Consider the following 144,179-nt stretch of genomic DNA (forward strand, 5'->3'; position numbering starts at 1 on the left):
GTCGTCCCCTCTTATCAGCAGGTTTGCTTTCTGACGTTTCAGTTACCCAAGGTCAACTGCGGTGGAGAAGCAGATGATTCTCCTTCTGACTAATCACTAGAAGGTTAGCAGTTGCCTCATGCTGCGTCACAACGCCTACGTCACTCACCTTACTTTATCTCATCATGTAGGTATTTTATCATCTCATATCATCGCAAGAAGAAGGGTGAGTACAGGACAATCAGATATTTTGAGAGAGACTGAGACAGAGAGATGGTGAGAGAGAGAGAGCACATTCACATAACTTTTATTATAATTATAATCGTTATAATATTGTTCTATTTTATTACTGTTGTTGTTAATCTCTTACTGTGCCTAATTTATAAATTACACTTTATCATAGGTATATATGTATAGAAAAAAACATCGTATACATAGGCTTCGGTACTATCTGCAGTTCAGGCATCAGCTGGGGGTCTTAAAACGTATCTCCCACAGATAAGAGGGGATTACTATAATAGGTGTGGTCTCTGAATGAAGATCTTGGGCTTGTTTTGGAATTCTAGCATTGTTTTCTAAATCCGAAAGCCCTCTTTAAGGGCAGGTTCCCTGATATACACACAAACACGGAGACACCCGGCTTCCCCCCACCAGCTGTTACAAATCTTGTGCTTCTAGTGCAGAATTAGAAAATAAGCAGGGTCCACCTTGCTAATAACAGCCCTGGCTGTGAGGGCTGTTGATAGAACGCATGACAGTTAAACCAACAGCAAAGGGTATTTGTTTTAGCCATTTACAGTTTTACAAAGAATGTAAAGAGACTGGAATGGAAACGGCTCCGGAACAAATAGCTGTGCTCACACTGTGCCACCTGTAGGCAGAGCCTGGTAATCTCAGTGAACACCTAAGGTACCAGAAAGAGACCTTATTCACCAGAAATGCGGGAATGAATGAGCCTGGAAATCAGTAGGGTCATTGAGACAATAGCACAAGGTCAAGGGTCAACCACACACCACCTATGGTTTCTCATGGTTGCTACCAAAAGAAACAAATCTGTATTTCAACCTTCCATGTTTTAAGATTCTATAACAACGTAGTGTGAAGCATCTAAATATATTTGGGCATATTCTTATTGTGGGGGCAAGGGATATTTTAACCTTTCTTTGATGCTCACTCTACTTTTCTAAGAAGTAGCTTCAGTTAGCTGTAACTGGCTTCACCAACCCATTGGTCATTTTGGAGATCCAGTTTCCTTGCTTAAAATGTAGCTCAAATCAAGGAAAATTGTGGATGCGTTGAGTATGAGTCAAACTGGGAGTCAGAGCCATCCTATTCAATGAAGTAGCCATAAGCCACCTGTAGGTACTCGAGTTTAAATTAATTACAAATAAATAAAATTTAAAATTCCATTTCTCATTGACAAAGGCCCCTTTTCAAGTGTTTAATAGCCATGTGTGACTAGTGGCTTCCATAGAAATAACCCTAATACAGAACTTTCCATTATCACAGAAAGTTCTGTTGAACAGTGCCATTCTCTAATCTAGATCATTGGAATCAGAGATTACCCTGCTAAGAGATTTAGGCTGTGTATGACAGATACTAACTATAAAAATTGTCTTCGTGAATTTGAGTTATACTTTCATGGATTCACAGTTATTCATGAGCTGGTTGTTTAGTTCAACCGTAACTTCCTACTAGCTACGTGCAGCTAGAATGAAATTCACCTGCATGTGATAAAAACACAAATTAACAGTGGCTTAAACACACAGAGTTCTCTCTGTTATGTCAGAGTTCCAGAGATCAGCAGTCCAAAGCTGGCATAGTAATTGGATTAAGTCATTAGGGACACAGGCTCCTTCCCACTTTCTGTTATGTCACTTCCAGGAAATGGACTTCCGTGGCCTGATCAGAGATGGTGTCTAGAGCTCTAGTCTCTATATCTGCCTTCCAGCCAACTGCAAGGAGAAAAGGGAAGGACTTGGGTAAGTCCTCTCCTTTAAGGATATTCCCTTAAGTTGCAAACAACACTCTTGCTTGCATCCTATTGTCCAAAATGTAAATGCATGACCACTCCTAGCTGCACACAAAGCTGAGGAATATAGCCTTTATTCTGATGGCCATAAGATTAGGGGTTTTATTACTTTGGAAGGAAAAGAGAATGGCTACTGGAGAGTAATCTGGAGCCTCTGCCATACGAAGAGTGTTGCAAAATGGTAAAATAGAGAAATAAAAAGAGAGTAAAGAGAAGTTAGTTTTCTAAGTGCAAGCAACATTGGTAAGAAGTTGAAATGTGTAAATGTATTGAATAAATGAAAAATATCTGAGTTTCTGGTGATTTTCAATCATCCGTATTTCCTTGGTGGCCACCTAAATGCTGTGATTTAAGGATGACCCTCCCCTCCTAAACTCTAATTCACAGAGCTCACAATTCTTTTTAGCTTTCTCATAGGACTTGAAATGCCATCAACTGTAGATTTATTTCTGGTAACAAGGTATTTACAAAATGCAAACATTCCTGGGGATGGTAAGAGTATTCATTCATTCTCAATTTGTTATGAATTAGTCAAATCCAACTTTTGATTGCCAAAGTTGGCGGGATTGGCTGAACATGAATGGGGAGAATGCAGAACAAGTAATTTTGCAACTTTGGGAGTGGGAAGACATAAGAGGAAAAGCATTCTGGGTGTACAGGTGCTGGGAGCAGCTAAAGATCAGAATGAGATCACTGGAAGCTTGGGGAGAGGATAAGAGACAGTCAGGGGTCAGGGGAGCAGAGAGAAGGGAATAGAGAATGAGATGCACCAAAATGGATGGACGTGAGAGCTGAGCAGGTCTCAAAGATGAATTTCGTCTTGAAATTTTGCCTGGAATTGACCACGAATATTACAACATTCGTGTGGTTTCTTAGTAAGATGTTCAAGAATACAACCTTTTTATCTTCTGTTAAGAAATTAAAAGGCATCCTGGAGGTGAAAATACAGTGCTAACTCAAGCACAAACCTTTTGTTTACACACAACAAAAGTAAAAAAAAAATCTATTAACTAAAAAGCCTCTCTTACTGTTTGAACTGAGTTAAATTATTCACCTTTGATTTTAATTGAGCTGTCATTGTTTTAGAGATTCCATCTGATAGCAACAGGAACAACAATGATAGCACTTCACAAGAGCTTTGAGGAAAGCACTATAATAAGTGCTTTACCTTATTATTTCATTTGATCTTCACAACACCTCTTTGAGGTGATATTGTTATACCAATGTAACAGAGAAGGAAACTGAGGCTCAGAACGGTTCAGTGGCTTGTGTAACATAACACAGTTAGTAGTGGCAGCATCAGGCTGCAGACCTATGAGGCAGCATCACACTCCAGATTCTGTGCTCTTAACTTCTACACTTACCCTGGCTCCCTACTTGGTGTTTGTCAGATATATCAGTGATGCACATTTAGATTAAAAGTGACACCTGAACAGGCCATATGCTATACCCCTTTCTCATTAAGGCATTCTCCATGTGATTGACATGATTCCTGGCTGCTTCAAATGTCCGTTATGGAGATGGACTGCCACTTCCCCCTACAATCTTTTTGCTCACCTTCTCCCCTCTTCCCTGCCTGGTGCTCCCCATGCAACCCCCATTACCACCACCTCCAGACTGCAACCGAGGTGTTTTCTGTCAATGGTGTCACCTAGTGGTCAGAAACAGGAACTCGTTTATTTCACATCCCTTTCCTATGCCCTATCCTATTTCCCTCTTCAAGGATTTTTTTTTCTTTCTTTTTTTTTCTTGGCAGAACATGTTCATCTCTTTACAGTCATCACTCCCAAGTCGTTCAGTCCTACCTCAAACAAGCTTTTCTACTTATATACTTCCATCTCATTTAACTCCCTTTATTCTTCCCCGCCCTCTCTCTCTTTGAAAAGAAATGTCTCTTCCACTCACTTATTTTACTAGCCAAGAGGTCACCTTAATCATCAAGGAACAGTGAGCTCTGGAGTGAGACACAACTGGATTTGAATTCCAGATCCACCACTTATTAATTACGAGATCTTGAGCAAATTACATAAGCTTTCTAAATCTGAGTTTTCAAAACTATAAAATGGTGATAAATTGCCTACTATGAGTTGTTATGGAAATGAAATTAATTTAAATAACTTAAGAAAAGCACTACTACCTATCTGCACATAGTGGGTATTTAATGAATATCATGTCCAATGCCACCATGAGTAACGTATAAAATAATCATGCTACTGCATATATAAAAAAATGAAAGTCATACTTTCTTGGCTAAATGGTTCTACTTGAGAACCAATGTCTGTAATACTGAAAATATTTTAAGTAAGTTCCCGTCATAATCTCTACAACCTCCATCTACTCACCGGTTCTTCTCTTTATTATAAATGTATGGTATTTCTTCTTGATGGATGAATCAAATTTTATGGAATAGCCTGGGTATGTAACCATCATTGACAAACACTATTCCTATGTAAAAATGCATTCTAAATTCCAAATATTCATAGATTAGGAATTTCTTCTAGTTTTGGTTTTAAAATTATGAAAACTTTGAGTAAATGAACCCAAAGGCAAAGACTGTGTGTATGGTTGTGTGTGTGTGTGTGTGTGTGTGTGTGTATACATATTTTTTCTAATGGAAACCAGAACTTGTAAACAGATCTCACAAAATAGAGTAGAATCTGCTGATACACTAGAGAAAGATGTTAAAATTAACCTGCTCTAAGAGGTACTGATCCTCTTCAAACATAGTCTGTCATCTCAGTTACACATATGACACGTAAAACAGATCCAGCCATAGACACCTGTGAACTGGCATTGGCGATATATGCAAATTACTGGTTTATGTTATTTACCAAAATGGAATGTTGCAAAAGCAATTCAATGGGGAAAGGATAGTCATTTCAACACATGGTTCTGGGACAGCTGGACATCTGTAGGCTAACAAATGCATCTTGACCCCTACTTCATACCATATATAAAAACTAACCTAAAATGAACTATAGACCTAAATGTAAAAACTAAGACTATACATCTCTGCAAGGAAACATAGCAGAAAATCTTGAGACCTTGGGTTAGGCAATGATTTTTTGGACATGAGACAAAAACATGATACACAAAAGAAGTTGATAAGCTGAACTTCATCAAAACTAAAACTCCTGCTCATCAAAAGACACCATAAATAAAATGAAAAAATAAGCCACAGACTTGTAAAAAAATATTCCTAACACAAATATGTGATAAAGGGCTTGAATCCAAAATATATAAAGGACTCTTAAAATGCAATAATAAGAAAACAGACAACCCAAATAAAAAAAAAAAAGTAAAAGATGTAAACACTTCACCAAAAAAAGACATATAGATAGATGACAAAGAAGCACATTCAAAGATGCTCAACATCATTTGTCACTAGGTAAATGCAAATTTAAACTATGAGGAGATACCACTACATATCTATTAGCTTGGCTTAAAAAAAACAAAAAACAAAAAATCCTGACAATACCAGATGCTGACAGAGATGCAGAGCAATGAGAACTTTCATACTTTGTTGTTAGAAATGAAAAATGGTTCATTCACTGGGGAAAACCCTTTGGTTGTTTCTCAGAAAGTTATACACACATACTGCATGATTGGGCAGCCCTCTCCTAACTACAAAAGAAATGAAAACATCTTCAAGCCAAAATCTGAATGCAAATGTTTGCAATAGTGGCTTTATTTATAATCACCAAAAACTAGAAACATCTCGTATGCCGTTTAACTGGTAAATGGATCAACAAGCTGTGGTTCATCTAAACAATAGAACAATACTCAACAATAAAAAGAACAAAGTGCTGGTACACACAAGATGGGTGAATGCATTGCACTGAGTGAAAGAAGCCAGACTTAAAAGCCTACATACTCTATGACATTCTGTAAAAAGAGGAAACTAGAGGGACAAAGAAAAGATGGATTGTTGCCAGAATCTGGGAGTCAGGGATGAACTGATGACAAAAAGACGTGACAGAACTTTTGGAACTGATACAAATGCTCTACATCTTGATTTGTGTGGTTGTTATATGACTATATGCTTTTTCCAAAACTGCACACTAAAAAAGGGTGAATTTTACTGTCTGTGAATTATAACTCAATGAAAAATATAAGTGAAAGTATTCAGTTTCACATTTCCTTTCAGGAGGCAGATAGAATTAAAATTACAAATGCTTCTATTTTTGCAATTCATATGGGCAAAATCATGTAAACTTTCATAGTTACTCAAAATATTAACAATGGTAATCACTGGGTGATATAATACAATAGAAATAGAATAGAATAGAATATTATATATATATATATGAATATATTATATATATATGTATATATAATTCTAATGAATTATAGACACATTTTCTCTCTAATCCCTGTTTTCTAATTCTCCTGCAACAGACATATGCAATAAGAACAAAGCTAAAAATTCATTCTTACCAATATCATTGGTTTTTGACATTTAGATAAGAATTTTGGTGTAAGAAGGTATTTTAGACCATCTTGTCCCATTCACAGTTAAAAGACAACTAAAACAAAACTAATGAGGTCAGATGACTTCTCTAAAGTACACAGGGAAGCAACTAGAATAATTAAAGGGAACATAAAATGTTTATACAAATACTGTTACATAACAATAACTAGAATCAATAAATAAACAGATAGATATTATTTTTTAATTATGTCTAAAGAAATTATGTTTTTTCCAGCCTGATAATGGGGATGTATTTCTTCTTGGTTTTTTTTTTAATGTTTATTCATTTTTGAGAGAGAGAGAGCGCAGGCGCAGGAGCGAGCGTGAGTGGGGGAGGGGCAGAGAGAGATGGGGACAGAGGATAGGAAGCAGGCTCTGTGCTTACAGCAGCGAGTCCCATGCGGGGCTGGAACTCACCAGCAAGGAGATCATGACCTGAGCTAAAGTCAGGAGCTCAACTGACTGAGCCACAGGCTCCACTGGAGGTACTTTTCTTAAAAAGATGCTGCCTCACCGAAAAATCTACCTTCTGCTTCTTGCCCCCCCTTTCCCATAGTGGTAAATTACACAGACACTAGGCTGTGCCCACACACTATCCCTTGGCAAGAACTATCAGAGCAAGAAATCAACATATTCTATGGTTGCTTCTGCTTCACAAAGGAACATTTCACTCTTTTGCAAATATGAAAATGGTATACTACAACAAATTTGAAACCTATTTTGGAAGCACATTTTAAAACTTTAAGATACTCTAATAAGTGAGGATGTATGAGAAGTAATTTAAAAATGATTTATGATTACCAGCCTTAAGTCAAAATCAAGATGAATTAAAGAAAATCAAAATCAAACAGGTGTAGCTGCCTGAATTACAGAATTTACATTGGTAAGCAAAGGCAATTCATTGACTTACAGAATATTAGAGTTTTGGGGAAATCTAAAAGATCCACTCATCAACCTCCTATACTCTTTATTGCTACATTGCTTCATTAAAAAAAAAAAGCCCAGAGAATCAATGCTTTGTCCCAAGTCTCACACCACCTTAGAGCTGCTAGACTGAAGGCGGCCTCCCAACTCCCACCTGGGGCTCCTAGTGCACCATAGAAGAGGAAAGAAACCACAAGGCAGGATGGAGAAATGAACTGTGAAAGCTTAATAGCACCCTCTACTTTTCTATGTGCTAGTTGTAAAACTAAGTTATTTTTGTTAATGTTGATTAGCTGGCTTGTATTTTTTAAACCGGAAGAAAAGAGATCTAGGCTTGTAAACAGTCACAGCAGATAACATTTCTTTGGGGAGGTATTTTTTTACTATCAAGTGAGAGTTATGTTATTTCTGGTACATTCCAGAAAGTACTAGTGTTGATAAATTATACTGCTATGCTTGTAGCCACTTTCCAACAATATTTGTAGTCAACAAGTTGGCTCACATAATAAAAAAAATGGGAGTGGGGAGAGAAAAGGAGACATACTATTAATCCTAAATCCTAAATGTGTCAAGAATCTTCTGGGATTTATTAGGGTCAAGAAGTTGCCTTAAGGATCCATTTAAGATAATTTCAAAGTTAAATGGGATATAGATATCTTTGCCTCAGAAATTGTTCTCGAGTTGGATCAGTATAATTTGGTGCTGGTCTCAAGATATTCAGCATAACTTTTTAATTAAAAAGCTTTTTTTTGATGCAGAAGTAATACATGCCAAATGTTTTTAAATAAGAAAATGATTTAGAAAAGTATTTTGAAGAAGAAAATAAAAATAACCCATAATCTCACCCTGCCAAGATAGCCACAGTTCAATTTTGTTGTATTTCCTTCCAGACTTTTGTTTGTTTGTTTATGTATGTGTTTGTATTTGTGTATGAATTTGTAAACATTTACTTAACTGCATAATTAGTACATAATTTCATTTTGTAATTACACTTTTTTACTTAAAAATAGAATCATAGAAATTTATTTTCATGACAACAAATACAGATTCACATCATTTCAAATGTTAGACAAGGCTTTGTAGACGAGTATTTAGGTTGATAACAGATTTTTATAAATCAAAAATATTACCCAGTAAATAACTTACGTATATCATTAGTTACTCAATAATTATTTCCTTTGCAAAACTATCTGGAAGTGAAGTAACTAGATAAAGGAATATGTACCTTTTAAAGTTTTTTTTGTACGTGTGAAAAACTGTGCTCTAAAAAGATTGTGCCAACTTACACTACCATTAGCAGTATGTGAGATTGTTAATTTCCTGGCTCCCTTATCAAAAGTAGATCTTATTATTTCAATAATTTTTTCATTCTGGGGTGCCTAGGTGGCTCAGTTGGTTAAGTGTTGGACTGTTGATTTCAGCTCAGGTCATGATCTTACCATTCATGAGTTTGAGCCCAGCATCAGGATCTGCACTGATACCATGGAGCCTGCTTGGGATTCTCTCTCTCTCCCTCTCTCTCTCTGCCCCTTCCCTGTTCACACACGTGCACACACACTCTTCCTCAAAATAAATAAATAAATAAACTTTTAAAAAAAGCCTTTAAAAATAATTTTTTAAGGGGCACCTGGGTGGCTCGGTCAGTTAAGCATCTGACCCTTGATTTTAGCTCAGGTCATGATCTCATAGTTCGTGAGTTCATCAGGTGGAATGTTCCAATTTTCATGTCCTGTTTTCTTACTACAGCAGCTTGAAGAGATTTGCTTTTATTTCTCCTGTTTACAGATATTTTGTAGAGCGTTCCTAGTACAAGAACATCTGTCAATATAGTGAAGTGTGAGTTTTTTAATGGACAGCATTGTGGGCTATTGGCATGCCTTGTGATTCTCTTTTATTTAGGCAGAGTCATTACCTTTCTTCTCTGTTTTTTCTTTCACTTCCACATCTCAGAAGGGTGCTTCCTATCTTTTTTCCATAGGGCTGTTTGCTGGCATTGTAAAACCTGCTTGGGATTCTTTTTCTCCTCTCTCTCTCTCTGCCCCTCCCCCACTTGTTCTCGCTCTCTCGAAAATAAATAAAACCTTAAAATAACAATAATAACTTTTTTCATTCTGAGAGTGAGGAAATAATATTGTTTTTATTTGTGTTTAGTTATTGGTGAGATTGACTCTTTTTCATATACTTATTGGCCATTGATTTCTTTTCCCCTTTGAAATTTGACTTCATCCAATTTTCTATATGGGTGTTTATGATATATGTATGAGAGCCTCTTTTCACCTTAAGGCATGCACAGGAATTCTGATTGACATTAGAATAATGGCAGCTACCTGAACATAAATCTTGGCACATACTGTCCCCAAAATCATGAGATCAAAAAGGAGAATAAATAAACCCGCATGACCCAGGACACAGAGAACACTTCAAATAACTCACAAGTATAAAAATAAGTACTAAATTCCAACAAAATTATTTGGAATACTATTTTGGAATTTGCAATACTAAATTCCAAATCAAATATTAGATTTCCTGCTGTCACTGCAAGACAATTGGTGTGGAGAGTAGTAGAAAGCAATCTTAATACACTGGGGAAAGGAAGAGATGAATGGAGGACATCAATAGAACAAAGACAAAATCCCTCCCACAAAAAGAAAGTCCAACACTAAACTCTGAAATAGTAAACACAAATCTGGAACGTGTTGGGCCATGGCACCAGTTACAGGAAATTCAGCTAAAATGGAGGTGGCAGTCTTGAAGAAGCATTACTTCTGGAAGAAAAAAGATAGGAAGTACCCTTCTGAGATGTGGAAGTGAAAGAAAAAACAGAGAAGAAAGGTAATGACTCTGCCTAAATAAAAGAGAATCACAAGGCATGCCAACAGCCCACAATGCTGTCCATTAAAAAACTCACACTTCACTATATTGACAGATGTTCTTGTACTAGGAACGCTCTACAAAATATCTGTAAACAGGAGAAATAAAAGCAAATCTCTTCAAGCTGCTGTAGTAAGAAAACAGGACATGAAAATTGGAACATTCCACCTGATGAAAATTCTCCACAAAAAAACTACAAAGCAGAAGAAAATCATAACACAACTCTCTAAATGGAACTAAAGAGTCTCAAACATTTATTTGTAATTAAAAAATACTTAGTACCAGAAATTTGAAAACTTTGCAAAGAAATGTACAAAAAAAAGAAAGAAATGGAGCAACAATTCACTGAATGTGAGAAAAAAGTGGAAGAAAAAGGAAAAAAAACCCTCAGGAATGGAGAATAAATTACAGCATATCCAAAGCAAAATATTTTCAAATAGAAAAAGATAGGAAAACAAAAAATAATAAAATGACATAGAGAACTAAAAATAATCAGAGAGAAAGTGGTTAAATAGAAGATTAGCAAGTAATATCTACTCTATGTATAATTGGCGTCCCTAAAGAAGAAAAAATATCGCTTTCTAAAAATAATAGAAAATATAAATAGAGACAGTGAAAGGACTCATCATATACGTAAGAAAGTTGATTCAAAATGATTAATTCTAAGAATATGTGCCCTTATTTTGAAGGAGAGTAAGGCTAATCAACTTTACAATTGTTAAGTATGAAGGGAGTGAAAAGGAGACAGAGGAGAAGCCTCAAGGCAAAAGAGGCTAAAGAAAGAGAGAGAGAGAGGAAAAAGAGAGAGTGAAAGAACAGAAAAGGTAATACAAACACAAAGCCTGGTACGATTGGAAATAAGCCCAAATAGATCAATAATCACAATATATGTAAATGTACTAAACGGTCCAATTAAAAATCAAAGATGGTCAAACATAAAATATATTTAATATTGTGCTACTTATACAATATTTTTACAGTATACATTAAATAAATTATTGGAAATGTTAGAAGAGTTTGGTAAGATAACTAAATTTTTAGAGATCAATATAAAAAATCAACTGCATTTTTAACCACTGCAATAATCAATTAGAAAATGTAAATATTAGGGGCGCCTGGGTGGCTCAGTCGGTTCAGCACCTGACTTCGGCTCAGGTCAGGATCTTGCGGTCCGTGCGTTCGAGCCCCATGTGGGCTCTGTGCTGACAGCTCAGCACAGAGAAAGAAAATGTAACTTTTAGAAAGCTACCATGTATAATAGCTACAAAAACACAAAATATTAACTATGTAGAGATATATCCAACAAAAGATATTCTTTTATAGATAAAACTCATTGCAAGGCATTAAATGAATGGACAGATAAAATATATGTAATAAAGGAGCACCGGGTGGCTCAGTCCGTTAAGCGTTGAACTCTTGATCTCAGCTCAAGTCTTGATCTCAGGGTCAGGAGTTCAAGTCCCTCCTTGGGCTCTGCTCCACCTTGGGTGTGAAGCCTACTTAAAAAAAAAAAAGATACCACACATAATAGAGATTTCAATGTTTGCCAAATGTATTCATATTCTCAATGAAATGTCAGTTAAATTCTCTTAAAATGTATACAAAAGAACAAAGGACTAAATAAACAACAAACAAAAACTAAGGCCCTCCTGATGATAGCAAAGTATGTGGTCTTGTTATCAGATAGCAAGGCAATATAAAGTCATACTAATTAAGGCAGAAGGATTTTGGTGCAAGGATAGCCAGGTAGACCAATGAATTATTAAAATAATTGAAATTCAATTTATGTTTAAGCATGGCAGATCTGTGAAGAAAAGATGGACTATATTGGCTATTCATATAGGAAAAAATTGATTTGGTTAATATCTATTGTAGGTAGTTTAAAGCCTTACATATGATTAACAAAACTATAAAACTTTTAAAGATAATAAGGAGAAAACCTTTATGACCTCAGGTTAGAGAAATATTTATTTATTTATTTATTTATTTATTTACTTATTTATTTATTTTTGAGAGAGACAGTGTGAGCAGGGAAGGGGCAGACAGAAAGGGAGAGAGACAATCCGAAGCAGGCTCCACATTCACCATGGAGCCAGAGGCAGGGCTCAATCCCACAAATGGTGAGATCATGACTTGAGCTGAAATCAAGAGCCAGACACTTAGCCTACTGAGCCACTGGGTGCCCCAAAAAATATTTCTTAAACAAAAAGACGAAGTATATAAAGATACCAAAAAAAAAAAAATGATAAATTTGACTACTATGAAATTATTTTTTATTCAACCAAAACCACCATAAAAACAATGAAAAGATAAGCCACATATTGGGAAAAGACACGGAGAGTACATATAACTGACAAAAGGCTAGTATCTTGACTACATAAAGTCCTACAAGAAAACTCAATAGAAAAATAAGTCAAATACATGAACAGGAAGAGGCAATCCAAGTGCTTCATAAGCCTTAACAAAGAAGAAAAATGTGTAGATAGAAAGAAAGAGAAAAATGTCAACCTCATTAAAACTCAGGCACAAGCAAACTGAAACTATAATAAAATATCATTCCACACACACCAGATTGGCAAACATTTTTAAGTTAGTTAATACCAAACAACTTTATGGGAGAATAGGCTGGCATTACCTAGCAAAAGAGAACACATGCATTCTATAACTCAGCAACTCCAAAAGAAACAGTTGAAAGTATGCACCAGGAGACAAGAATACTCACAACAGCATTGTCTCAAATGCCCATCACAATAGAATAGATAAATATATTGTACATTCAGACAATGGGCTTCTGTCTAGTAGTGAAAAAATGAAGGAATTACACCTATTTGAATTACACCTACTTGCATCAGTGTAAATCAGTATTATTTCACCTGATTTAAAGCTCGTATACAGGCAAAATTGATATATTGTAATAGGGATGCTTAAATAGGCACCAAAACAACAACAAGAAAAAACAAGAAAAGAATTAACACAAAGAAGACAGTGGTTGCCTCTTGGTGGAGAAAGTGGGAGAGATTTTTGGCAAGGGACACAGAGTAAGCTTCTAAGTTATTGGTAATATTCTATGTCTTTATCCAGGTGTTGGACACACTGCTGTGTATTTTAAATTGTGTATACATGCTTTTAAACATTTGCACATATTATATCTGCTACAATTAAAAATCAAAAGGAAAGGATTATAGTGAAAGCTTCATTTGGGGCTGCCTTCCCCTGGAATGTTAGCCAGATGAAATTTTTAACATTTTAAACTTGCATCTCTTGGAAATTCAAACCAAAACAGGCAGGCTCTAAGCCTCAGATTTCAGACCAGCTGGATGAGTGATTCGGCATGTGCTATCTGCTTTGGTTACTTAAGTGACAGATTTTCTTTATCTGCCATGAGAAATTCATTTACAAAGCCAGAAGGCATAAAGCTGCATTTGACTAATAAAATGCTCTCTGTGTGTCTCATCTTCTCCTTCTTTGGTTATTTGCTACAGTTGCACAACTTCTGGGAGGAAAACTTTTTTTTTACCAGCACCTGCGTGCACCAGCATCAGCATCTAATGCATTTTAGTGGGGGTTAATTTATATGAGACTCTAAACCACTTGGGCCATCTGTCTGATTTACAGATTGGTGAGCAGACTCCTGAGTAATTCCATCCAGCAGAAGAGAGAGAGAAAAACCTATTCATAGGCAATAGACCAATTGTAGATAGATAGGTAGATGGTGGGAGAAACAGGAAGATAAGCAAATGGAAGAGAAAGGCAGAGAATACTGTGATGGATTTTTTAATGTATATTTTCGGGTCAGCTCTAAGTATGTAACAAACTAATTCAAAATCAGTGCAGTTTGAGTTCTTGGGTCCAGCCACACCTGAAAGCAGGACTCTGGAGTCAAAAGAAGTTTCTCATTTTCCTAAGGTATCTCAATTTTGGATTTTTGTTTTGTAAGTGAAAGAAGTCCTTATTATAGCACAGTGTCACTGAAGAACAGTGGATACAATGTAACATAGTGAAAGCTTTGTGGAATGCAACATACTGGCTTCAGAGGCTTAGGAGAGTCCCAGAAACCACTGTATTTTGTTGCAGCAAAAATCAAATCTGCAGAGATCCAGGCACTGAGCAATTGGCGAAGGTGTGCACTAGACACACATATTTAATGAGGAAAGGATGGCCAGATTTAAAATCACAACTCTCAACCCCTCAGTTAGAGAATTCTTTCAATATTTGCGCACATAATATCTGCACTGCCAAATCAATAAAATGTGATTTTGATATGGACCTGTGTGGAGAATTTTCTGTTTCTCATGTATCTTTCTTTGAACCAGCCAGTGGCTCCACCCTGGAAATGAGAAACCCAAATAGAGAATGAGGGCCCTCCTCCTTCCCTCCATGTTTTCTGAAGAGAATAGAAAACAGCTCCACCTAAGGAATGAAAACTTAAAATGCCTCCGAAATAAGAGCTCGCTGAGATTGGGGAAGAGACAGAAGGGAGAGGTATTAGGTTTGGCCAAGACTTTCAATTAATGTAATCCAGATGCTGGTCTAAAATCTAGATAAGATTGTCTTAAAACCCCGATTCCATCATTTGTGCAAAGGCCAGTGCCATCCCTCAAATTTCTGTGAGTTCCTGGGTTCCTTATGTTCCCAAGGTCACCTGCAGAATTCCTTCCAGTTGGGAATCATCTTCTCATCTTCCAATCCAGATAAGGATATCAGCCACTTTTCATGATCTCTACACCAAACAAACAGGCAAAAACACTCACAAAAGGTTTTGTGAGTATGGCAGTCTGCAAACATAAAATGTTCTTTAAAGTTCTTTGTCTGTCTAAGCTGCTCCCCCTTCTCCTTTACCCCCTTGCCCCATCTGCTCAGCCATGGCCCTATTCAAGTATAGAACCAGCCATCGATCTCTTTTGTTGCCTTGTCTACAGCTCACCTGCACTTCTCATTATTTACCCTGAAGGTTTATCAAATGTTCTTCTGCACATAGAAACCAAGAGAATTTTGGTTTCAAGTGTTAGATAATAAAGACTGGCACCATGATATTGCAAAGGACCAAGGAGCATGGAAGCGTCCCCAAGGAAGGACATTTTCTGTGTCCCTAATTAATGGCGTGTTTGTAGAAGAGGCAGAGGCTCAAGGGACATGCAAGGCCCTCTCCTCTGGGGACTCAAGTCTGGCAAGTGCACCAGGAAGGTGTCCCCAAGCCATGAGTGCTAGAGCAGAGGACGTGCTACACACTCAAGACACCCAAAGACAATGTCCAAGACTTTGTGAAACTGTCTCCTTATGTAATCTGCAGATCTAGGCTTGTTGATCCTATTTTTACTCATTAAATCTTTTTCCAAAACATCATTTGGGGCTGATGGTGATAGGGAAGGAGGATGGACAAGTTAACTTTACCCGATGCTTAGACATACTTTTAAAAAGGAATGATCTTTATTATCTCTAATAGATCTCATCTTGCCCACAAATTCACATGTCCAATGATAGCAAAAGAAAAAAAAAACTTTATATTTGTCAGTTAAAGCTATCCCAGCCTCTTTTGGTCTAATGCAATTGATAATAGGTTAAATATTCATTTAATTCAAAGTTCAAACCCTGAAGCAGGGCTGAGTGTTTTTTCTCAGGATGTCTTTCTTCATTCTCTTTCTCTCAAGGTTGTGTCTGGGCAGAAGTTGCATAACTTTGTTGGGGGGCTGGGAGGAAGGACCTCAGGGCTGTGGATTTTCTCCATGAAGTAGAGTGATTCATCTTGTGCCTGGAGGTGCATCTGGTTCCACATGGTTCCTTGAGCACCAGCCTGGTGTTCTTCGGTCCCTGTCTCAGACTCTAGCTGGAAGTTTCTGCCGTCTATGATCTCCTACTCCTAGTTCTTGTGCTCTCAGAGCATTTGCATCTCCCCAAGGCAGGCAAGAACATCACGTCCCTTCCATGTTCTTTCCATGCTGGAAGGCAAGGAAAACTGAGAGGCCTTGACTCACCAAGTCTCTTCCTAAACACTCCAAGCAGCTATTTCTAGCTGCAGTGTCTGTACTGACCTGAAAGTCAAAAGGACTAGGAAATGTTAACTAGTGGAAATGATCTCAGAAATCATGCAGCCCAGGGGGGCCTGGGTGGCTCAGTCGATTAAGCATCTGACTCTCAGTTTCAGCTCAAGTCATGATCTCATCGTTTTGTGGGTTCGAGCTCTGCGTTTGGCTCTGTGCTGGCAGTGTGGAGCCTGCTTGGGATTCTCTCTCTCTCTTCCTCTCTTTCTCTGCCCCTGCCCTGCTTATGCTGTCTCTCTCTCAAAATAAATAAATAAACTTAAAAAAGAAAAGAAATCATCCACCTCATTTCAAATATATCTCTCTGAAACACAGAACACAAAGGAGGGAGAAAGGGGGAAGGTAGTCTTGGGGACACTCAAAGAAGACACATGCATGAGTGCTCAGTCTTGAATGACGAATAGGGGGTTGCCAGGTCAACAAAGAGGAGAGAGGCATGTAAAAACATTACCACAATAACAGCATCAAGATAATATCTTCCTGGATCTGCCCAACCCACCCCCCTTCCGGACTCACAGAGCTCATCAACTGATGCTGAAGATGTCAAGGAAGTTCTCATAGTTGTCCCCACACCAGCCTTTCGGCTCTGCAGTGGCCATCCCTGCTGTGCCACATAAACAAGACAACATGCATGGAAAAGGAAATGACATGTATTGACAATGTCGGGTAACAGAACAAGATTGGCCATTCCGTGGGGCGCCTGGGTGGCTCAGTCGGTTAAGCGTCCGACTTCAGCTCAGGTTGTGATCTCATGGTTCTTGAGTTCGAGCCCCGCATCGGGCTCTGTGCTGACAGCTCAGAGCCTGGAGCCTGCTTTGGATTCAGTGTCTCCCTCTCTCTCTCTGCCCCTCTCCTGTTCACACTCTGTCTCTGTCTCTGTCTCTCAAAAATAACCTTAAAAATTTTTTTCAAAAAAAAAAAAAGTTGGCCATTCCATGACTAAATTCCAAGCGAGCAGTGATATGTTCATAGAGAGAAGTCACCTGGGTTCTCCAACCTCCCTGGTTTTGACCTTCTTAAAGTCACCCCCGGTGTCCCTGTATGTCAGCTCCCCACAGAAATCATGAATGCAATTTTCTTCACCATCCCTTAGCTCTTCTTGCCAGCCCAGGGAGGAGCACTGTCAACACTGAAGTAATTTCCCAATGACTACAGAACTTTCAAGTGTGAAGTTTAAAAAAAAAACACCAAAAATAAGTAAATGCCTAAAGACATAGAACTACAAGTCTTCAGACATGGATTCTACCAACAAGTCTGCTCTAACTAACTGGGTGACTTTAAACAACTCCCACACCCACTCTGCTGTTGGGTGTGCATATCTGCACAATGAGATTAGATGATGACCTCTGAGGCCTCTCTACATCTAAAATTGGGCAGTTTCATGTTTTTACCACAAAAAAATATTGAAAGTACTAACATCTTTGTCATCTACTGCATTTTTCATTTAATTATCATTTATTCATATTAGTATGTCCAATTCCATGGACATGTCACAGGAATTCCTTGCATGTCACAGGAACATGTAAGCATATGAAATGATTGGCCCCTCTTATTCCTTTTTACAAACTCTTAGGACAAACAAAATCCATAGCAACACAGGCATTCAAAATAGCTTTGACCTTTGGCCAGAAAATATTCTAATTATAAGCACATAGTGTAAGTATAGTGAATTTCCCATGTTGTCTTTACTTGAAGCACCTCTCATAATTCAAGTGAGCAAGATACTTTGAAAATATACATATGTTGGAATTTGACTCAAAATAACTGTCTTTCATGGTTTACATTGACTACAAAGGGAGTTGACTTGTAAGATGTACGTGTTTTTGGGTGCCTCTATGTGCTTTTACAAGTGTTTTTTTTTTTCTTTTTGATGATTCAAACCATATGTTGAGGTATTTAGAAGATTATTTTATCAGGAATCCTCCAGTTTTAAAGAAATACCAAAGCAGAGCCCACAAGTTTATGCAAGATGTGTATGGACACATGCACACACACACACACACACACACACACACACACACACACACTTGGGTGTAAATCATCCTTTGTCCTCCAACAGTTGGGCTGCCATATTGATAAATAGGACCTGTCACATTAATTTAATCTTGAATTGCTCTGAAACATTGTTGTGGTACAAATATAAATTCTGTAGAGTAATGGAATGTGTTAACCATTTAACAAATGAATGTTTAATGACTGTGAATAGAAAACAAGAAACAAAAATTCTAGGATTCGGTAAATTTATCCTGCATGTTTGCAAAGCTTGCAAAATATTTACAGAAAGCAATGTTATATCATACTTCAAATAATGCCCTTGGAAAGAAAGCATTTCTGTGATAGACTCTACCAAGATCTTGCTGGGGGTCTTGCTACCAAATAAATTCAAAATACTCTGTCTCTAAGACCAGCCAAAAACCTCACCTCACCCAATGATGCTTTATTAACAACTGTTATGTCCTTAAACATAAACCTCTGGAGTGGCAATAGGTTTCATCTCTTTTGACAGTTCTGATCCACAAATAGTAAGTTCAAGAATGCTGTCCCGAGAAGGATTGGAGGCTGCATGTTGGGATCAGAGTCCTGACCGATCATTCATGTCTGCAGTGGGAGAGGGAAACAGCCATGGCCACGTAAGTGCTGTACATCTTCACACATCTCCACAGATATGCATGTTCTGAACCCCTGTGTATGGTGCTGGAAATAGTCATCCTGTCACACAGCTGTCATCATGTCATTATTCCTTCCCGAATTTGAACTTGCTCTGGATTATGCTTCAGATCGACAGGTGGAAGCAGACAAAAGAAATGTGTTCCATTCATTCATTTCTCATATTGATACCACTCTTCTTAGCTCCCATGTAACAATCCCTTTTGTTTTTATCTCTTTTTCATTGCCTCTCCTAGGCTCTCTGGGCACCCAAAACAAAAACGGTCAAAAAATTGAATGTAAGCATAGCACAGGCAGAAGGAGCAGGGACTATATTAGCTTTCATGATGAAAATAGAAAAGCCTCCCACACAGCACGATTTTATTTTATTTTATTAATTTTTGTTTATTTACTTTGAGGGAAGGGGAAAATCCCAAGCAGGCTCCACGCTGTCTGCACAGAGCCCGCTGCAGGGCTCAATCTCACCAACCAGGAGATCATGGCCTGAGCCGAAATCAAGAGTCTGACGCTTAACCAACTGGGCCACCCAGAGCCCCTGCATGATTTTATTTATGTCAGACTTATTTTGGAAAAGGGAAACCTATAGGAAGAGAGATAAAATCAGCAGGGTCTGGGGATAGGAGGAGGATAGTGACTACAAAGAGGCATTAAGCATCCTTAATGGGGTCATGGAAATGTTCTGTATCTTCATTGTGATAGTGGATACACAACTGTATTCATTTGTCAAATCATTGAACTGTATACCTAAAAAGGAATTTCACTCTATGTGATTACACCTCACTAAAGCTGGTTTAAAAATAAAATTAAAAGCCTTGAATAATTGTGGGGAACCTGGTTGGCTCAGTCAGTGGAGCATGTAACTCTTGATCGCAGGGTCATGAGTTCCAGCCCCACATTGGGTTCAAATTATGTAGAATAATTTGAAATATAAAATCTGACAGTAGCAAGATAATATACATCTTGTCTGCATATAGATACATATAACTTGCCTATAACGCATTTAAGTTCAGATAGTAATCTTGTGTATGGCTATTGTTTTGTTTCTTCAAAGAATTTGTGAGTGGCAAGAGCATTTACTTAGACTCACACAAGCTTTTGTGGAATTGAGGGGGCTCCCCTCAAACACGTCAGCATCACACCACCTGGACCTTTTCTTCTGCAGTAACATTCACTAGTTGAAATATCAGCAAAACATCAGTGTAGTAGATCCTTCTTCAAATTGTCCTCTGCCAACCCCTCTTCCACATGTGGTGCATTTGTAATTAACAAGACAGATGAGTTCTTTCAACCTAGACTTCCAATACCCAAGAAACAATGTATCTAGGAGTCCTTTAATCCACCCACCCCACCCACAAAACATTACAAAAGAAACAACCCATTTGAGACGGCTAAACTTCTGACCTGTCAAAGCAAAGAAATGAAGAACCAAGTATTGCAACCTATCATCAGTACACTACATATCAGAAACAAATTACTTTGTTAATTTAGTTTATTAACATTGTTGTATTACAATATTACAGTTTCCATGGTTATAGTACCCAGAATGTTCAGGAAATGTTAGATCAAACCTTTCATTTTCTTCACTCCCAGTGAGACTTTTAAATTGTTAATGCACTTGGAGCACTTGGGCGGCTCAGTCCACTAAGCCTCTGACTTTGGCTCAGGTCATGATCTGGTGGTTTGTGAGTTTGAGACCTGCATGGGGCTCTCTGCTGACAGTTCAGAGCCTGTAGCCAGCTTCGGAGTCAGTGTCTCCTTCTCTCTCTGCTCCTCCCCTGTTCACGCTCTGTCTCTCTCTCTCAAAAATAAATAAATGTTAAAAAATTTTAATTGCTTAGGCATCAAAAATGTGCACATTATTATTAATAAAAACTCACTATAACTACTAATGAATTTTATGAAAGTATATCTAACTTCTCAGTATTTTTTTAGATAAATCCCTTCTTTGTACTATCATTAATATTTTCTATTATCTTAATCACAATATTTATGTGCTTAGTTGCTATAGAACTATGGAAGCTGTAGTAACCTATCTGAATTTTATGGTAAGAAATTTTAAATGTTTTGGACTATAAAATGATTCTGAAAAACAAGAAGAAACTGTGATCATTACCTGATTAAAGTAGCTCCTTGACGACTGCAGAATACTCCTTAAATGTTTTTGTTTTGTTTTTATGAGCTGGGTTATAGTTTATTTTAGATTCAGTGTATAAGAGAGATCATACAGTATTTGTCTTTCCGTGTCTGACTTATTTCACTTAGCATAATCCTCTCAAGTTCCAGTGATAGTGTCACAAATGGCAAGATTTCATTCTTTTTTATGGCTGTATAACATTCCATTGTGTGTGTGTGTGTGTGTGTGTGTGTGTGTGTGCATGTGTGTGTGTGTGTGCATATATATTTATGTGTGTGCATATATATATATATATATATATATATATGCACACACACACACACACACACACACACATCACAATTTCTTTATTCACTCAGCCAGGTTGTTTGTATATCTTGGGAGTAATGCTGCAATAAACATGAGGTGTATATATCTTTCCAAGTTAGCATTTTCGTTTTCTTCAGATAAATAGCTACAAGTGACATTGCTGGATCATATGGTAGTTCTATTGTTAATTTTTTGAGGAAACTTTATATTATTTTCCATAGTGGCTGTACCAATATACATTGCCACCAACAGTGCATGAGTGTCTCCTCTTCTCCATAGTCTTGCCTACACTTGTTTTTCTTTATGATAATAGCCATTTTAAACAGTATGAGGAGATAGCTCACTATGGTTTTCATTTGCACTTCTCTAATGATTGGTGATATTGAGCATCTTTTCATGTGCCCATTGACTGTCTGTATGTCTTCTTTGGAAAATGTCTATTCAGATCTGCCCACTTTTAATTGGATTGCTTGTTTTTCTACTATTCAGTTGTGTGAGCTCTTTTTATATTTTGGATGTTAGCCCCCTATAGCCCCCTATGTATCAGATACTATTATAATATGCAAATATTTTCTCCCATTCAGTAGGCTGCCTTCTCATTTTGTTGATGGTTTCTTTCTCATGCAGAAGCTTTTTAGTTTGATGTGGTCCCACTTGTTTATGTTTGCTTTCGCTTTTGGTGTCAAAATCAAAAATCATTCCCAAGACCCATGTCAAGTACCTAACTGCCTATGTTTTCTTCTAGGAGTTTTATGGTTTCAGGTCCTATGTTCAAGTCTTTAATCCATTAGAGTTAATTTTTGTGTCTGATGGAAGATAGTGGTCAAGTTTCATTCTTTTGCATGTGGCTATCTAATTTTCCAACACCATTACCATCTTTTCTTCATTGTATATTCTTGGCTGTTTTGTCATAAATTAATTAGCCATATATGTGTGGGTTTATTTCTGGGCTCTCTATTTTGTTCCATTGATCTGTGTGTTTGTTTTTATGCCAGTACCATACTGTCTTAATTACTATACCTTTGTAATATATTTTGAAATCAGGGAGCATGATGCCTCCAGCTTTGTTCTTCTTTCTCAAGATTGCTTTGACTGTGAGCATCTTTTATGGTTTGAAACAAAATTTAGTAATGTTCATTCTATTTCGGTGAAAAATGTCATTGCAATTTTGATAGGGATTGCATTGAGTCTGTAGATTGCTTGTAGTATGAACATTTTAATGCATTTAATAACAATATTAATTTTTCCAGTCCATAAGCATGAAATATCTTTCCAATTATTTGTGTCTTCTTCAATTTTTCATTAATACCTTATAGTTTTCAATATACAGGCCTTTCACTTCCTTAAATAAATTTATTCCTAGGTATTTTATTCTTTTTGATACAATTATAAATGGAATTGCCTTCTTAATTTCCCTGAGCAAAGGGATTACTAGCAAGATGAATCAGTAATCAAAAACTTCCCAGCAAACAAAAGTCCAGAACCAGATGATTTCACTGGTGAATTCTACCAAACATTCAAAGAAGAATTATTACCAATCCTTCTCAAACTCTTCCCAAAAACAGATCCTATCTAAATTTTATGATAAGAAATTTTAAATGCTTCGGGCTATAAACGGATTCTGAAGAACAGAAAGAAACTGTGATAATTACCTAATTAAACTAACTCCTTGCCAAATGCAGAATAGCCTGACTTTTAAATGTGTTTTTAATTCTATTCTTTCAACAGAAAACAAAATAAAAACAAGTAAAAAAAAATGCAACTATGTAATGGCCTTATGACTTCACTTCTAAACCAGATTGTTTTGTTTTGCCTTGTTTTATTTTACATATATTTTAAGTGTATTTATTTATTTTAAGAGGGAAAGAGAGAGCTAATGTGTGTGAGTGGGGGAGGGGCAGAGAGAGAGGGAGAGAGAGAATCCCAAACAGGCTCTGCACTGTCAGTGTGGACCCAACATAGGCTCAAACCCATGAGCCAAGAGATCATGACCTGAGCCAAAATTAAGAGTTGGACACTTCACCAACTGAGCCACCCAGGCGCCCCATTTTATATTTTTTTAAGTAACAAAAGAAACAGTAGGGGCACTGGCCCATAGTTTTAAATGTCATTTGTGTATAATAATGAGCACAAACATCTAAAATAATTTTCAAATTGTAGTATCAGTCAATAGTCACTCTATTTGCCTCTCCTCAAAATTCTAAACAGATTCTTTAATAACAAGCAATTCCAGGTATTATTAGGTTTTACAAAACCAGTGTACTTCCTAGAAAAAGACAGTTCATCAGAATATAGCAGTTGAGGCTGAAACATGTCCACAAATGTTAAAATACCAGCCTTCTCAATGGGCATGAATTGAAAATTGATTAGCTGAGCAAAGGGAAAGAATTGAGAACTTTCTTGATTTTCCAAGTTCTGTCTATAGGCATCATTTTCTAAAATGTTTCATTACATTGCTTCCAAAGAAAATCTTTGGAATAAGTATAGTATTGCATCTTTGATACTATGCTTCACTGTGGACAAATAACAAGGTGGAAAGATATTTTAAACTCTTTGTGCCTTATCTGTAAAATGGAGTCAGTGGGTAGCCTATAATATTGTTGCAAAGATTAAATGAGATAACACATGTAAAACTCTTAGAACAGCATCTGGAATATAGTAAGCACTCTGTGTTATTTATCATTGTTGTTCTTACTGTTGCTGTTGTTGTAATAGGAGCTATAGTTCTTGGAGCATCTACTATTTTCCAAATAATATATAATATATATTTTAATCTCTGCAAAGTAATATGTTATCTCAACTTTTCATATGGAAAAATTGAGTTTAAGAGTTTAAGTAACTCATCCACTAACATGTCAGTTTAGACAAAGCCTGACCCCCTTGGTATGACACATTCATTCCAAGATCTAACATTGGAGTCTGAGCTCCATCTAGTTTCCCACTCCAGGAACATGACCCTTCATCTTCACACATCTAAAAGAAGAATCAGCATCTTTTCTACTCAAAATAGTACAATGAAGAAGCATGATTTATTAAAGAGGCAACATCTAAGTCTTAGAACACAGGTGGGCTAGATGGGTGATGACATTAAGGAGGACACTTGTAATGAGCCCTGGGTGTTGTATGTAAGGTGAGGAAGCACTGAATGCTACTACTGAAGCCAATATGACATTGTATATTAACTAAAATTTAAATTTAAAAAAGTCTTAGAACACAGTCCTTAACTCCCATTAAGAATATTCATATTTATTCTCTAATGAGTCAGATAATCAATCTTGAAACATCTCAAATAAAAGCATGTGCTGGCCTCAGGGACTACTTAAGCAATTTCTTAAAGTTCTTTTAGATGAAATAAATGTAAAACCCTAGTTAAAAGTGTGCTGTAGCCAATTAGAAGAATAATTAGTCAGAAGCATTGTAGTTTAGTAGCCTAATAAGCAACTGATCACAGGCAAAGGGTTCTATTCTAAAGAGGAAACTAAGGTTCCCTTCATTCTTTCCCCACTTATGAGGTGACAGTTTACTATCAACCTTTCCTGTAAGGATCTTAGGAAGAATACATACCTACTGCCCTCACCTACCTTTGCTGTTCTCACACCATTTATTCCTATACCACATTTAGAGCATGCTTTATCTTTTTCCTGAGTTACTTTTTTATTCACATATCTAATTTTCTCAATGGCTAAGATAATAGTCAGATTATCACATTCTTTCTTATTTGTTTCCTTAAAGTAGATCTCAGAGCACATTTTTCAAGTACAATTGAATTAGCCAAACCCTAAATAGAAGATGGTCCTTATCACCACATCACTGTGTTCATGACTATTAATCTAAATAGACAGTCCTATTAAAGGCACAGAAACTAAACCAATGGGAATTGACCAATAAAGCACAAAATAGAACAGAGAAGCAGCTGTTTAATGTGCTATGATGGACCCATTGGACAACTCTCAAAAGACACAAAGACATGGGATCAAATCATTCAGTACTGACCAAAAGGATTGGAATTTTTTTTCATGCTGGCCAATAAACTCAACAAAATTTTTGCAAAAAAGAAGAAAACAGCACTGTGTATAGTAAAAACATTTTGTCCCCAGGATAATTTCTCATTCTCAATGGTCTGAGTTTTCCAAGTCAAACCAGCTGAAATAGAAAGTCCTTAAATGGCCACAATTCATAAGCAATAACCTGGGTAATTTATGGTTTGTAGTCCAAGAGTTCAAAATGGGTAGGGTAAGCAACTATACTTCCCATTTAAAAGATGTGGGGGGGGAGGAAAGTGGGGGGCGGGGTGGTAGGGAACAGACATCTACACTACCAGTGCCACTATGACTAGGCATCATCACAGCGTGAAATGTGCACATTGCTGGTTAGCATACAGCATCACCAGGTGCAAATTCCTGAATGTAGTCAATGTGGGAATTTGGACTTGTATCTGACATATTAGCATGAAGTTGGTGTATCTCCAATCTCCATAGCTTCTAACCCTGACATCTTTCAGCACACTCATTAAAGAAGAGGAGGAGAGTACATGTGGTCACCAGATTCGTTTTTGTTTCTGAAAGAAAGCCACATCCTTTAATTACCCCTTACCATCTTATTGCTCCAATTATTACTGGAACTTTGAAATGATTTTTATTTGACATAGGCTTTTTAATCAAGAATAAACAAGACCACACACCCTCCTGATTGATACATTGAAAACATATGTCCATTATGATAAACACCCTCATGGAAAAAAAGGTTTAGTGAAAAGCCAAAAGCCAAATTAAGTGATAGACACTGACTCACCTCTAGCCCATTTGTCACCTTTCGTAAGTTTGATCCTCTTATGATTTCAAATTCATATTGTGCGGAATAGGACACTGCTATCTCAGTTTGGTGTGGAAGTTTCAGAGTATGATTCTGATGTCAACTTTGCCATAATCCAACAGTGAGAATCATAAAACCAAGGAGAAGAAAAATTGAGTTGTGACGTGAAAACTGTAAAATTTAGGATGTGACAAGAAGATCTATAGCTAGATATCATTGACCTTTTTCATTTTCCCATCTGAAATTTTCCAAGCTTAACCAGATGATATTGAAGGAGAGTAGGATAAAAAATAATCTAGATATTAAGTGGAGAATTTCAATGCCTGATATTAAATTATCAACATGTGAAATATATCCAAAATAATAGATTGACATCTATTGGAAATAATCCACACATATGATAAGTGCAAAAGTATATAATGTACAAAAGCATATGAGGGAGAGCAATGTGAGATCAGAATAATGACACAGAAGAACCTAAGACACAAGAATGAAAAAAGAAGAAAATGATGAAAGACAGAAAAGTAGCAGGACTAAAAGGGGAATCACTAAAAGTACAAGATCAATAAAGTTGATCATAAAGATCAATAAGCTGGAAAACAGTGTTTTATTTTGTGAACTTAACAAGGTCACAGAGTTTTCAACAGAGTTTTGGTAGTTTTGCCTTGTTTTTCACTTCTGGTATGATCAAAGATTAAAAACATTCCAAACTTCTAGGCTGAGAAACTGAAAATTGATGAGGCTACTGGTTGGCATGGAAAAATGAAATTGTAAGAAAGGCCAGTTAGAAGGGGAAGCAGAGCTGGGACATCTTGAAGTGACGTGATGGCAGCGTGGGAATTATGTCATTGTGTCATGTCAGAGCTAGAGGCACAATTTGGAGGCATAAATCCTCAGAGGATTTTTGCAGTTATAAGAGTAAGTGCACGAAACTAGTCCCCACTCAAATGTTTGTTAGAATTAACTAAATGAAAAAGGAGTGGGTAAAAAACAAACGAAAGCAAAGCCCTAAGAACAGAGCCTTCGAAGATGCCCTTAGCTGCACAAATAAGTCAACAAAGAGACCTAAAAACAATTACAAAGAGGACAGAGACAGAAAGGGAGGACACAGTCCCAAGAGAGCCCAAATTAAGGAATGTTTAAAGGAGATATGATCACAGTGTCAAACGAAAAGGAGCAATATAAAGAAACTGCATTACATCTGTTGGGCGAAAATAGGATTCCAAATGTTCTCTAAAAGAAATATGATTTTAAAAATTTTCTGAAAACTCTGTGGCTGAGACTTACAAGCTGAAGCAATTTATGGTAGCAACAATCAATAACTATGCAAAGAAAGGTAAAGTCAATTTCAGCTCAGAAAAAAAAAAAAAACAATTAAGCTGTCTAGGAAGAGACAACAAAAAAAAAGGAAAGGAAAAAATTCCCTCTAATGGGAGAAAAAAAAATCATTTGGGCTTTGATAAACTTAATGACATCATGCTGCTGTGTAGCATTCATTCTTTTTCTTCTGCTGTCTCACAAGAAAATAAACCTCTGTTTCCCCAAAATGTGGGGAAACTAAGACCTTCTCTGTATTTAGAAGCAGTTTTATAAAATACCAGGAGTCTTAACCTGAAATTCTTGGGTGTTGGGCTCAGAAGTTCTGTGACCCCATAACACTGCATTCCATTCCTGCTATTCATGGGTGGAAGAGGGTCCGTGGCTTCCATCAGATTCTCAAAGAACGTGTTACCCTATAAAAGTTAAGAACCACTGTTCTAGAGAAAGTAATACTTTTGGCCGCTGGGGGAAAAGGTTTAAAGTTGGGCTGACATCTGCACATTCTTACTCATCTCACCACTTTCCCTTCCATCTCAGTGGAAGTAGCACTCTCCTCTTGGGCTTTCTCAGGGCTTTAAATCTCACCTCCTCTCTGTTTCTTCTCAGTCTCCTTTGCCCCATAAATACTGTAGTTCCCAGGACTCCAGGTTCAATCCCTTTCTTTTCTTACATTATATATTCTATCTGGCTCTAACAGATTTCAACAGGATGGCCATAAAGTCTTGAAATGTAGGTGAATCCGTAAGAAATGATTTATCAATACTATATTACAATACACGACAAAATATTATTGTCTATGTTTTTGGGATTTATGGTCATCCTGTATATATTGATAGTTTCCAAATTAATCTGAAGCCAAGAAGTCTTTCTTGAGCCAGATGTGATTTTCAGACTGTGGGCTGTCTATGGAACATCTCTACTTGGCATCCCCCAGATGCTTCTCGCAGAACATGTCCAAAATCACCTCCTTTGCAGTCCCATCTTAGGGAATGGTATCCCCATTCTTACCCAATTCCCCAAGCACACATTTGGGAGTTATCCTCCATAGCTCCCAGGTTTCTGAGAGTTAATTTCAGCAGCTCCCTCTTCACTTTTCTTTTCAACTGATCACCAATCCTGTCTATTCTACTTCATAAACACTTTTCAAATCTTTCCCCACTCCAGCCCATCTCCACTGATAGTTTTCCTCGTAAGCACGTACTATTTCTTGCCTCAGTTATTGTATTAGAGCCTGTCTACTGGTGTTCTTACCTCCGGTCTCGCCTCCTCCCAACCGATACCTCCAAAGAATCTCCATAAGATGCAAATACAATTGTGACAGTCTGCTACTTCAGACTCTCCCTTAACTCTGATTGCTGAACAATACAGCCTAAACCCCTTGGCCTTCATCTTATACCTTTTCACCTTCATTTCTTTGGTGCTACAGCCACACCCACAACCACTAACTCCACCTTCCTCAAACATGTCTTGATGTCTCTGCTTGGATTTTCCTCCCTGGTATCCACCAGTGATGAGCTTCTATTAATCCTTCAAGGCTCCCTGAAAGTATCTCTTCCCCCACCACTATCCTCCCCTTTGTATTTGGACTTCTTTCGTCTGTGCTCTAAGAGCACAATCATTATCATAGTGTGTTACAATTAGTTGTTTAAAACCTCTTCCCGGCAAGACTATCAGTTCCCAAAGGCCACTTATTTATTAAACTTCATATACTCTAGCACCTGATTCAATAATTATGTGATTAACAGAAGCATAATAGTGTGGAGAGGGAAACAAGATTATTTGGACCCAGAAAGGATTCGCATGTTATGACAGGCAAAAGGTCTCATGTAACTACTACTAGCTCCTGACCCAGATTAGACATGGAAAGTTTAACTAGGGTAGAACCATAGGGACCATAATGGGACAGGACCTAGATCCAGGCACAAGTAATGAAGAAACAGACTGCCTTTGGGGAGTGTGAGGGAGCCCAGACTGGCAGAATATTCAGGGCACCCAAACGGATAACAGATAACTGATTTCTTTAAGAAAGAAGTCCATGAGGGGGGCCTTGTCAGCAAGATCTAACAGGGTGTCTTGGCAGGTGGACGGTGCATACCAGTGTCCTGAAATAGGACATATTCGAGACTCTGATTAAAAGTGATTAGCACTAAAGAGCTTTGAGCAGGAAGCAGTGCCCAGTCCTGGGGAGGAACTGGCAAGCAGGTCTGATGTGGCTAGGAGTCTCAGCAGGTAACCAGGATGGAAAACCAGGCACAGGAAAATAGGTGGATTTTGCCTCAATATCGAGTTTAAGGGGAACTTGGTGTCCACGATACGCTAAACTGGGAGCAAAGCCAAAGGCAGAGTTCCGGCAACGATAACTTGAGTTTAAGTCACGGGAGTATTGAGCTAGAGCCCCTGAGAGTTCCACCCAGCATAGGATTTCTCCAAAGTGCAATGGAGAGCAGAGCGAGGCTAAGATGTTGTCTTAGCAGGAGGAGGAGCATGAGGGCCAGGGAATCAGGCGGCCCTGACAGTGTCTGTGGGATATTGCATTTAGGAAACAGGAATATCCTCTTAGGAGGGCAGACCCAGTTTTATTTCTTTTAATAAGAGGCTTTTCTATTGGCACTTTTTTCCAACAAAACCTTAGATCTTCCAAGGAAACATGGGATTTTCTGCTTCACAGTAAGATAAGTAAAGAGAAGTAAACATCAGGCTAAAAAATGTTTGCATTAAGATAAGTAATGAAGATGACATCGGTAAATTAATTAAGACAGGTAAAAATCAAGCTTAAAAATGTTTGGTGTTTTTTATATCTTAGTTTTAAAACTGAAAAATAAAATTCTGAGAAACAAAGTCTCTGGATTCCTTCAAGAAGCATAAAATCAAAAGTAGGGCAGAATGTGAGTACTCTTTATTTAATCATTTTGTACTCCAGCGCTGGACAGTGAGAACTCAGGCCTGCTGTAGGAGACAAGGTGAGATCATCTGGAGGTCAGTGAGGAGAGCTTAGGATCTCCTACTTTATATGTTGAGGTTCAGGTCAGATTGTACTTTAAAAATGAGTTTTGAGGCTAAATCAAAGTTTTTAAATGACCCATCAAATACAACTTCCTTTTTCTTTAAATGAATAAATTGAGGCTCAGAGAAGTTAAATGCAATTTAAAAAAACCTGTACCTGTGGTTGGCGGCAGATAGTTGATGACACAGTGGGAAACTAAGTAAAAAACCATTCACACGTTCTCTGGTTTTTCAACCTACAACAGAAAACCAGTGTCCCAGTGCCCATGTTCAGGAAACCCATAGAGTGGTATACAAATATTAAACAAAGACATGACCAGATAAATGTATACATCTGTACAGATCAAACTCAATATTTTAAGCTTTATACATTTTTTAAAACTCAAAAACAATGTGAGAAGTAGTCCTATTTTCACAAATTTAAAAACAGTTTGAACTGAGCAGACCAGTGAGAGTGCAGTCAAGAAAACAAAACCCATTCTGTATCTTTCAAACAAAAGGAAATTGATACATAGAACAGGTTACATAGCTGATGCAGAAGCTGAGAATCCAAACAGGAAATGGCAAGACTTCCTCAAGATGAGCCAAAGAAGCAAAATGCCACCACTCCTTGGGCTGAAGGGTCAAGAGTGGGAGGTGGTGTTCTCAGCATCCATTCAATGGGAGCTGGGCCAGGAAGGGGGTTTCCAAAAGAGGCTGGACATACAGAGGGAGAGACTGCCCATTGGGGCCTAAAATCCCAGAAGAGATTCAGCTGCTACTCATTCCAAAAAACCACCCAAGACTTTCTTTCAGGGTTGGGGAAAGTCACGTTAAGTTAGGAAGTGACTCTTCCCCAACTCCACCCCATCCCTCTTTCTGGTTTTTGCTTGCAATCTGATTCATCTTTCTCACCCCCAGAGGCACCTCTGAGAGCAGAGAAGTTTTCCAGCCCACTCTCCAAAGAAGGAAGCAGTCCAACAATACTGATCTAAGCCAACTGTCCATATCCTTTAGGGATAGGCATGACGAGTGAGCCACCACAAGACAAAGTGACCCAGAGAGTGTGCTTCCTGAGCATAATGAAAGCACCAAGGTTAAAGATGATGACTAACTACAGTCAAATCACCTTCCAAGTTCTACTTTGCTTAATTAATTCTTTCCTTTGCTCTCCGACATATAGTAGACCCTTAAAGGAACATTTTAAACCTACACAGCTACTTGCCTCCTTCAAGCCAGCAAAAGCGTAATCCAGAAAGAAAACAAAGAAGTCAACTCTGCTCTACCAGTGAGATGTTTCTGGAAACCCACCATTTTCTGTATCTGTTCCTTGAGAACTGGGGACAACACCAGAGAGGGTCCTTGGCCTTGAGTTAATTACTTGGGAGGAATATGCAACAAGAGACCATGGATCCCCACTTTTAAGGTCACCCTGACATGTGGAGGTCTTCCAGCATTCCAGAACCTGACTCATTCCAGCACATTGCTTTGTTATGATGTCAGCTGTCAGTGGGCCAGGTGACAGGAGCTGAGCCACCTCTGAGCCAGCCAAGCCTGAGGACACAGAAGCAGATGTGTATTCTAAATTTACCCCTCTTCCTTCCAGTTCACATTCCCACCTGGACACTCAGGCGACCCCTATCCATCCCTCTTCCCTTATTCATTCATTCATTTATTCATTTACCAATTCATGTAATAAACATCTTAATCAGCCATTGTGTGCCAGGCACTGGGATAAGGGTGGGGAGGGGGGGGGGGACAAAACAAGCAAAAATCCTGCCCTCATGGAGCTTTATGTTCTACTCTTGAGTGATAAATATATAGTTTGTCCTATGATGACATGACGTTATGGAAAAAATAGTACAGTGGGAAAGGTCATGTGTCTTCCTAGGGTGGAAGCATTGAAATTGACAAAAAGGGGCCCAAGGAAGACTTTTTTGTAAGGATGAATTTTTGAGCAAAGATCTGAAGCAAGAGTATGAGTGCTACAAGTATTTTAGGAAAGAATATTCCAGTCAGAGGACATCACAAGCTCAAAGGTCCTGGGGATGGACCATGCATGATAACATGCCCCAGGGACAGCAAGAAGACTATTGTAGTTAGAATAGAGTTAGCACAAGGACAAAAGCTAGGAAACCAGTTGCACTAATCTACAGAAGAGATAAAAGTAGAGGTAGTAGTAGGTGGAGTCTGAATATATTCTAGACCTATTTTTAAGCTCCTCCAAAGTATGAATTTGTGGCCATTTATCCTCTTCACTTGGGTCTTTGGGATAAATCTAGGATTTCCATTAATCTAGACTTTACGAACATGGGGCAGTGAGAAGCTCAGTTACCAGAGCTTGGGTTAATACCTTTCATTGATTTTAAAGACTCTGTGAAGTAGGAAGTAAATATAATGAAGAGGAAAAGAGAGAAGACATTAATATTGGTGATGAAGAATATCAGCATCAATATGCTAAGTTCCGAATATAGTTAAGTCTTTATATTAAGAACTTTAAATACGTTATCTCATTTAATCCTTGAAAGAACCATAGGTAGAGGTTTGGGGGCGCCTAGGTGGCTCAGTTGGTTAAGTGTCTGTCTCTTGATTTTGGCTCAGGTCATGATCTCACAGTTCATGAGGTCAAACCTCACTATCAGCATGAAGCCCACTTGGGATTCTCTCTCTCCCTCTCTCTGCCCCTCCCCATGTTCGTTCTCTCTCTTTCTCTCTCTATCTGTAAATAAATAAATAAATAAATAAATAAATAAATAAAACTTTTATCTCCTTATATGGAAATTATGGCTCAGGAAGACCTAATCACTTAGCCTAAGTTACATGATTAATCCAAGACCAAGCCAGAATTTGAGCCCAGCTACCTTTCTCTAAGGTGTGTAGTATTTCCTCTACACTACAATTATTCATTCACTCAACAAATGTTTATTTGATAAGGTACAGAAATTAACAAGATAGGGTATCTGACCTCAATAAATTTCTAATTGGAAATAGACACTATGCTTAGAAAATCATTGCTGGAAAATACAGTTCTCTTTCATTCATTCATTCATTCATTCTACAACTATTACAAGTATACACTGAGTGCCTGTTCAGTGATGGCATAAAAAAGTCATTCTTTCCTAGAGGTTATATCTGATGGGAGGATCCAGACAATAAACAAATAAAAATGTAAAACCTCTCAGGTGGGGATGAATACTATGCAGAGAAATAAAGTCGGGTTGTAGAGCTATCACTATTCTATATGGGTTAGTCAGGGCTGCCTCTATTTGCTAGATCACACTTAAGAAGAGACCTGAAGGAAGTGAGAGAGTGTGGTGTACAAATATCTCAAGAGAGATCCTTCCAGCCAGAGGGGTCAGCTGGTATGAAAGCCCTGGGTGGAACATACATCGTGTATTTCAAGAAGAATTAGGAACCAATATAGCATGAGTGGAAGGAGTAAGGGAGAGGGTGGTGAGAGAGCAGGCTGGAAGACTGGTGCTGAATGGAGCAGCAGAGAGATTAATTAGGAGACAATTGCCATAATACAGGAGAGATATGATAGTGACTTTGACCAGGATAGAGAAGTGGCCATGATGAAGAGTAGTAAGATTTGGGATATGTTTTGAAAGTTAAGGATTTGCTAGCAATATTTATGTGAGGTATAAGAAAGGCATTCGACCTGAGCTACCAAAAGCATGTAGCTGCATTTTCTGAGATGGAAAAGACTATGGGGGGAAAAAACGGGTTTGGAAGGGAATCAAAACATACTAGGTTTGAAATGTTGGATAGGTGGTTAATGCATTAGTCTAGAGTTCAGGGAAAGGAGCAGGCTGGAGCTAGAAGTATAGAAATCATCAGTGTGTACATGGTATTTAAATCTCTGCGCCTAGATAACATTATCTAGGGAGTGAGCATAGCTAGAAAAGAAAAGACATCTGAATCTGGGGACACTCTAATATTTAGAAGTCAGAGAGAGGAAGAGGAATCAGCAAAGGAAACTGATCATTGCCATCCTCAGATCTACTAAGTCATCTTGAAGCCTGAATCCAGAAATCTTGAGAAAGATTTAAACATCAAGTGTATGATACTCATAGGTCCCTAAACAGATTCAATACAAAGAAATCTTCTCCAAGACACATTATAATAAAACTGTCTAAAATCTAAGACAAAGAGAATTTTGGTTTTTTTAATGTTTATTTTTTTGAGAAAGAGAGAGACAGAGCGTGAGCAGGGGAGGGTCAGAGAGAGGAGACACAGAATCCGAAGCAGGCTCAAGGCTCTGAGCTGTCAGCAGAGTCCAATGTGGGGCTCAACCTCATGAACTGTGAGATAATGACCTGAGTCAAAGTCAGACACTTAACTGACTGAGCCATCCAGGCTCCCCAACAAAGAGAGAATTTTAAAAGCAGCAAGAGAAAAAAAAAAAATTCTTCATATGCAAGGGAACCTCATAAGGCTACCAGTAGATTTCTCAGCAGAAACCTTTCAGGCCAGGAAAGGGTGGGATGATATATATATTTTTAAGTTTATTTATTTATTTTGAGAGCCAATGCAGGGGAAGTGCAGAGAGACAGGGATAGAGAGAGCTGTTGTGCAGGGCCCAACATGGGGCTCAATCCCACAAACCATGAAATCATGAACTGAGCAAAAATCAAGAGTCGGACGCTTAACTGACTGAGCCACCCAGCTGCCCCTTGGATGATATATTTCAAGGGCTGAAAGAAAATAACTGCCACACAAGAATTCTATACCTAGCAAAGATGTCTGTCAGAAATGAAGGAGAGATAAAGACTCTTCCAAATGAACAAAAGCTGAGGGAGTTAATCACCACTGGCTTGCTTCACAAGAAATGCTGAAAAGAGTTCTTTAAGCTTAAATAAAAGGACATTAATTAGGAACATGAAAACATATGGAAATATAAGATACACTGTTAAGCATATAGTCAAATTCATAATACTCCATAATACAAATCCATAATAAGTGTATTAATCACTTAACTCCAGTATAGAGATGAAAGGACAAAATTATTAAAAATAACTGTAGCTACATCAATTTGTTAATGGATAAAAGATACAGAAAGGTGTAAATTGGGGCATCAAAAGCATAAAATATGCAGGGGAGTAAAAGGACAGTTTTTGTACATGATCCAAGTTATTAGCGTAGACTATTATATCTATGTTTTACTTAAGGCTCATGGTGACCACAAAGCAAACACTTACAGTAGATACACAAAGGATAAAGACAAGGGAATCAAAGCATAGCATTACAGAAAATCATTGATTCACAAAGGAATAGAGCAAGAGAGGAAGAAGGAAGAATAAACTACAAAACAGCAAGAAAACAACCAAGATGGCATTAGTAAGTCTTTATCTATCAATAATTACTCTAAATGTAAGTAAATTAAATTCTCCAATCAAAGGGCATAGAGTGGCTGATTAAAACCACATACCAAACCCAACTATATACTGTCTATAAGAGACTCACTTCAACTTTAAGAGCACACATAGGCTCAAAGTAGTGGAATGGAAAAAGATATTCCATGCAAATGGAAACATAGAGACAGCAGGAGTAAGAAGGGATAGCTATATTTATACATGACAAAATAGACTTTAAGTCAAAAACTGTAACAAGAGACAAAGAAGGTAATATAAGGATAAGAAGGTCAATTCATCAAGAGACTGTAACATTCATAAATATGTATGCACCCAATGTTGGAGCACTTAAGTATATTAAGCAAATACCAACAAATCTGAAGGGAGAAGTAGATAACAATGCAGTAATAGTAGAGGATATCAGTGCCTCCCCTTCAATAATTCAGTAATTCCATCTAATAGCAGCAGAATACACATTCTTCTCAAATGCACATGGAACATTGTCCAGGATAGGTCATATGCTAGGTTACATTACAAAACAAGTCTTAGAAAATTTTAAATGACTGAAACCATACCAAGTATCCTTTCTGGCTGCAATGATATGAAACTAGAAATCAGTAACAGGAGGAAAACTGGAAGTTTCATAAAAATGTGGAGATTAAACAACACACTCCTGAGCCATAAATGGGTCAAATAAGGACTCAAAAGGAAAATCAAAAAATATCTTGAAACAAACAGAAATGTAAAACCAACATACCAAAAAAAGGGATGCAGCAAAATCAGTTCGAAGAGGGAAGTTAATAGTAATAAACCCTTACATTAGGAAAGAAGAAAGTTCTGAAATATACAGCCTAATAATGTAGCCAACTACTTTTAATTGCTTGAGTTATTAATTTTAGATAATCTAGGAAAGTGCTTATAAAGTGGAAATTATAAATAGACAACCAGGAAAGGAGGAAGAATCAGGAAAGCCTAGCCAATGCTACCATTTGTGCTTTCAACCAAAAGAGTTGACGTTTGATAAGCTGTAAGTCACTTTATTCAATTCCAAATAGGTATATCCTAAATTTCCATCTCCTCTCTGGTCTGAGATGTATTCCTAGTTTTCAAAAAGAGGAAGTGGGGAGATGTTTTTAACCATATTGTCTGGGTTTATTTGTTCATTGTTCAATCACACAAGATGACCGAAGAAATCCTAGCTGGCTCTTTGTGCCTATTAAACAATGGAGCAGATGACAAAAAAAGATTAAGAGCAATTTTCGTGCAGTTTAGAGTTATCCAGGAAAATGCCAGTAGCAAACACCCCACTGGTATCTTATAGGTGATACATATCACTAAGTTTGACAAGGCCATGAATCTGATGGTGAAATCAACAAAAGGAAACTTAAAATCCAAAGGCCAGCAAAAGCAAAACAGCCTCAAGAGAGTCACTGCAGCTGACTAAACATTTCTATTTATATGTATGTTGTTTGTCACAGCAACAGTTACATATATGAGGATTGAAATTCTACGTGGATGATAAATATTAATGTAATATAAACTAATCAAGGGAAATAGATCTACAGTAGGGCTTCATAAATCTATGGTGTTTAGTATTGCCAAAAGATAAAATGATCCAAAACTTCCACCTGAGGATTCAGAGAGAAAAAAAAAAAAAACAAAAAAAACGCTAGATTTGCTGAAAGTCTCAGTAAATGTTTGGAGACTTGGATCCCTACAGAATTTTGTGTATAACCTAGGATGAAGTTATACATGTGCTCTTGATCTACATTCCAGCAGCATGGGAATCACCTGGAAACGTGTTAGAAATGCAGAATCTCAAGCCAACTCCAGACCCCCTAAACCAGAATCAGCAATTTAACAAAGACCTCAAGTGATTTGTGTGCACATTAATTGAGAAGCTCTAATTTGGGCTTCTGTTGCCCTTAAAAGTGTCACTGAGGAAGTGGGTGAAAAGAAAAGAAATGGTGTCTGGCTCACCACCAGACTAGGATACAGAATGCACAGACACTTAAACTCTCAGATTTCAACAAAAAATCCAGGACACCCCTCAGTCTGTTAGGCAAATAAAGCCTGGTTAAAGAAGAAATTTGGAAGGAAGGTATGAGTCCTTAATTAAGAGCAGTCCCAGACTAGCTACCAAATAAAGGAATGGAAATTATAAAGAGCGACAATTCAATTTTGGCAACTGGAATTTCCAGATGCATGGAAAATATGAACTTCAGAGGACTTCGCAAACATTAACATTTCTGCAAATCTTCAGTGGCCGTGAATCGCACTTGCTTGCATAGCATTGCATTCTAACTGTCTCCTGTAGCGAACCTCAGCCCAGTAGGCCTGACCAAGTCCACCAGGAGCGGAATCCAAGAATGTTGTGTTCTAAGACAAACCAACACACATGCTCTTACCATTCCGAAAGTGCTTTCTCAAGAGGCCTCTTCCTTCTATACCACAGTGTTGAGCAAGGGGTGGGGAAAAGTCATATCATTATCCCATATATTCTTTTCATCTAACCATAATTACAGGGGGACTTGCAGCATGTTACACAAACCTGTCATCGAGGTCAAAGCTGAAAAATTTAAGTTACACAATAGTAAAATGGGCCTCTGCAGTCACTCAAGCAAGGCCGTTCAACCTCAAACCAACTTACTTAAGATTCTTTGCCATCCGTGCTAACTGCCAGTAACACTGAAGAATGTGAACGCAGATCCACTCTGAGGACTTGGAAAGAAGCCAGAAAGAAAAAAAAAAAAGTCTTAAAGCACTGAATAGTATTAATTTTGTGTTAGGTGCTGTGTTAAGTGCATTTCATGCATTCTTACATTTGATCTTCAATTATGGTGCTGTCGAAGTTTATGATTATCTGCATTATTTATATATTATTCTATGATTGTTTTGCATATTATTACTATATTCTATAATGATTATCTCTATTATTTTATTATTATTATTATTATTATTATCTATATTATTTCTCGTAAGTATAGAAACTGAATTCAAACTCTGGCCACTTACTCTAAAGCTTTATACTTCTCTACTAAAGAACTAGACTTATTATTATTTTCTGCCCAATCTCCATAAAGTTTAACAGTGGTAGAAATTATGAAATAACCTCATTTACCATCTACTTAATGGGAAACTCCTTACCCGGACAAGTGCCTACTTGCAAAGGAACTTAATAGGAATGCTTCTTTTGAGTATTTACTAGACATGAAAAATCACTGTAATTCAACTGAAAAATGTAGACTTTTCATGCTGATTTGGCTTCCACAGGGGCCAGGGTAGACTCTTCGACACATTCCGTACCAAAAATGAAGTAGAGCCATCTGCCTTCCCAAAGCCACTTGGCTGGTGCACTCAGGCTCCAACTGTTCTCTGTACAAGACAGAGGTAGGGAAGCATCGGCTGTGATTTGGAGGTCATTTCTGCATGAGAGGGTGGTAGGGCACCAAGAGTAGAACCAAGGTGGTCCAGGTAGACACAGAAATCACCAAAAGGAGCAGGCATTCAACCTTCAAAGGGAATTCTACCACACAATTACTAGAACTCAGGGAAGAGTCGGGGGTAGTCACTCCCTTCCTCAGAGGTGGGTGGTAAGCAGCCAATCCAAGTCCAGGCTTCCAGGAGCACTCCATGGGCCTGTGGCAGATTTATATGTGAGCAGGAAGCCAGCTTGCCACCCAGACGCTATTATTGGAACAGGATAGAACTTGGCATCTGGCTGGTAAAGCTGCCAGGCACACCTTGCCAGTCACTGCAGGTGCTGGCTGCTGGTCTGGCTGCTGATCTGGCACTCTCTGGGAAACAAAGTGCGAGAAAATATTACATGGATGTATTTCCAGTTGAGGGAGGTGATTAAGCCAACGTGCCAATGTGTCTTGTCATTACATTGCTATATAGAAAAGCTGGGGTGTGATGATATTGTGAGCTGATTGTAAACATCGATGCATAATCCGGGTTGAGGGAGGCCTTTCTCATCACAGTTCCCAGTCAAAAGAACTCCATTACTGAGAACAAATAAATATATTTTAGAATCGGCAAGGTTCTCTAGGAGTTTGAAGAAGCCATACACCAAGGATTACAGAGCAGAGGAGAAAGTATTAGGCGATTATAGAAAGAAAGAATGATATCTTCAATCACCCAGATGAAACAGCACCTCCCTCTTGCCTGGCTATTTGCAGTTTTACATTGAGCAGGGTAAAGGGGAGATGGCAGGAACACTAAATACAGCAGGGTGTGAGTTTTTGGATTCCTCGGGGTGAAGAAACCTTACTGGAAAACTATTATTAAAAATAACAGAGGGGGGGAGGGTGCCTGGGTGGCTCAGTCGATTAAGCCTCCAACTTCAGCCCAGGTCATGATCTCACAGTTCAGGAGTTTGAGCACTGTGTTGGGTTGTGTGGACAGCAAGGAGCCTGCTTGCGATTCTCAGTCTCCCTCTCTCTCTCTCTGCTCCTCCCCAACCCGTGCTTTCTCTCTCTTTCAAAAATAAATAAATAAACATAAAAAAAGAAAAAAAAAAAGAACAGAACAGAGGTATTTGTAAGCAGAGGTTCCCATAGGAAGCCAGTGCAAAGGCCAAGTTTCATGTAAGAAAATGTCCGCTCATTAAAAAGCTGGCTATTGGTAATTGCTTCCAAGAAATCAGCTATTCGGTCAGGAAGGTGTCTGGCCTCCACTCTGCCACCAACGTGTGGTAGAAGCTCCAGTGTGGTCTCACAACCTCTTTGAACCAGATTCTCCACCTACTCAGAGAAGCTAGTAAGGCTGCCAGGCCCAGGATTGTCTGTGCCTGAAGACAACACTCCCACCTAAGGAGACAAGGAGAAGGTGCCTAGGACTCTCCAGGGCATGATTAGCTGCCCTTCCCCAGAAAAAAATCATTATTAGGGAGACGTTAGGAGACAACGCCATTACATGTAATTCACTAGCATTCACTGAGCTGGACATGCCCAGCACTGCATGCTAACCAGCTAACCAGCACCAGAAGGCTGCTACAGATTAATTTATCCGTATCACAGATAGTTATTAAGCACTTAGTCAATGTACGACATTGTATTAGGGGCCAAGAAGGATCTCTGTCCCATATCCTCAAGATGCTTCCACCTAGGAGAGAATCTGGAGAAATATACACAAATCACGACTCACAGTATACTGTAAGAAGAACCAAATAGCATTGGCTAGATTTGTTGACTGCTTACCTATAAAGACATTATTCTTCTTAAAGTTGATTTTGCCAGTTAAAAAGCTAAAGGGCTTTTAAGAATGGTTGGCAGGGCAGGTTTAGTAATTAGTTCTGTGCGAATCCTATCATTTAGAAACCAAGGATGAGGACGGGATGTAAGAAATGGGTAAAAGGAGTTTATGCTCTAAAAAAAGCCTTTGGATGCACTTAGCTGGAAATTATCCTCTTTATTCTTGGGCTAGAAGAGCCTCTATGGGTTTGAAGACTTCTCACACCAATCGCAAGACAATGCTTCATACTGTAAACACTAGGAAGTGTCATTATTTTTCCTAATTCCTTCTTTTTTGCCTTTATACCGACAAAAGTATATTTCAGTTGTATCCTCAAAAAAAAAAAATCGAGGTAAGATAACATTACCAAAGATTTCCAGCTCCTCATGCAAACAAGACCATGCTCTTTCCTGCAGCAATATATCATTAACTTGCCAACATCTGGGCTGGGAGGTGTGCGATGTTTTGAATCAAACTTCAAAGGTCAAGAGTAAGCAAGGACCTAGAATTACTATTGCATCTAAAATTATTTTACAGCCTTCAAAAGAACATGGAAAAAATGATCACAATTCTCAAAATTATATGCTGCCTTTGGGAAAAATATACATCTTGAGTCCTTGGGAGTGCATAGGTAATGTAAGCAGGGCTGGGCCATTTTCCACATCAGAGTCAGTACTAAACAGGAGCCGTGGAAGGCTGGGTACCGCCTTAGAGTACCCACCTGTTGTCTGAAATTAGCCTGTGGGTGTTCATCATTTTCTCCCACAAATAGATGCCCCTACCCATTTTTTCCATTACCTCCTTGTTCCCTAAGCTTGCAGTCTTGAGTCATTGTTTACTCTTCCTGTTCTCACATCATTTATTCATTTATTTGACGATTACCTAATGACCATCCATACCATATCAGACCTGTTAGAGGTGGTCGGATTATAATGACTTCTGCCTTCTAGAGCCACAGTCCAGTTGGAGATACTAATAAGTAAATAAACGATTACAATACAGCAGTGCTTCTTTATATATTCTAGATACGAGTCCGGCATCATATATCATTTGCAAATATTTTCTCCCATTCTGTGGGTTGTCTTTTAATTTTCTTGATGGTATTCTTTTAACAAAAAGGTTTTTAACCTTGGAGCACCTGGGTGGCTCAGTCAGTTGAGTAAGTGTCTGACTTTGGCTCAGGTCATCATCTCCCGGTTTGTGGATTTGATCCCCGCATCTGGCTCTGTGCTGACAGCTCAGAGCCTGGAGCCTGCTTCAGATTCTGTGTCTCCCTCTTTCTCTGATCCTCCCCTGCTTGCACTCTGTCTCTCTCTCTGTCTCTGTCTCTCTCTCTCTCTCAAAATAAATAAACATTTTTAAAAAGATTTTAACATTAATGCAGTTTATCTATGTTCTTCTTCAGTTGCTTGTGTTTTTTGTGTCATATTCTAAAACTGTGTATTTCTTAGCACTTTGTCAAGGATCAATTGACCATAAATGTAAGGGTGTATTTCTGGACTCCCAAATCTATTCCATTGATCTATGTGTCTATCCTTATGTCAGTACCATACTGTCTAAATTACTGTACCTTGTAATAAATTTTGAAATTAAAAATTGTGAGTTCTCTAACTTTGCTCCTCTTTTTCATGATGGTTTGGCTATTCTGGGTCTCTTGCATTTCCATATGTATTTTTTGAATCAGTTTATCAATTTCTGCCAAAAAAAATAGCTGAACTTTTGATATTGATTGCATTGAATCTGTAGACCATTTTGGTAAATATTGTCATCCTGACAATATTTTGTATTCCAATCCATGATTATGGGGTATCTTTCCATTTATTTAGATCTTCTTTAATTTCTTTCAACATGTTTTATAGTTTTCAGTGTAGAAATTTTGCACTTTCCTGTTAAACCTATACCTAAGTATTTTATTCTTTTGATGCCATTAAAAATTAGATGATTTTCTTACTCTTATTTCTAGAATGTTTATTGTTAGCATGTAGAAATACAATTGGTTTTTGTATATTGATCTTATATCCTGCAACTTTGTTAAATTTGTTTATTATTTTGACTTATCTTTTTTTGTTGTTGTTGTTTTTAAGTGGATTCCTTAGGTCCACCTTCTAGACCATATTAGAGATATATTTTCCCATTCCTTTATCATCTGGGTACCTTTTATTTCTCTTTCTTGCTTAATTACCCTCTAAAACAATGTTAAATGGAAGTGAGGAGAGTGGACATTCTTGTCCTGTTCCTGAACTTTTGTGTCTATATTCATAAGTAGTTTTCTTTTCTTGTGGTATCTTTATCTGGTTTGTTCTGTAATGCCTGTCTCATAGAACGAATTAGGAAGTGCGCCTTTCTCTTCTAGTTTTTGGAAGTGTTTGTGAATGATTGGTGTTATTTTTTAAATGTTTGGTAGAAATCACCAGTGTAGCCATTTGTTCTAGGTTTTCCTTTGCGGGAAGTTGTTTTATTACTAACTCAATCTCTTTATTTATTCAAATTTCTATTTCATCTTGAGGCAATTTCAGTAATTTGTGTCTTTCAGGGAATTTGTCCATTTTATCTCAATGACCTAATTTGTTGATATTCAGTAGTTCATAATATTCCCTGTTATCCTGATCATTTTTGTAAGGTCAGTAGTGATTTCCCTCTTTTATTCCTGATTTTAGTAATTTGAATCTTCTCTCTTTTTTTTTCTTAGTTCATCTATCTAAAGTTTTATCTAAGAAAGATTTTGTAGATCTTTTTGGAGGTCCAGCTTCTGGCTTCCATGATTTTTCTACTGTTCTTCCATTCTCAGTTTTACTTATTTTCATTCAAATCTTTGTTATTTACTTCCTTCTACTTGATTTAGGTTTAGTTCGCTTATCTTCTTCTAGTTTCTTAAGGGATAAATTAGGTTATTGACTTGAGATCTTTCTTCTTTTTAAAACAGGTTTTATAGGTATAAATTTTCCCTAAGCACTATGTTAGCTGCATCCTATATGTTTTGCTGTGTTGTTTTAATTTTATTCATCTCAAATTATTTTCTAATTTCTCTTGAGATTACTTTTGTGACTCATTTATTATTTAGGAAAATTTTGTTTAATTTCCACATATTAGTGCATTTTCTAAGCTCCCTTTTGCTATTGATTCCTGATATAATTCCATTTTATTTCTAAGTACATTGAAGTATGCAATGAAACTTACTCTTGCTGCAATTCCATTTTAAAAGTAAAAATAGGGGCACCTGGGTGGCTCAGTCAATTAAGTAACTGACTTTTGATTTCAGCTCAGGTCATGATCTCACAGTTCATTGGATCGAACCCTGCATCAGGCTCTGCATGGACAGCACAGAACCTTCTTGGGATTCTCTCTGTCCCTCTCCCTCTGCCCCTACTCCACTTTCTCCCTCTCTCTCTCTCTCTCTCTCTCTCTCCCTCACTCTCTCTTTCTCCCTCTCAAAATAAATAAATAAATAAATAAACTTTAAATGTAAAATCAAGCTAAAGTCTGTAACCAAATAAGCTTGAACAAAACAATGTAAGGAATGGACTCTGAAAGGAGAGAAAATGTACAAGCACCCGGGTGATTTTTTTTTCCAGTGAATCGACTTCTTATTATTTATTTTAAAATTTAAAATAGGGGCACCTGGGTGTCTTGCTTGAGGCCTGACTCTTGATTTTGTCTCAGGCCATGATCCCAGGGTTGTGGGATCAAGCCCCACATCAGGCTCCATGCTGAGCATGGAGCTTGCTTGATCTCTTGATATTCTCTCTTTACTTTCTTTCTTTCTTTCTTTCTTTCTTTCTTTCTTTCTTTCTCTCTCTCTCTCTCTTTCTCTCTCTCTCTTTTTCTCCCTCTGCCCCTCTCCCCAACTCTCACATGCTCTCCCTCTCTAAAATAAATAAAATAAAATTAAAATTAAATTAAAAATCGATATATCTTCAATATTTTCACAAGGAACATCTAATATAGAGAACTTGCAAATACTGGTGAGAACAAAGAAATAATAGATTCTCAGATAGACAAAAAGGTGAAGTCAGGGAGGACTAAAAAATATGAGTGGTTTCTCCAATCTAGGTTAGAGTGATTTCAAATAACAAGACTTTTACCACTTCCCTTGGCAGATTTATAGAACTTGTATAAGAAATATTTTCCTGACATTCAGGCTGAGTTTTCCTTTTCTCAATTTCATCATGTCAGGCATAGCTTGCCTCTGTTCACCACCCCAAACAATTCCTCTCCTTATTTAGTTTGAGTTTCAGGTCCTCAAGGACCTGCAGAAGGCTATTATATCCCCCTTTTTCGTTCTTCATCCAAGTCAAACATATTTAGGCCTCTTAATCTGTCTTCTTAAGCCAGCTATTATACTTTTGAATTTCTGTTCTTTGAATTGAGTCCAGCACATTCACTCTTTCTAATTCACGGGGACCCTGGACTCCGTATGAGTCATAAGGACTCACCCTTGATGTCACATAAGCAACTGTCCACCTCTGTGCCCCTGGCATTTTACTTGAGGTATAAAGCCCAAAATAGGACTTTAAAATAAAAAAATAAATAAAGATGTTTGCTTTCCATTACCAACCACAGGTGGTTTTCAGTCTCACTGCTTTCCAAGTACTGAACCACCATCCTGTTGGATGTCTGTCATTTGGATTATTTTTTCCCTTTTTCAGGCGGCAGAAATAACCCGGTTCTTTCCCTGGCTCTCTCAACATTCTCAACAGTTCATCTGGTGTGGCTCAACCATTCACAGCTATGGGCCTGCCAAGTTTACAAGTGCACAAGTTCTTTCAGGGTCCTGCTAATGTACTCTGGCTATTTCTGAAGCCCTGGGGCTAATCTATACCTTTAGATGCCTCCATATGGCTCAGCAGATTCCCCGGCACCAACCTAAGTCTGATTGTTTTGTATGCTTAAAAATCTAGCTAAAAATGTTAGATAGTCTCTGTCTAACTTTTTTTAAATGTTTTAATGTTTTTTGTTTATTTTTTTTTAATTTTTGAGACAGAGAGTGTGTGTGTGTGTGTGAGCAGGGGAAGGGCAGAGAGAGAAGGAGACGCAGAATCCAAAGCAGGCTCCAGGCTCTGAGCCACCAGCACAGACCCGACGTGGGCTGGAACCAACAAACTCTGAAATCATGACCTGAGCCGAAGTTGGATGCTTAACCAACTGAGCCACCCAGGTGCCCCTCTATCTAATTTTTAGAATGATGTTCTCTCAAAGGTTCAATAGCTCTTGGGTTCCAATGGTGTATAAGTACCTGTACACAATGAGTACTAGAACTTACACAGAGTGTAAGATTCACACATGCACACTCTCGAGACTATTGATGACTAAGTATTTTGCCCTGGTTTCTACCTACTGGTTTTTATGAGCAAAATACACTGACATCTCATTCATGTGAATTCTACTACCTAAGAATGTAATGTTGCCATGGCTGAAATTTATCGTTGCCCTACAGGATGAAGATTCCATAAGCAAATAAATACTGTGAGGGCAAGGTTGGTATATTAGGCACATCTAAAGGAATAATGGGTGCCTAAGCACTGTAGCACATAAATTATTGGGGATTTTCTCCGTAAGTGGGCCTTACACATTCACTAAAGCATGCTTGCTAGCATCTCTACTTGAAAGAGAGAGAAAACTAATTTGAGCTAATATGGAATAAAGAAGACTATATTTCTTTTCAAATGAGAATTCAGATTTTTCTTTACTTCCCACAGCATTGGAAAAAGTATATATGTATAATTCACTTAGGTCCCAACCGCAGACGCAAAGTCAGAATCCCAGAATGGGATCCATCTCCTGCCATACTTGTTTAGATTTTGCCTCCAGTGGTCACTCCTTTGTTCAGAAATAACTCTGGAGCTGTCACCATCGTGTGACTCCTTTCAGATAGTGTCCTTGTTACACTGTAAGCCCCTAAAAGCAGAGACTGGGTCTTTCCTGCCTAACCCAATGCATTTCATACAGTATGGCCTCAAAGAAATATAAATTAATGTACAGGCAAGATGTGAATGCCTTAAGCCAAAGGAGTAAATAAAAGAAATTTCAAGCACTTTGGATGACCCTTTGCAATGAGCGGGATTGTTCATTTTTATTTTAAATTATACCACAAAGACTTTTTATTTGCTCTCCCAACAGGTAGAATTTCACAGAACTGTGTTTAGGGGAATATAGAGTCAGACATTGGCTCGGATCACTGGACCCAGAGAATAAACATTCCCTGGCAAAAAGGGAAAGTAGAACTGGTAACAAGACCAGAAATTCAACCCAGTGAGTCCAGGACAGTGGTGTGTTTAGATCAAATAAATAACAAACCCAGATATACCACTGACATCCTAGAACTAGAACGGACCTCCTAGAGTACTCTGCTCACTCCCTTTATTTTCCAGATCCAGATACTGAGACCCAGAGAGATGATGGAACTTGCTCAAAAACACAAAAATAACGCTAAAGCCAAAACTAAAACACACTTTTCCTGTCCCCCAGTCCCATGCTTTTTCCAGCTACGTCCCAAGTCCATTATTTCTACTGCCAGTTGAGTGGATGATCTTCCACATAAACCCAAAGACTTGTCACTGATTCAGATTTTTAAGTTTGAATAGGAAAAACATTTGTTCATATCTACCTCAAAGGCAGGCTAAATTTTATGCTTTATATAACATTATTTGGTTCTTCCTTATGCCAGGTGTCATAGTTAATTACTCTTCATGATATTCTCTAAGATTTTTGTCTTAAAATGATCATTATGCTACTGCAGGGCAAAAAAATATGTATAATGACTTAACTCCCTAAACTAGCATGGTAATTAAGATAGCAGGCTACTTCCTCTATGAAGAAACACCACTCAGTGAGCCAACTTAACTATTTATGTAAGTGGATGAATACACAAAACTTCCTGGGTACAGGGTTGTTCTGCCATGTCTTGAGGAGCCCAGAGGACCTGCAGAACAGTTACTATTGTTCCTGGCCACGGTCTCATTTGGATGCTGTGTCTGTATAGCAGCAAAACAAAAGGCCAGAAGTAGATTCCAGAAGAGAACAGCAGACCCTAACTATGCAATTTCTCATGTTTCTAATGAGCAAGCACACATTTTTCCTCCCTTTGTTAAACCCCAAAGATTTTTTACTTTTCCTAGAATTTCTCCAAGGTGTGGCCATTCCTGTTGGTGTCAAGTGTCAAGAACATATATTAGAAGCCAACATGGTAGGCCTCCAGAAAAACTGTGAGATGCTTTCACATGAATCAGCACCTCCTCAACACCTTTCTCCCAGGCTTCTGTTTCCTCCAAAAGTATCCCATGTCCTGGGGATCCTGATAAAGGCTTATGGTAGGAATGGTATATATAAATATAAATATAAATATTACATATATATATACACACACACACATATATGACACATGTGCCTTGCCTCCTTGCCTGCTATACCTATGGCAGACAGGGCTAACTATGATTCTCTCCCCTGTGGATGTGGTCTCCTAGTTTATCTCAATACAGACTTCCAAAGAATCATTCCTCTTTTTAAATTTTTATAATGTTTATTCATTTTTGAGAGAGAGAGAGAGACAGAGCGTGAGCAAGGGAGGAGCAGAAAGACAGGGGGACACAGAATCCGAAGTAGGCTCCAGGCTCTGAGCTGTCAGCATGGAGCCTGATGTGGGGCTCAAACCCGTGAACCGTGAGATCATGACCTGAGCTGAGGTCTGACACTTAACCAACTGAGCCACCCAGGTGCCCCCAAATAATCATTCCTAATCAAACGTAGCACAAAAGATAAAATCTGTTTGCCATCCCTGGCTTAAGGTACCATCACAACTCTCCCCACAAAAATGGCGTGGAGGAAAAATGACCCCCAAAGCCTCCAATGACAGCAAATTAACAAACTGCAGGGCTGACATTTCTCCCTCAGATCATACCATCCTAATGAAGATGCAGTCTGTGTTCACCACGATAAATAAGGAAACCCTTGAGAATACTGTACCCTTGGTCTAGAGATCCTTCAACAATTACATTTAACACTTGGGGGGTCTAGGGTTCAACAGTCTCTCCCTGAATTCCTATAACACAGTGGTTCTCAAAGGTTAGCAGCCATTAGAGTCACCTGCAGGTGATTGCTGGGCCCCAATTTCAGAGTTTTCCTTTGGGTCTGGGGTGAGGCCCAAGATTTTGCAGAAATGAGTTCCCAGGTGATGCTGACACTAGTCTAGAGACCATACTTTGAGAACCACTGCTGTAAACCTTTCTACAGGGGATTCCATCCTGACCCTTATCCCTAGCCCTGCTCACCTGAAACTACATTCCTGAGGTTACAGAGGACTAAAAAAACAACTCTAATGGTCTTCTCTCCATGTTTGTTTTCCCTGGCTTCTCAGCCTTATTTGTTTTGAATCCCATCCTCTCTTAGCTGCCTGAATGCTGAATCACCCAGAGTTTCCTCCTAAATTGAATAAATCTTCAGATTCTCCATATACCCCCCAAAATCTAAGATTTTGTCCTTAGTTCTTTTCTCTTTCTGGACATGCTTAATCTCACCTATTTCCATGAATGACTTATAATCACATTAATTTCCACTTAACCTGCATCTTCCAAACACATCCTCATTCCTGATTTTTTCCATCTTTTTTAAAATATTTATTTATTTATTTATTTTTGAGAAAGAGAAAGAGAGAGAGAGAGAGGGAGGGAGGGAGGGAGAGAGAGAGAGAAGGGGAAGGGCAGAGACAGAGAAGGAAACACAGAGAATCCCAAGCAGGCTCCGCACTGTCAGCACACAGCCCATCACAGGGCCAAACTCACCAACTGTGAGATCATGACCTGAGCCAAAATCAAGAGTCAGACACTTAACCGACTGAGCCACCCAGGTACCCCAACTTTTCCCATCTTTATATTCCCAGCCCAGGGTACAGCACCAAATCTCCCATTCAACATGATCCACAAGACAGTGGAATCCACCTTTATAGTCTTGCCTTACCTCACTCTCCCAAAGAATTATGTATCGACAAGTTGTACTTCCTACAGGTTTTGCTTCCAAATTTAGTTGCAATCACCTGGTGCCTCCACCTGAAAGGGCCTCATACCTATAGCTCCTTGTTCAAAACCTTTACATCTACCAAAATGCAACTATGTGCTGCCACCTTCATGAAGTCTTTCCTGATTACCTCCACTGGATAAACTCTCTCCCTTTCCTGAACTCCTCTTGTAAGCACCATCACATGTAGCCTCTATTACTTTCCTATGCACAAACCCTCTCCCTCCTATTCCAGGTAAGCCCTTCTGCAAAGCATATCTTGGTGACCACACGGTCTCCTATTTTCCAAAACAATCCTGAATGCAGGTATCTTATCCAATTATCCTTATCAGTATGCTCATATTTGTCACACCATGTGTTCTAATTTCTGGTTCAGAGCATACGTTTCCCAAAATAAATAACCCATGATTTATTCTGGTACATTATCAGACTTCCCTTTGTATAAGAGCCACCCAGAAATATCACAAATGTGCCTTTGATAATAATCTAATGCTTTCCACATTAACACTAGCTATTCTGCATCACAAAAACCTTTTATTGTCTCCAAGGCGAGAGCACCTGCCCTAACTCCATCCAGCTACAGCTGATAAAGATTTAATCTGCATATGCAGTCCCAGCTGGACCCTGAACCAGTTCTAACTCTCCGGCATGGTGGTCTATCAGCAGGCCAATTCCCACCAGTATGTAGGACCTAGGATTAGCTTTGCTGTTGCCAGCATGATAGCCTGTGTCCCTGAAGGGAACCACTGGGGCCCACAAGTCTGCTGACTGCAGTCTCCTTATGAGGCCCTGCTGAAACTTTACCCAATTTATATGACTTTGCTTTCTTCCCCAGTTCACATTTTGCATACCAAGTCTTTCTGCTCTGAGCCATGTTCTTGATTGGATGCCTACAGCTGACCTAGCCCAAACCTCTTCACAGGGATCTAGATCCTGTCACTGTTCCTCCAGGCTTCCAGACAGGCCCTCCTTGACAAGTGTCATAGCTTCTAACTATAAGGATGCTGCTTCCCAGAGATCTCTGCTGTTGACCTCACCAAATTAGAGCCTACCCATTGTTTCTGGGGACTCCTTGGATATGATTTGGGCAACCTCAGAGCCATACTGTTGTGACTAATGACAGCGGTCCACATGACACTGCTCTTCTAAGAGTTCCAAGGCCTGGATGGCTGCCATGAACTTCCCATAGCATCCCCTAGGCCTGGGTTCACTGTTCCTCTTAAGTCTCCCTCTGTGTGGGATTGAGAAAGCCCTCACCATTGCTACCACTGGCTGCCATATGCTCTTCCTATGGACTACATGAGTTTGAGCCTTAGCTATCACTAACCGATCCCCTCTAGTTCTATCCTATCCTCTCTTAAGGAATGACACACACCACACAAGTCACTCAGGGTGAGCTCTCCTGAACTCCCTCCTGCCCAGACTCATCCTCTGACCAAGGTGATGTAGGTCTCCATAATACCCTACTCTCCTCTCAAGTGGCTTTGGAATAATCGGAGGGATTGGTTGTGGGAGAGGGAGATACCTTGGGTGGGGGGGGGGGCTCAGAGCCTGAGAACTTTTACCCTGAAACTTTTATCTACACTATGGGGACCAAATATTGAATCTCCACCAACAACACATCAAGAAGCCCCACTCCTAGGATCAGGCCAGATGTACGAACATTTGTAGGGAGGCTGATTTTTGTCTTTAGCTCAGAATTCTCATGTTTATAGACTGGATTTGTATGATCTTCTGATCCCCCCAGAGGCAATTTCAAGAGCTCCTTAAAATAATGGACCTGCTAAAGCAAGCTTAGCACACATAGGAAACAAAGACATACTCACCCTATAATCACCAGGAGTGACATTCAAATTTAACACCTGGCAGCCATTCATCAATTTGAAAGGTTGCCAACACCCTTAAAAATAAAATTTCAGGGACACCTGGGTGGCTTAGTCAGCTAACTTTTGATTCTGGCTTAGGTCATGATCTCACATTTCGTGGGATTGAGCCCTGCGTCCGGCTCTGCACTGACAGCACAAAGCCTACTTGGGACTCTCTCTCTCTCTCTGCCCTTCCCCCATGTGCACACGCACACTCTCTCTCTCAAAATAAGTAAATAAACTTAAAATGAAACAAAATAAAGTAAAATTAAATAAAATTTCAGGACCCTGTTGCTGGAACATACTGTTCTTGTATCTAGCAATTTTTCTTTTCCATGCAGTTGCCAGTGAAAATAAGCCATCTGCTGACCCAACACTGCTAATAGGGAAATTTTAGATGGAGAACACTAATTGTCAACTTCCTCAACCTTCTACTTGTATTTTTGAATAGTTATTGTCCAACTCCTCTTTGATTTGATTTGATATAACTGGCTAAACACTGATTCGAGAGCTACTGCATAACAGAGGCAGCTTTGGATACTGCCATAAACAATAACAGCAGAGAATTTGAGAATTTACAAGGCACTTTTCCTATACTTCATCTTATTAATGACACACATCTAATTATCATATAGATCAGATCAATAAAAAGCTAGAACTCTTCCCTTTTTCCTCCTTACACCCAGAAAGCTATTCTGGATGCCTCTCCAGTTAGCTCTCTACCAAAAAAAAAAAAAAAAAAAAAAAATGGAAATAAGAAAACTCCATGGTCCAGGGAGTTCTGAGAACCAGGTTATATAATCAATTTATCTAAGTGCTCCTTTGTCCCAATACAGACCTCTCAGGCCTCTACCCCTATCTCACCACCTCCAAAAAAACCCAAATTAACTTATTAAAATTTCACCTAAATAAAAATATCTTAAATCATGACTCTCACTAACTCTGGGAACTAGCTTTGATGTTGGCATCAAACTAAATAAATAGAGTAGAATTCTGTTTCAGTACTGTCATGATTTGGACTATTCATCATGAGCAACCCATAAAAACAACTTTTCAAATTGACCTTTTCTACTCCTGTCACTTCTGTGTAAGTTATCCATGACTTCCGGTCATCCCACATACTTTGTACTGACAAATATTTAATTTGAAAATGGAAATGGTATGACTTGGGTGGTTTTTCATTTAAGCGGTAATATTTTTGTTAAGTGCTGTCTAAGTTAGCAACCAAAGTTAAATCCACAGAGTATAAAAAAAGTTTTGTTTACCAAAAGGAAAAAAAAAGGAAGAAAGAAAAATTTTTGTCCACATCATTCTTCTACAATGCATCTGAATAATAGCTCTGCTATAAATAGAAGATGCAAGAATGACTAATTCTGTTTTGATTCCGTCTCTTCGATGACAAAGGAAATCCTTCCATACAAACATTAAGCTAAATCATAACAGCTGGACTGGAGGAATTTTATCTAGAACATCTACATCAAACAAATAAGTATGCCAACCTTGGAGATGGACAGATAACTCCCAAAGGACCCAGTTTTATAACTATCAATCCAGGGGGGCTGTAACGTACAAGAAAGATTTAAATGCAGCCTCGCTTTAAGAGAAGACTCACTTGAAATCATCACTGCTACTAAAATGCCAGAGAAATTTATCCCCCATTATTTTATCCCGGAAAAACCTTTCTATCTTTTGTGACAGAGAGAGATCATATGCATCATTTGTAGTTAGATCCTTTATTTTAGACACTTGGTTCGATCTTCAGAAATTTGTCAGCTAAATTAAGCCCTTGGCCGTATAGAGAGAAGTGTGCTGGCTCTGTGCTAGGAAGCGAATGAATGAAAGACTGGATTGAATTTTCCATGGAAGCCGACAATTAAAATTGTTTTCTTTGGTATATCCCTTTCTGTCAGTTGTTTTTGAGCTCTCCAAGAGAAGAAAAAAGTTAAGAAGCCTGATTCAGTCATTTCCAAATCTCACTTCCAGTTTCCATCTTATTAAAGACATGACTTAACTTTAATGTGTGTAACATAAACAGAATCATAAAAGGGAAAGAATTAGAACAGTCTGGAAGAGATGGTGTCCAAGGCAGGAAAATGCCACAGCTGATTTGCTCTTTTTATTGTTGTTGTCCTTTTGTATTGTTTACTGCAAGGAGAAATTCTCTGTCCCTCTGCTGCTGATTCCTCACCCTCCATTACAATCTTTGGGAATTCCGATTTCACAAAGTTATTACAATACGGCCACAAATAATCCATCTTGTCAAGTCCATCTTCGGGACTGAAGATAAAGTTGGAGCTGAGTTGCTACACACATCTGGAGAAGGTTCGTTACTTGTAATGGTGAGCCGCTCTGTTAATGCACCCATGAGAAAGGGGCTGACAGGCTGCATATTTCTGCAAACTGTTCCCAGAAAGAACCAATTTCCTGACTTCCATGTGGTGTCAATAATGGAGGCATGAGATGGAGCAGTGCTTATGAAATATTGAATCTGCTTAGAGGACCGGCTAGAAGCAAATTCAGACCACCTGTGAGAGAGAGCCTTGCCGTGGGTACTCAGACTTTGGCACACACATGGCACATGTGAATGATATGCTCTAATCTATGTATTTGAGTTTATTTGCCACAAAACTTCCTGACGGTAGTAGTACCAGAGAGAGAGAGAGAGAGAGAGAGAGAGAGAGAGAGAGAGAGATGCAGTAAAACACATTTCTGCACATTTAGAATTGAAACAGTTCAAATCACTGACATTATTAAATTTACTATCATAAGCAGCCAAAGTTCATCTTATTCATCAGGAAAAAAGTGACTGATGTTTCATGGCATTAGTATTAGATCATTTTACTTCTTGCCAATAAAAACAAAGCATTAGTGTTTCAGTGTTTTAATATCATGATTTAATTCTCTCAATGATATTAGGACCAAGAAGCTCAACCAATGTGAAGACCCCATCAAAATTCTTGAGTCAAAACTATGGTTCTAAAATGAGTTCACCATCCTGACCTCCCATTTCACAGCATATATTTTATGCTTGTGACTTTCCAAATATGGGTTCTTAACATTTCAAATGTAAAGTTTTATATCACTAACTTGTGTTTCAAGGGTTTGCCTAAGTAAATAGAAAAACATCTGGGCTCTTTTTACTGGCAAAAGCAAGAGATATTTGACCTAAGATCAGATTCTGAGACTTGAACGTTAACTTGGTCTTTCCACAGAACGTCTCTAATTTTCCACAACTCTCTGCTCAGAGGGTTCAGCCCAGTGCTCTTCGGGGAAAGACGGGACTAAGCGCATGTCCCAGTAAGACATATGTCCCAGTTGGCTTCCTTTACCCCCAAATTTTCCCCGCAGCTCTAACCCACTCTTGTCTAAACAAAGGCATGCAATTCCAAGGCAAGAACAAATCTTCAAGGTCTCAACTAGCCCGAGGGCATCCAGCTTAAGATCCCTTTGGACAGGAAGATGTCCAGAAGACTGCTCCAGCCTGAGTCTGTCAGAGCTTCTGGGCTGCCCCATCAGCAATTCAAAAGCACCATCTGCGATTATAGTCTGAGATTCCCTTGGCTTCAAAGCAGCCCCCTTCCTAGGACTCCCCAGAGACTAGAGCTACAACAGTCTTGCACAGTGGCATCCTGGGCCTCAACTCGGTTTCTGACTTGGCACCACCCTCTATGAACAGAACAGGTCTCATGAACAGGAGCAGAGTGGAGACCCCCTAGACTCATAACCAGCAGTAAGGCCACCTGTGACCCACACCTCCGAGCAGCACGATCTCCATTGTGTCCCATGTGAGTGGCACCCCCAGACACACAATTCCAATGAAGGGATGCCCCCTGCAGCATGATAGCCCTTGGATTGGCAGCCGTGTCTAACTCTTCTGGAAATTTTAATTAAAATTCAAGAATAACAAACCCCATCATCGATCAGCTTTTGACTAAATCTTTTGTTAAAACTAAGTTTTTTCTCTTTTCTTTCTTAATTGAAAAGTTAAACTTCTTTGTTGGCTATAAATAACTGTGTTTCTTCGAAACATCCTGGCAAAAATACAGTTATTGCCCAAGGATAAGAATCAGGCCTGTTTCAATAGTCATCCTGTTGACAAGTTCGACGTTTCTTAGAGCTTTTGACTTTTAGAGCTAGAAGATTATATGTTAATATGGCCACACAAAGACTTATATGTGGATGTACATGGCTGCATCGTTCCTAATGGCCAAAAAGTGCAGTCAGTCTGATGTCCACCAACTGGTGAGTGGGTAGACAACTCATGGTCTTTCCACACAGTGGACAAAGTACTGATCTATGCTACAACATGGAAGAACCTTCAGAACATACTCAGCGAAAGAAGCCAAACACGCCAGATTGAATATTATGCAAATTCATAGAAAATGTTCAGAAAAGGTAAGTGTATAGAAACAAAGTAGATCCATGGTTGCCTGGGGTTGAGTGGGAACAGGGTACAGCTACAAATGAGCACATCTTTTGAGGTGGTGAAAATGTTCCAAATGCAGATTGGCCCAACTCTGTAAATTTACTTTAAAAATCATTGAATTGTATGCTGTAAGGGAAAGATTATATAAAAACAATAACGCAGGGCGCCTGGGTGGCTCAGTCGGTTAAACGTCTGACTTCGACTCAGGTCAGGATCTCGCGGTCCATGAGTTCGAGCCCCGCGTCGGGCTCTGGGCTGATGGCTCTGGGCTGATGGCTTGGAGCCTGGAGCCTCCTTCTGATTCTGTGTCTCCCTCTCTCTCTGCCCCTTCCCCATTCATGCTCTGTCTCTCTCTGTCTCAAAAATAAATAAAAACGTTAAAAAATTTAAAAAAAAACCCAATATATATGGAGCATTTACTCTGCATTCAAGAACCCTAATAAAGTATTTATGTACATTCTCTTAGTTAATCTTCACACCAACCCTGTTGGGTGGTACTCTTATTATTCCCATTTTACAGATGAGGAAACTGTGGCTTGCAATAATGAAATCATTCTCTCAGAGTCACACAGCTAGTTTGTGGTGGAATGAGGATGCTAGTTCAGATGATCCAACTCACGAGTTTAACCACCCCGCCTGAGCCGCCCCGAAGGTGTTCTTCAGCATACTGGTATGCCCTGAATTTGCTAGAGGTATGGCAAAATGTGGATTCTCTTCATTCCCTGGTTTAATTAGGCAAGACTTAGGGCAGGGAGAACCCTGGGCCAGTTTCTTCAAGCTACAAGAGCCTCAGCAGTATACCCTAAGTGCCATGTAAATGTGTTTATTCTGTATATGTGCCATAACTCAAAGCCCCAGCCCAGTTTATAATCATGTTCTCCTATATTGCAGCTGTTCACACTCCCTGCCAGGAGATAAAATGATTGGTCAGGATCACACTGGGGGGCTGTAGTAGTCCTGTACCTAGCCTCCAGGCAAGTACTCTTTCTCCTGTGCATGGTACCTTCTATGTCATGGTAGAATATGTGACTAGATGACATGACAAAAATTGCCCTTAAAGATAAAATAATTTGGGGCGCCTGGGTGGCTCAGTCGGTTAAGCGTCCGACTTCAGCTCAGGTCACGATCTCACGGTCTGTGAGTTCGAGCCCCGCGTCGGGCTCTGGGCCATCGCCCAGAGCCTGGAGCCTGCTTCGGATTCTGTGTCTCCCTCTCTCTCTGCTCCTCCCCCATTCATGTTCTGTCTCTCTCTGTCTCAAAAATAAATAAACGTTAAAAAAAATTTTTTTTTAAAAGATAAAATAATTTGATATAAAGAAAATTCATTGTCAAGCACATGGAGTCATGGAATAGTAGAGCTCTGGGCTTTATTCTTTTTTTTTTTTTTTTAATTTTTTTTTAACGTTTATTTACTTTTGAGACAGAGAGAGACAGAGCATGAACGGCGGAGAGTCAGAGAGAGAGGGAGACACAGAATCCAAAGCAGGCTCCAGGCTCTGAGCCGTCAGCACAGAGCCCAACACGGGGCTCGAACTCATGGACCGTGAGATCATGACCTGAGACGAAGTCGGACACTTAACCGACTGAGCCACCCAGGCACCCCTGGGCTTTATTCTTAACTGCTCTCTCTCTCATGCACCAACTCTAGCCCTTCTATCTTCTAAATATCTTTTGATTCCATTCATCTTCCTCGTCTGGGCTATTGTTACCTATTGCTTCTTACCAGGATTACTCCAGTGACGACATACTTGTCTCCATGTAACCAGTCTCACTCTTAAAACTGATTATGCCATAGCCTAAGTGGTTTTCCTAAAATATATAGATCATGTCATGTCTCTCTCCTCCTGAAAACATCTCAGCGTCTCCCCACTGATCAAATTCCTTACTGTGGACCCCTTTCACCCTCATACTCTTCCTACAGCCTGACTAGTCTATGTTCAGCTCCCCAAACTACAGTGTGCAGAGAGTGGGCCTTTGCACACACAGCCCTCCTGGCTTTACCTGAGGTCCATGTTTGCCTAAATAAATAGAAAAACACCTAGACTCAGTTTTCTGGCAAAATCAATGTTTTTCTGCTACCCTCTCCCCTCTTCACCTGGCTAACTCCTATTCATCCTTCATAGTTTAGAACATCTACCTGGACACCTCCCCCTTCCTTGCCGCACGCCCAGCGCCAAGCCTCAGTTAGATGTTCCACCCTGTTGTGGCCCTTCTGTGGCTCCTTATCACCTGTCTCATCTTCTAGTGTGCAACTCTGGGGAAGCAGATCTGTGATTTGCTTTGTGCTTGGCTATATCCCAGTATCTGGTACACAGCATGTTGAAGGAACTCAACACTTTTTAAATAAATGAAAGAATGACATAAATAGATTCCATAATAATGCAGAACTGGATCAACTTTTTCTCTAGTTTAATATGTTACATCTACATTCTACTCATGAGCTTTTGTCCTTCAACTGCCCTTTTTGTAGGAAAACAGTGGGATGCAAAACATTTAGACAGCTTTCCTGCCAAGCCAGCACCCCAAGAGACCACACTGCCCAGTGGCACTGGCTCCTTGGAAGGATGAGAGAGGATAACTGTAACTTTTAACCAGTATACAATTCATTTGACTGGTTTGCTAGCATAACATCAGCAAAATGAAAAATAGCAAAATGAAAAACTTGACCCACCCCAAATATACCTCTGTAAATAATGTGTTTATGCATGGGTGGGTACGATGGTAGCAATAAAAGAAAAATGAACAGAGTTGCTCTGCCAAGGTAACAGGATCGTAGATGATTTTTCATCCTTTTGTGATTTTACCTTTGTTGTTATCATACTATTGCATGTGCTAATAAATACATTTTTTAACACTGAGCAGTTATGGCTAAATATCAACGTAAATATCGAGACTGATTTCAAATCATTAAAAATCCTAAGTAGAACTGGTTGTTTTATTTGATTTCCAGTACATGGAACCCCCAAGAGACTCATGATATGAATTTACTTAAAAACTTGCAACAGTCATAATAATATATCCAACATGTATTGATCCGTTGTCCAGGCACTGGGCGAAGCTTGATCTCGTTACCTCCATTTTACAAAAGGAAAACAAATAATAACTTAGTTTAAAGAGGTTAAGTAACTTGCTAGTAAGTTAAAAGTAGAGTAGTGGTTGATTTTATGTAAATTTGGCTAGACTGTGGTGAACAGTTATTTGGCCAAACACTAACCTAGATGTTGCCGTGTAGGCCTTTTTAGATGTGATTCACATAATCAGTTGATTATAATAAGTAAAAGAGATTACTCTTCCATGATATGGTGGGTCTTGTCTAATCAGTTGGAGGTCTTAAGAGCACATACTGAAGTTTCCTGAAGAAAGACTTCTGCCTCTGGATTACAACAGAAATTCTGTCTGAGTTTCCAGCCTTCTGACTTAAGACTGCAACATCACCTCTTACCTGAATCTCAAACCTGCCAGCTTGTCCTACAGATTTCAAACTTGCCAGGCCTCACAAGTGCATGAGTCAATTCCTTAACATAAATTTCTTGACAGTTTAAGGGAGAGAGAGAGAGAAAGAGAGAGAGAGAGAGAGAGAGATCCTACTGGTTCTGTTTCTCTGAAATGCCCTAATACAGCTAGTAAGTAGTGTACAGAACTTGAATCCTCTAAAGCCACCGTTCATAAGTGTTACAGAAATAATATAAATTACCAAGTTGTATCTAAGAGTTCATCTACAGAGCGGCCATCTGGAGGGAGGGCAGGGCAGCAGTGCTGGCACAGGGAGGTTATGGGCAGTGTTGGATTGCAGAAAGCCCAGTATGGCCTTCCGGTTGCTTTCCCCAGCACAACTGTGCTTTCTGGTGGTTTGACCCCAGGCTCCTGATCCCTTTCCAGTGCCCTTCTTTACAAGGATGCAGACTAAAGTAAGACTCTCTACACATCACTTCCCAGAGACTCCACTCATCCACATTTTCCTTCTCTTGCTCTCTCGATAGCTGCTCTTACTCAAAAGCTGTAGGTCTCAATCCCAGCATGAGACAGAAACACTACCCGTGGCCCTCAGAAAACATGTGCCACTCAGGAAAAAAGAGGAAAGAGAATTAAATTACAGCAGGAAAGATGCAAATTCTTCTCATTAAAAAGAATTTTGAAAATAAAAAGTATTGAGTAAAATCATGAATGTTTCTATCCCGAAAAAAATTTTTAAGAACGGGGCTGTTTTGTTTTGTTTTGTTTTTTCATGGCTTTATGGGATATTTTAGGTGTGGCTCACCATAGTGGCAACAAAGAGGTCGTTGCTGTCTTTGTGAGGTTACTTTCGGCCCTCGAATCAAATGGGAGCATGCACAGCCTCCACGGCCCCCTCCCAGCTTAAATGGGCACTGCCAGGCCCGGGCAGTGAACACATGCCAGGCTGAGAGTGCCCCCTTCCTTGATTTCTGAGCGGCACTCCACAGTTTGAGAGTCCTGGCGCTGAGCAAGCTTCCTGCGGAGCTGCAAAGTCATTCCAGACAAATCCCTGTGTTTACAGAGATTCCAGAGCAGCAGGGAATATCTCGGAATACCAGTCTGGATGTAGAAATTCGTGTGTCTGCATTAAGCTGCTCGCCACACCTGCCCTCGCCCTCAGCTCCCCCTTCCTTCCACACCCCCTCCTCCGCTTCCTTCTCTCCATCTGTTGCAGTTTCCTTCACACTGAGTCATTCTGGGATGTTACTGGTAAAGTCCTTTAAAAATCAAGTCGAACCAGTGGGAGTGAAGTGGAAAGAAAGCCATTATTTGAGGAATAAATGAGAGAAGGGAAAAAGAGAGGGGAAAAAGAAGAGAAAGAGCGAGTGGGAAAAAGAAAAGAGGTTTGGGTAGGAGCTCTGGTCTAGATAATTCTTTCGGCATTTTATGAAGATGGAGGCCAAAAAAGTGACCTACTGTACTTTCATAGTGCTTTCATAGACCCAGAAGACAGCTCAGGCACATTACCTGCTCTTGACCCATCCTTAACTTGAACTCAAACATTTTTTAACCAGAGATAGAAAATTGAACTTAGAGCCAAAAGATGAGTTTGAGACCTGGTTTTGCTACTTTGCAGCCACTTAATTTCTCTGGGCTCCGGTTTTCCAAATTCTTAAAATGGGATGTTCCATAATAATGCCAGGGCTGATACAAGGATAAACTGAGACAATGAATGTGAAAATGGCCTTTAGCCTATACAAATATGAAGCACGTTTATTAAATTCAATGAACAGCAAGTGTTTTCTATTCATTGTTCTTTCTGCTTTCCAAGCCCTAGAAAATCTTTCGCAGAAAAACTGCCTTCCAGCCAGCACAACTGGGTTATTTTTAAAGCTCATACAAAAGCTCTAAAATGGAAAAGAAAAGCTAAAAATTGCCATTCAGTAGGGTTTCCAAGACAGCGTTGAGCAATCCAAAGTCATTCTAGAAGCTCTGTTCAGATATATCAGCAATAACCAATCTCTTTTAGAGTCAGGGTATATGTGATTCAAAAGCAGCAGGTCCTCCTTCTAATACTTTCTGTTTAGAAAAATCCAGAGAAAATTTCACCACACTTACTACGATTCATATATCTCAGTTCTCCAGTTCTCCTTAAGCACAACTTTTCCTCCTTGGATCCTTAAGTAAGGGTATAACCTGTTCTCAGCAAGCGTTAAACATGTCAAGTGAATTCTTACATAGCCAGGTAGCCTAAGACGAGGCTAGACAACCACGTTTTGGAACCTTGATGAGAAGAAACGGAAAAGAAATTTGCCAGGGCTGTTGATATTCCACATGTGGTGTTATTTAAGACCAAATAACCTGGACTTCAGGGAATGCGCTTATGTCAAACTATTGTACGTCAAACCACACCCCTGTGGGTGGGGGTGGGGTTTCCCCTGAAGGAAATGGATGTTCCCACTGTCAATCATCCTAGAGAAGGGTCAATACTGGGTCAGGAAATGAGAGCTTTGACAAGCAGTCCTAAGAATGAAGTCAGGAAAAAACTTTCTTCTCTCTCTGCATCCAGGAGTTGGTTTGATCAGGACTCTGGGGCAGGGAGCTGCCTAGTGTTTGTTCTGTGTTGGGTGTTGAGCTATCCCAGGCCATGGTCGAGGCAGCCCGAGAGAATGGTATAAGGTATATATTTTATAATCCTCAAATTAATAGGTTTTGCTGAAGGCTACCCTTTGGACTCCACTGAGCTCCGTTCCACCTGTGGAATGATGTAGATTAGGGAGAGGTGTGCCCTGTCCCAGATTCTGAACTGGATGGTGGTGCAGCATTCACCATCAGGAGTCAGCTGTGCGCACGAGGCAGAAGTCTCTGGAAGATCCTCAGAGGCGATGGTGGCAGCAATAACAACCAGCTGGAACCACCTTCCAGATCAACCAGCATTCAGGCCTGGATATGACGTAAGATTCACCTGGAACCTCGTTAAATAGGTTCTTGGTTATGTCTGGGGTGGCATACGAGACTGCAGATCTAGCAAGTTCCCAGATGCTACCAATGCTGCTAGTCCTCACCTGTAAGTAACAAGCTCTAGCTTCTGCGTCTCGCCGTACGAGTCCAAGAACCTGCTCCACCAGCAGCCAAAAGGACAACCAGGACTGAAGATACCAGTAAGCATGCCCGGGGCCCTTATTCTTACCCACGGTGGGGGGCCCCATGGGGGACTAGCGAGGGTCCTTACCGATGAGGGAAACATTAACTGTCATTCGCTCTACTTTGGAGAACAAACCTAAGAGTGAGGTGTTTGCACCCCCAGGCTGGTGAACAATGGGCAGAACTACACTTACAAATATCTAACTATCTCAAAACCAGAAAAAAGAGTGTGAAAATGATCACCTTTTAATGCTTGATTGCTGGGTTGTGCTAAAACTTGTCGAGGAAAAATTCCCTGTATTTCCTGTCCTCTCACACTATTACTACCACACTCACAACACTGCTGACACTAAATTGCGTGGGGTTTCCACAGCCAGCGGTTCTGGCACTAACTGCCTGGAGTTAGCACAGGCTCCATAGATTAAGAGCTCAGTCCCACAAGACTGAACCTTTAAAGGTATTCCAGGCAAAAGATGCAGCAAGTATAAAACTCCTGAGGAAGAGAAGACTGATGTGTTTGAGGAAGAAAGGCATGGATGGTTGAAGAAGTAGACAGAAGGCAGATCATCCATTCGTAGGCTGGAATCTTTTGAGTTGTGCATGATGATAATAATGGTGGATTAGATCAGGGCTCAGCAACTTTTTCTATAAAGAACCAAGAGGCAGAATCAAAGATATTATATAGTACTTGTATGACAAGAGAGGGGAAAGTTCCACAATTTTCATTGAAGAGATTAAAAATATCACTGAGAATAATTGTGTAATACTGGTCTACCAATGAGAAGAATAGAATTATTTGGGAGAGGTTAACATTTTGCTTCACTGGGGTTCAAATTCTGTGTTTCTTATGAAATGGGTTGAAGCATTCACATTAATGCTGGTCTATAATGGTGTTTTACATGTTTCATCTTTGAAAATGTCTTTCACAAAGGTAGATGTGACAAATACTGACATCAGTCCACAAGCACATGATTTTCATTGAGCAAATGATCACTCAGAAAGCATTTATGGAATTCTATTAGATTCTTCTCTTGATACTTGCCTTCTGGCACGTCATTGCATTGCAGATTAATCATGTCCAATTGAATGTCAAGTGGAAGCTCCTCAATTGCACAGTTTAGAGAGATTTCACAACATGAAAATTTCCTTTGCACTTGAGTTTGAGTTCAGAAAACATATGCAGCAAGTTGGCATGAGAATGGAGGTCTGGCTTTTTGTTTTGACTTAGGCAGCATAGAAAGTGTATTTGAGGGGTGCCTGGGTGGCTCAGTTGGTTAAGTGTCCGACTCATGGTTTTGGCCCAGGTCATGATCTCACTATTTCCTGATTTGGGGGATTCTCTCTGTCCCTCTCTGCCCCTCCCCGACTCGCGCTGACTCTGTCTCTCTCAAACTTAAAAAAAAAATTGTTTTTAAAAAGTGTATTTGAGCTTCACATTTCTTATGACCCAAACAATGTTGTCATTGAAATGACTTCTGCATACGAGTTTCACATATAAGCACTATTTTGTATTGGAATTTTAGGTTTACTTAATTAAGAAACATTGTGTCTGCAAGAAAATTTCCAGCGCCATTCAGTGTTCTATAATAGCATTTTAAGATAATCCATCTGGTTCAGAACAATTTTTGCTACAATTTGAAAAATTGCAATAAAACGATACCACTGGTAAGCCATTAAACTGTGCAGTAGGGCAAGTCAGGATATTCAGCTTCTATTTCTAACAAAAATTCACAGGACCAGTGTCAAAAGTGGTGCCCCAAAGCCCTCTAACATTTTAGTCATCGGATTGTTACAGAAAGTTAAAAGTTGCTGCAAGGTCAGGTGAGCTGATAAAAGGGATCTGCTAGTTTGGAGTTCATTGGTAATGATCTTGCAGGTGCAGGTTCCATCTTGTGATGGGTAAGAAGCCAGATGAAAGTGAGTGAAACAGTGAGTGGAAAATAGGGACCGGAGAAATCTCAGTTGACATGCTTTTCTGTGAAGGCGTCAGAGAAATGGAGCCACAGAGAGAGGAGGTCGTGGTGGCAAGGAAGAAGATTTTTTGTTTTTTGTTGTGTTTTGATTTAAGTCTCCATCCTTTGACAAGAAATCACAAAGCCTCATAACATACCAGGCAACTAACAAGGTGAAAGCAACCACAGTAAGGCTCAGTGACCTGGCATGCATGGAGTGTGAAGTATTCCATATAAGTGGCTTTGCCAGACAACTAATTCATCCTATTAAGCATCAAATCTTTTAAAATTTTGTATGCATTTTTGTGCAAATCTCACCAAAATATGCTAACCAATTCTCTACTTACTGAATCCTATTATGGACAGCAATTTCATCCTGAACTACATAGGGAATATATGTCCTCTCAAGGACTGTCAAAGAGGGTATGAATATTTGCTACTACCACAAGATAGTTCCAGATGACTAGAGATTTTTAATTTTCTTCTCCGTCACTTTAAGATTATCAGAGGGGGTGGGGGGGGCACCTCAGTGGCTCAGTAGGTTTAGCGTCTGACTTCAGATCAGGTCATGATCTCATGGTCCGTGAGTTTGAGCCCCACATCGGGCTCCATGCTGACAGCTCAGAGCCTGGAGCCTGCTTCGGATTCTGTGTCTCCCTCTCTCTCTGCCCCTTCCCTGCTTGTGCTCTGTCTCTGTCTCTCTCTCAAAAATAAATAAACCTTAAAAAAAAGATTATCAGATGTTTTTCATATAGATGTGATAGTACACCCTCCCGTCCTGATCTCAGTGTGTCTGTATAATAGAATTACAGGCAGGGTTTTTTAAATACCAGTACGAGAGATTCTGATCAAATCAGTGTGGGGTTGGGGTATGGGCATTGCAGATTAAGTCCTGCAGGTGAGTCTAATGGGCAACTAGTGTTGCAAACCATTGATATGGTGCAAACTCTTCCCTTTAAGATGAGGAAACATATCCACAGAGGTTGAATGAACTAGAACCACTTAATTTCCACTAGGCAATGTACTGTAACTTTCAAAGAACCACTTCACTCATCCCCAATTTTTGTACAGGCCAGAATATTATTCACTGGAACATTTGTTAGGTTTTTGCTATGTGCCAGAATCTGGTCAAGGCACCTTGGCGACAAAGGTGAATAAAGACAAGGTGTAGTGGTGAGTAGTTCAGAGTCTGTTGGGTTAAAACTGCAAAAATAGAGTCATAGTTAAATATGTGATAATAATCATTTATACAATGGAGCACAGACTAGCAAGTGACTAAAGAATGTCTAAAATAGAAGAAAATTAGTTCTGGGTAAGAGCCTGAATAAAGAGGATGAGCTTTAGTGGGAACACATAATTCCTGGAGGAACCACAACATAATAGGCAGTCATCGGCCTGTCCCATTGCACACTAACCAATCCTGAACTAGACTTGCCTAAATCAACTGATCCCTTTCTCTTGTGAAATGTTGAGGGTTTAGGTTTTTATAAACCCTGCCTTTGCCTTTGTTCATGGAGACATACTTTACAGAGTCTATTCCACCTTATACGTACCAGCAAATCCTCAGTGCTTTCAATGATTGTCTCTGAGTTGTTTTTTCTTCTTAGCATCCGTTTTTTATTATGGTAAAATATGTGAAGATAAAATTTTCCATTTTAACTATTTTTAAGTGTATAATTCCATGGCATTAATTACACTCACAATGTTGTACAACCATGACCACTATGTATTTCCAAATTTTATATCACTAGAACAATAATCTTTAATTTTTTTCTTATATACATCTCAGGTGTAGAGCTTTATAATTTCAACATCTGTACATAATACAAAGTGATTACCAACACAAGTCTAGTTACCATCCATTAACATACAATTGACTCCCTTTACCCATTTCACTCAACCCCCTTCCCCTCTTGTAATCACTAATCTATTCTTTAGGAGTTTGATTTTGTTTGATTTTGTTCTTTTTTATGTTTGTATTGGGTTGGTTTTTTTTTTACGTTCCACATATGAGTGAAATCACTGATATTTGTCTTTCTTTGTCTGACATTTCACTTAGCATAATATCCTTAAGATCCATCTGTGTTATCACAAATGTCAAGATCCCATTATTTTTTTATGCTTGAATAGTGTTCCATTGTATAAATATACCACATCTTCTTTATCCATTCATCTATCCATGAACACTTAGGTTGCTTCCATATCTTGACCATTGTAAGTAATGCTATAGTAAACATAATGGTGCATATATCTTTTCAAAGTAGTATTTTCATATTCTTCAGATAAATACTCCAAAGTAGAATAGCTGGATCATGTTGGTATTCTTAATTTTTTGAGGAATCACCATACTGTTTTCCACAGTGGCTGCAACCAATTTCCAATCTCACCATATACTAGTATATGAGGGTTCTCATTTCTCCACATTCTCTCCAAAACTTGCTGTTTTGGGGTCTTTTTAATAATAGCCATTCTGACAGGTATGAGGGTGATATCTCATTGTGGTTTTGATTTGCATTTCCCTGATTATTAGTGATGATGAGCATCTTTTCATGTGCCTGTTAGCCACTTGTATGTCTTCTTTGGGAAAATATATATTCAGATCTTCTGCCCATTTTTAATTGGATTATTTAGGTATTTTATTGATGAGTGGTATGCCTTCTTTATATATTGTGGGTATTAATCCTTTATCAGATATATGGTTTGAAAATATCTTCTCCAATTCAGGAGGAATAAGGATATTTTAGGCTGAAGGCAGTTGAGGGATAGCAGGCACAGGTTGAGCTCTCTGCCCTCCCCCATTTGCCTAAAAGCAGGTGATAAATTTCCCTTGTGAAGGTGTCTTTCTCTCCCTAGGAGGTAGAGATGGAGATAGGACAATAACCCTATCACCAGAGATGGGAGATGACACTGAGATGAGTCTGCATAAACAAGCCTTACTGAATAACCCTTCTCTACCATTAGTTTCCCCCTGTATCTACCTTCCCATAATTTACTTCCCCTAGAAGCCCAAACCCCTTTACCTTTGTCTAGTCATTTCTCCACAATATATCACTCTTTGCTAAATGGTACATAAAACTCCAGGTCTAACTGCCTCCTTCAGTTTTCACTTCTTTTCTGTGGAGACCCTGTGTGTATAAAATTAAAAATAATGTTTATGTATCTTCTTCTCTCCTGTTATTCTATCTTTTGTCCGTTTAATTTGCGGTCCTCAGTAATTGAACCTAAGAGGATAGAGGAAAAGATACTTTTCCTCCCCTCAACTTTATTCATTTAAATAGTCACATGATATTCTGAATTTTGCAATTTCAAAATACAAGGTAAGGTTATGCTTGCACAAGTTTTTTTGCTAAATACATAAGTATGTTTATTCCCAGTTGTATTCAAGCTTGCACATATTATCTATGCCTAAAATAATTTAATGAGCCCTCACTAATCATCTGGTGAAAGCTTCTAGCAATACAGGCAAAGTACCTAAGGGCAAATTAAAAGCTTTTAGAATGTTCAGGCTTCTTTTGGATTTTGGATTTGAATATTGGATATTCATGTCTCAATGATAGGAGAAATTATACTTTTTCATGGCAGCAATTGACCAGGAAAAGCAATGAAAGAGATAAAACCAAACCATTCCAGGATAAATGCTTTCAAAATTTCTAAGTCTTTTGATCCCACAAGGAATAAACCACCACCATGTACTGTTCATCTATTAAATGATAGGCAAGTTAAATGGGTTGCCTCATTTAGTTACTGCAATAACTTCACGAGACTACTCTCATTATCCCTAAAATATGTTATTTCTTAACTCTGATACCCTTCCCATTGAACATTTCACTAAAAGCCTGAATGACTTTGCTTTCCCTCCTAGGATTTCTGCATACATTACAGAAGTCTGGAATTTATATCTAAACCTCCTCCAAAGTCAATAAATACATGCAAAATCAACAAAGGCCATCTACAACCAAATTAAAGAACAACTTTTACACACCTCTTATAGCACTGCATATAACTTTCAAGGAAGACCTTTTATTTTATCTATCTATCTATCTATCTATCCATCATTTTAAAATCCAAGTTAGTTAACATATAGTGTAATAATCATTTCAGGAGTAGAATTTAGTGATCCATTCCTTATATACAACACCCAGTGCTCATCCCAAGTGTCCTCCCTAATGCCCATCACCCATGTAGCCCATCCTCCCACCCAATATCCCTTCAGCAACCCTCAGACTATATTTAAGAGTCTCTTATAGTTTGCCTCCCTCTTTTTTATCTTATTTTTCCTTCCCTTCCCCTGTGTTCATCTATTTTGTTTCTTAAATTCCACATATGACTGACTGAAATCATATGATATTTGTCTTTCTCTGACTAACTTATTTTGCTTAACATAACACACTCTAGTTCCATCCACATTGTTGCAAATGGCAAGATTTCATTCTTTTTGATTGCTGAGTAATAGTCCAGTGTGTGTGTGTGTGTGTGTGTGTGTGTGTGTGTGTGTGTATACCACATCTTCTTTATCCATTTGTCAGTTGATGGACACTTGGGCTCTTTCCATAATTTGGCTATTGTTGAGAGTGCTGCTATAAACATTGGGGTGTGTGTGTCCCTTCAAATCAGCATTTTTATATCCTTTGGATAAATACCTAGTAGTGGTATTGCTGGGTTGTAGGGTAGTTCTCTTTTTAATTTTTTGACGAACTTCCATACCGTTTTCCAGAGTGGCTGCCCCACAAGGCAGACCTTTTAATAAATAGTTTTCTCCAAGACACAGTGGAGTTTGATTTCTGAAAACTAAGAATGCCTTTCTGTGGGAATTGCCCAAATCATTAGAAGCGTCCACCTTCCTCTACTAAGCTAATAGTTCCCTACCTTTGGCCCATAATCAGGTAAATGGCTGGTGGGATGTGGGGTAAGGGGGTGATCCTTGGGCAGGTGATCACTGACCCAGGGGCAATTAATTAATAGGATTTAGGGTTCTTTGACTTAGACTTGTGCACAAAGATGAGCCAGCTTCCTTAAGATTCTTGAACTTATTCAAATACTGAAAGATTGAGAGCGTTAGCAGGAAGAGATGAAGCTAAATGTTTGTGAGTAACAGAGAGCCTAGGGGGATCCCATAGGGTTGTGAAAAAACCTAAGAACGGGGAACCTGGGTGGCTCAGTAGGTTAAGCATCTGACTTTGGCTCAGGTCATGATCTCACAGTTTGTGAGTTCGAGCCCCACAGCGGGCTCTGTGCTGATAGCTCAGAGCCTGGAGACTGCTTGGGATTCTATGTCTCCCTCTCTGTTTGCCCCTCCCCTGCTTGCACTCTGTCTCTCTCAAAAATAAATAAACATTAAAAAAAATTTTTTTAAAGAAAAGTAAAAGCCTAAGAACAACGTAGCAGGATGAAGTTAAGGAAGGAGAGGACACACCCAAATTCTAAAGGTAACAAAATACCCAGGTTTCCATCCATCTCCTGCCCCACAGGCTGTGAAGAGGATAAGAATATGCCACTTTGGCATGAGGATTAGTTTGAGCAGACACACACGCGCACACACACACACACACACACCACTCAGCCCCCCCCCCCCCCCCATCATTTGCCTAAAAGCAGGACATAAATTTCCCTTTATGAATTGTTCCACAGTCTCCTCTCTCATAGCAGGAAAAGCAGAATTCTTAATCACCAGAGACTCTAGACTCTTAACCCACAGACAGCACTTAGAGGAATCTACCTGAGAAACGTTACTAAATAACCCTCATCTTCCATTAGTTTCCCCCATCCTCGCTTTTCCAAGGTTGGCTACCCCTCAGGGCCCAAATACCTTTTGCTTTCTCTTATCACTTCTCCACAATTGCTCTTTGTTAAAATGGTATATAAACCCCCAGGGTCTAACCACCCCTTTGAATTGCTCATCATTGGATTTCTTCCAGGTGTATGCATGTTATGCATGTAAATAAACTGTTGCCTTTTTTTTTTTTTTTTTTTTTTTTTTGTCTCTTGTCAGTTTAACTTGTAGGGCCCCGGTGACTGAATCTAAGAGAGTAGAAGAAAGAGGGATCTTTCCCTACACTATAGCTGTAGGCTGAGGGATTCTTGGTCTCTCCTTGGTGAAACAGTAGAGGAGCCCTCACACAAATTCTGTGAGGGGCACCAATAGCAGAGGCAAAAGGACACCTGAGAACTGGAGCAGAATTCTCGCCTTTATCAGTATCATCCCACCCCCCTACCTAATTCTATAAATAAAATTCTGTGTCACAGTAGGATGCTTATTACTTCCCAATCTGGATTGACATTTCTATTTGAAATATCTAGACACAACTATTTAATCAATATGTACTGACACTTCTACTCTAGAGTCCGTGAGGAGAATTATAAGCTCTAAAAGTTATAGCCAAATGTCACCCAGCTGTAAATATTTTTTAATTCTTTTAATGTTTATTTTTGAAAGAGGGAGAGAGAGAGTGAGAGAGCGAGATTTCGAGCACACAAGCAGGGGAGGGGTAGAGAAAGAGGGAGACACAGAATCCAAAGCAGGCTCCAGGCTCTGAGCTGTCAACACAGAGCCCGATACGGGGCTTGAACTCTCAAACCATGAGATCATGACCTATGCCAAAGTCGGATGCTTAACCAACTGAGCCACACTGTCGCCCCTATAAATATATATATAAGTACCCAGTGAATCTTTGGCCAAAATGGTAGGGTTACCCAACATACCTACAATGTCTGCCTACAATATCACCTCCCTATTTTAATACATCTGAATCCCACTGAGGTATTTTAGGCTTCAAATGCCATTTAAAAATATTATCTGTTAAAAGTGGGGGAGTTCTATCTAGAATGCTCTTCTTTTTTCTTTGTCTCTTGGATACTCACAAATCTGCTAGGCTTTATATCCTTATGGCCTTAGAATATAGGCCTGCCTTCTGAGTTCTCATGAGGGGCTGTTAGCTTTACAATTTAAAAAAAGTGGGGAGGGGCACCTGGGTGGCTCAGTTGGCTAAGCATCTGACTTCAGCTCAGGTCATGATCTCACAGTTCGTGGGTTCAAGCCCTGCATCGGGCTCTATGCTGACAGCTCAGAGCCTGGAGCCTGTTTCAGATTCTGTGTCTCCCTCTCTCTGCCCCTCTGCCACTTGCACTTTGTCTCTGTCTCTCAAAAATTAACAAACATTAAAAAAAAAAAAGTTTCATAGTATGTAGTGTACCTCCAACCCCAGAAATTTCATTTATTTAAAAGACATTTATTGAGCTCCTGTTCTGCGCTTCCGATATAAGGGCAAGATGACACATCAGTTTTATACTCTATCCTGTTTTTAAAACACATGCCCAAAACATACTCCGCCCCAAGGGTATGTTATAATCTCTGTGGAAGAGAGACCTGAGTATGTGTATTCTTGAAACAATTCTTTAGGGGATTCTGATATACTTACCCTCACTCCCAACCCCACTCTCTATTATAGGTTAGAACTACTGTGTAGACAGGAGGGAATGAATCATAAAATTATGTGGTTGGTCTTGAGAATGGAAATTAAAACTAGGATTAGTGAAACTCATTACCAAAAATAATGCATCTTTTATGGCTTTTATCATCATTTTATCATGCTAAGGATGTATATAGCTTACATACTAGTTTGATTGCAATAAAAGAGAGTTCCAAAACATAGCAACTTAAACAAGAAAACCATAGGTTGTATGATGACAATGTAGTCATCACGGACTCTAGTCTTTCTATTTTGCTGTTTTGACACCCTCAACATGAGACTTTTATGATGACTGTTCCCATCTCTACCATTTCATCTGTGGTCCAGCCAATAGAAAGAGAAAAATAGAAAGGGGAGCCATTATCCTTTTCCATAATTGGCCAACCCAGAAGTTGCACACATCAGAACAACTTACCTCCCATTGGTCAGAATATGGTCATGTTACCAAGCCTAACTAACGCGTAGGTAACACAGGTGCTAATAAAATGTGTATTACGTGCAATGGGAGAAGAGGCATTGGATACAGCTAGCAATTTCTGTCACACATTACTAATAGAAGTTGATAAGTGAAGTGAAATCTGCCTCGGTTTTAACAAGTAGCAAGAAGGCTGCTTCTGAGGATTGCTTTTGATACCAACTGTCTTAGTTTGAGCACCCTGGGAAACGGACTCTGAGATGGAGATTGTGTACGAGAGACTTATGGGGAAGTGTTTCTCATCAGCTGTGAGAGGTCTTAGTCTGGGTGGCTAGGACAAAATACCACAAACGGTGTCTTATAAACAAGATTTATTTCTCACAGTTCTGGAGGCTGGGAAGTCTGAAATCAAGGTGCTGGCAGATTCAATGTCTGGTGAGAGCCCACTTCCTCATCCATAGACAGCTATTGTTTGCTGTGTCCTCACATGATAGAAGGGACTAGGGAGCTCTGTGTGGTCTCTCTTATAGGAGTATTAATCCCACTTATGAGGGTTCTATGCTCACGACCTAAGCACCTCCCAAAGGCCCCATCTCCTAATGCCATCATATTGATCTTTATGTTTCAACATATGAATTTAGGGAGGAGGTGTGGGTACAAATAGTCTATAGCCTCAGGGAACCAGCAGGACTGAGCAGATGTTCAACTGTGATGCAGTCACAGCAAAGACCTCAACCAATCCCACAAAGAGCTCCAGAGCTGGGATGGTTTTTTGAATTGGTCCTAAATGGAAGCAAGGGGCCAGAACTATGTACCCAATCATAAAGCTGTTATAGGTTGCAGGACACCTCTGGGGATGGGGTTTATCTTGGGTAAGGTGGCTCCCTTAGGGCAGCATTTCTCAACCTGATCACTATTGAAATTCTAGGGTAGTTGATTCTATCCTAGAAGGATGCTTGTAGGATGTCTAGCAGCATCCCTGGCCTGTACCCACCAGATGCCAGTAGCACCCCATCCTTCAATTGGGACAACCACAAAATGTCTCCAGACATTACCAAATGGATGCAAAATCGCCCCCATTAAGAACCACTGCCTTAGGCCAAGGGCAATTCTTACAGATGGATTCATTTGTCAGGAACAGCCGCTACTCCCAACAGTTAGGGAAATGGGGCATCAGTCCTCAGAGGTGAATCTGGTTGATGCACCATGGCTTCCACTACAGTGACACCAGGATCACATGACTGGGGACAGTGCCAGAGTTCCTGCCCCTCAGTCCAGTGCTCTTTCATCAGCAAGCTTATTTATATTTTATTTATACGCTTGAAAAACAGGAGTAACTGATCTGGTTGGATCATGATGATGAGCTCAGGAAGGAAACAGAAGAAAGAGCTCAGACTCTGAACTGCTGTTAACTCCCAACAGCCAGTGCGAAATTCAAAGAAGGCACTTGGGCCTGTGTCTCCAGAAAGCGATATGAGATGGGGAATGGACCCGGAAGGCCTGTTGGGATTCAGCCACATTCCCATGGCGAGGCTCCAGTACAGACTGCACTATGTTGTTCTTGTCAGTAGCCCAACCTTTCAGCCACCTCTCAGACAAAACGCTGGGGCTCCATCACTCACATCCTTCCAGCCTGCCTCTCACACCAGCCTTCTTGGCCTTATGTGACTTACTCCTTCTTGTCTGCAGCTTCTCAGGCCCCGTGAGCACCCTGTTTCCTGGATGTTCACAGCCTGGAGTCATGTGCCTCCAGGGCACCCAGGGGGTGAGAGACCACATAACTGGGAGGAGGGGGAGGAGGACACAGAGCCTTGGTCTCTCCTTTTTTCACCTTGAAAAGCAGCTGGCTTATCACCACTGACTAAGGATATGGAATGAACTAGTCTGTCACCACCACCCACCCCCCCCACACACAAAAAAAAACCTGTGGTGAAATCAAATGGCCGCAGGAGGATTTTTTTTCTTAATTCGGAGCAGAAATGCATGAAAGTGAGGAGAAAATAATTAAAAACATGTTAGTGTGAAACATTTCCCGAGAGGCACCTGTCGACTTTTTCTAAGAATGAGGGAAGAGTGGTCATAAGCTACTTTTAATGAGCTGTGCCACCCAAGGATCCTGCTGCTCCTCAGGAACTCTAAAGTCAAATTCTGTACCTCAGACTTGAGCCTAGTTCTTCAAAAGCTTCTTCCCGACTGGTTCCTTCAAATCACTATTGCTAAGCCAAATTCAGTGTTAGCAGACACTGGTGAAAATATGACTAAACAATTCACAACAAGCAAGAAGACTGTGTTGCTTTTCTTTACTTAGACACTCTCTCCCTTCAGATATTTTCTTTAATAACCGTAGCTAAATTCTACAGAGCACTTAGTGTGAATCATTTCGAAGGCTATACCTTGAATGTATAATCCTGTCAATCCACATAAGGCAAAACTCTTATTCTCCATTGCAATGGACTGAATGTTTGCATCCCCCAAATTTCATATGTTGAAATCCTAACCCCCAATGTGATGGTATTAACAAGTAGGGCCTTGGGGAGGTAATTATGTCATGAGGGTAGAGTTCTCCTGAACAGGATTAGTGCCCTTATAAAAGGACACCAGAGAGTTCTTTCTCTCTCTCTCTTTCTGCCATGTGAGGATACAATGAGAAGTCAGCAGTCTACAACTTGAAAGAGGGTTTTCACTAGTGCCTGATCATGCTGGCACCCTGACCTTGGTCTTCAGTGTCCAGAACTAAGAAATAAATTTCCGTTGTTTGTAAGCCACCCAGTCTATGGTACTTTAGTACTTTAGCACAGCAGCACAAACTGACCCAGACACCCATTTTACAGATGAGAAAACTAAGGCATGGAGTCCAAGGTCACCCACCAGAGCATGATGGACATGGGAGTTGAATCCAGCAAGAGTGACTCCAGAGCCCTTCTAACCATTGTGTGGTCCAGCCCACTTTGGCTCCTCTCCTCATGGCTGCACTTCCTATAATGCCAGGGAGAATGGAGGTAGATGGGATATAGGGGCACAGATACAAAAACTGACCTTACACTCCCAGTGAGGGTCAGACACAAGGCTAACCACACAGACGCTTTCTTGCCAGTCAAATCTTGCCAAACACCAAGCAATTCTGTGCAACACACTCAGAAGGCAACAAGCCCAGTGAGATACTCTACAAAATTTGCTTTTAAAAGGGCTGGAGTGGGAGCAGAAGGGGTTTGCTCTCCCTGAATATCCCACAGAGTGATCCAGCACCATGGGAATTTTCCCAATTTGAATGATTCTTTTTGAAATAGGAATGTAAAACTACCTTCAGTTTGCTCTTTTGCCAGGCCAAAATTACTTCCTTTCTATAAACACTCTAAAAATATTGACTGTCTGCCCCATAACCAAGTTAGTGTTTGCTTTAATTTATGGTATTTCAAGTTGAAAGAGTACTGAAGTCAGAGTCAGAAAATCTGACTTTGACAAATCCTGGCAGTTTGGACCTGAGCTACTCACTTAAACTCGCTGGGCCTTAGCGGCTCCTTCCACATGTGGCAATGAGGCCAGGCATGAAATGAAAGGCCACATGGCTTGGCGATGAAGAGCACGGGCTCAACAGTCATCTCAGGTTACGTTCCTGACTTTGCCACTTACTAAGCTGGGACTTTTATAAATTTTTAATTGAAGTACAGTTGACACACAATATTATAATACTTTCAGGTATACAACATAGTGAATCAACAATTATATACATTATAAAATGCTCACCATGATAAGCATAGTTACTATCCATCACTGCATAAAGTTACTGCAATAGTAGGTGACTATATTCCCTGTGTTATACTTTTCATCCCCTCTCCTTATTTATTTTATAACTGGAAGTTCATACTTTTCAAGCCCTTCCCTTATTCTGCCTATCCCCCAACCCTTCCCCTCTGGCAACCACCAGTGTGTTCTCTGTATCTATGAGTCTGTTTCTAGTTTGTTTTGTTTTGTTTTGTTTTGTTAGATTCCACATATAAGTGAAATCATATGGTATTTGTCTTTCTCTGACTTATTTCACTTAGCATAATACTCTGTAGGTCCACCCATGTCGTCATGCATGGCGAGTTTCATTCTTCTTTATGTCTAATATTCCATTGTGTATGCATACCACATTTTCATTCATCTACTGATGGACACCTAGGTTGCTTTCATATCTTGACTATCGTAAATACAGTTGACCCTTGAATAGCATGGGGGTTAGAGGTGCTGACTCCCTGCCCAGTTGCAAATCCACATTTAACTTCTGACTCCTCAAAAAATTAACTACTGGGGTGCCTGGGTGGCTCAGTCGGTTAAGCATCCAACTCTTGATCTCAGCTCAGTCTCAATCTCAGGGTTGCGAGTCCAAGCCCCATGTTGGGCTCTGCGCTGGGCATGAAGCCTACTTTAAAAAAAAAAATTAACTAATAGTAGCTTACTGTTGACTGGAAGCCTTACTGATAACATAAACAGTCAATGAACACCTGTTTTTTATGTTCTACATCATATATACTATATTCCTACAATAAAGTAAGCTAGAGAAAAGAAAATGTTACTTAAAAATTCATAAGAAAGAGAAAATCCATTTATAGTACTGTACTATATCACAAAAAATCTGTATATAAGAGGACCCACACACTTCAAACTCGTGTTCTTCAAGGGTCAGCTGTAATGCCGCAATAAACATAGGAATGCTTATGTCTTTTTAAATTAGCGTATTCATTTTCTTTAGATAAATACCTAGAAGTGCAATTGCTGGATGATGTGGTAGCTCTATTTTTAATTTTTTGAAGATCCTCCATGCTGTTTTCCACAGTGGCTTCTCCAGTTTACACCCCCACCAACAGTACACAAGAGTTCCCATTTCACCACATCATTTCCAACACGTATTATTTCTTGTCTTTTTGACATTAGCCATTCTGACTGGTGTGAGGTAATTCCTCATTGTGGTTTTGATTTGCATTTGCCTGATGATTAGTGATGTTGAGCATCTCTGAATGTGTCTACGGGCCATCTATAGGTCTTCTTTAGAAAAATGTCTATTTCGTTCCTCTGGCCATTTTTTAACTGGATTGTTTGGGAGTTTTGGTGTTGACTTGTGTAAGTTCTTTACATATTTTGGATATTAATCCCTTATTGGAGGTATGATTTGCAAATATCTTTTTTCCATTCAGTAGGCTGAACTTGCATTTTGTTGATGGCTTACTTTACTGTGCAAAAACTTTTTAGTTTGATGTAGTCTCAATAGCTTATTTTTGCTTTTGTTGCTCTACCTGGGGAGACATATCTGAAAAATACTGCTAAGCCCAATGTTTAAGAGTTACTGACTTGGGGGGCCTGGGTGGCACAGTCGGTTAAGCGTCCGACTTCAGCCAGGTCGCGATCTCGCGGTCCGTGAGTTCGAGCCCTGTGTCAGGCTCTGGGCTGATGGCTCGGAGCCTGGAGCCTGTTTCTGATTCTGTGTCTCCCTCTCTCTCTGCCCCTGCCCCGTTCATGCTCTGTCTCTCTCTGTCCCAAAAATAAAAAAAAATAAAAAAAAAAAGAGTTACTATGTTTTCTTTTAAGACTTGTATGTTTTCAGATCATCCATTTAGTTCTTTGATCCATTTTGAGTTTATTTTTGTGTATGGTGTAAGAAAGTGGTCCAGTGTCACTGTTTCTCATGCAGCTGTCCAGTTTTCCCAGCAGCATGTGTTGAAGAGCTCTCTTTTTCCCCATTTTTACTCTTGCCTTCTAAGTCACAGAATAATTGACCATATAAGTCTGGATTTATTTCTGGGCTCTCTATTCTGTTTCATTGATCCATGTATCTGTATTTTGTGCCAGTACCATACTGTTTTTATTACTATAGCTTTGTAGTGTAGTTCAAAATCAGGTTATGAAAACTCCAACTTTGTTATTCTTTATCAAGATTGCTTTGTCTCTTCAGAATCTTTTGTAGCTACATACAAATTTTAGAATTATTCAAGTTCTATCAAGTATGCCACTGGAATTTTGTTAGGTATTGTTTTGAATCTATAGATTGCTTTGGATATATGGACATTTTAACAATATTAATTCTCTCAATCCATGAGCATCTTTCCATTTATTTGAGTCATCTTCTATTTCTTTCATTAGTGGCTTACAGTTTTCAGAATACAGGTCTTTCACTTCCTTGATTAAGTTTATTCCTAGGTACTTTATGTTTTGGATGCAGTTGTAAATGAGATTGTTTTTTAAGTTTCTCTTTCTGTTAGTTCATTATTAGTGTATAAAAAAGGCAACAGTTTCCTGTATATTAATTTGTATCCTGCAACGTTACTGAATTCATTTGTTAGTTTTAATGGTTCTTGGTGGAGTCTTTAGGGTTTTCTATATATAGTATCAGGTCATCTGCAAATAGTTGTATATCTTCCTTACCAATTTAGGTTACTTTTTTCTTGTCTGATTGCTGTGGCTTGAACTTCTAGTATTATGTTGAATAAAAATGACAGTATACCTCCTTGGCTTTTTTCCTGATATTAGAGGAAAAGTTTTTAGCTTTTCACCATTGAGTATAATGTTAGCTATGAGCCTTCAGCTATATGGCCTTTATTATGTTGAGATATGTTTCCTCTATTCCCACTTTGTTGAGAGCTGTTTATCATCAATGGACATTGAATTTCATCAAATGCTTTTTCTTCATCTATTGAAATGATCATATAATTTTATACTTTATTTTGTTAGTATGGTGTATCACATTGATGGATTTGCAGATGTTGAATGATTCTTGAATCCATGGGATGAATTCCAGTTGATCGTGGTAAATGATCTTTTTAATGTATTTTTGAATTCAGTTTTCTAATATTTTGTTGAAGATTTTGCATCTATGTTTATCAAAGATACTGGTCTGGAATTTTCCTTTCTTGTAGTGGCATGGTCTGATTTTGGTATCAGAGTAATTCTGGCCTTGCAGAATGAATTTAAAATCATTCCTTCCTCTCCTTTTTCGAATAGTTTGAAAAGAACAATTATTAACTCTTCTTTAAATATTTGGTAGAATTCACCTGTAAAGCTATCTGGCGCTGGACTTTTGTTTGTTGGGAGTTTATTATTATTATTATTATTATTACTACTGATTCAATTTCATTACTAGCAATTGGTCTCTTCAGATTTTCTATTTCTTCTTGATTCAGTCTTAGAAGATTTTGTGTTTATAGGAATTGATCTATTTCTTCTATGTTGTCCAATTTATTGTCAAATAGTTTTTAAAAAAATTTTTAATGCTTATTTTTGAGAGACAGAGACACAAAGTGCAAGTGGGGGAGGGTGGAGAGAGAGGGAGACACAGAATCCAAAGCAGGCTCCAGGCTCTAAGCTGTCAGCATAGAACCCGACGCGGGGCTCAAACCTACAAACTGTGGGATCATGACCTGAGCCGAAATCAGATGCTCAACCAACTGAGCCACCCAGATGCCCCTGTCAAATAATTTTTTGTAAAATCTCTTATTTCTGTGGGGCCAGGTGCAACTTCTCTTTAATTCCTGATTTTATTTATTTGAGTCTTCTCCCTTTTTTTTTTTTTTTTTTTTTTTGGATGAATCTGGTTAAAGGCTTATCAAGTTTATTTATCTTTTCAAAGAACCAATTCTTAATTTCATTGATCTTTTTTATTTGTTTTAGTTTCAATTTCACTTATTTCCATCTCTGATCTTTATTACCTCCTTCCATCTACTAACTTTGGCTTTGTTTCGTTTTCTTTTAGTTCCTTTAGATAAAAGATTAGATTGTTTATTTAAGATTTTTCTTATTTCTTGAGGTATACCTGTATCATTGCAAACTTCCCTCTTAGAATTGCTTTTACTCCATCCCAAAGATCTTGAAATACTCTGTTTCCATTTTTATTTGTCTCCATGTATTTTTTATTTCCTCTTTGTCTGGTACAGTCTTTGTTTTAAAGTCAATTTTGTCTGATATAAGTACTGCTACCCCAGTTTGTTTTGTCACTTTAATTTGCATCCCTTCACTTTCAGTCTGTGTGTATCTTTAGGTCTAAAGTTAGTCTCTTGTAGGCAGCATGTAGATGAGTCTTATATTTTTATCCATTTAGTCACCCTGTCTTTTGACTGGAGAATTTAGTCCACTTACATTTAGAGTAATTATTGATAGGTATGTACTTATGGACATTTTGTTGTTTTCTGGTTGTTTTCGTAGTTGTCTGTTCCTTTCCTCTCTTGCTCTCTTCCTTTGTAATTTGATGGCTTTCTTTATTGTTATGCTTGGATACCTTTCTTTTTATTTTCTGTGTACCTAATACAGGTTTTTGGTTTATGGTTATCATAAGGCTCTTTATAACATCCTATGTATATAGAAATCTATATTAAGTTAATGGTCACTTACATTTGCACACATTCTAAAAGCATTACATTTTTACTCCTCCCTTCTTTTTTATGTGTATGATATGTTACTTTCCACTGTTTTATTTTATGTAGCCCTAGACTCATTTTTGTACATATAATTTTGTCTTTTAGCTTTCATACTAGCTTTATAAGTGATTGCTCTACTACCTTTATATTTTGCTTTTACCCAGTGAAATGTTTTCCCTTTATGATTTTCTTACTTCTAGTTATGGCCTTTTCCTTTCTAGTTAATCTCTTTATCATTTCTTGTAAAGTCAGTTCAGTGGTTATGAACTCTTTTAACTTTTGTTTGTCTGAGAAATTCTTCACCTCTTCTTCAATGATGACAATCTTGCCAGTATTTTGGTTGTAGGCTTTTTCCTTTCAGCACTTTGAATATATTATATCACTCCCTTCTGGCCTGCAATGTTTCTGCTGAAAAATTAGCTGAGAGCCTCATATAAGGGATTTCTCTTGTACGTAACTGTTTGTTTTTCTCTTGCTGCTTTTAAGATTCTCTCTTTATCTTTATTTTCTGCCATTTTAATTATTATGTGTCTTGGTGTGAAGCTCGTTGCATTCATCTTGTTTGGGGCTCTCTTTGCTTCCTAAAACTGAATGTCTGTTTCTTTCCCCAAGTTAGGAAATTTTTCATCTATTATTTTTTCAAATAATTCTTAGAAATTTGAAATTTAAAATGTTCTGCCCTTCTCTTTCTCTCTTTTCCTTCTGGGACCCCTATAATGTGAATGTTAGTACACTCGATGTTGTCACAGACATCCCTTAACCTGTCCTCATTTTTTAATCCTTTTTTCCTTTTGCTCTTCAGTTTTGTTTCTTTCCACTACCCTGTCATCAGATCCATTCTTTCACATCCTCTAATCTGCTGTTCATTCTGTGTGGTATATTTTTCATTTCAATTATCATGTCTTTTAGTCCTGACTGGCTCTTTTTTATATTTTTTATCTCTTTGATGAGGTTCTCACTAAGTTCATCCACTCTTCTCACAAATCCAGTAAATATCTATGATTATTAGTTTTGATTATTTTCATTTGCCTATCTCTTTTTGTTTAGCTCTTTTGCGGTGGGGGGGGGGGGTTGTCTTGTTCTTTCATTTGGCACATATTCCTCTGACTCCTCATTTTGTCTGACTCTTTTTCTCTATGCATTAAGTAGGTCAGCAATATCCCCTGGTCTTGAGAGTAGCAGCCTTTTGTAGAAGGTGTCCTGTGATGCTCAGTAGTGCAGTAATACCTGGTCACCAGAAACAAGGGTGACCCCTGTGTGTGCTACATGCACCCTCTTGTGGTTGGGCTTCAACTGCTGTGGGCGTGCTAGTGGGCAGGGTTTGCCGCCTGCATGGCTGTCTGAGAAGCATGGCTGTCACTGCTTCAGGCACGCTTGTGGGTTTGTCTAGCTCCCCACTCCCTGGAGTGGCAATCACTCTGGGGGGGGGGGGGAGTGCTAGACCCAGCTAAAGCTACCTGCCAGGTGTGGCAGGGAAGGAGCCACCATGAGAGGACTCCAGTTCTGACTAAAGTTGCTCAAAGGGATAGCAGGACAAAAGCCACTTTGGAGGGGTGTCTGCAGGGACAGGCAGGTTCGGCGGAGCAAGTCCACAGTGGAGTGCCAAGCAGGGTTAGCAAAGTAGATGGAGGATATCAGAATTGGCTCCTGTAAGCATCCATCCAGCTAGACTGAAGGAGGGAAAGAAAAATAGTGCCCACCAGCACTTCTGTTCCTAGACAAAGCTCCTACAGATCCCTGCCCCTCTGGCACACGTCTAAAATTAGTCAATAAATCTCTTTCACATATAGCCCAGGTGTTTTTCAAACTACTTCTTCTGTGCTGTGTCTTGGATGAAGTGACACAGCATGCTGGCCCTTAAGAGTGGAGACTTGGCTTTCTATAGTCCTCCTGGAATTAAGCTCTGCTGACTTTCAAAGCCAAATGTTTTGGAGGTTCGTCTTCCTGGTGCAGATCCTCTGGGTCAGAGGTGCTCAGTGTGGGGCTTGATCCCCTCCCTCCTCCACACTGTGATATTCCTCCTACCTTTGAGTCCCTTCATTGAGAGTTTGTTTCTCACCGCAGCTCTGCCCCTCCTACCCTTCTCAACGTGGCCTTCTCTTTATGTCTTGAGCAGTGGAAGATCTGTCCTGCCAGTCCTCGGGTCATTTTAAGAGCGAGTTGCCTCAGTTTGTCAAGGAGACGTGGTGAACTCAGCATCCTCCTTCTCTGCCTGCTCCCCTCCTGCTTTCTTCCCAGGGTGTGACATTTAACTGCTATTTAATATTTCTAGGTTGCAATTTTCTCATTTTTAAAATAGGGATAATTATAGTGTCAATCTTTGGGATGTTGTCATAACTAGATGAGATGTACATGTAAAGCTCTTAACACAGAGCCTGGAGCATAGTACTTAAACATTTGTTGTTATTTTAAAATAAACATCATTATTTTTGCCACATGACTACAGAATTATTGTGAGGATTAAATAAAATGATGACCCAAAAAAATGCTTTAAAATTATAATGCCTAGGGAAATGAAAGTTATTTTTTCTGTCCATTGGTTTTCACTCTCACATTCTACCACCTTATACTACACTGCTTTTTGCTGAAATAATTACTTAAATGCTAGTTTTCCAAGAAAAAAAAATGAAGATTACTTTTTCTCTGCTCTGATTTGTAAAATTTGCATTATATTCATCTAAAAAGGAATTCTTTCCAATTTGCCTCTTTCACAACCAAATTTCCTGTTGTTTATAAAACTACCATAAGCTTTATAATTGCAACAGTGCAAGGTAGTGTTCCTTATTAGAGTACCCTAGTTGCTGTAATAGGTAAATCCAAAAACCTCAGTGGCTTAATACATTTTGTTTATTTATCCAAGTTTATTTCACATATAAAACAAAACAGGTGTTCCTGTTGGGTGTGCAAGAGTATATACGAAGTAGGAGGAGATAAAAAGTGGGAAAGGGGCTGTCCTGTCCTACACAAGTCTTTAGGGACTTGGACTTTGGAGAGTAAAGAGTAGAAGCCAGTGGAACCATAACTCTCTGACATACATTGTTTCTTTTTTTTTTTTTAATTTTTTTTTTTCAACGTCTTTTATTTATTTTTGGGACAGAGAGAGACAGAGCATGAATGGGGGAGGGGCAGAGAGAGAGGGAGACACAGAATCGGAAACAGGCTCCAGGCTCCGAGCCATCAGCCCAGAGCCTGACGCGGGGCTCGAACTCACGGACGGCGAGATCGTGACCTGGCTGAAGTCGGACGCTTAACTGACTGCGCCACCCAGGGCGCCCCTGACATACATTGTTTCAAATCTCTAAGGCTCCTATAGAGTGAATCTAACTCTTTCCAGCTGGGCATGACTTTGCCAGCCACGAGCTAGTGCATACCCTGTCCCTTCCTCACAGACCTGAACACTGACACCCATAGAGATTCTTATTCTACTCTCCTCACTATACAACACTGCTGTGGATTTCACGGTATGTTGTAAAATTAAAAATTTTTCATACCCTCTGTATTTTTCCTTAGAGCTATATAATAGATTCTGACCTTATTCCTTCTGCCTCTTAAGCTTTTCTAAGGAAAAATGTGGGTTTTTTTTTTCTTTAATGGTTTAATACATGACTACGTGGAATAGCCTTTGGGGTACAAATCACTGTTTGCCTTATTGCCATGGTGTTTATCACTCTCTCATAAACACTGAGTAACAATGTCTGCTCCAGGGAAATGAAGTTTTTTCCCCTCCCTCTTAAAGCCTTTACCGTCTTTTGTATCTAATTTTGCCTTTATCTTTTTCATGATGATTTCAACTATTAAAATTAAACCCTTTAAGGAATATTTTGAAAAGAAACATGAGCTCACATACGGTGAACTGGATCATGGATCAGTGAGATGGCTTGGACATGCCAAGAAATAAATGACAAGAAATTAATAAACCTATTTACCACCTTTTTTTTATTTCCACAAGTACAATTTAAATTCAAGGTGATTCATCTACTAAGTCCTCTTCCAGTAACAATGGTTACTTTATGAAGAGATTAAACCTACAATATTTTATAGTTACTTCAAGAACAAATTCCGAAGATGTATTTTTATTGTAGGTCTGGGAGAGAAGGAATCCGGATCAGTTCCCCCCTCAATTTTTCTATATCTTCCATATAGAGCAAGGTAGCCAATTTGATGGGGCTGCAGAACTGAGTTTTCTTACAGGGAAATATTCACCTTTCTCCTTGCTTTTGCTTATTATTGGGCACTTCTAATGTAGTAGGGACTGTCTGCATCACTTATTACAAAATCCCTGTTCTCTTAAATTTGGGGAATGGTAAGGAGTTGTCCACAGAATTAATATAGATGCTCGTGGCAAGGATAGCTTTCTTTACAAACCACCACAAGGTACAGACGCAGGCTTGAAGCACCACACCTGGAGGGAGAGTTTCAGATTTTGCACATGGAAGTTTTCATTGTAAGAACAACAAAAGTGTAACGAAAACTTTCACCTATATTAGGAGAGGTTTCCTGGTTTATAAAACAGATTTACTAGTACTCCCGAGATGTCAAGTTCACCTTGAAAACTGTAAAGCACTGTAGCACAAAATAGCCACCAGCCCCACAGGAATACGCAGCATACTGTTAGAATTGTATCAGTTCATTTGGATGTCAAGAACCACACATCATCATCACAGAGAACTGCAAGAAATGTTCTTAAATTGGAAAAAGATACAGAATCCTCGTTACCACAGGTACCGCAACAATCTGAAAATTGAGGGCTGTGTTTGCCAGACATGCATTCCCTCTAAGAATCATTTCTTTGACAATGGATCATCCTCTCCTAAGTAATTTGCTGAATCAACGAAAACCAGGCCAAAAGAATTCCAACTGGTGGGCTTAAGGGTGCGGTTTCAGCTCAAAACAACATGGTGTCCATATGGCACTCACTACCTGAGGCAGGACCTGGGACATGAGGCTGTTTGGCAATGTATTGGGGTCCAAATGTATACACTACAACTGAAACGTCCCTTCCTTCATTTTCCATTATCAATCTTAAACTGCTTCTGCAGTTCCATTCCTGGTCTCTTGGGGGATGGGGTTGTAATGGTGTTGGTATTGGAGAAAAGAGATGACAAAGAGAGGATTTCTCAATTATCCATTAAAGGCAACTTAATCTCTTATTTAAAAGATTCACTGGTCAAATGAATCCCTTTTAGCCTGATAGCTTGTCCAAGCCTAAACCCTCTCACAGAGCAGATTCTTTGTGTCTTGAAAGGATTTTTCTCACCCTGTCCTATCCCACTTCAAGATGGTATTTTGGTTCAGGACTAAGCTTAAATATACTCATAATGCTGGTTAAAATATTCCCTGGTATATACACTGCCCTCTGCTCAAAGTGTTTTAAGGGGAGTGCCTCTAGGCCTACTCTCTGTCTGCACTTTGCTACAGGGCAGAGAGCTTCAGCTGGTGTAACTTGGGGGCTGGACTCTCAGCATGATAGTAAGTGGTGATTACTTCTAGGGTTTTCACAGGCTCCCTTTCAGCTCTCCCTGGTGCTGTACCTTCCCGGAGGTGTGGCTGCCACTCTCAGTCCCCAACCTCAAAGGCCGCCTGCTGTCCTCATCTACAAAGTCCTGTCATCCTTTGCTTCAGTCATCCAGTTGGCAAGGTTACCAGCAAGCACTTCCAGGTACTTCCCACATGCCTCACGCAGGAGGTGGGAGCACAATGGGAGAATATCTGCACCCCTTAGGTGCCACACACAAGCCACAGAGAATAAGGGGCTTGGTCTCAGGCCTCCTTCTGCCGAAGCATGCCATTCCACTGTTACTGCTTTACTGCACTTGCCCGTGAAGATGCAGGGAAACCCTAAGGTGCAGTCTCTTCTTAAAGTTGTAAGTGGGAAGCAGGGCACAGGTAACCTCTGTCCCTGGCTGTTCCCTCAACTATCTGATGTTCTGATTTTTTTCCAATACCCCCATCTCACCCTGGCCCCTTCCCAGGCTATATATTAAGGCAGCATCTTCACTCAATTTTCCATCCTCTTAAAACTCATTTCTCCCTATAAATGAGGTATTCCACTTTTCTGTTTGGCAGAAGCATCCCTCATATATCAACTGCCACCTCTACACTTTGATATAGTCCACCAGGCTGGGCTTTTAATATTTGAAGAGAGTATTTGGAATCAAGAAAACACTACTCTCTAGATAAAGCCACAGTTTAAAGACTTGTGTTTCTCTAAACTTTTTATATTGGAAGTCAAAGGCTGAATAGGAACATGTTTTTACCTCTTTGCATTCCTGCTTTAACAGTCTGAATTTTCCCTAAGGCAATGGATGCTTTGGATTGAATAAGGATGAGACCAGGAAAATGAAAAGAACTTTAAGATATTTCGAAACTAACATCCTTCCTTTCCTCCCCATCTTCTCTTGCCTTCGCCTCCTGCCATCTTATTCTGTCTTCATTTCTTCCCCTTTTCTTTTTGTGCAAAGATTTTAGTATCCAAGGAAGAGGCAGTAAAATGCACTGCAGCATGCCAGGAATCTAGGAAGCAAGACAGTAGAGAAAAGAGGGCAAATGGAGGTTGAGGTAGTGTGCAGGGGTTGGTCATATTGAGCAGGTAAGTTAATTAATTGATCAAATAAATATATGGAGGGTAACATGAGCCACACTTCTTACTGGGTATGGAGGAATTTTAAAATATGAAAAGGAGGAAGGCTAAAATGAATCCTGAAGTGTAACACTAGAATTGGAAGTATGGATATGAAATCATGCATTTTGATTGTTAGATAGATAAACGATCGATTGATAGATAGATAGATGATGGAAGGAAGGAAGGAAGGAAGGAAGGAAAGAAAGAAAGAAAGAAAGAGTAAGAAAGAAAGACTGGTAGATGGAGAAACTGTCATAGATGTACATATGTGATGACTTTTTAATGTGTCGACTTGGCTAAACTGAACTAGCAATCCAGAAGTCCCTTTCTAACATGATTCTGGTTAGGGTTAGCTATAAGAGACATTCTCTCATAAGAGCTGGAGAAAAGAAGGAAAGCAAGACTAGTTTGCATCATGCATATGCTTTTTTCTCCTGATTATTCATTAAAACACTGACACAAGTGCTCCTGTGAAAAAATGTTGCAAATGTTTTTAAAGTCCCTAATCAATGGGGCGCCTGGGTGGCTCAGTCCTTTAAGCATCCAAATTCAGCTCAGGTCATGATCTCACAGCTTGTGAGTTCGAGCCCCATGTCGGGCTCTGTGCTAAAAGCTCAGAGCCTGGAGCCTGCTTCAGATTCTGTGTGTCTCTCTCTCTCTCTGTTCCTCCCCTGCTCGTGCTCTCTCTCTCTCTCTCTCTAAAAAATAAAAATTTAAAAACAATTTTTTTTTAAGTCCCTAATCAGTTCATTGAAAAGATTGTCCTGGGAGGGCTTAACTTAATCAGTTGGAAGGCTTTCAAAAGAATAGGATATTATGTGTCACTCTGGAAAAGGCAAAACTATGTAGAAAGTAAAATTTCCATGGGTTGGGGACGGGAGAGTGTATAGGCAGAACACATAGGCTTTTTAGGGCAGTAAAACTATTCTGTAAAATACTACAATGGTGGATACATATCATGATATATTTATCCTAACCCATTAAATGTATAAGAACAAGAATGAACCCTAATGTAAACTATGGACTTTGGGTGATAATGATGCATGAATGTACGTTCACTGATTGTAACAAATGAACCTCTCTAATGCTGGATGTTGGTAGTGGGGGAGATTGTACATGTGTGAGGACAGGAGGTACATGGGATTTCTCTGTACTTTACACTCAGTTTTGCTAGGAACCTAAAAACTCTAAAAAATAAAGTTTATTAATTAAAAAAAGAGGGCTCAAGACTGCTCTGATAAAAACAGCATCTGCCCTATAATTGTTCTCCCTTCTTCATGGATCGTTCTTACTGACTGTTGGCTATGGACACAAAGCTTCAGTCCACTCCCACTGGTTTCCAGTCTGCATGTAATATTCCCTTTTTGACTGGTTGCCCTTCAGACTTGTTTGGCCAGATCTCAAAAATTGCATAAGGCAATTCCTTGTGTGTGTGTGCATACACATACATACACACAGAATATATAGAGATTATTCAAATATCTTCATAGTCAGTAATTAAGTGATAAATGCAGAACTTTTGTGAGCTCTTCAAAGACCAACAAGATTTTTTTAGTATATTATTTTTTTTGTTATGTCACAAAATGTGGTATTGACAGTAAAATGACCTATCGCCTTACATAAATCAAATGCTGATTTCCCAGACTTAAAAAAAATGAAGTATGCTAATAACAGAATATATCAGCTTTCTATTGCTGCAAAACAAATTACTACAAATTTATTGGCTTAAAATAACAGCCATCTGGAGTGCCTAGATGGCTCAGTCGGTTGAGCGTCTGACTCTTGATTTCAGCTCGGGTCATGATCCCAGGGTCGTGGAATCAGGCCCCATATCAGGCTCTGTGCTGAGCATGGAGCCTGCTTGGAATTCTCTCTATCTCCCTCCCTCTGCTCCACCCCCATTTCTAAAATTAATGAATAAATAAACAAACAAACACCCGTCTGTTGACTCAGTTTCTATGAGTCAGTGGTCTGGGCATAATATAACTGAATTCTCCACTCAGGATTTCATAAGGCTGAATTCAAGGCGTGATTGGGTCTGCATTCTCAATTTTAGCCCAGAGTTCTTTGGTAGAAAGTTGGTAGAAAGTTCCCCACTTTCAATGCCAGCAATTGGCCAGGAGTTACTCTCAGCTCCTAGAGGCTGTTCCCTAGGAGGTCCTCTAGATCCTGAGCATGTGGCCCTCCATGGGCAGAGCATAGTGTGCCTCTTCCTGGGCATCAGAAGCAGGTCTCTGATGCTTTGTCTTCTAAGGGTGTACCCAGTTAGGTCATACCCACACAGGATAACCTCCCTTTGATTAACTCAAAGTCTACTGATTAGAAACCAAATCATAATGGTGGTATCCCATCATATTCACATGTCTCTCCCATATTCAAAGGGATGGCATAATACAAAGGTACAGGTCATGAGGGGTCATCTTAGAATCCTGCATTCCACACAGAATCAGCTACCTTGACTTCTTGGACCTAACAGCCTGTGAGTCTCACACTGAGTCAATGTGACTTACCAGAGAGAAGAAATCCAAGCAGTAGCATTTTTGTGATTCAATCATGACAAACCACAGCATTCAAGTGTCTTATACTTCTAGTTAATTACTAAGTAGTCCCCAGAACTTTTTACCTTCTTTCTGGTCATTTAAACCAAAAGAGCTGCCAATATTACTTTCTAAAAGGACTGAAAGGGGTTTTCTTCCTCACCATCTTTGCTCAGGGTCCATACGCAAAGCCTGCATTAACAGTGACCTGTATAAAAGATGATAAATGAGAGAAATGGGTTTAAGAAGAGTTTTCTTCTGCCAGACACCTAAAATCACTGACTCCCAACCACCGGCCCACTTAGAGATTCAGGTGCTGGTTAAAGCTGTGGTGCCATACTCAGCTACAAAATAACACTCATTTTTGGATTGGATCAAATGATAGAGTTGGCTTTTGTGACATTGGTGCCTCAGGAATCTCAAATTAGGGTGTCACTGCCCCACTTCTGATTCTTTGACCTTCTAAGACCCTGACCACTGATTTTAGGATACTCTGCCTCCTTCCAATTGACTAGGCTTACACTCAAGTATTGAGAGCTCATGCACATGATTTCTATGCCCTTCCTTCCCTCCCACCTAGTTCTACAGCTTTACCCTTAAGACCAGGAGCACAGGAACACTAGAGAACCAAAAGGTTGAGAAGATTTGGGGAAGAGTGATGGGAAGATGTGAAATAAGTAACAACAGAGTCTTAAAGCCATGCCACATTCTTTGGCAGAGCTTCAGTCTTTCCCTGTCTTACCACCCACTCCCCACATCCTCAACATCACTCTCCAAATGAAGGCTATAGAGTGCCACCCACTCCCACCTAGAGAACAGCTTCAGTTTGTTCCGCTATATAGATCAGACTACTCAAGAGGATAATTGGGTATCCGGCTCTCCAAAGTGGCCTGTACTTTTGGTGTTTTCAAGGGGTTTTTTTCTCAGAAAGTAATGAGGAGCGAGCAGTTGTTACAAATAACAAGAGAGGGGGAAAAAATACAGTATTTGCAGTAGCTTGGACTTCCCAGTCACTGAGTTCTCTTTGAGATACTCTCACCTGGCTAGATCTTAAATATGAAGTCTGCATACTCAAGACTTTTAAAAGTTGCTTGATCTTCTTTTTGGAGAACCTGACCCTCAACAGAGTAGCAGAAAGACGTGCAGTGCCCTGGGATTAAACCAGCCAAGGAGTCCAAAAATCAAAGTATTTCTTCCATTAGTCACTAGCAATGAATACTCCAACACCCATGAAAATTGAGCTTTCTCCTGCTCAAGACCACGGCCTCTCCCTTGCAACCCTTTGCTGGGGTTTGTCTACAGTGACAGATCCACCAGACAAACTGCCAGTCAGCAGTTTAGGACACAGTGTAAAGAAATTTCATGATGAAACATGGAATGTGATGAGTAATTTACAAGTATACAGATCAACTAAAGTTTATCCTCAGTCTGAGCCCAGGCTTTTTCTTTGCCACCTTAGTCCCCAGTGACGTAGGATTCTTGCTGGTTGGTTTCTCCAAGGTTTGTTTTTGAGCTCAGACTTGACAGGCTACTGTGATCCTGAGCCACAATGACGCTATGTGTGTTGTTCAAGTAACAACTCCTATAACAGATAAACCCTGAAATCTTTGTTCCATGCAGTCATTCAAGAACCAGACTAACAAAGGCTCTGTCATCTCCGATGCATGGTTTCCAATGTTACCCTGGCCCCTGACACAGTCAGCAGAGGGGTAAAAAGTGAAGGCTGATCACCTAGTAGGTGCTTATGGACCAGGCCTGGAAGTGATGTACAGGACTTCACCTGGCATTCCATTGGTCAGAATTTGGTCACATGGTCCCACATGAATGTAAAGGTGGTTGGGAAATGTAGTCCCTGTTTAGGCAGCCACTTCCCAGAAACAATTCTCTATGGAAAAGGAGCATGAATCATTTGTGGACGGCAACCCAAATCTGCTAGAATGAAGATAATAGTGGTGGTGGTGGCAGCAGAGGCTACCATTTACTGTGTTCCAGTCCCCCTGCTAAGTGCTTAACAAATAGTTTCTCAGTGTGTCCTCAGAATAACCCAATGAGATTCTTTTTATTATCCCACTTTTAAAGATAAGAAAGCTGAGGTTCAGAAAAAATAAGTTACTTCCCAAAATCACATGACTAGCCAGGGAGTAAAAAAGGACTAAAATCCCAGAATATCTGACCATAATGTCCGTGTTCTTAAGCACTACCCACATACTGCTTCTCTTTTAAGTTTGGCTATGGTTATTTGATTAGTTTTTCCTCCTTGAGTTGTTTATCTTCTTGCCTGAGAAGTTCCTACTCACCACAACACTTGGAACTCCCCATGAGTTAGAGAATTGTCTAGGATCTATAAAATTCCTTTGTATTTTTAAGCTAATTCTTCCTTTCCATTGGATGATCTCTGGATCTCCCACGTACCAAAATCTCCTTGAACTTGGCTTTCTCATTTCTTCAGTGCACATCCCCGGGGAGGGGGGTGACCTGGAGCTGTTCCTCACACCCAAGTCTTTCCTAATAAACTTGTTTCAGGTCATTGAATGTACTGTTTGTTGCCCTTGGACTTCGTCCAAAAAGAAGGTTGCTCCAAAAATGTCCTGTCGCTTTTCATAATCTTCTCCCAACTCCTGGTGTCACAAATCTCTCCTACTCACTGTTTCCCTGAGACTCTGTTTTTAGGCTTTGTTTTTCAGCCTATTACTTTTGTTCCTATGACACCTTCAAAACCTAATACTTAGGTCTAAAATTGCTCTTGTCCAAGTTAGGGCCAGATAGCTTTCATGTTGGAGAAGAGGCTAGGGTCAGATCAGGGGAAAAAAATAATAATAATGGGGCTGCAAATGTTTTCAGTTTGGCTGATTTGGTTTTTATGGTGGGATAATTCAGCCAACCAATGTGAAGTACTTTCTGACATAAATTCAATGGAAGCTTCAGTCTCATTTTTTGTAGTGTATTTTTTTTTTTAAAAAACAATTTCAGACCTTTGGTGTTTTGTTACAATAACAAATTTCATTTCTCAGTTTGCTATAGCCTGGTGGGTCTTGTGGACATGAGGCCCATTGGTCTGCAAAGCTGGATAATTTGAGAGCTTGTCTCTCAGGTACAGATCTTAAAAGTTGGGGTGTCTGATGTGGGATTCAAACCCTTTACTCCTCAGGGAGAAGCTCCAGGTTTTGATCTCCCTCCTGATTATAGGTCACAGTGCCGGGAGTGGAGTTTATGGCAAGATTGTGTCCTGGCCTCTTCTACCCACTGTGATGTGGTGTTTTGGTTTTTTTTTTTTTTTTTTTTTTTTTTTTTTTTTTTTTTCTCATTTGCCCAATGTGTAGGAGTCACTCAGCTAGTTTTTAGGGTTTTTTCAGAAAAAAGTTATTTTATATATAGCTGTGAATTTGGTGTGTCTGTGGGAGGGAGTGAATTCTGGATCTTCCTCCTTCACCATCTTGAACCAGAACCTGACAAAAGCCTGGTTCTTTCTTTTCCCCTCAGAATTCTAACACATATTGTCAGAGAAGTTCTCACATCCTCACCTGAGAACTTGGAACTCTCCAAGTGACAGACCTTTTGTTTTAAGCTTTTTCTATGTCCTACAAAATCCTGTCTTGCTTTGGTTCTCTTTGTTCCCCTCTTGTAATTGAGAAAGACTTTTCTACAGAAACATGCAATGTATCATATGTCACCCTCCCTTTTAGTGAGCTAACATTCGAATGGAAAGTGATCTAGATGCTAGAAAGTCTCACAGTCCTGCTTTCTTCTTCCAGAATCTTCATGAACTTACCCAATTACAAACACAGAATGGAATGTGTGTGTCTGTCCTTTTTTCCCTTGACAACCCAGAGCCTATTTCCCAGAGCCAGCTAGCCAAAGCACCTAGTATGTTCCCATAGTAATTCCCCTCCAGGAATGTTCCTGACCAGACTCAGAATTGGGCTTGGTCCCTGAATCAGCCCTACTCAGTTCTCACCTTTTATGAAGAAATCTTAACATTTTCCCTGGGGCTGAAAAGACTCACAAAAACCATTATTTCTCTGTGCCCAAAGCCCCAAAGCACCATTGCCATTCTAAATAGTCAATAAAACGTGTAGGAAGCATTCAGTTAAATGTGAAAATTGAATGTGTATATTTACCTCCATTGCCTGCCAAATGCCACAAAAATTACGGTAAGGAAAGAATAAAACACATAAACCTGCAAGGAAGAAAACAATAAGAGAAAGTAGGGTAATAAAATTTTGTAAGCTGAAAAGCAAATGGACTAGTGATAACTGACTTAGCAGACCTGAGAAAACTAAAACCCAACCTTGTAGAGGGGCAAAGCCAGAAGCAAGCTGATCTGGATTACAGTAAGCCTCAAGAATTGGAGGCACCTTGCACCTCTTAAAGAAAGAAAGAGTCGGCACAAGCCTGAAAACCAAAGGAGTTTTTCAAAATCTACATAATGCAATGCTTCTATTATGAACTGCTGCATTAAAACTGACCCCAAAACTTAGTGGTTTAAAGCAGCCATTTTGCTTTGTTCACAATTTTATGGGTCAGGAATTAAGGAAGGGTTCAGCTGGCCAGATCATCTCTGCTCCTCATAACATTCGCTGGGGCAGCAAAAGCACAAGGATCCATTTCCAATGTGGCTTCATCACTCACATTCTGATACCTAAGGGATCCCTGAGTTTGCTCTTTCTTCCCTCCCTCCTTCTTCCTCCTCCCCCTCCTTCTTCCTCTCTCCCTCTCCTTCTCTCACTCTCTCTTTTTCCCCCTTTCCCTCTCACTCCCTCTCTCTCCCATCGTCTCTCTCTCCCTCTTTCCCCATCCTCTCTCTCTCTCCCTCTCCTTCTTTCTCCCTCTCACTGTCCCCGCCCTTTTACTCTCTCTCTCTCTCCCCACCCTTTCCCTCTCTCCCTCCCTCTCCCTCTCTCCCTCCCTCTCTCCCCACTCTTTCTCTGCCTCTTTCTCTCTCCCTCTCCCTCTCTCTCTCTACCTATCTCCCTCTCCGTCTTCCCCTAGCCTGTCACATTCTCCAGAGCCTCTCCTTATGGCTTGGGCTTCTCATAGCAGTGTGGCCTCGGGATAGTTGTACTTCTTAAATGGAGAGTGGCTTGCAAGACACAGGAAGCAGAAGCTACAAGACTAGCTGAAGACCAAGCCCAGAACTGCCCTCAGCATCACTTCCATTGGATTTACTGGTCAAAGCAGCCCCAGAGCCTATCAGTTTCAGAGGGGTGGAGAAATACACTCACCTCTTGATGAGAGATGGCAAGGTCACATTGGAAAAACACCAGTCCACGGGGAAAGTCTAGGGACTGTCATTCGGAGGACCCTAACAAAGAAGCCCATTCCAGTTACTCAACAGTTCAGGATACCTTTCAATAACGCCTCCCTCACACACAGAAATACATTCAGCTTTTATATATATATATATATATATATATATATATATATATATATATATACTCAGTGTTGCACACTTCAATATGAGCTAATAGCCACAAATATCACATATTTAGGGAAAGTTACTAACATGAAAAAGTGAGCTCAAAATTTAAAAAAATGGGACTTTGAGGCCACAGACATAATCCATGGAGACAAAGCAAATTTTATGCCCATCAAAGGAAAAATGATGCCATTTCTTAGAAAGTTCATTTCCCTCAAAGTCAAAAGCTGTGAGTTTAAAAACTAACATCTTCTATAAGACCTAACAATAACTGTTCAGAAGCAAACATTTTCAACTTCTTAGCTATGTTTCACAATAGTTCCCACCATGTGATGATGCTAATAGTTCTTGATATTTCCATTTTATATATTTAGTGACCTTCTTATACAAAAACAGGATCTGGCTCTTTTATAGGAGTCTAGCATGTGTTATAGAAAACTGTATTGTTGAGTATCTGTAGTGGAGAAAGATTTGTTCACTTAATGCTGTAAGGCACTGGTATAACAGAACATAGAGTGTGGCTACAGCCACACCCAGAGCTGCACCAATTATTTGCACCCAATAATTTACATAAAAACAGAGGGACCTTTTGAAAGAGACAAAGATAACCAGAAACTCCAATCCTTTACTCTTTAAAGTGGTTAAAGATCTCTCTGGAGGACTAGGGTGGCCCATTACTGAAGCTAGATGGCAGTAAAGGACACCACGCTTTCTGGGGAAAAAAAAAATCTTCCCTGAGAGTAAAAAGTTTAATCAGATTGAACAAAGACAGGAAAATCATGCTGTAAATCAGAAGGCTACATAGGCCCTCAGCCCTCATCTCTGCTCACTGGATATCTAGCCCAGCGGCATCACACTCTCATCCTGCAGCCTTACCCTTTTCCCTGGGGACCACTGATGCTGTTGCCATACTATCTGAACTTGTCAGTGCTGACTCAAGAACTGAGCATTAATAGGTCATACTATGGATGGCTGAAGAAGATTAGTATAAATTGACACTAGTCCTAGATACAAAATGAGGGGCAATATGAAAAAAAAAGGGGGGGGGGGTAAGTGAGGAGGAAAGTATCCCAAAGAAAATCCTGCTGTTTTCCACGGCTCAGCATGCACACACAACCATGCTTTCCCAGAAATAGTTTTTTTAGTCCCAAACTCCAGGGGCAGGATAAACAGTCCCTCCAAGCATTCTGAGAGGAGAAAACAGAAAAATCATTGATTTCTTTGACCATAAAACACAAGGAGAGAATAATGTGAGGAAAAGCCCAAGATCAGGATAAAGATTAGAGTTCTTTGTCTCTAACCAGCCATAAGAAGATTTTTACCAGTCCTTAACTGAGTGGAGTTGGAAGTGTGTAATTAAATAAAAATACTCCTAACGCTATAAATTATAGTACACCTATATTAATAAGTATAAAGTACATAATTTGCTTGCTATAATTTGATCCCTTTTAAATAAATTGCAACTTTTCACAGTCCTTCTTAAAAGAATCCTTTTGAATGTTGCTAAAATGGAAGCTCCTGAGATAGGCAGGCTGAACGGACCATCTGGGACCATCATCTTCTTGGTATTTAGAAATAACCTCATCCCCTGCAGTCCACCAATTATCCAAATACCAAATGTACAGGTAGCCTTAGGAATAGAGCCTTGAATACTGCCATAAGTATAACCTAGGATGTTTTGTTACAAGCAACAGGAACCAAGTCTGGCTAATTTAAGGCCAAAAGAGGTTTGTGCAAGAGGATGTGACAGAAGCTCTTAGAATTGTAAGAACACATGAATTAACCAGGCATCAGAAAGAATCAGCACCTGGAAGCTTCTGCAGGAGCTCATGGTCTGCTCTCTGAGGTGCTTCCCATAGATGACTGCTCTATCCACTCTCTGCCTGCAGGGAGACTTCAGATTCCAAAGGGGTTTGGAGGCAGGAATCTGATTGGGCAGCTGAGCCACATGGCTGAGGGTGGGTAGTGCAGAGAGAGTAGAGGGTGAAAGGGTTGTGAGCAGAAGAGAGAAGAGGTGTTAGGCAGGTGGAAACAATAGCTCCTATGCCACGCAACCCAGGTCTCATTCTTTCTCAAATACTGCCTGGCTTCACTTTTAAGATTCTAGATTTAGTCCCTAAGTAGAGACTAAACCACTGTTAAATGGCTGACATCTGATTATACAACAGTTCTCTTGAAGAGAAAAAATGACTTGGTGGTTAGACAGCCTGGGTTCCAATCCAGCTGGGCCCTCACTACCTGTGAGACCTTGGATGTTTTCTAAAGGTCAGTGTATTTAGCCGCTCTCAAATGTGCTGAGCTTCAGTTTCTTCATCAATAAAATTTATTGAACGTTTATAGGGAGAACGTTTATCTGTGTCATTTAGGAGATCTTTGGTGATAAATCATAAAACCCAAATAAATGAGGGAATTTAATGTCTTATATAACTGAAAAGTCCAGTAGTAGGAAAGGCTTACCAATTTCATGACATATTCAGCTTCTTTTTGTTGTCGGCTCTGTCTTTTAGTTTTCTATTCTTTGTTTTTTTTAATTCCAGTGTAATTAACATACAGTGTTATATTAGTTTCAGGTGTACAATATAATGATTCAACAATTCGATACATTACCTAGTGCTCATCATGGTAAGTGTACTCTTAATCCCCTTCACCTATTTCACCCAGCCCCCCTCACCTCTCGTCTGGTAACCATCAGTTTGTTCCCTATAGTTAAGAGCCTGGTTTTTTGTTTATTTTTTCCTTTGTTCATTTGTTTCCTAAATTCCACATATGAGTGAAATCATATCATTGTAAATGATATGAAATCATTGTAAATGATGCTGCAATAAACAGGGGTGCACATATCTTTTAGAGTTTTTGTATTCCTTGGGAAAATACCCCGGAGTAGAATTACTAAATCATACGGTATTGCTATTGAATTTTGTGAGGAACCTCCATACCATTTTGCACAGTGGCTGTACGAGTTTGCATTCCCACCAACATTGCACAAATGTCTTTTTCTTCACATCCTTGCCAACACTTATTATTTGGTGTGTATTTGATTCTAGCTATTCTGACAGGTGTGAGGTGATATCTCATTGCTGTTTTGATTTGCGTTTCCCTGATGATGAACGATGTTGATTGAGCATCTTTTCCTGTGTCTATTTGCTATCTGTATGTCTTCTTTGGATAAATGTCTGTCCATGTGTTCTGCCTATTTTTAATTGGATTCTTTGCTTTTTTGGTTTTATCTATTTGGATACTAACGCTTTATCAGCTATGTCATTTGCAAAAATCTTCTCCCATTCAGTAGGTTTTTATTTGGTTTTGTTGACTGTTTCCTTTGCCAAATAGAAGTTCTTATTTTAATGTAGTCCCAATAGTTTGCTTCTGCTTTTATTTCCCTTGCCTCAGGAGACATATCTAGAAAAATGTTGCTACGGCTGATGTCAGAGAAATTACTGCCTGTGATTTCTTCTAGGATTTTTATGGTTTTAGGTCTCACATTTAGGTCTTCAATCCATTTTGAGTTTATTTTTGTGTACGATGTAAGAAAGTGGTTTGGTTTCCTTCTTCGGCATGTGGCTATCCAGTTTTCCTAGCACCATTTGTTGAAAAGACTTTTTCCCATTGCAAATTCCTGCCTCCTTTGTAAAAGATTAATTGACCATATAATGGTGGGTTTGTTTCTGGGCTTTGTATTCTGTTCTATTGATCTATGTGTCTACTTTTATGCCAGTACCATATTGTTTTGATTACTATAGCTTTGTAATATATCTTAAAATCTGGGATTGTGATACTTATAGTTTTGTTCTTCTTTTCCAATATTGCTTTGACTATTTGGGGTCTTTTATGGTTCCATTCAAATTTCAGGACTGTTTGTTCTAGTTCTGTGAAAAGTGCTATTGGTATTTTGATAGGGATTGCATTAAATCTGTAGATTGCTTTGGGTAGTTATGGACATTTTAGCAACATTTGTTCTTCTAATCCATGAGGATAGAATCTCTTTCCATTTGTTTGTGTCGTCTTCAATTTCTTTCATCAGTGTTTTATAGTTTTAGAGTACAGGTCTTTCACCTCCTAAGTTAAATTTATCCTTGATATTTTATTTTTGCTGCAACTGTAAATGGGATTATTTTCTTAATTTCTCTTTCTGCTACTTCATTATTAGTATATAGAAATGCAACAGAGTTCTATGCATTTATTTTTTGTCCTGTGACCTTACTTAATTCATTTATCAGTTCTAGTAATTTTTTGGTCAAGTCTTTAAGGTTTTCTATATATATTATCATGTCATCTGCAAATAATGAAGGTTTCTCTTCTTCCTTACCAATCTGGATGCCTTTTATTTCTTTTTGTGTGTGTCTGATTGCTGTGTCTAAGACTTCCAGTACTGATGGTGAAAAAAAGTGGTGAAAAAAATAGTGGTGGGAGTACCTTTCTTATCTTGTTCCTTATCTTAGGGGGAAAGCTCTCAGCTTTTCACCCTTGAGTATGATGTTAGCTGTGTGTTTTCCATATTTGGCCTTTATTAGGTTGAGGTATGTTTCCTCTAAACCTACTTTGCTGAGGGTTTCTATAATGAATAGATGTGCTTTGTCAAATGCTTCTTCTGCATCTATTGAAATGATCATATGGTTTTTATCCTTTCTCTTATTGATGTATCTTACTGATTGATTTACACATACTGAACCACGCTTGCATCCAAGAAATAAATCTAACTTGATCATGGTGAGTGATTTTTTTCATGTATTGTTGGATTCACTTTGCTAATATTTTGTTGAGCATATTTGTGTCTTTCTTAATCAGAGATATTGGCCTGTAGTTCTCCTTTTTGTAATGTCTTTGTCTGGTTTCTGTATCAGGGTAATGCTGGTCTCATAGAATTAATGTGGAAGCTTTCCTTCCTCTTCCATTTTTTTGGAACAGTTTGAGAAGAATAGGTATTAACTCCTCTTTAAATGTTTAGTAGAGTGTCGCCTAGCTGGCTCAGTCAGTAGAGTATGTAATTCTTGATCTCAGGGTTGTAAGTTTGAGGCCCATGTTAGGTGTAGAGATTACTTAAAAATAAAATCTTTTAAAAAAATAAATAAATGTTTAGTAGAATTCACCTGTGAAGCCATCTTAGACTTTTATGTTTTGGGAGTTTTTTTGATTACTGATATGATTTTATTGCTGGTAATTGGTCTGTTTAAATTTCTTATTTCTTCCTGATCCTGTTTTGGGAGGTTATATGCTACTAGGAATTTAGCCATTTTTTTAGGTTACCCAATTCATTGTCATGTAATTTTTCATAACATCTCTTATAATTGTATTTCTGTGGTATTGGTTATTTCTCTTCTTCCATATCTGATTTTGTTTATTTGAGTCCTCTATCTCTTTTCTTTCTTTTTTTTTTAAGGAGTCTGACTAAAGGTTTACCAATTTTGTTGATCTTTTCAAAGAATCAGCTCTTGGTTTCAGGATCTGTTCTATTGGGTTTTTTTAGTTTTTATTTCATTTCTTTCTGCTCTAATCTTTATTATTTCCTTCCTTCTACTGGTTTGGGGTTTTATTTATTCTTCTTTTCTAGCTCCTTTAGGTGTGTTGTTTGGTTGTTTATTTGATATTTTTCTTGCTTCTTGAGGTAGGCCTGTATTGCTATAAACTTCCCTTTTAGAAAAGCCTTTGCTACATCTCAAAGATTTTGGACCATTGTGTTTTCATTTTCATTTGTCTCCATATATTTTTTTTTAACTCTTCTTTTGTTTCTTTGTTGACCCATTCAGTGTTTTAGTGTCATGTTATTTAACCTCCATATATTTGTGTTCTTTCCAGATTTTTTCTTGTGGTTGATTTCTAGTTTCATAGTATTGTGATCAGAAAAGATGAATGGTATGACTTCAGTCTATTTTAATTTGTTGAGACTTGTTTTATGGCCTAACATGTGATCTATTTTGAAGAATGTTCTATGTTCCCTTGGAAAGAATGTATATTCCACTGTTTTAGAATGGAATGTCCTCAATATATCTGTTAGATCCATCTGGTCCAGTGTGTCATCCAAAGCCTCTATTTCCTTGTTGATTTTCTGTCTGAATGATCTGTCCATTGATGTAAGTGAGGTATTAAAGTCCTCTACTCTTATTGTATTACTACTGATTACTTCCTTTATGTATTTAGGTGTTCCCACTTTGGATGCATAAATATTTACAATTGTTATATCTTATAACAAAAATTCTTCCCATTAATATTATGGAGTGTCCTTCTTTGTCTTTTCTTATAGTCTTTGTTTTAAAGTCTATTTTGTCTGATAGAAGTATTGTTGCTTGGGCTTTCTTTTCACTTCTGTTTGAATGATAAATGCTTTTCCATCCCTTCATTTTCTTTTATTTTTTAATTTTTTAAATGTTTATTTATTTTTCAGAGAGAGAGAGAGAGAGAGAGAGATACAGAGTGTGAGCAGGGGAGGGGCAGAGAGAGGGAGACACAGAATCCAAAGAAGGCTCCAGGCTCTGAGCTGTCAGCATAGGGCCCAACATGGGCTCTGGAGATCATGTCCTGAGCTGAAGTCAGACACTTAATTGACTGAGCCACCCAGGCTCCCCTCCATCCCTCCACTTTCAATCTGCATGTGTCTTTTGGTGTGAAGTGAGTGTCTTACAGGCAGCATATAGATGGGTCTTGCTTTTTCATCCCTTTCATCACCCTATGTCTTTTACTGGAGCATTTGTAATACATTTACATTCAAAGTGATTGTTGATAAGTATGCACTTATCGCCATTTTGTTATTTGTTTTATGGTTATGTTTTTTTTGTACTTCTTCTCTGTTCCTTTCTTCTCTTGTTCTTTCCTCTCATGTTTGCTGGCTTTCTTTAGTGATATACTTGGATTCCTTTCTCTTAAATTTTTGCATATCTATTACCAGTTTTTGATTTGTGGTTAGCATTAGGTTTTTAAATAACATCGCTTATTTATGATGGTCGCTTAAGTTTGAACCCATTCTATTCTAAAAGCACTAAATTTTTACTCCTCCTTGACCCCACAAGTTTTAGATATATAATATTATACTCCTCATCCTTTTAATTTGTAAATCCCTTGACTGAATTTTATACTTCCTACTTTTCTTACTCCTGCTTATAGCCTTTCCTTTCCAAAGAATCCCCATTAATATTTCTTATAAAACTGGTTTAATGGTGATGAATTCCTTTAACTTCTGTTTGTCTGGGACACTCTTATCTCTACTCTTCTAAATGATAGCCTTAATGGATACAGTATTCTTGGTTGAAGGGCTTTTTTTCTTTCAGCACTTTGAATATATCATGCCTCTCCCTCTGGCCTGCAAAGTTTCTGCTGACAAATCAGCTCATAGCCTTATGGGGTTTCCCTTGTATGTAACTGTTTTGTTTTGTTCTGTTTTTTTTCTTGCTTTTAAAATTCTCTCTTTATCACTATATTTTGCCATTTTAATTACTATGTGTATTACTGTAGACCTACTTGGGTTGATTTTGTTGGGGGCTCTCTGTGCCTCCTGGGTCTGGATTTCTGTTTCTTCCCCCAGATTCAGGAAGTTTTCTATTATTTCTTCAAGACTATTTTCTGCCCCCTTTTTCTCTCTCTTCTCCTTCTAGGATCCCTATAATGTAAATGTTATTATGTTTGATGGTATCACTGTGTTCCCTTAATCTATTTTCATTTTTTATTATTTTTCTCTCCTGCTCAGCTTGATTGCTTTCCCTTACTTTAGCTTGAGATTACTGATCCTTTCTTTTCCTTCCTTTAGTTTACTATTTATTCCCTCTAGTGCGTTTTTAATTTCAGTTATTGAGTCTTTTGTCCGGTTCTTTTTTACTTCCTCTCTCTTTCTCTCTCTCTCTCTCTTTTCTTGAGATTCTCACTAAAGTCCTCCACTCTTTTCTCAAGTCCAGCAAGTATCTTTATGATCATTACTTTAAATTCTCCAGCAGGTATATTATTACTTATCTCCATTTCATTTAGCTCTCTTTCTGTGATTTTGTCTTGTTTTTTCATTTGGGACATATTCCTCTATCTCCTCATTTTGTCTAACTCTCTGTGTCTGTTTCTATGTATTAGGAAAGTGAGCTATGTCTCTAGCTCTTGAAAGTAGTGGCTTTGTGAAGAGGAGATCTGTAGTGCCCTGCAATGCAGTGTCTCTGGTTCACTAGAACCTGGTGCCTTGTGGTGTCTCCTGTGTGTGTTGCATGTGCCCTACAGTTGTAGTTGAGCCATGTTTGCCTTTAGTCCAGTGATCTGCAATGGCTCTGTTTGCCTACTGTGGACAGGGTTTGGTTTCCATGTTGATGGGCCTGTCTGGGACCTCCTTGGTGTTGAGTTGAGTCAGACCAGGTGTTTGCCAGAGATACAGTAGCACTAAACTGCTGGGTGCTTTCCCTATGTTGTCTCCTGAGAGGCTTTCGTTGGTGGGTGGAGCCTAAAGTCAGACCAGATGTCTGCCCCCAGCCCACTGCTGGGGCACAGTCAGACTGGTGTGTGTGGTTATGGTGCTGGCCCCTGTCAGGGCTGCTTATACATTGCCACATTTGTGGTGCTGAGTTGGAAGAACTCCTGCCAAGGGTGGGTCTGCAGGAGAATGTGGGTGTGGGACACCAGTTGTTAGAAAGATTTGTGCAGGTGGGCTGTGGTCAAGGACCTGTGGCTGCTTTGGAAAACTTTTGCCAAGGCCAGATTGGGAGGGGGAAGGTCTGTAGGAGAATGAGTGGGTGGGGTTCGTGGTATTAGCATAGCTTGCACCAGCCTGCTGTGGGTAAGGACCTTGAGCCACTTTGGAAAATTCCTGCTATGGCCAGGATGGAGGGAGCATGTCTGCAGGAGAATGCTGGGGTAGAACATGTCGTTAGCAAGCTATGTGGAAAATGTTGGTGCTGCACAGGTTCCCACAGGCATCCATGTGTCCATATAGGCTATGGGAGGAAGGGGAAATGGCACCTATCAGCTGTTTTGTTCTTGGAGAGGTCTCCCAAAGATCCTTACATCTCCAGCACTGAAATTAGTAAATAAATCTTCCTCCCATATACTCCATGCATTTTTCAAACAACTGCACCTATGCTATATCTCAGAGGGTTTTTGTTATACCATCTCTTTAAAGGCAGGGACTGGGGCGCCTGGGTGGTGCAGTCGGTTAAGCGTCCGACTTCAGCCAGGTCACGATCTCGCCGTCCGTGAGTTCGAGCCCCGCGTCAGGCTCTGGGCTGATGGCTCGGAGCCTGGAGCCTGTTTCCGATTCTGTGTCTCCCTCTCTCTCTGCCCCTCCCCCGTTCATGCTCTGTCTCTCTCTGTCCCAAAAATAAATAAAAAACGTTGAAAAAAAAAATTAAAAAATAAATAAATAAATAAATAAATAAAGGCAGGGACTCAGTTTCCTATCACCATCCTAGCTCTCCTGGAGCCAAGCCCACTGATTTTTTTTTTTTAATTTTTTTTTCAACGTTTTTAATTTATTTTTGGGACAGAGGGAGACAGATCATGAACGGGGGAGGGGCAGAGAGAGAGGGAGACACAGAATCAGAAGCAGGCTCCAGGCTCTGAGCCATCAGCCCAGAGCCTGATGCGGGGCTCGAACTCACGGACCGCGAGATCGTGACCTGGCTGAAGTCGGACGCTTAACCGACTGTGCCACCCAGGCGCCCCAAGCCCACTGATTTTTAAAGTTTCAGGTGTTAAGCCCCACAGGTTGTAAGAACTAGTGAAGTTAAACCCCTCTGGTTCTCAAAGCCAAATGTTATGGGCATTTTTCTTCCCAACATGAGTGCCCTGTGCCTAGGATGCTTGGTGTGGGATATGCTTCTCTCCCCTCTCCATGCCCACAGTGTCCCTTGCTCCCGAGGACAGGCCCACAGGTCAGCTTGGCTCACAACTGCATCTTTGCCCTTCCTACCCTCTTCGATGTAGCCTCCTCTCTACATTTATCTGTAGAGAATCTGTTCTTCCAATATTTGGGTAATTTTCTAGGATATTTATCCTGATGTGGGTGTTATCTAGGTATATCCATGGGACGAGGTGAACCTAAGATCCTCCTACTCTACCACCTTCTACACTGTTCTTTGGAGCATCCATATCATTCCAAGGCTGGCTGCACTGTGATGGCAAGATGGCCACCAAAAGCTTCTGGGATGTCATGTTTTCTTATTTATACTCAATAAACAGGGTGTCTCTTCCCTAGATATCTAATAACCTTTTGCTTTTCCATATTGGACCATCTTTGTTAATATGCCACCACTCAATTCGCCAAGAGGAATGGATCTTGGAGAGTCAGAGCAAAACATAATGGGAGTGAGTACTGAGAGGACAACCACAATCCCCAAATCCATTATATTATATCCTAAAGTTAATCTGATGCTTCAGTGTATATAAGTGCTCAGTAGTTGCCTGGCATATAAGTGAGAAGTGTGTGTGTGTGTGTGTGTGTGTGTGTGTGTGTGTGTGTGTGTCGAGAGATGCAGAGATAGAGATAAAACTCAAGATAAAGGTATAATCTCCAATTTAAAATCTATAGAAGCCCTAAAAACATGAAAAGGTTACAGAACCATTGCCTCCAAAATATACAATATTTACCCCTAAAATAAGTGTAAGGAAATCTGTTAAAGTCAACTTTTTTCAGGATGATATTTTTTCATATATCAAATACCAAATTCTTTCTGAAACTCTTTTGGTACCGCTGATCAAGAATGGCTTAATCTGCCTACTTGATAACTCAGCTTGATGTGTGTATTTATGGGTGGGTAGAAGAATGGAAAGATAGAGGAAAGATAGATACATAAATGGATAGAGGATATATTTTAACTGATCATGTAATAATTCAAAGCCTATTTAAATGCAGATGCAAGATTAATTTGTTGGAATGTTATCTATATGCTCTAAATACCCCCCAAATGGCATACCTTCCTCTGAAGGCAGATTATAGAATTCTACAATTAGAAGATACTATAGAAAACATTACACCAACCACTTTCCAGATGAGAAAATTTAAGCCAGGACCATGCAGTTGGTGAGTAGCAGACTGTCCTCACATGCCGCAAAGCACTTTTCCACAATACAATCCCACCTCCCCTTGATAATATTAAATTGCCTAGCAAACAAGATCTTCATAGACAGTGCAAAGATAAACTTCCTCTCAAACTGCCTCAAGCAAATAATCACAATTTTGAAATTACTAAAACCCAGATAATGTAGACATCATTATCCCTTCAAGTTGTCTGGGGTGGGATAGTAAACTTGGAAGAAATTTAATACAAGTCTCCCAGGTCTGAGAAACATGGTAAGAGGTGGGATTTATTATTGTTTTTACTTGTCATTAATAGTTAGAAATGGCATGTTAATCAGCAAGAGACAGATTATGGCTGTCATTTTTTCCCCTAAAATGTAAATAGCTAGCATGTAAATCATGTCCACACGAACTTTCTATTTTTTATGGTCCTACCCATCAGTTTGCTCTCCCAGTGAGGTCCCAGGTTTAAAATAGCTCTGAAATGAAAGGCTACTCTAGGTATTAAATATTCCATGAAGCAAACCCAGTATCCCACTTGTCTTGAGTGCTCTATTATTCTCACTTCCGGGATGGCTACAAATAACTTTTTGAAACTGGACCCGGTACAGAAACAAGTCAAAGGAAAGAAGAGTAGAGGATAAAATTTGGAAAAGCCTCTCATGGATTTAAGCTTCCAAGCACACCAGCAAAACTTTGATATTTAACAACATAAGCAGACCTTCTCAATGACTTAAGTTGACTTCAACAAACCCTGCTTCAGCGGACTTGCCACAAAACAGTACACGAAGGAAGGGATCACCAAAAAGAGCCTCTCCTACAGCCACACACAACCAGGTCTGAGACCCTGATACCAAAAAGCTAAAAACCAACAGAAAAAAAATTCATGTGTTTCTGGAACCATTTTTTAAAGGGTGATATGTTTCACTCCTACCCAGAAAAGTGGCAGAAGCCACCGAACATTGCCTTGCACGCTCCTTGTCATCAGACTGTCCTTTTGCCAAACATTGAATGCCCTTTTCCTGCTATAAGATATATACTGAATCGCCACATTATACTCTCTGACCCTGCAGGACCACAGTACAATATCATAATGTCAAACGGGGTCTGAAAAGAGCTTTGTGTGGGATGAGACAAGAGTCTAAAGATAGCAGAGCTGCTGAATCACTTAGGGTATGACCACAAATAGTGTTGTGATCAGCTTGCCGGGTAAAGCTGGTGTCAGAAGTCCCTGGTAAATCTCTGAGCTAATTATGGAGGGTGGGAGGCTGACCTTGGAAGCAAGTTGTACTTAACACAGAGATGAGGAAGCCTAAGGGAAGAAACCCAAGTTGTAAGCCCTAATAAATAAAATTTTAAATTCGCTGATTTAATAAAAGCATGCTATCATATGACAAGATGGTTTTCCTTAGGAGCAGGTGCATTGCAATTTTTTAAAAAATATTAAATCTTCAGAGATTTGCACGATAGATGGCAGCCTGGAAACACGCTGATGTGTCCTGGCAGAATTTCAGACATAATGATTTTTTTCCTTTGTAAACCTTCCATCAGTGGGAAGGCAAGCCCTGCCAAAACTGAGGAACCCAAGCTGGAGGCAGTAAGGCTCCACCACTCAGACCATGGCGAGGTGCCAAGACTTCAAGGCCAAATCGGAAACAACCACGTTGAGTTCATTAAAATGACTGAATGATCAAAGACGTGCAAGCCTTCACAAAGGCAGAAATTAATCTGTTTAATACTTGGCTAAATTCTCATCTGTTGAAGTAAATTTGAAACAAAATTTATCAAACTCGCCCTCTTCCTGTGGAAAAATCCTTTGAATTTCTCAGAGTGTCCAGGAGGTGGCAGACACGTCCTTTGTTTCAGCTCATGGAACACAGCTACAGCTCCATCCCCAAAAGTAATATGCATGCATGTATCTGGGTATAACTACAAATATGAAGTAAATATACATTTTCAAGATATCAGGAATTATATTCAAAAATGGGTAGACCAAACTCCACTTGGCAATCTCTTTTTGATGGAGAAGATGATTCTTACCCCCAGGAAAGGGTTCTTACCCTAGAAAGTGGCTAAGAATCAATAAACAAATCTTAGCCATCAATGAAAAGGTCAGTGGAAGAACTACAGCCCAATAACTCAGACCCTGTTCATGGACCTCTTGTGGTCTCCATGAGCCTCAACTCTCCCACCACCCCTACCCCTCATCTCCCTGCCCTTCAGTACTTTTTAAAGACTTGCACACATATTCCTGAGTCATCAGAAACCTGTGGCCTCACCCTGAAACTGAAGAAACTAAAAGATGTACAGGGAAACTCCCTAGCGCAACAATTCCTAGCCTGTCTTCAACTGGCCTCCTCTGCCAGGTCAGCCTACAAAACCAGAAGTTTATCCACTGTCATGAACATTATCAATATTAATTCCTACTGGATAAACTGAAGCTGGTGTAGGATCTCAGGTTCCTCACTTTCCTGGGAGGACGACATGTAAAGTATTAATACAGTCCATCAGGAGAAACAAAACTCATTACAAATACATACAAATTCATGAAAAGCCTTTCACTATTTATTTCATGAAGTGAAAACATTTATTCCAACCAGATCAAGGGAGGAAGAAAAAAAAACCCATGTTTTCTATAGCTGTAATTTCACACACTCTAGTACGAAATGAATCAATAGTAGCTAGCTAGGAGGGGTGAAATCAAAGATTTCAACAGTAATAAATCCAGTCAAACCCTATTTCGTATGGCACTTGACATGGCTTGTAAAATCTGAAGTTACTAAATTATGTATTTCAATAGTAATCCCTTACAAAATTAATAGGAAGTGTTAAACTAGGATGAATGGCGTCCAATGGGATCCAGATGCTTAACCCTAGACTAGGTAGAAAGTGTGAAAAATTAAGAACTGTACTGACTTTCTTTCCCCTGAGTTTCGTGAAGGAGCCAGCTCTTCAAGCATGGAATGTAAACACTTGGGAAGGTAGCCTCAGAGAAGCCTGTGTTCTGGAGCAGCCTGAGTCCCAGCTGTGTTTATATTAGGATTCCAAAATATCTGAGCCTGGAAGGAGCAGTGGCAGTGTGAGGAGGGACCGAGGAGCCTGCGGGAAAGACTGATCCCAAGGCGAAAGAGACAAGCTGGTTCAAGACCCATAGGAGGTGTGCTTGTTGAAAGAACACGGTGCCCGTCGCTCCACGTATCTTGTAGCCCCCTTCCCAGACTCACAACCAATTCCCAAGGGGATAGAGAAACACTGGAAGTGTGTTGGCATTAACGGTCCCCTTTGCAGTAATGGCCGCATTGATGGTAGTGGCAACAAGGCAGCAGTGGCCTTGGCAGTGTGGGGACCGACAGCACCACCCTTGGTCTTGGAGATGGGCAGTTTCCACCAAGACATCGTGCCCGTGCAGGGGGAGGGGCATCTGTAGTGGCACCAAGGCTACTGTTGCCACTGGTGGAAAAGAAACCTCAGCGGGGACTAAAGCCACATTACGGTGACCCAGTATAAGACAAAGAAAGTAATAGACCTCTGTTGTGACCAAGAGAATTCGTTCTCAGAGCACTGGTTATGGCCGTCTGACTAATCAACCCCTAAAGATTGCCATGTCCTAATTTCCAGAACCTGTGAGTATGTTACCTTGCATGGCAAAAGGGACTTTGTGGATGTGAGGAAGTAGAGTATCTTGAGATGGGAGGTTTATCCTGGATTAGTTAGTTGGGAGGGCCCAGTATAATCACGAGGGTGCTTATCAGAGGAAGGCAGGAGGGTTGGAACCAGAGGAGATCTGACAGCAGAAGCAGAGGTCAGAGAGAGATTTGAAGATGCTACACTGCTGGCTTTGAAGATGGAGAGTGGGGACCCCAAGCCAAGGACTGCAGGGGGCCTTTAGAAGCCAGGAAAAGACAAGGAAATAGGTTCTCCCGTAGAGCCTCTGGAGGGAGCATGGCTCTGCTGACCCATTTTAGGCTTCTGACCTCCAGAACTATAAGATAATAAATGTGCGTGGTTTTAAGCCGCTAAGTGTGTGATAATTTGCTACAGCTGCAATTGGAAAATCATATACTTAGTGATATACCCCTCTGAGGGCTTTCAGAATCATTTGTGGAAACCAGGAGGTTCAAATTCCCAAAGGAACAAGTAGAAGCAGAGCCAGAAGGCTTGGAAGCTGTCCTTATTCACAGTGTGTGGAGTAGGGGGAAACAGGTTAGAGCAGGGTAGGCTGGACCCACAGGTCTGCCTTACACTCCACATCTCCATGGCGGAACATTTTGTCTTAAATCTCACCTTGGATCTTCATTCAAATCATCAGCATCTTTTTCTGCAACACTCTAAGAGTTCAAACCAAAACATGCATTACTTTGCTCTCTTTCCTTTGCTTCCAGAATTTCTGAGAGGCGAGTCAGGACACAATTACCTCAGAGGGTACCATGTATATTTGCAAATGAGTTCACAAGTCACTTGAAACCCTGAAACCAAATCGTATCCTTACCTTTTGGATACTAATAATGTAGCATTTCTCAGTTGCTTTCTCTAGATTTTTTTTAAAGTTTATTAATTTATCTTGAGAGAGAGAGAGAGAGGGAGAGAGAGAGAGAGGGAGAGAAACATGAGCAGGGGAGGGGGAGAGGGAGAGAGAGAATCCCAAGCAGACTCTGCACTGTCAGCACAGAGCCTGACACAGGGCTCGATCTCACAAACCATGAGATCATGACTTCAGCCTAGATCAAGAGTCAGACACTCAACCAACTGAGCCACCCAGGTGCCCCTAGATTTTAATTCAACCCTTAAAAGCATTCTGCTGAAAAGACGTTCTGGAAATGTCTTCAGAGGTTTGCCCTATGACTACAAAAGAAATCCAGCCCACCCACCTGACATTCAAGACTCTTTCCAGCCAGGTCATCATAAAGATAGAGGGCTATTTTTCAGGGCCCAGAAAAGTATTTGAATTGGCTGTGTTCATCTAGTACATCTGCCAAGTGATCAGTTGTTTCTTCCCCAAAATCAAATGTGTCCTAGATCTGAAAAATATATACAATTTTCCTATTAGTAGTCATTACAATATGTTTTTACTAGTAATCTGTCTCTGATAACAATAAAGGTCAGGGAACACACGGAAGTTTGTAAGTAACAAATTATTTTTAAACTTTATTTTATCTACGATGTAATGTTTCTTGTTTTTAATATTATTTTTTATCTTTTTAAATTTACATCCAAATTAGTTAGCATATAGTGTGACAATGATTTCAGGAGTAGATTCCTTAGTGCCCCTTACCTATTTAGCCCATCGCCCCCCCCCCCCTAACCCCCCCCGTAACCCTCAGTTTTTTCTCCATATTTAAGAGTCTCTTCTGTTTTGTCCCCCTTCCTGTTTTATATTATTTTTGTTTCCCTTCCCTTATGTTCATCTGTTTTGCCTCTTAAAGTCCTCATATGAGTGAAGTCATATGATTTTTGTCTTTCTCTGACTGACTGATTTCGCTTAGCATAATACCCTTCAGTTCCATCCATGTAGTTGCAAATGGCAAGATTTCATTCTTTTTGATTGCCGAGTAATACTCGATACCTCATCTTCTTTATCCATTCATCCACTGATGGGCATTTAGGCTCTTTCCATACTTTGGCTATTGTTGATAGTGCTGCTATAAACATGGGGGTGCATGTGTCCCTTCGAAACAGCACACTTGTATCCCTTGGATAAATGCCTAGCAGTGCAATTGCTGGGTTGCAGGGTAGTTCTAGTTTTAGTTTTTTTGAAGAACCTCCATACTGTTTTCCAGAGTGGCTGCACCAGCTTGCATTCCCATATGATGTAATGTTTCTTAATCCTTACACAAGAGGTATGAACAAGGGGGAAAAAATGATGAGTTTGTTCAAATTCCTTTTATTATTTTCCCTGACCACTTTTTGGCAGATTTGTCAGAGAATATAAAAAGAAATAATGGTGGGGCAAAAGCAAAATGATATTCAAAGGCTAAGGACAACTTTCTCCATGGGCCATTCCAGCTCGGCTTGTCCTCTGAACAAGTTCTACAACCTTGGGCAAGTCAGAAACTTTCAGGACTTCTGTCTCTTCAACTCTCCTCCATAGTACATCCACATTTGTTTTAATATTAAGACTTGCCAGTTAAATTGTTTCGCATTTATCCTTCACATTTTTTAAGTTTAAGTTGGAGGAGAGGAAATGCTCCCCATTTATATGAGAGGGCCAAGAAGTCCACTAGGGAGGTGAATACTGTAGTTTGAAAAGCATGGACCCATATACTTGTTAACATGCCTGCTGTCTCTACCACCACACGTACCCATGTGCTATATAGTCTCATCTTCCTTACATTGGTTTGATTCACTTCATTTTTTTATCTTCTATTTCCTTCACCATTTGGAAGTGACATCTTCTTCCTCCAACTTTCCTACCTTTTAAGACCAGCTTATGTCCCACCTCCTCCAGAAAGCCTTTCCTGACCACAGATGCCCAAAGAAATCCTTCTCTCCTTCAAATTTATGGCAGTCATCCTATGTAGCATTCAGTACAATATATCTTCCTTATGATGCCTTTTATTATTACTTCACACTTATGTTATTTCTCCTGTTTTTTATGCTTCTGATCTTCCAACTATATCACAAACTTCCTAGAGATCAGAGGTCATGGAAACTATTGTTTTGTTTTCCCCACAGCCTTTGATCTGCACTTTGCACATGAGAAGCACTCATTCATTATTTATCCTTTCGACATTTATTTGTTAAACTCTGTGCCAATTCATAATTGTTGAGTGAAGGAGAAGCAAAATGACTCACATAATCTAAAAACTGAATAATTCAATTTTTGACAACTCAGAATTTATCCTTCTCATTTCACATTTCCTCTCTCTTAACATTATAGGATGTTTTCTCTATTGGCAGATTTAAACTACAAATATTCTAAACGCGTTTCAAATATGTAATGACCGTGCACATTCTTGTAATTACAACTGACACAACGTGCTACAGGTTAATTAAGTGCCTAGAAGAACAGATTTGGTAGACTTATAAACTGCAGAAAGTACCAAGACTAACAGAGCAAAAATTATACTCCCTACAAGTGCTCAGTTGTTGAACTACACGTTAAATGGCAGCATACTGGCTTTTATTTAATCAGACTACATCTTTATGGAAAAGAGGTGTGCACTTGCTCAGTTCCTTCAGGGGCAATAACATAGATGCCCTTGCTCTACCTTGTAACCAGAATTAATGGCCACCTGCCATTTCCACCATAAATCTCAAGTTTCAAGTATTATAACTGAGCACATTAAAATCATATTAAATCCAGAGTTACCATCAAAATTATTAAGCCAGATGCTATTTTAATACATATCAAACTGGATTACATCCATTAAGTAAATTGTGTGCCTAAGGATGTTAAGTCCCAAAATAGTCCAAAGGGTTATTCCCGTATTTTTCCATATAGGCTATATAAAATGGGCTCTATCTCAAAAATAAACGCATTTACTTCATTTTATAAACTGCTGCCCTTTGTTAATTCCCCCCACGTGGAACCTGGCAAACTATTTATTTCACTTTAGATGTAGCTAATGTGAAGGCCTCTTAGGGGTAAGTGTAATTGCAGAACCTTGGTCAAGCGCCACCTGGTGGTCAGATAAATTTTTTTCCTATCATTGTTTTCAGAGTTTTCCTGAGAAGGTAGTCAAACTATATTATTGGTAATTACTAAAAATGAATCATTATGATCACTAATATTTTATCAGTCTTTAATCCTGTGGAATATTGATATACATAAAGAAATATTCAAATCAGGTTGATATTGGTTCAAATTTCAACCTTAGATTTTTTCATTACCCATTTCTTTACCTTATTCTCTGGGGCTCAGTTTTCTCATCCATGTCATAAAGTTAATTTAAGGAACAAGTGAAAACAAGATACAAGTAGAAGAAAATGCTGACTTTGATATAATACACATCAATAAGTGATAGCACCAATTGCTATTATTATAGTTTATCAGCAATACCTACTTGTACTGAATGATTATTATTAGTAGTAGTCAAAAGCATATGTTCTTTACCTACATTACCTCAGTTAGTTCTCACAAGAACCCTATCAAGTTGACATTATTATCTATCAGTTTATTTTTATTTAATGTTTCATTTATTTTCGAGAGAGAGAAACAGAGTGCGAGTAGGGGAGGGGCAGAGAGGGAGGGAGACACAGAATCTGAAGCAGGATCCAGGCTCTGAGCTGTCAGCACAGAGCCCAACGCGGGGCTCAAGCTCATGAACCACGAGATCATGACCTGAGCTGAAGTCCAACACTCAACCTACCCAGCCACCCAAGCATTCCTACTATCAGTTTAATTTTTTTTTTTAATGTTCATTTTATTTTTGAGACAGAGAGAGACAGAGCATGAGTGGGGGCAGGTCAGAGAGAGAGGGAGACACAGAATCTGAAACAAGCTCCAGGCTCTGAGCTGTCAGCACAGAGCCCGACGCGGGGCTCGAACCCACCAATCGTGAGATCATGACCTGAGCCGAAGTCGGAAGCTCAACCGACTGAGCCACCCAGGAGCCCCGCTACTATCAGTTTAAAAATTAGGAAGCTGGAGTGCCTGGCTGGCTCAGTCAGAAGAGCTTGTGACTCTTAATCTTGGGATCGTGAGTTCGAGCCCCATCTTGGATGTAGAGATTACTTACATAACTAAATCTTTAAAAATATTTTAAATTAAAATAAAATAAATTAGGAAGGTCACAATAATAAAGGTAAATGATTGGCTCAGGATAACATAGTAGGTAACAGCCAGGATTCAAACTTGACTGTGGGATGCCAAGGCCATGATCTTTATCACGATGCTATACTGCTATTGTTATGAATAATGATAATGATGATACAAAGTATTTCATGGGACTCCCCTAGTAAAAATACCCTTCCTTTGGCACAAAGGTCATTTGAAATTTTGTGAGAACATTTCTGTGTTTTTTCCCCCAGTATGCAAAAAGCCCGAGGAAAAGCTACCCATTCTGTTTTATATAGAAGATGCCAAGGCTATTTCTTTGAAAAACAATATAACTTCCCAGTATTTCCTCCCAGGGGGGAGAGCTAAGATGCCTCATACACTTTTCTATTAGAATTTTTTAGGAATAGAATTCCTTCAGGTAAGCATTTGTGTTCAAACAAGGAACAACCCAGAGGGGCTCAATATTCTACACTCTATTGCATCCTTGTTGCTATAATAAAATATAAATATAATAAAACTTTTAAAGCTATTATATTTAACATTTTATTACAAAAATAACATATGTCCATTGTTGTAATTTTAGGGAACTAGAGGTAATCAAAAAGAAAAGATAAACATGAACCATAATCATGCCTCTCTCTCATAATCATTTATTAGGGAGCAATGTTAATATTCATGCCATATGTCCTGTAGTCCTTCTTTTCTCTATGCAAAAACATTTTTTAAATGAGATCGTGCTATACACCCTATCCTAAACCTAACTTTTCATTTAATATCAATTGATAATGATTTGCTCTGCCATATTTGGCCACCAACCAACCCCATCTTTCCAGTCCAGAAAACATTGTTATTCAGATGACTTAAAAGCCCCTTAGGCATTTTAAGTTAGGACTGAATAACTTTGTAACCGAAAACACAAAATGAAAACTGGTGAAATCCAACCTCAACTTAGCTATACCCAGCTCTCTTCCTTGTCTTTAAAACATACCTTTATTCCATCAAACATGTACTAATTTAATTAAAACATAAATACCAGTTACGAAGAAGGTCCTGTGCCAGGCACTTAGGGGGCACCAGCATGAATCAGATACATTGTTGCAGCATGTTTTGGAGAACAAGATGCTATACTATATACTTCATGAATATTAAAGGAGTGCTTTGTGGGATGAGGCTGAGATATAAATGGTTCAGGTCTCTGGAGGTAAGGGTAGTCCATTCTCCGTCCCCATATCTATTGCATTCTCCAGTTTTTATGGAGGCTGAGAAGCTTCCTGGGGAGACCGTGGAAAACCACAAGTGGGGTTTTGAAATACCAAGAAGTTGCTCAGGGAAATCCAATAGAGTCCAATTGGAAAGGGTTCACTTTCAGGGCTCTGCAAGAAAATCATCCTAAAGGAAGCCAGACTCCACCACAGGGCAAACACAGGGAGATAAAGAAATGGCTGGTCACTTGGGTGGCTCAGTCGGTTAAGCATCTGACTCTATTTCTGCTTAGTTCATGATCTCGTGGTTTGTGAGTTTGAGCCCCACTTTGGGCTCTGAGCTGACAGCATGGAGCCTGCTGGAGATTCTCTGACTCCCTTCTCTCTGCCTCTACCCCACTCATGCTCTCTCACTCTTTCTCTCCAAATAAATAAATTAAAATTTAAAAAAATTTTAATAAAAAAATAGATACCGAAATGGCATAATACTATCTCTTGAACCTGCCTTCACAGCCCCATAGCTGTGTCAGGGTACATCTGAGTGTATGTGACTTCGGAGCTCTCATCAAACTATGTAGCAATCAGGGCCCAGCAACCTATTGTAAGACCCATCTAACAAAGGATGACAGGAGGGAAGATAAAATGTAGCCCTGCACCCAGCAGAGTTAGAACCATCACAGCATTGAACAAATAGCCTTAATGGCGGGGCGGGGGGGGGGGGGGGGGGGGGGAGTCATTGGTAAACATCTGTCCCCCAGAGAGCACCAATAACAGCAGCTGTGGTGGTAGCACCTAGCTCAGAATGGCAAAAACAAGAGCAGTCACAGATTAGTAAATGTAAGACACAGTCCTAGGGATGCAGGAGAATACAGGTAGAAGGAGAGCCTACAGGCATGCAGGTGGAAGGTAACGAACCTGTTCAAGCTTTGCAAATTCAAATGTCATGGCCAAAGTCGCATTCTAAGTGGGCAATGTGGACTGGGTGTTGCCTGAGGTGAACTGGCACATGCCAGTCCTGTCCTGCGAGGGCCACTGCTCTTCAGCCTCAGCTGATGGAGGCCGTGTCAGGCCATGGGAAATGTTGGCCTTATCTGCAACAACATCAAGTAGCAGGAACTTGGACAAGGCTGAAATGCGAGAAATGTTTACATGGAAACAATGTAACCAGACTAAAGGACCACAATCACCACCATAATAACCCAAAGCCATAGCCAAGGAAATGGGTTAAGGCATCAATTTTCAATGAAGAGGCAAGAAACAGCAAATCAGCTTAGCCACTTGCTGGGTTGAGATACTCACCAGTGTCTCTAACACACCTCATTACTGTCTTGTGACTGTTGCGGAAGGGTCACGGGTCATGAGACATTCACGGGCTCAATGGAAAGTGAAACTAGAAGGTAAAGATATCATTTCTCTTGGACTTTGAGTACAAAAGACCGGGCAAATAGCCAATGGGGAAGGTAAGGGCAGTAAGCTGCACTTGAGAAGTTGTGAGTAGCAGTTGAAGCCACATCCACCAGTAGAAAACTGGTGGGCTTAAGGCAAAGTATGGACAACATGTGACACCTTCACATGGTATAAAATGAGGGAATAACTAAACCCACACTCAAGAAATCTGATTTTTGGTGCAAAATCTCAAAACTTTAAGTCACTGATTAACATCTTTTTTTTTAATGTTTATTTATTTATTTTGAGGGGGGGCATGCAAGTGCATGCATACAAACCAGGGAAAGACAGGAAGAGGGAGAGAGAGAATTCCAAGCAGGCTCTGCACTGTCCGCACAGAGCCCCGCAGGGCTCATCTCATGAACTGTGAGATCATGACCTGAGCCAAAATGAAGAGTGGGACACTTAACTGACTGAGCTACCCAGGTGCCCCAGCATTTTAAGTTTAGTATTTCCAACTATAAATATGTAATGGGATACTGGCTTCGATCCCCCCCAACAGCTTATGACATATGCTTTCCCTGACATGCCTATCAAGATGCTGGGGCAAAGGGATAAGTGATGAGAGTTGGGATGGCCTCAGCATAGGCCATGCCCACAGCACAGAGAGGACAGTTCACTTTGGGGTAACGCCTCTGGGTTCAAGGCCTGTTGGCTAAGCTGAAGAAGGGCAAGAGCAAAAATGGCAAAGGTAGGTATGACCTTCCAATTAAATCCAGAGGAGGTTTGGATAACTTGGCACATGATTTTATAGCTAATGGCATTGGAAGTTATCCAAACTCTCCTGGAAATCAACTTAGTATCATGAATACCTCACCTAGCGCTCAGCTGTGCAGCCCGCATGGATTAGTGCAATGGTCAGCAGCACGACAGGGTGGGCACAATGGGACAACGACCACAGCAGGCCATTCTGCTTCCTTTTGTCCATGCCACTATGATCTCTTTCCCTGTCGTTTAACCCAATTTTGTCCTAATTTTTTGAATCCTAACAAATGAGTGTTTTCTAGAGGAGTAAACAAACCTATGACTATTTCAACGGTTAAAATGCACACTAAACATTATAGCAACTCCAGGAACATAAATCTCAGATGGATGTGAGGTCATGAACCAGACCTAACTACATTGACCAGTAGAACAACCATAGAGAATGCCAATCAGTTAAGACATTAGGCAAATAAACCTCTAATTAACATCAATTGTAAGCAGTAAATTGATATGTCAGGAAGGTATCTCCATAGAGATCATGCTGTGATAACCTCATATGGTTCAGATTTAGTCAGCATTCCCATTTCTATGCACATATCTGATGTTAAAAAGTATGAGATATCATAGCAATGATCAGCCCATTGGCCTATTAATTTTTCCCCAAGGAATTTATCTTGAAAAAATGACCCAGATGGAAGAAAACGGAACATGCACAAAAATATTCTTTGAAAACAATAGAACGAGTAAATAAATTCTAACACATCCACTCAAATGATTGTTATGATATTATAGTATGGAAAATGCGTATGATATAATGCTTATCTTAAACGAGAAAGATTAATTACATGTACACTAAAACTGTAGTGTGTAAAAGTAAAAGACATTCATAATACTGAAGATGGGAATATGCAAAAATAATAATGAGGTCTATTATAACATGTTTCCACCTTTTTAGGAATGTTTCCACATAATAACTTTTTAAAGGGTAGGAGGAAAGGTAACAAATGAATGAATACACTGTCCTGAACCCAAGTCAATGATTAAGGATTTCAAATCACAATGTAGTGATTGTTATTGAACACTTTCCTGATTTTTCTATGATGCTATATAAGTATTCTTGTAATACACCTCTCTTCCTTTTGCAAATTAGAAAATAATGATTTTGTGGGGCGCCTGGGTGGCTCAGTTGATTAAGCATCTGACTTGGGCTCAGATCATCATCTCACAGTCTGTGGGTTCAAGCTCCATGTTGGCCTCTGTGCTGACAGCTCAGATCCTAGACTCTGGTTCAGATTCTGTGTCTGTCTCTCTCTCTCTGCCCCTCCCCTGCTCACTCGCTCTCTCTCTTTCTCTCAAAAATAAATAAACATTAATAAAAAAGGGGAAAAAAGAAAATAATGATTTTGTAATCTTAACCATAAATAGAGAAATGCAATATCACATAGTGATTAAGAGCTTGGAAACTGGGTTGTAACAGCCTGAATCCTGACTTGCCACTGTGGGCAAGTACTTAATTTATTTTAGGCTTTGGTTTCCTTACATGTAAAGTGGAGATAATTTATAGCACCTACCCCGTGAGACTGTTATGAGGAATAAGTCAAATAGTGCATGTGAAGTGACTCCACACAGTGCCTGGAGAATAGTAAAGGTTAGTAAAATTCACTCCTATGATGTTAATGATTGATAATGACGAAAAGATCGAAAGGCATAGCAGGAAGACTAAGGGGGAAGAAAAGAATTCATTTCTGTAAGATGCAGTTGCCCAAAGAATGACAACTAGGAAGCATGTTTCCAAGTCTATAAATGAGTGTCTTGTCCCAGATGACATTTAAATCTTCTAACACGAGAACAGGTCATGGTCATCATGCCTAGATGGGTGTCCCACCATCTCAGAGCCTCTTGCAGATTTTGATGATGTCTTTCAAATTAACTGTATGCCTGATCTTTGACATAGCAGCTCCCCTCCTAGCTGTACACTCTAGTGAAAACCTCTCCTACATTATATCAAAAAGATATGAACAAGAATGCTCATAGCAGCATTGTTCGATAACAAAAAAATCAAAAACAACCTACATGTCACAAAAGGAGAATTTATGGTGTATTTAAACAATGGGCCACCAGACTGCAGTGAAAACAAATTAATTAGAAGCTACTTCTGTCAAGATGGATAGATACCACAAATGTAAATTTGAAGAGAAAAACAAGTCGCAGATAGATATAAACATTACAATACCATTTATATTAAGTTTTTAAATGTGCAAAAATAATACTATTTTGTTTATGGATATGTACAAGCCTTATTGTTTAGGATACACACATTATGTAGTAAAAGATAAAAATATGCATCGGAATGGAGAAAACCAACATAGTGACTCTCTCTGGAGAAAGAACAGAGGAAAGAGGAACGTGCGAGGGGGTTCAGTCATATCTGTAATGTTGTATTTCATCATAATAAGAGAAATCTGAAGCAAGTATCATAAAATATTAAGATTGACAAAGCTGGTTGGTAAATAGACAGATACTCATTTTATTATCCTCTCTACTATTCTGTATACTGATTGCATGCCAAGCAGGAGGCAGCGGAGGTGGTCTGTTATGGGTACCGTCAACATGGGGATGTATTTTCGGCAAAGAATTTTATTTATTTATTTTATTATATTTTATTTTATTTTAATTTTTTAACGTTTATTTATTTTTGAGACAGAGAGAGACAGAGCATGAACGGGGGAGGGTCAGAGAGAGAGGGAGTCACAGAATCTGAAACAGGCTCCAGGCTCTGAGCAGTCAGCACAGAGCCCCACGCGGGGCTCGAACTCACGGACTGCGAGATCATGACCTGAGCCGAAGTCGGATGCTTAACGGGCTGAGCCACCCAGGCGCCCCTTTTATTTTATTTTAGAGAGAAAGTGCGAGCAGGAGAGAGGGGCAGAGGGAGAGAGAGGGAGAGAGAGAAAGAGAGAAAGAGAGAGAGAATGAGAATCTTAAGCAGGCTACACGCTCAGCCCAGAGCCCAACATGAGGCTTGATCCCATGACCCTAGGACTATGTATGACCTGAGCAGAAATCAAGAGTCTGACAGTCAACCAACTGAGACACCAGGTGTCCCTCTGCGAAGAATTTTAAAACAATAATAAAACAAAGCCAAAATTCTGTTTTTTAATATAGCCTTGAGTGAGCGGTTCCCACATAAGCAGTGATACAAGACTCCTCCCAGCTAAGCAAACAGCTACCACCACCCATAGCTCCCTCCTTGGTGAGCTGCTTGCTATATCCTTAAACTATTTACTAATCTGTGAAGATTTGACCCATTAACATAAATATCCTGTATCAGTGGTCATGCACGATGATATCCATAATGATCATCTTGAAGTATTTGAAGATCTCAAATTATCAAAGTGTCATGTTTGTTACAGTCTACTGAATAAATTGGGGGGGAAATGTATTTAGAAGATTATTCAGGGGCGCCTGGGTGGCTCAGTCGGTAAAGTGGCCGACTTCGGCCCAGGTCATGATCTCGCAGTCCGTGAGTTCGAGCCCCGCGTCGGACTCTGTGCTGACAGCTCAGAGCCTGGAGCCTGTTTCAGATTCTCTGTCTCCCTCTCTCTGACCCTCCCCTGTTCATGCTTTGTCTCTCTCTGTCTCAAAAATAAATAAACGTTAAAAAAAATTTAAAAAAAAAGATTATTCAGCAATTATGAATGACATTAAAAGCATCTTCAGTTCACCCAGTTTAACTAGAAATACTTCACTATACCAGAAAGCTTTAATCATTCTGCAAATCATGATGTTGCTATAATAATTATCTCGAGTGAGATCATAGATTAGATTAGAGTTCGATTGCAAAGACAACATGAATGGCAAAATTAAGGTACCTTTGGAGAAAAACACTTAAATTCTCCTAAAACACAGTAAGCATAAAATAAGTTGAAGTATAAAATAAGTTCCCAGAAGATGCCAAGTCACAACAGGATCATTATCATATATTAGGCAATAAAATTAAATCATGTAATATATAATAACATAGACGATTCATTAGATTACCAAATAGTTGTACAGAAGCCCCTGTCTTTCAGAAAGCTCAGCAATGCTTCTCGTGTCTTTTTTGTATTTGATATATGAGAACTATAAATATTTATTTGATAAAGGACTTCAAAAAAAATGATTGGTTTGTAATTAGTGACTTGTGACTGCTTATACCATGAGGCTAACTATTGTGCTTTTTCTTAGCTAGTGCAATTGAGTGATTGACTTAAGAGAAAAATTTATTGATGTCACTACATTTGATAAGATGCAAACTATTACGGTTTACATTTGATAGGATACATGCAGAAAGGCACTCTATTATCAATATATCAAAATAATTGTCATTAAAATGGAAGAGAAACTTACTTTAGGAAAGTGGGAACATTTTGATCTTAAAGCACAAAGATAGTATTTGTCCATTTTCCAGTAAAAGAGCTCTTGCTATAGGATTTCGTTGCCAAATCAGTGGCTTTTCTCCAAAAACCAGTGCCATAATTACAGCATTAAAAATATACACCATAGGGGCACCTGGGTGGTTCAGTTTGTTAAGTGTCCAACTTCAGCTCAGGTCATGATCTCATAATTCATGAGTTCAAACCCCGCATCAGGCTCTGTGCTGACAGCTCAGAGCCTGCAGCCTGCTTCAGATTCTGTGTCCCCCTCTATCTCTGCTCCTCCCCTGCTTGTGCTCTGTCTCCCTATAAAAAATAAATGAACATTAAAAAAAAATACACACACACACACACACACACACACTGTATATTCCATTAATTATGATGCTCAATCTTGTGTGAGGAAGAAAACATTACTTGGCAGCAAGAGGCCACTCTCTGAAATTTTAGTCTAAAATGTCAGAGTTCAAGAAACTAATTTAGATAAAATGTAAAGAGAACAGCTGACAGATACAATAAATGGCTTTAAAGGGAGTTCCATAACTGTGGTATTTAACTTTTCACTTATTCTAAATGTAGAATACCCTCCCTAAATGCAAGGACATCTTTCCCCAGACTGTTTTTTGAAGATTTCATTTAAAGATCTTGAATGTTTTTTTCCTAAAGGTAAAAGACCACAGGCACAAAATGGCATCACTTAGGCCAGGTCGCCAGAGGCTTAATACCTCTCCCAGAAATGTAGTCTTAACAGGTCAGTCAGGAGGAATTTTCTGATCAACACCAATGGGGTAATCTGTCATTCTCTATCCCCTAAAGAAATATGAGGTAATATACCAATAAGGCTCCTGCCCTTTTACTAAGGGAAGGTGACCTTGCCTGGAACAATATTTTCTTTTCTTTTGCTAAAAACTCTCTTGCCCCATCCTCCTTCCTAAAAAAGTCTTCTATTTTGTACAACTTCTCAGAGCTGTCCTCAATTTGCTAAATGGAAATGCGAAATTCGTGAATCATTTAATAAAGCCAAATTAGATCTTCAGATTGACTCGGCCAAATTTTGTTTTTTAACAGATTGGGTGGCAGTGGTTGGATCCAAAGCAAACTTCTTCCGGCATTCAGGGACAATGGGAAACACAAGCATGGTACCCTGCAAACCCTTTTGAGTTCCCCGCCTTTCTCACCATTTCCAAGGGTCGCTGGTAAGTGACTAGGTTTGAGTTTTGCTTTTTTTGCATATCAACTACTGATCTAATTCTTTTTCCAGTCCAAGGTTAAGTGGTCAGACTGAGCTAACTGGAAGTTCTAACAGAGCACCAGGTCTTAGCCCTTGGTTCAGCCCACGATTCCACATTGGAATCCCTTTCCCAGTTCCACTCTGAAGTCCCCATTTACTGGGGTTTGCTGGCTTAGTCGTTTCCCCATTTCCAGAATGTACTCTGTATTCATGGAGTCTACTGGTTTCGTCCACACTGGGAATTGCCAGGGGTATACACTACCTTTTCTTGGCCAGTCCAACAGTGGCATGTTTTGGTTACTGCTGGTATGTCAGGGTGCACATGTTTGTCTGCTTTTGTGTAAGGGACTTAGCTAATGGGATTCTTAAATTCTAAAGAGTCAAGCACTTTACCTTTTGGTATACTTGCTTATTTTATTTCTAAGAACTATAGTCCTGGTAGCTGTAAAAAAGCTACAAGCTTGTTTCCTGTCCTAAAGAATTTGGCTTGGTAACTATCAGGTTGTGGACCCCCAAATAAAGCTGGACAGAAATGTGAATTGTACACCCTTTGCAGCTAGAAATGGCTAGACGAAAATGTGGGTTAACTGCATATGTGGCTAGGATCCTACCGAAACTGTTGTCAGTCCTCAGGGAAATTACAACCTAGACAATGGCCATTCTGGGGAACACTCTAGTTGGATAAAATCATTTAAGAAGAGCACTTGAGGGGTGCCTGGGTGGGTCAGTCAGTTGAGCGCCCGACTTCGGCTCAGGTCATGATCTCACCATTCGTGGGTTCGAGCCCTGCATAGGCTCTGTGCTGACAGCTCAGAGCCTGGAGCCTGCTTCAGATTCTGTATCTTCCCCTCTCTCTGCCCTTCCCATGCTCATGCTTTGTCTCTCTATCTCTCAATAATAAATAAACATTAAAAAAAAAAAAGAAGAAGAGTACTTGAAAGCAAGGACTGCCAAATTAAACACAATGGGATACCTGTTTTAATTGGCAAGCAGAAGCCTCTACAGTTTTCAAAATTCCAAAATAATTTCATTAAAAGATTTATTGCAAAAGGCTAAAGAAAACTTAAAGATGTAAGAGGTACTTAAAACAAAAGACTATAAGACTGATGTAACTCCTAGTCTCCCCTCTACCCACCTTTGAGTATGCATTCTACTAATCCTCTGTCTAAATTATTTTTTCCACTCTAAAAAGATTATACAACCATAAAAAAAGCCCACCAAGTTCATGGCCTTACAGGCACCCCATATTTACCTTCAAAAGAGGGCCCCTTCCAGAGTTGATGACACTAAGATTTTCTGGTAGCCTGCTACATTATTCCTTTAAACATTCAAGGGAAAACTCTGGTAGATACCAGAACCTACAAAGGAAATACTGGAAAAACTGGCAGAGAAAGGTGGAAATTCTTATCAGAATCAGCTCTTCTGAATCTCTGTCTATAGTGCCCAGTCGAGAAAGGAAAATAAATTTTCACATTGTTTTTTCCTTTCCAAATCCATTGTTTATTGGTCCTTTTCCTCCAGGGATAACTATTGCCTTCCTGCTTGTCTCAGTTTGCATAATTGGACTTGACTTTCCACCTGCCTGGGAGGTGCAGGTTGTTGGTTCTTTGTTTTGACTATCTTTGGATCTTGGAAATGGTGTATCCTTTGCATCCTCTTTGGGGATTCGTTTTACGCCCAAGGGTAGTTATTTAATACTGTCAGAAAAATTTACTGTTTGTCCTGACTGAAAACCAACAAGATATTTTTTTAATCTGTGTAGTCAAAAGTTGGCCAGATTAGAAGCTGATATTGAGAAACTGGTAGGAATTTGTTTAAGGATTTCATCTCTAAATTAAAACTAGAGCTATGTACCCAAAGGCGAAAAAGCAGATAGAGGAGGTGTGGTTGCATGGGTAGATCAACGTATGACATCATTAAGAGATTAAAAGCAACCGTTCTTATTTTACAAATCTTTGCAAAACTAGAAATACGGCCTCCGGGAGCATTCACGTCTTTCAAGCTATCCTTTCCGTCAATCCCAAAACCTCCCATTTATCTCAAAAGTCTTGTAATCACTCTGGAAACCATTGCCTAGATCATCCCTTATTCCTAAAACTGAAGAAAATAAAAGGAGAAAAGAGGCTTAAAAAAATTAAAAAAAAAAAAAACAGCTATAGAAGCACCCTTGCTCAAAATCTATCCCACACCTTCTCCACAAATATTAGTGTAAAAAAAAAAAAAAAAAGCTTTAGCAATCTGAGTAGGTAAACTTAACTTATTCTATCTGCCAGAAAAACCACTTGGGTCTGGCTGTTCTTTTATAAATTAGTTCTGCTTTATCATACCTATCTCATGGACAAAAATTTTATGACAATAACTGTAAGACTTCCATTTGCATCTATTTCTACGTTCATATGTGTTATAGACATGTGGTGTTTTCTATCTCCAGGCGGTGCTGTCTAAATTAAATTGTAAGCGAGCTCATTTATTGGCTTAAAGAAAATTAAGCACTTACATAATCTAAATTCTCAGAAATATAATAGAAACTGACCCAAATAAGTTTCAAATTCATGTGATCTAGGATTAATCTTTAACAAATCAAAGCTAATTGAAATTTGTTGGTTTAAGTAAAACAGGCATGTTTTTAGAGTTATCAGCATTAAATCTAATACTTTTATTCTGCCTAGGTTCACTAAAAGTCAAATAAGCTTGTGTTATCTCTTTTACGGAACTTGTCAGCAGAAAAGATAACTTGAAGATGATAGCTGTTTAATATCTTGGGAAATTTTCATGGCTAATCTAAACATAGTTACCAAGACAAGAGAATTAAATAAATGCAAATAAGGGGTAGCTGAGTAGCTCAGTTGGTTAAGCACCTGGGTCTTGATCTTAGGGTCATAAGTTCAAGCCCTGCACTGAGTTCTGTACTGGGCATGGAGCCTACTTGAAAAATAATAACAATAAATAGATGCAAATAAGATAAAAGTTTATAAACACATTTTTCGGTAATATTTATGTCGCCATAAATCAATTATTTATAATAGATACATCTTTTTTTCTCCAAATCTTTTTTTGTAACTAAAAACCTTAGAGTTTTGCTAAATTAAATTACATAATGGATAGTCATGGAATATCTAGATCCTTTCCAAACAAGATAAAATACTGAAATATTAATTACTGAACATAAACTTTTGGCTTCTTGTTACAGAAAAACTAAAAGATATTTGGATGTGTTACTGCTATATTGGGAAATTAAAAAAGGTACATGCTTCTAGAAATCATGAAAAGGATTCATGAATTTGCGAACATAAAGAATGCGGCTATAACAGTTCATAATCGCTTACTTCTTAGTTTTCACTAGAAAGTAAGGTTCCTAAGGGTTAAGCATTCTAATTAACATATGTAATTAAAGCTGCTAGAATAATAAGGGAAACATCTCTGTATGCCAGGAAAGTAGGACGCGTTTTCAGTAAAAGAACGTATGAGAAATGGAGATGCATTTTTTTGTTGAGGGAAAAGAAAGTAATTTTGTTCTAAAGTATGGCTAGTTGTTTAAAGAGGAAAAACATAGGTCAAACACAGAATGTAGAGAAGAAAGTTGTAAGAAGGTTTGTAGAAAAAGAATCTTTGAAAAGGAATTTTAATGTGTGGTCAAGCTGGCTAAGATTAAAATAAATTTATGTAAGAACGAGTTTTAATATGAAAAGTAAGCCTGTGCAAAATTAGAATTTGGTTTTCTCTCTATTAAAAGGACAAAGTTTCATGGACTTTTGGTCTGCTTTTGATAAGACTGTGAAAGTTTTTTTACCTTTTAAGTATTAGATTTCATAATGATCCGTGATCCTATTTAGGCAAGTGCTTTAAAACCTTCTTTTTGATATTTTTTTACAAACTTCCCAAGTTGTAAATGAAACCTTTCTGACCTGGAATATTTCAAGGGATTAGTTAAACTAATGAGGCTCCTTTGATATGTAAATTACATGGGAAACACTGCCAAATAAGTAATAACTAAGCTTTCTTTATACTGTAAGATTGTGGCACATGTGGATAAAGTCCATTCTGCTTCTGCAAAAAAACTCCTTTTTTCATTGCCAGACTTTTGCCATCCTGATGTCCTTGTAACATGACAATAGTCTACTCCTGAATCAGAAATTAAGGGGGGTAAACAAGAGGATTGTCATATGAGACTTCTTATGTTTAAATCCTAGTCAATGTTATTTCACCACCCTGAAATACCCCTTTCTTTTCTCTGTCAAAAAGTAATGTTACTTTGATCTTACATATCCTTCAAGTCTCCGTTATATACCAATATCCACTTCTAAAAAATACGTTCACTTATTGTATTAGGGATTCATTCGTATTAGCCCAAACAATGTTTATCTGTAAATATTAACTTCTACATTAGTAGTTCTGTGGTTTTTACTGTGAATATCCAAAATCCTTTCTTTATGTATGCTTGACTTTGCTGAAAACAAAAACACCTTTCTTTCTTTTTTACTTTCTTTCTTTCTTTTCCCTCTCTCTTTGCCCCTCCCCCCCCCAAATAAATAAATGTGGGGTGCCTGGGTGGCCCAGTTGGTTAAGCATCCAGCTTCAGCTCAGGTCATGATCTCGCAATCAGTGAGTTCGAGCCCGTGTCAGGCTCTGTGCTGACAGCTCAGAGCCTGGAGCGTGCTTTGGATTCTGTGTCTCCCTCTCCCTCTGCCCTCCCCTGCTTGCGCTCTGTCTCTCAAAAATAAATAAACATTAAATAAAAATAAATAAATGTTAAAAAATTTTTTAATTAAAAACAAACAAAACAAAAACATATAAATTCTGACCTGGAGGAAAAACCACATTACTTTGAAGAGAGTTTTCCGTAAGTGTGAAATTTAATTATGAACTATTGTTAATTTAGGATGCACTCCCTAAATATAAAGAGAGGGTCTAGTTTAGACTTTTCCAAAGTATTCTGAAAATTCCATGGCCAAATCAGTTTTAGAAACACTGACTCTCACTCATAGATTCCTAAGGAAATCTGATAATGAAAGTACCAAGAACCACAAAAAACAGAAGACATGACTTTTATACAGGTAACTCCTTCACTTGCCTCAACATCCACCAAACGAATCCATTGTTAAGTCATATGGTTTCTACCTGTAAGATATGTCTACAATCAGCTCATGAAAAGATACCATGCAAAAATTACCAGAGGACTTCTATTGACCTCATGAACTTAAATTATAACTCAGTAACAGAAAGACAACTAGAAAATCTCCAACTGTTCAGAAATTAAGTAGAATACTTATAAATAACCAAGTTAAATAATTATGAGTGAAATTAGAAAATATTTTTATCAGAAGAACAATGAAAACATGACATATCTAAACTTGTAGAATGCAGCTAACCCAGTGTTTAGCACAAAATTTATAGCTCTAAACACATTTATGAGAAAAGAAGGAAGGTGAAAATCTGTGCTATAACTTCTAAATCAAGAAAAAGAGTAACAAATAAGATTTAAAAAAACAAAGTAGAAAAAAGAAAATAATAAAATAAGGGCGAAACAATGACGGAGAAAACATATATGTAATGAGACAATTAACAAACACAAAAGTTTTTTGAAAAGTTCTTTGAAAAGATTAATCCAATTAATAAACTCTTAGCAAAAGTGATCAAGTAAAGAAAAAACACAAATTACCAGTAAAACAAAGGAAAGGGGGAACATCACTATTAACTCTACAATGAAAAGATAGTAAGAAGCTAATATGAACAATTTGATGTCAATAATCAAATAATAAAATTTTATCTGAAAAATCAGGTGAAGTGGACAGATTCCTTGAAAAATACAATTTACAAACACAACTTGAAAAATTGAACTTGAATACAACTTAAAAAAATTACACAAAAAAATTAAAAATCTGAACAGTCCCATATCTACCAAAGAAATTGAATCCGTAATTAAAACTCTTCCAACAAAGAAACTGCAACATTCAATAGCTTTGCTAATGAATTTTCCAAATATGCCCAGAGCTCCACACAATCGTGTCACTTGTTGTACCCTCCTTCCACCACAGTGGTCAGATTTTCACCATCATGCTCTGCTCTGAGACCACAAGGACCAATGTGATCATTCCCAGTATCCCTGCTTATGTTCATCTAAACATGAAACCCAAGATCATCTCCCATCACCCTCATCTCCACACAACTCTGAACATCCCTTAATTGAATTCCATTTCCCCCCCTTCTCTGATTTCCAAAAACCTTCAAATGTGCCCTCTCAAACTCAGCTCACCATCAACCGAACCACCCAAAAGCACAACCTCTTCTCTGAACATTCACTTCACCTTGTTGCTGTAATTGAAACTGGCTCTTTCCTGAGAATACCTTGTTCCCTTTAGCCCTCTCAGGTGGTGGTGGTTCTTTCCCACAGCCCTTGTACCCAAGACTAGAGTATTGATAGTTTATACTCGAGTGTAGACAGTGGAGCACTGCCTGCTCCTCTGTGCCACCTGTATAACATGATCCTTTTCTTCTTCCTAAAAAACATCTTGTCTTGAAAATTATGTCCTCGGATTTCACTACTCTGTATTCCTCATTGTTGTAGCTACCACAGACCCCTGGATCATCCCTCACATACCATGAGGAATATTAGTACCTGGTCACTATCACTTTCTCCTATACTATTCTTGACATATTACCTCGCAATTTCAATGTCTATGTTAATAATTCTTCCAATCTCTAGCTTTTCGATTTCTGACCTTCCACTTCCCAATCTTGTTTTCCACTCTACCTCAGTCAGATACTCTCAGGACATACCCTAGACTATGTTTTTATCCATAAGTGCATTGCTTCACTTCCTCCTTACCTAGCTTAGCTGCCATGTACCGTTATTTTAAACACACACCCTCAACCACCTTGTCTCTCTTTCCCTCCTAGTGTATTAGTCAGGGTTCTCCAGGAAACAGAACCTATATATAGAGAGAGAGATGAATTATAGGAATTGGCTCATGCAGTTATGGAGGCCAACAAGTCCCACAATCTGCTATCCGCAAAGTGTGAAGAACTATGAAAACTGTGGTGTAATTCAATTCATATCCAAAGGCCCGATAATTGGCATGCTGATGGTGTAAGTCCCATCTGAGTCTGAAAGCCCAAGAACCTGGAGCATTGATGTCTGAGTGCAGGAAAATATGGATCTCTCAGCTCAAGCAGAGAGAGAGTGAATTTACCCTTTACCTGCCTTTTTGTTCTATTCAAACCTTCAACAAACTGGATGATGCCTACTCATATTGAGATTCACCAATTCATATGCTAGTCTCTTCTGGAAACACCCTCACAGACATGCCTAGAAATAGTTTACCAGCCATCTGTGTAATCCTTAGCCCGGTCAAGTTGGTACGTAAAATTAACCATCACATCTAGTAAAATCCAGCTGTAAATATATCCAACTCTCTACCCACTCTACCTCATGGTGAATGTGGGTAAAGAAGAACACATAAATATGTTGACGAGTCTCAATTTAAATTCTTGTCTATGGCTATACTGCCAAGTGCTGTAGGTTGTTTAAAAAAGAAAAAAAAAAAATTCTTGATACCTAACCTCAACTAGGCCATTAGTGCTTCTGGGCAACCCTACTGCATTTCCCTACTCCAGTGGTCACACTTCTCCTCTTATGTTAAACTTCCTTCCCTCTCTACGTAATCAGTTCATGACCTTACTACCCATTTCTGTGAGAAGCTTTACTGTGAAACCGCTATATGATGTAATCACCTCATCTCGCTCTTTCTTATTACTGCAGATGGATTATAGATGCTCCTTGCCAGCCAGCCCTTAGCTCCCAGCTAAGGCTAGCTTCTGCACAGGTCAAATCTCCTTTCACCTACCTAAGACATCAAATTAGGAAATGTTCCCTCTTGCTTTTACATCATCAAATGTTTCCTCATTACTAGATCACTCCCATAAATATGCTATAATATCTCCCATTATGAAAAGAAAACTGTGGCCCCACTTCCCCCTCTAGTTACCACTTCATTCTATGTTCTCTGTTTCGTGAAAACTTCTTGAAGATGTTATCTGTACTCACTGTCTCCACCTCCTCTCCTGTCATTCACTCTTGAAATCACTCCAGCCAGGATTTTGTCACTACCATTCTACTGCAACTGATTATGTCAAGATTATCAGTGATTGTAAATCTAATGATCAATTCTCAGACCTCATTTTATTCAACCTCACAACGGCATTTGATCCATTGATTGTGTCCTCCTTCTATAGCTGTTTTTTCCTCTTGGTTTCTACCACACCACTCTCTTTTGGTTCTCTTCCTATCTCATTGATGACTGTGCATCAGTTTACTTTGCTGGAAATTTCCTCTCTTTGACCTCCAGATGTTAGAATTCCCCAGACTGAGCCTTGGGCCTCTTTCCTTCTCGATTTACCTTCATCTCTTAATGATCTCATATAGTTCTATGACCACGTGTTATGTGTATATTGACAATTCCCACATTTTTTTTTTCAATCCCTGGCTTTTATTTTGAATTCCCAGCTTACAGACTTGGGTAGATGTCCCAACTCCCAGACCTGCTCTTCCTACTTTCTTATCCATTTTGGTAAGTGGAAAATGTGTTTATTCAGTCCATCTAGTTAAAAAGCTTGGAATAATCCTTGGCCCTTCTCTTGCTTTCATACCCCACATGCAATCATCTATTATCAAGCATTTCTGAAATTCCACCGCTTATCACTGTTTCCACCATTTCCATCCCTCCCATACAATCATCTCCCTGAAGTTTTAAATAAACCTCTTAGGGGGTGCCTGGTGGCTCAGTCAGTTAAGCATCTGACTTTGGTTCAGGTCATCATCTTATAGTTTGTGAGTTTGAGCCCTGCTCTGGGCTCTCTGTCAGCTTTGGATCTTCTGTCTCCCTCTCTCTGCCCCTCCCCTGTTCATGCTTGTGCGCGCTCTCTCTCTCTCTCTCAAAAATAAATAAACATTAAAAAAAAATTAGTAAAAATAAATAGCTTCTTAGATGATCTCCGTGCTTCCTCTTTTGTCTTCTCCTATGAATCCCCAAGAGAGCAGCCAAATGATCCTTTTAAAGCATAAATCAGATTGTGACATTCCACTGCTCAAAACCCTCCAAAGGCATCCCATCATCCTCATAGTAAAAGCCTTATAATGACCTCAAAGCCCTACATATCTCTAGTGTCTCTCTCACTGATTCCTATAATTATCCCCTTGACCTTCAGAATCAAGTCCCCCGTGATGTTTCTCAACATGTCACCACCTCTCAAGATTTGCATTTACTGATCTCTTCAGCTAAAATGTTCTTCCCTCATTGTCCATGTGGCTCATTCCCTCACTTCCTTCAGCTCTGTGCTCAAAGATCACATTATCAGCAAAGCCTTTCCTGACCACCCTATATGAAATACCAATTTCACCCCCACCCCAGAGATAATCTGTTTTCCTCATCATGGTCTTTTTCCCCCAGATCTCTCATTATCACCTAATACTTAATACATATATCTTTTAATTGTTTATCATCTATCTTCCCTCTGTAGAACATAAACTCCTATAAACAATGTAGCTGTTTTGTTCACTGAGCTATCTCCAACACATAGTACTCAGCAGTAAATACTCAATAAAGAGTTGTTGTATGAATAAATCAACTTCTTTTTTGCATTAGCTTTGTATATCTTGCTGTGACTTGATATTCCTTTACAGATATATATTTATTATAACTTAATCTTTGTTCTGAATAAATTATGCTCTTTAAAGGTTTCAATGACATTTTTTTTCTTTTACTATGCTCTCAAGCTTTGAACAGTTGTTGAGCATTATTGTGGATACCTTTCTCATAGCAACTACTTCAACTTTTTCTAGCTTTATTGAGATATTCACAGTAACTATTTCTTAATTCTACTCCTTTGTAGTTAATACTAATCTTGTTGAAATCTTCATCTGGTTTTGCACTCTTTGAAATTGTGGGTGTATTCGCAATCTTTATGCCAGGTCTCTTTTCCCCTTTAATGTCGTAATAGTTCTGATATGGATCTTGTTTTACTTATAGTTACTTCACTGTCTTCTGCAACTTTGTGCATGTGCACATGCACATGTGTGTGTGTATTAACACTGGTGGTAACAAAACACAAAGATGAAGTTCTCTTTTTTAAAAATTGTAACATAACATAGGTATTAAGGCTCTAAAGAAAATACCTGGGCTTTAGCCCTTCTTGCACTATTTCCAATTATGACCTTTTATCTTGTTTAAACATCATACATCTATATATCTCTTCATTTATAAAATGAAGTCATAATTAGAATAAAACAGGTTAATGTAGGTAAAACATTTAATACAATAATAAACTTACATGTATTCATCATAAACTTAACAAAAGGCCATTAATAAGTGTAACACATTTAAGATAAGCCTTATTTGAAGCATATCATTAAACCAAAAGGATATTTACAACCCACACATGCACAGGATCATTCTGGGTCCTAGAGGATACCTTCAATTCATAGGGAATGAGTTGAAACCAAAGGTGTAACCAAGGGTAAGGTGTGGAACATGCCCAGCAATAAACATTAGTTGTTACTGTTTCTACTGAAATAGTGATATTGTGGGGCACCTGGGTGGCTCAGTCGGTTAAGCATCAGACTTCGGCTCAGGTCATGATCTCATGGTTTGTGGGTTCCAGCCCCGTGTCAGGCTCTGTGCTGTCAGCTCAGAGCCTGGAGCCTGCTTCAGATTCTGTGTCTCCCTCTATCTCTGCCCTTCCCCCACTCGCTCACACGCTCTCTCAAAAATAAATAAAACATTAAAAAAGTTAATGTAAAAAAAATGAAATAATGATATTGTATGATGTACTGAACATTGTATGATGTTCCCATTTTCCCTTAAGGGAATATGTTATAATATAAGTTACTCAACATTTAGAAATTATTCTATCTGTAAGTTTGAAATTGAAATTATTTGTGTGGTGTGTAAAAAAGAAGACAGGACCAGATACAGAGTAAAAACTCTGATGGAAAAGATGTGGAAAAGGTCACATCTACTTAGGTAACATATTGTCTACTTAATTTGGAACAATTTAGTTGACGATCTCAAAAAGTAAGTTTCTGAGCAATTAAAATGGAATTAGTTTACTGCAACAAATGTCATTTAAACAGTGAAGTAGTGGAGAGAAGATAGCTTTTTCAAAGCAATCAGCTTCTAGTAGATATGAAAAGTAACAAATGGAACCAAATCATAGAATAGATCTTGTTATGATAAATAGTAATAACTTCCAAAATGATATATATGAAATGGCTCCATGATAAGTGATCCACATTTAAGAAGAAAGACTATTTTAATAAAATGGTTAAGTTAAAGGAGTGTGTACAGCTCAAATATGTTAAGCAACCAAAGCCTTGCAGACATCAGAGCTCAACAGAGGAATGAGAGGAAAGCAGAGACACAGGTGGAGTAGTTTGTCTCATGAGAGGGTGGAGAGAAGTGTGGGATAATCTCCCACATTCTATTGCCTGACTGGCTTGTTCATCTGCAGCAAGTATGACAAAGTGGTTTCACAAGTCCCATCCCTTGTCCTGTACACTTGGGGTTACACTTGGGGGTTAGCTCAGAAGATTTTTAGTTCCTACAGGAAATGGAAGATCTGTTTATACCACCTCCGGTTGATGGAGCCTGAAACTAACTCTGGTTGGCATGCAAACAACATATTTAACCATCTAGAGATTGTAGACTTTGAGGGATTGCTAACAACTGGAAGTATAAAGAGGCACAGAAAGACTGATAATTGTTGCTTATTTATCTTTGGGGGAGGAGGGTCCTTCAAACAATACCTAAAATGTCTTGCTTGTTGCAATAGCAGAGTAGACCATATTTTTATTTATTTATTTTTGAAGGAGAGAGAGTACATGAGAGTGGAAAGGGGCAGTGAGAGAGGTGGGGAGAGAGAGAATCCTAAGCAGGCTCCATGGTAATAGCACCAGGGCTTGATCTCACAAACTGTGAAATCATGACCTGAGCCAAAATCAAGAGTTGGACGCTTAACTGATTGAAGAGTAGACCATTTTTAAATCAACCCTCCTACAAAAAAAACAGCTAGAAAAGTTACATGAAATACTTTCTTAATTCACTGAAAGGCATTGGAGATTTCTCTAGATAGAATTATAAAATCAAAATCCAGGAGAAGAGGAAAACTGAGAGAGTAGTATAACCTTTGAGGATGCTTTTCCAAGTTTTCAGATTCCAAAAGCAGTATCTGAGAGTCTTAGTAGCTGAGTAAAGACTTGGTGGGGACTTACTCAGACCCCAGAAGTGGTATAAATATTATTTTAAGATAAAAACATTTGAGATTGAGCAAATGCAAAAGGAAACCTTCTTGGAGCTTCACGTATTTTACTGAAAGCAGAATCTTCTGAGAAATGAGGCTGCTATAAATTCCCTCTTCAGGATAGGTCAATTCCCAGGAGAGTAAACCTACCATAAATCTCCGGGGGGGGGGGGTTGGTTTCAGAGCCATGAAGAAGAAAAACCAATGGCACCTGTGTAAACAAACATCACAAATGTTTTTATATCTCATTGTTCTCCTAAAAACCCTTTTGTCTTTCATAAAGAAATCTATTTGTTCTCTCTATAGGAGGCTTTTCTTCCCCCTCCCCTCATCCTACTGTGTTAGGTGTATAAACCCCAAATTCTAACTACCCCTTTGGGTTATTCATCACTGAGCACCTGTAATCACACATATATAGATCAAGTAGACAGTTGAATATATAAGTCTAGAATTTGAAAGAAATCTAGGCTGGAGACATAATTTTTAGAGTTTTAATATATATATAAATATAAATATAATATATTTAAAACTATATGATGGTGGAGATCACAAAGGGAATGAGTACAGCTAAAGAAAGAAGATGAAGAATTTAGCACCAGGTCAATCCAAGACAGAAAAGCAGGGGGAAAGGGAGGAAAAAGGTCAGAAAGAAAAGACAATTTAAAAAAGCAATAAAAGAGAAAAAGAAGGAGCAACCAGTGAGTGAGCAGTGTTCTGGTAGCCAAGTAAAGAAATTTCTCAAGGAGGAGGAAATAATCAACCAACACATCAAAAAGATGAGAACTGACAACTAACCATTGGATTTAGCAATGTGGAGGCCACTCATGGCATATAAAAATAGTGGAAGGCAAAAAAGAGAAGGATTAGTCAGACTGAGTTGAAGGGGAAAAATGGATGAAGATAATTGAAGAAAAAAAGTAAGAATAAAGGATTCTCTCAAAGATACCATGGTGAAAAGAAACAAAGAAATGGGGCTACAGCTAGCAGGATGAATGAGATCAAGAAATGAATTCATCTTCTTTTTCATGTCTGGTCTTGACTATTTAATTGATGGTGAATTTGTAAGTTAATTAAAAAAAAAAAACAGACCTACAGTAGATCCAGATAAGGGAGGTATAAGCAACAAACTTTATAATAATTATGATTAATAAATTTGGGGAATCAAAACACAAGACTGAGAATTTTAACAATTAAATACAACTATTTTTTTAAAAAAACTAGAAAATTCTACAACTGAAAAAATACAGTAAATGAAATTAAGAACTCAGTGAATGTTAATTTTAGATCAATACAGGGTTCCATATCTGTTACTAGACAAGTAAATTTCTATCATAACGACCATTTCAGATAATGACTCTAAACTCCAGACAAATTATAAAAACAACTGCCTGCAGGCACTGGAGAGTGACCCAAAGCAGGCACATTCTGCAGAAGAGTCAACATTTGGAAGAAGGGACTTGTACTGAGTAAGTTTTTCATTTTTACAATTTCTAGCTAAAGGAACAGCACTAGCAGGATCCCTCTGGGATGGCTAAAACTCCCAACAGAAAACCAGCCATCTTGCTGTGTAAGGAGCCAAAGCACAGAATGTAGAGCAGCCACCGCAGCTGTGAAGTAAGGAGGGAATCCCAGGCAAGAGAGAGCAAGAGGGGAGCCCCACATTCCACTTTAACTCCCTGCTTTTTCTCTATCATCAGCATGCATTCCCAAATTTAGAAACTGCAAAAGTGAATGTGTGCTTGCCTCAGTGGGGGCACAGAGAGCCTGTAGACAGTATTATGTTTCAGATTAGGCTGCCACAAAGAACCCCTGATCTGGAGCTTGTACGTAAGTAGTGCCAGAGGGGATGGGAGTAGGCAACTCTGTCTCTGAAGCCAGTGGGAGGAAAGAGAGAGGAACACCAGCAAATCAGCCCTCGAGGAGTTTCCCACAGGATCCCAGCGTCCTTCCCTAACTGCTACAGTACCCTCTCTGACCCCTTCTTCACCCTCTTTTTTGCTCCGAATTTGAAGACCTGCCTTGGTCGCGTTAACAATCACCAGTGACTTGGGATACAAGAACATCCATTCCGACGGCAGAAATGAATGAATGATACTGGTATCCACTAAAATGAAGCTTAAATAGTTTAATATTACCAGTTAAGTGTTGGGAAATGTATTGCATACCATTATCTTTTCTCCTCCCATAAATGTAATAATGTTCCTACCTTTGTTGGTTTATATGGTAGCAATAAAACTTTTCCATGCCAAACCATGGACTGACTCACATAATATTTTATAATAATAATTGTTGACTGTGCTGAGCACGAGTCTAAATGTTTCAAACCTATTAAACTCATTCCATGTTCATAACAAACCTATGACATAGGTATTATTCTTCATTTTATATATGATGGAACTGAGGCATAGAGAGGTTAAGTGATCTATACAAACTATAAATTTTTAGCAAGTAGGTAGTCTGGATTCACAGCTAGGCTCAAGAATTCATGTTCTTAATCATCATACATGCAGCTTCTCATGGGATTACAAGACTCTTCACTAAAAATGTAAAATGCAAAAGTGAAATTTCATATTAATGGATGTTAAAGTATTTTGGATTATTTTCCATTTTTTTACAATTTTTCCCATTGATCAGTGCCTGCATTTTATATAATCCTATGCAAGGTTAGAAAGGCAAAAAGCTAGAAAAGAGGTGAGGGACACAAAAGAAAGTGCTAGAACTGAAAAGGGGCAGTTTATGAGTTTTATGAATCTAGTTTTTATCCAGATAAAGAACTATGGAATATTAATATGTAAGGACGTTATAGCAGCAAGAGACATTTTGAACTGGCTGGGCCTAAATGTATTAAAAGGCAATGTGTCCATGGGAAAATACATTAAGATTGGGAAGTATAGTCTAATTATTTTATAATTAAACTTATTGGTAATTCAGGCATACCTGTAGGACATAAGTCAATACTAAAACATGATTTTGCCTCATTTATTCATATAAATGTGTAGAGTAAATCTTATATTCTCATGGATAATTTACATCCTATAGATTCACTTTGTACACTGGCACACTCTGGCCCAGAGAACCTTGAGGAAAGAAGTATTTACAGATTATCACAGAACCTACAGAGACTTGAAAACAGTCTGTTCACAAAGACTTTGATTGGTCAGGTAGTAATAGTTGGGCTTGCACAGAAGACTTTTCATTGGTGAAATAATTCTTAGCTCAACTTGCAGAAAAATGTAGCATACAATTAAGAGAAACCGACAATTGACAAACAGACAATGTCAATTAAGGTCTTTTGTGACTTTTTGCAACATAGATCTGTGTGGAAACCAGGTAGTTTTGTTGGAATAAGCTACTATGTTGGAGATGGAAGACATTCCGCCGCTGCCCTTTGCAAAACACAGTTCTGATTATGTCCTTCTTCTGAGTAAAGCCTTTGGTGATCTCCACTTCCTACATAACCAAACCCAATTCCTGGGATCCAAGGCCATATCTATTGCCTACACTGCCCTACTCGCTAGCAGTGAGACCTGAAGCCTATCACTTAATATTCCCAAGCCTCAGCTCCCTCAGCCCTAAAATGGATTCTCAATAGTGCCTGCCTCACTTGGAGGTTGTGCCAGTCAGGGTCCAGTCAGGAAGACAGAAACCACTCTTGTATTTCCAAGGAAATTCAATGCGGTACTTGGGGTAAACACGTGAGGGAAGGGTTGAGGCCAAACAGGTAAGGCTACCCAGAGGTTTGCAACAATAGAAAGCTACCACCACTCCTAGAACTGGAAGAACATATTCCAGAATGTAGGATCCAGCCCCACCCTGGAATACCAGATCATCGAACAGAACAGGGAAGTGGGCTATGAGCAGAAGCTGGGGCCAGAGAGGAGATGCAGCTGCTGTGGAAGACCAGAGACAGTGAGAGAAAGAAATACCCTGACTTCCCTCTCTCTCCCCGCCAGCGTCTTCTTTTGAACTCTCATTGGCCACCAGTTAGCAATCAAACCTGGGAATTGTGACCTCCTATGATACTACCCAGAGCCAGGGAAGGGAAAGAATGGATTAAGAACAAAAAGCAAATGACCAGTAGTGTGGTTGGAAGAACAAAATGCAATCGCCCTCAAAGCCTGTGACCCAGTGCCTATACATAATAAATACTCAATAAGCTGTAATAGTTAGGAATATTATTATTTTTGCCTATTTTTTTGTTTTTAATACTCAACGTGATATTGCAGTATAGGCCCATTTCTTCTTTTCTATTTTTTATTGAAGTATAGTTAACATGCAATGTTATATCAATTGCAGCTGTGCAACATATCGATTAAATAATTCTACACATTACTCTGTTCACCATAAGTGTGGTTACCATCTGTCACCATACAATGTTATTACAGTATTATTGGGTATATTTCCTCTGCTGTACTTTTCACCTCTGTGACTTTATTTTATAACTGGAAGTTTGTAGCTCTTACTTATCTCTATCTACTTGCCCATCCCTGCCACCTACCTCCCCTCTGGCAACCACCAGTACTCCATATTTAAGAGTGTTTGTTCATTTTGTTTTTTATATTCCACATATAAGTGAAATCATATGGTCTTTATCTTTCTCTAATTTCTTTCACTTGTAAAATACCCTCCAGGTCCATCTATGTTGCCACATGGCAAGATCTTATTTATTTTTTATAACTGAGTAATATTCCACCGTACATGTATATTATATCATCTTTATTCATTCATCTATGGATGGACACTTAGATTGCTTCTATATCTGGGCTATTATAAATAATGTTGCACTAAACATAGGGGTGCATATACAATTTTTAATTACTGTTTTCATTTTCTTCAGGTAAATCACCAGAAGGGGAATTACAGGGCCATACGGTACCTTTATTTTTAATTTCTGAGGAACCTCCATGCTGTCTTCCCCAGTGGTTGCACCAATTTACATTCCCACCAACAGTGCACCAGGGTTCCCTTTTTCCACATCCTCACCAACACTTGTTATTTGTTGTCTTTTTGATGCTAGCCATTCTGATAGGTGTGAGGTGATAACTCATCATGGTTTTGATTTGTATTTCCCTGATGATTAGTGATGTTGAGCATCTTTTCATATGTGTCTGTTAGCCATCTGTATGTCTTCTTTGAAAAAAAAAAAAGTATTCAGGTCTTCTACCCGTTTTTTTAATCAGGCTATTTCTTTTTTCAGTGCTGTATAAGTGCTTTATATATTTTGGATATTAATCCCTTATCAAAATTACCATTTGTAAATATCTTCTCCCATTTGGTAGGTTGCTTTTTGGTTTGTGGATGTTTATTGAAAGTTTTTTGTAATTACTAACTCAATTTCATTACTACTAATTGATGTGTTCAAATTTCCTATTTCTTCCTGATTCAGTTTTAGGCGATTGTATGTTTCTAGAAATTTGTCTACTGTTTATAGGTTGTCTGTTTGTTGGCATGAAATTTTTCATGATATTCCCTTATAATCCTTTGTATTTCTGTCATGTTGGTTGTTATTTCTCCTCCTTTATTTCTGATTTTATTTGAGTCCTCTCCCTTTTCTTCTTTATGAGTCTAAAGGTTTGTCAATATTTTATATCTTCCCAGAGAACCAGTTCTTGATTTCTTTGATTTTTTAAAAAAATTTTCTGTGTTTTACTTATTTAAAGTTTATTTTGAGAGGGGACAGAGAAAAAGTACACGTACGTGCAAGTGGGGGAGGGGCAGAGAGAGGGAGAGAGAATCCCAAACAGGTTCTGTGCTGAGCACGGAGTCCACCTTGGGGCTCAATCTCACAACAATGAGATCATGACCTGAGCCAATATCAAAAGTTGAATATTCAACTGACTGAGCCACCCAGATGCCCCTATTTTATTTATTTTTGCACTAATATTTTTAGTTTCCTCATTTTATTAGCTTTGGGCTTTGTTCTTCTTTTCTAGCTCCTTTAGGTATAAGGTTAGGTTATGTATTTGAAATTTTTCTTGTTTTTAGAGGTAGGCCTATATCACTATAAATTTTCCTCTTAGAACTGCTTTTGGGAGCACCTGGCTGGCTGAGTCAGTGAAGTATGTGACTCTTGATCTTGGGGCTGTAAGTTCAAGCCCTAAATTGGACCTAGAGATTACTTAAAAATAAAATATATTTTTTTAAAAAACTGCCTTTGCTGTGTCCCAAAGATTTTGGACTGTTATGTTTTCATTTTCATTTGTCTCCATGTATTTGTTGTTTACGAGCATCTTATTTAGCCTCCATGTGTTTTTGTTCTTTCCGGATATTTTCTTATCCTTGATTTCTAGTTTCACACCATTGTGGTCAGATACTTGATATGATTTCAGTCTTCTTAAGTTTACTGAGACTTGTGATGTGGCTTAACATGTGATCTATCCTGGAGAATTTTCCATGTGTAGCTGAAAAAAAAATGTGTATTCTGCTTTTTTTGGAGATAATGTTCTGTATATATCTGTTGGGTCCATCTGGTCTAATGTGTCATTCAAAGTCATTGCTTTCTTGTTGATGTTCTGTCTAGATGATCTATCCATGGATGTAAGTGGGGTGTTAAAGTCTTCTACTAGTATTGTATCACTGTCGATTTCTCCCTTTATGTTTTTTACTATTTACTTTATATAGTTCTCTGTTAGGAATATTATCAGGGTGGATTTTCTGGCTTCATTTTCCACTTCTCATCCTGACCCCACTTTTCCAGTCACTCTAAGGCCCCATGCTTGTGCACATACTGTTTACTCTTCAAGGGAGCTCTTCCTCTTTTTTCTCTACCAGTTGACTCCCAGAATATGTAAGAGTGGAGCTCCCCCAGAATTCCAGCCTATTCACTGGCAAATTTCACAGCTTGGGCCTACTCATGTTGCTGGGCTTACTGTGGTTTAAGACCTTGGCCAGCCACCACCTAGCAACCAAATGCATTGCCATCCCCAGGATTACTCAGAAAGGCCTCTACGCTAGAGTTTCCTGTATTTCTCCCTAGACCATAGATTCTTGGCTTTCAGAAGGTAGCATTCTTGGGTGTGGTTCTCCTTCCTGTCATGACTTCCCAAGTTTAGCTCATTTATGCCTAATTCCACTTAACACTCAAGGAGAGAAATAGGAAAAATAGGGAAGGGTTATTGTGGTGGGCAACACGGTTTCATTCCACTAGGGCCCCTCTCAGAAAGCATGGGAAACACACCTTAAATTTCCCAACAGAGTACAGAAACTTGAGGGTTTAAAAAAAAAATTTTTAAGTTTATTTATTTATTTTGAGAGAGAGAGAGCACAAGTGGGGTAGGGGCAGAGGGAGCTGGAGAGAGAGTTCCAAGCAGGCTCCACCCTGTCAGTGCAGAGCCCTACATGGGACTCAAACTCATGAACCGTGAGATCATGACCTGAGCCGAGATCACTAGTCAGA

The sequence above is a fragment of the Panthera uncia genome (genome assembly GCF_023721935.1).
Source record: "Panthera uncia isolate 11264 chromosome B3 unlocalized genomic scaffold, Puncia_PCG_1.0 HiC_scaffold_1, whole genome shotgun sequence".
NCBI lineage: Eukaryota > Metazoa > Chordata > Mammalia > Carnivora > Felidae > Panthera > Panthera uncia.